Source organism: Galendromus occidentalis, unplaced genomic scaffold (genome assembly GCF_000255335.2).
Source record: "Galendromus occidentalis unplaced genomic scaffold, Mocc_1.1 scf7180000077436, whole genome shotgun sequence".
NCBI lineage: Eukaryota > Metazoa > Arthropoda > Arachnida > Mesostigmata > Phytoseiidae > Galendromus > Galendromus occidentalis.
Genome location: NW_003805424.1, coordinates 432505 through 573327, shown reverse-complemented (window position 1 = coordinate 573327; position 140823 = coordinate 432505). Strand labels below are relative to the sequence as shown.

At 52.7% G+C, this 140823-nt stretch overlaps 7 protein-coding genes across 7 annotated transcripts; 3 read left to right on the top strand and 4 right to left on the bottom strand.

The window, feature by feature from the left end:
* Positions 1-130: 130 nt before the first annotated feature.
* On the bottom strand, positions 131-27339 carry LOC100904710 (Down syndrome cell adhesion molecule-like protein Dscam2). The gene is made up of 25 exons (XM_029111374.1): positions 27036-27339; positions 18340-18501; positions 18038-18193; positions 16464-16604; positions 15004-15438; positions 13705-13860; positions 12682-12933; positions 10478-10639; positions 10079-10363; positions 8853-8972; positions 8589-8753; positions 7797-7972; positions 7568-7675; positions 7325-7469; positions 7030-7194; positions 6537-6607; positions 6105-6354; positions 5797-5889; positions 4492-4683; positions 4131-4290; positions 2206-2357; positions 1329-1502; positions 754-1131; positions 295-511; positions 131-170 (listed from the first exon to the last, which is right to left on the bottom strand). Exons 1-25 carry the CDS (start codon positions 27295-27297, stop codon positions 131-133), a joined length of 4617 nt encoding a protein of 1538 aa, XP_028967207.1. The 5' UTR covers positions 27298-27339.
* A 54415-nt stretch (positions 27340-81754) lies between these two features.
* Positions 81755-83197, bottom strand: LOC100899971 (COMM domain-containing protein 2). Its single transcript, XM_003742950.2, has 5 exons — positions 83074-83197; positions 82720-82940; positions 82450-82602; positions 82107-82280; positions 81755-82013 (listed from the first exon to the last, which is right to left on the bottom strand). Exons 2-5 carry the CDS (start codon positions 82879-82881, stop codon positions 81900-81902), a joined length of 603 nt encoding a protein of 200 aa, XP_003742998.1. The 5' UTR covers positions 82882-82940; positions 83074-83197; the 3' UTR covers positions 81755-81899.
* Positions 83198-83457: 260 nt separating this feature from the next.
* Set (NAP domain-containing protein SET) lies at positions 83458-85677 on the top strand. The gene is made up of 3 exons (XM_003742949.2): positions 83458-83856; positions 84670-84859; positions 84964-85677. The coding sequence occupies exons 1-3, from the start codon at positions 83623-83625 to the stop codon at positions 85320-85322; spliced, it is 783 nt and encodes a 260-aa protein (XP_003742997.1). The 5' UTR covers positions 83458-83622; the 3' UTR covers positions 85323-85677.
* A 2322-nt stretch (positions 85678-87999) lies between these two features.
* LOC100899696 (UDP-glucose 4-epimerase) lies at positions 88000-91703 on the bottom strand. The gene is made up of 5 exons (XM_003742948.2): positions 91502-91703; positions 89892-90095; positions 89355-89502; positions 89093-89250; positions 88000-88958 (listed from the first exon to the last, which is right to left on the bottom strand). Exons 2-5 carry the CDS (start codon positions 90070-90072, stop codon positions 88357-88359), a joined length of 1089 nt encoding a protein of 362 aa, XP_003742996.1. The 5' UTR covers positions 90073-90095; positions 91502-91703; the 3' UTR covers positions 88000-88356.
* A 17634-nt stretch (positions 91704-109337) lies between these two features.
* On the top strand, positions 109338-128580 carry NetA (Netrin-A). Its single transcript, XM_029111359.1, has 8 exons — positions 109338-109394; positions 109546-110896; positions 116089-116277; positions 125391-125540; positions 127702-127749; positions 127870-127998; positions 128122-128313; positions 128450-128580. Exons 2-8 carry the CDS (start codon positions 109807-109809, stop codon positions 128578-128580), a joined length of 1929 nt encoding a protein of 642 aa, XP_028967192.1. The 5' UTR covers positions 109338-109394; positions 109546-109806.
* A 1167-nt stretch (positions 128581-129747) lies between these two features.
* On the bottom strand, positions 129748-131411 carry LOC100899553 (uncharacterized). Its single transcript, XM_003742947.1, has 6 exons — positions 131335-131411; positions 131102-131243; positions 130836-130987; positions 130612-130744; positions 130177-130288; positions 129748-130039 (listed from the first exon to the last, which is right to left on the bottom strand). Exons 1-6 carry the CDS (start codon positions 131366-131368, stop codon positions 129917-129919), a joined length of 696 nt encoding a protein of 231 aa, XP_003742995.1. The 5' UTR covers positions 131369-131411; the 3' UTR covers positions 129748-129916.
* A 5336-nt stretch (positions 131412-136747) lies between these two features.
* LOC108864213 (polyadenylate-binding protein 1-B-like) lies at positions 136748-137483 on the top strand. Its single transcript, XM_018639397.1, has 2 exons — positions 136748-136915; positions 137166-137483. The coding sequence occupies exons 1-2, from the start codon at positions 136748-136750 to the stop codon at positions 137481-137483; spliced, it is 486 nt and encodes a 161-aa protein (XP_018494913.1).
* Positions 137484-140823: the final 3340 nt, after the last annotated feature.

Genomic DNA, 140823 nt, shown 5'->3' with positions numbered 1-140823 from the left:
GAACTTTCGTTCAAAGTGATGGCAAATAATAATCCTCGTTCTCTATTAGCAATTCCCGGTCGTACCTTAAAAGCCTCATGTATATGTACAGTAGTGAAACACACTATAATTAAGGTACTTCTCCCGAAGATCACGATGTTTCATCCAAATCCAACATTTCCGATGAGAACCTGTCGAAAGCCAAGGAAGCTTGCAGCGTTAATGCTGAGATTCAGTGAAAAATCTCAAGTATTGCGCAATCGTCGCGATAGAAGCTCGCCTAGTGACCTTGGCAAGCTCGGATCAAAAGTTCACCTTCTGGAGAGAGTTTCCCGACGGGTCTCGTGGTAAGGCGAAGAGCTGGGGCTAGTCTGGGACGGTGAACCCCCTTCCGAGGCTCCCATTAGAAGTGAACCTCCCATCGAAGGAGATCCCCAGGTGCCTCCGCCGGGGCCTTTCCTTTTCGGTTTCGAGTAGAGGTAAGCTGGATGTCGGAGCTCCTCACCGCTGGCTCCAATCAAGACAACTTCACCTGAGGGATCAGGAAACCCTGGACTCTCAGCATCGAACACGTAATCATGAGTACGCCTCCGACCAGTTCTGAGCTCCCAGCATAGAGCGAGACCCGGCCGGAGCTTCGAATGATTAGGCAAATGGGAGCATCGTCTGGGATTCGGCGGAGCGAGCGGAATCGGGTTAATACGGTCAATGTTTTGCGTGATAAACGTCAGGGCTCGGGCGAATTGTTGATCGCATTGAATTCTCCCTGCATACCTGCGTCACAGACATGGTTGAGCTGACTAGTTTGATTAGCCGCCATCTGGTATTGTCCACCGCCGCCGACGCCTCCCCCCACGACAACGCCGCTATTCGCCAGATGGTGAGTCGCGTGTTGTCTGTGAAAAGGAACGTCGTACGTGTGTTCGTCTCCGGGACCACGCCATTCTCGAGGAATTCCCGCTATGCTTCCCTGAATGGTGTCCCCGCCGTAGAATCCGCGTTCGCCGACCCCGCCAGGGGGTCTGCGGATCGTTCCGTGGCACGGAGACGACATGTATTGCAAGGATGCGTGTTTGTTCGCCTCCATCTTCTCCCAGACCGCCATAGGGAGCGTGTCCTGGTTGCAGTGTTGCAAACACTTTGAGTTGTCGCCTGAAACGTTTGAACGGCAAATAAACCACCGCTCTTATTGGTATTCTCATTCTTCTTCGTTGTCGCCGTCGTGAGCATAACATTCACGTGATCGACCGTTTCGCATGGGTCGCTCGGTTCCGCCTCGGAGCGCTCCGACGCGCATGTACGGACATTCATACGTATGTATGTACTTTTAGATGTGTGGTTGCACCTACCTTGATCCCTCGAATGGGGCTCGCGGCTGTTTCTCATCCTCCCGAACCAGAAACAGGCTCCGATAGCCGCCGAAACAACCACCAGTAAACTGACAATAAATGGAACAACTAAAGGTGTAACAGATCCGTACGGTGGAGAACGATCTCTTGTTGAATGAGGCGGCGGAATCGTGCCTGCAACATAGCCTTGCTAATCAGTCACTCTGTTCGTACGACTCCCCACGTCAGACGACTGCCTACCTACTTAGAAAAGATGGAGCAGGGGAAGCCCAGCTCAGAATGATTGGGTGTCACGCAAAGACATCAGAGAACCGCATCCATTCTTGCGCTCTTCTCTGACGTTTTCGCCTGATCTTCTCGTTTCTGTCATCATCATATAGTAATTATGAGAGTAGCTTGTCCGCACACAGAGATTGTTCTACTAGGCGGAAAAGTGAAAATGTAGACACCACAATGTCCATCCGCCTTATATGCGGGCCACTTCCCGGCAAATTACTTGGCACGGCGGACTCCAGCCCAAGTCGTAGGCGATCGTTTTACGTTGCACTGTCTCAGTCGGGCCGAGCCGGATGGGATATGTATGTACATTACATGATCCGTGCTGGTCATACGACCTCTATTATTTGAAATGTGAGGTCGGCACGCAATGCGACCATTATACGCAATGGAGCAAGTCACCACGGCGACACTGAGACACACATTCGGCAGAGCAGTTCTCAAGACTTACTTCTCTGGAGGAGGTCTAAGACGGCAGGGCTTTTGGATTTTCTCCTCGAGTGAAAATCAGGCCTCACAGTCACAGCAACGACTTGCTTCATCACGATCTGCCTCTCCACTATTGAGTGGTCGCCGGACGTGCTTGCGAGCTTGAACTTACCTCCTGCGAGGGTGAGCGTCGAGAACGGGTATTCGGTTTCGGTCTCCCCCGCTTCGCTGTGCGCAGCCACCGACAACGTGTACCAGGTCGCCGGGACCAGGTCGCAAATCGCGACAGTTTGCTGAATCGAATTGACCGACGCATCGAACGCCCTATGGGGGATAGAGTTCACGATTATCGAGACTATCAGATTACGTATCCTGTACCTAGTTTAAAGGATACCAAAGAAGGAAAAGGAGAACTGATGCAGCGGCAACGTGACCCCGAGCGGAGCGAACCATGATCGACTCGCCTAATTCCGACCGCGGTTGGGGACGCTTGCGGGAAGTCAGATATGTAGATGAATTGGAGAGGCGGACGGAAGAATGAAGAAGAGTGAATGGAAGGGCCGAGAGGAAAGAGAAACAAGCGTGGTGGTCGATCGCTGGCTGGGGTTCACAGTGTATGAATGAGGGGATCGCGCGTTTTCCTGCTCTCGAACGAGAGGCTTCTGAAAAGCCTGCCCCCCCCCCACCGGGAGAACAGGGGACGAAATTCCGGAATCGGAAAAGGGAGATCAGCGGCCAGCCGAGGGAAAACTCAAGGAGAAATAACGCAGAGGAAACGCTGCCGCCCCAGCTAGCTGGCTAGCTAGCAAAGGAAGGAGAGCGTGGCCTGGAGAAGCAGCCGCAGCGAAAGCAGAGAAAAGTGAAGGAGTGGACGACGAGTGAGAGAAGAAAAGAGAAGCTGTAAGTAAAAGGATTTGGCTCCGTCGATTTCCTCAACGACGTCGTTGGTCATTTTGCGCTTCATAAAGTTGAGTTCGTTCGATTCTCTTCGGAGGGAAAGAGTGTGTGCCTGCGTCGATCTGTGTTTTCCTCCTCGAGGCCTATCCCGACCTACAGTCTCTCTCTCTCTCTCTCTCTCTCTGTTTTACTTGGTCCTCGGTTCCTTTTTTTTACTCCGCCCGCTCTTGCTCCTCTGACTGGCTGGTCGGCTTGTCGTCGGCTGGCTAGTTGTCGGCTGACTGGCTTGCTTGCTTGGTTCGGCTAACAATCGATTCGTCTCAGTCACTCGGTCGCTCGATTTCAGCGTCGATGTCTCGTATTTCCTTGACCTTTACGAAGCTTTTGTTTTTAGGAGCGTTCGCAGTAAGAAAGCGAAATCGGAATTTACGTCTGAGTTTGTGAGCGAGCGCGAAGGGAACCGAGCATAGGAGGATCGAGCTATGTGTACATCGGTTCAGGGTGCGCGAATTCCCGCCGAGGTCACAAAGTTGAGCCTGTCGGCTTTCCTCGGGGTTATATTTCCAGCCGCAGTCAATTCACTCGATTGCGTAAACTCCCGGTCGGTCGGCTCGAACTGAGATCAACTTTACAGCTTACTCGAATTCCATAGCATACCGTTTGGGAAAATCGAAGCTCGGTAGGTTCCCATCTCTGTACGGCAACGAGAAGGAGACACTCTGACGGAAGCTCCGGTACCCAGTCTAAGTCGGACGACGCTCTGACGCGAGCGAGTTTACTACGTGCTGGCTAGCCGCAACGTAATTCCAGGCTCCGAGAGGGACCTTCGCTGACTAACTTTCCTTCCCTCCCTAGCTCTAACAACGTTTCCAGTTCGTAACACATGCCGGCGTCAACCAGTCAGTCAGTCAGCCAAAAGGCAGACAACAAACAAACGTCGACGTCGTGTATTAGGGTCGGATTTATTGATTCGTGTTCCGTCAGGCGGACAAATGAATTAACGACGAAGGCACGAGTTACTCAGCGAGCGAGGCCCGCAGAACAAGCCCCAGCTGACTAGCCTACGATCCCACCAGTCGAGCGATCGGTGGGACAGGTCGCAAACAGAGCGATAGACGCTCGAAACTCGGGTTTCAATCTCCCGAATGCCCGCCGAAGCCTGAGCGTCTGTGATGAGCGAGAGATTCGGCGGACACTTACCTGGAGCCGGGACTGCTCCAATCGGAGTCTCCGTCCAAACGATAATGCAGAACGAACGTTGAAATGGTGCATCCACCGGATTTCCACGACGCAAGATCAACCGAGACGCAGGTCGTGTTCGATGAGAGGAACTCTCGAGTCGTGGCGGGCGCCTCGGGTGCTAAAAGTCGAGAAGAAAACGAATGGTAACGACAGCCTTCATGATATTCTTCCTTGAGCCCGCCGCCGTAGCATCTTCGCGGCGCTGCCACCTCCGGTACGCCACCAGACGGGCTGGGCTTGCGGCGGCAGGTCTGACTCTTCAGCGCAGCCAGAGGCTGAGCCAATGGCGTTTCCCGTCTTCCTCATACAGCTCACTCACTTGATCCTTCTGTTTTCGCCTGAACGTGATTACTGTGAGGTCCTTTGCCGGCCCCGTTGTGGGCCAAAATGTAGAACGTGTAGGCTCTACCACAGGATAAATTCCTTACGACATGGGAAGACTTTTCGGCTGGGAGAGCATTTTCTTGCCAGAGCCCTGTAGCGCTTGTATCACGATAGAAAACGATGTAGCCTGGAGAACAAGCGATAGAGTGATTAGGTGGAAGCCAGACGTCAGACCGACTCCCTTCGCTCTCGAAGCGAGCTGTTTCTTATCAGATGGAATGGATTGCAGGTGAGCCATACAGACGTGGAAACGTCTATAAGCTCGATCACGGGGCAGAACCACGGATCCCCGTCCTTCTGGCACCGAAATTCGGAGCCCTCAGCCGGCTGACGACTCGCTCTGACGAGAATCGATTAGAGTACGACATCCGCCAGCAGGTCTAGACTTTACAGGGCGGTGAACCTTCGCGTGGGTGAAATGGAGAAGCGTCCGATGTCACTCTGGATTGGGCATACATATATAGATGATTCTCACGGGAATCATAGAGCAGACGGACACTGCCAACGGAACCTGGTAAAGGATGTGCCCGTCTGGAAGGCAAGATTCACCATAGCACAAACCTACGATTGGAGGAATCATGGATATAAAGGAAGCACACTGAGCCCAGCCTGCGCTTCATTGGGTACGTTGAGGGATGAAAGGAATCGAATATCGGTCACGAACTCCTGTCCTCGAAGGTGGGTCGCAAATGAGACGTGGAACTTGAACCAAAAATGAATCCCGCCACCAGAAGGTTGATTTCCGATCCGCTAGATACTTGCAAGGAGGCGCCGCGGCAATTCCTCCCGAAGGCGGGCTACGGTACCATCATCCATTTATCTTCAGTCTGAAGAAAACTCAGGCCGCGATATTTCCAGTCCATAAATTCATGCACCCAGCATTTTCGGGTTGGTGAGTTTGAGGGACATCGGAGGAATTCTCTGCCCTTTGGTCGCTCTGTATTCCAACGCGGGAACGACATCGATTCCAGCGACTGGTCTCGTGAAGTTCGTCTCCATGCATTGAAATGGGTCGCTCCGGACGGGACGGCTCGTATACGGCATCCTCAGCCGAACACTCAACATGCTTCGGGACGCGCACACATAAATGGACTATTGACTCCAGCCCTCTACCGATCAATGGATTGAGTACAATTGCGGTGAGCAATAAAGCGGCCCTAGACGTTAACACGGGGTCACCGGTGTAGTTGCGTGCTCCTACCCCACGTTTCTTCTCAGAGCAAGGATCGAATTTACGTACCGTTAATAGGTTGCTCCCTTGCAATATTCCACGCAAGGTGCACCGACGACGAGGTCGAAGAGACTAGTTTGAGGTTCGCCGCCGGAGGGGGATCTGTATTAATGGAGGAAGCGAACCATTTACATCGGATGAAACGATCTCGAGATCTTCGGCTACCGAGAACACTGTCGGATCGAAGCGGCCGAAGTCCAGCTCGCCGACAGGCGTACAGACGGACGGATTGCCGATCGGTCTGTCGGTCCGTCCGGCCGTCCGTCAGACGAGGGCGATCGAACGACCGGCGCGTTCACTTCTCTTCGTTTCATTACCTATTTCGAGAGTTTGAGAAATGACTTCATCAGAGACGGGTCCGGCTCCTTTGCTGTTGAACGCTTGAACGACTACAACGTATTTTGTGCTTTTCTTGAGTTCTCTGATGTTGGTTTCCAATTGTTGACCTTGAGGAATTTCGGAAACGTCTAGAGTTTTGTAAGAGAACGACTCGCTCTTGTCGGCAATTTTGTACCCGACGTAGTAGCCTTGGACACTCGCTGCCCCTTCATCGGTGCCCTCAGGTGCCTAGATAAGGAGAGAAGGCGGGAGAGGGAAAACGAGTGAGTGAGTGATCGGAAGAATGAGATTGATTCAATGATTCTCAAGTGGGAATCCGTTTCGCTCGGATCGTTAGACTTTTTTCTTCTTCTGCCGGTCGTTAGCTTTACCGCTGAGCTCTGAGATGGACGGGATTTTCGAAAACTCACCTCCCAAGCAACATGTAGACTTGAAGATCCCGTCGAACTTATCTTGATGTTTCGGGGCACTGAGCTCGGCGCTGTGAGAAGGTTAAGCCATTAAATTTGGCGTAGCTCGTTTGGAAAAAGACACTACCATTCGAGCGAGGCTCAGTCAGTGAGTTTCTAGGTCTGTCTGAAAGCATCGATTTCGCCCGACCTAGGCGCCTGGGCCACCGAGGCCGCCTTCCGAGACGTACTCGGAGCGACTCGACTCGCTGCGTCGCGCACATCGCCCAAACGGCACCGAGGTCATTTCATCGCAAACGAGGCTAATTATTATTGTTGCGAATAGTTGTTCACTCGCCAGGCAATGAAAGAGCTTCCCAGGACCTCCCCGAACTAATTCGTAACGAATGAAAGAGCTCCAATGTGTTTACTAGCACGTGCCCCTCCTCCTCGCCCCCCCGCTCCAGGCTGGGATCGGGAATCCAAATATAGGTATTCCCCGACGGATGCTCACCCTCCTCATCAGTCGTAACTGTGACCGCCAGGCTGGCTTCGCTCATTCCTAGCGCGTTTTCCGCCTTTAGCCTGATCTCGTATTCCGTCTTCGGCTTCAAAGAGGTTACAGTCACCCGAAGTTCAGCTGACTCGACTGTACTCACATGGGCTTGATCCCAGCCCTCTGCAAAGTTTCGACTGCCGTTAAACGGGAACTCCTGGCGGGTCGAACGCACGCTTGCTGTTCCGCTGATATCGGGGCGAGATCCCTGATGTCGACCGATTTGGGCGGATGCAAACATCCCGGAACATACCTTTGATCTTTTTGTATTCCAGGATATAGCGTAGGATTGGACTGTTACCGCTGTATGGATGTTGCCAAGTTAAAGTAGCGGATCTGCTGGTTACCGACGCAATGTCGAGCTCCCGGGGCTTCTCTGGAGCTTCTTGAACGACAACCTGTTCGGGAAGAATGCTCACTTGTGATTACAGCGCTCTGATTGAGTGTTTCCTGAGAATCCCCTCGGCTTCCCGGAGTAATTATCGAGATCACACACCTGGAAGTTCGTGTCGTCTCTGCCGAAAGCATTCTCTGCGTAACAGCTGAACAGTGAGGAATCTTTCCGATCGGCTGAGCCGACGTGTATCTTATATTCGAACGCCTCCTGTAATCGAGTGAAGCGGAGTTGAAGCGCATCTTCCCCTTGTCCTCTGTGACATCTTGTTGACATATTGAAAGCGGATCGGGTGGGTAGATCCAACAAGATTGAATGTTGACCGTCTCACCTTCGTGTTGAGTTCTTGAACTACGTATCTTGGTTCCAGGTTCGGGTTGAAAGGCTGCCGATCCCTAGTCCAAGTGACGACTAATGGCGGCTCCCCAATGGCTCGGCAGCTCAGTTGAAAGCTGTCGCCTCGACGTACTGTGAGCGCTTGGAACTTTCTCTCGAAGTGGGCGGCCACTGTAAACACGGAAGATGTATCGCTTGTCACTTTGTGCTTGCCGAGTTGTTTTTCCAGTCTCTCCCCAACACGCTAGCCCTCCGGCCTCGCTTGCTTTCTCCTCGGCTATCGTTTCGTTCCTCCTTTCGATCTTCCGTCTCTCATCCATTGCACGCGAGACACCTGCAGCCGAACTTCCGAAGGCACGAATGAACATGCCGATGGTCAGGTCGAGCAGAGACTCGAGCTCTTCCGCCCATCTGAATGAGCCTGGGATCGTCACGGAAGAGAGCAGATCAGACTCCTCGGACTTGCACGCCAGAACATTTGTTGAAATCGCATGGCTCATCCTTCCTTGCCCCTCCTCATCCTGACCGATGGAGGGAAGTCGCGTCGCTACCTCGGAGAGCCCTCGCGTCCTGACACTCATGCGCTGCCGGTCGGGTTGTATTCTTGAGCTGTGCTCAGTCAGTCGGCCTGAGCGTCAGTCGATCGATCGGTCGCTCGGCCGACTTTGCCAGCGTTAGATCCCGGGGAGGAGCGATCCCAGACGCGAACTCACTAGCTAGCTCACCGAGCGAACAACGTGCTTGTCGGCCGGTCAGTTCGGCTAGTAAGTGGCTTTCACTCACTTACCATGCACGTCGAGATTGATGACCTTGGAGATTCCGGGACCGACTCCATTGACCGCCTGGCACATATAGGGTCCCGCATCTTCTCGGGAAACTTCGCGTATTGACAGTGAGCCGTTCTCAAGTATCTGGATGTTGGCGTTGCTAATTATCACGGCGAAGTCGCTCTCTGCAACAAGTATCGACGTAAGCGGCTTCCCCCTCCACACCGTGGGTTACGGTGACAGATCACACCGGAGACGAATGTCAGGAAGGAGTGAATGCTTACTTTGTTGTTTCTTCCATCTGATATTTGGCAGAGGGTGTCCGGACGCTTGACAGTCGAAAACAATAGGTTCTCCCACGATGGCGTGTCTGTCGAGTGGCTCCGTCAGCCACTTGGGCGGCACTGAAGAGATCGAATTGATAGATCAATGAATTCATTTTATGGACGATTACCGACGCGGGATCCGTGAATAAATCCGGGGCATCGTCTCGCATCAATCCCGAACCCTCAAACAGGGGGCGGAGCCCTTCACGGGATCTCCGCTCGGACAAGGAGAACAGAATCGATTGGCCACCTCTGGAAATTTTTGGCTCCAAGCTGCTCCTACCTAGCGGCCTCGTCGTTTTCGACGATGGTGGCTGCCTCGACGCGGAGGAAGCGCACGACGACGGCGGCAACATCGTCGACGAAGACGACGACCAAGGCTGAATTCATAACTGGGACGGTCGGGTAGACGATGGACGCAATGTTGCCGGGAACGGGGCGGACGACGACTTTAGTCGACGCACGAGCGCATTGCAGTGTAAATGTGTGTTCCTTTCGTTGTCCTCACTTTATTTCCCGATCCCCTCCTCCTTTTCAGAGAACATTCGGGAGTTTGTTCCGCATCGTTGGCCATTGCCATCGCAGCCAGCTTGGCAACGCGACCGGGGAACGAGGGAGCAGGCAGTCAAGCTGAGTGAACGGCGAGGGACGGGAGGGCGAGGCTGATATGGCGAGCTCAAAATCTTAAGCTCGTCGCTTGCGACTTCCCTCCTCGTCCTTCTTCCTATGAACACAGCGGCTCCTTTCTCGCTCACTTACGTACTCATTCACTTCCTTGCGAGCTTTTCGGAGCGAAACAGCCCTTCATTTATCTGCTCGTCTTCCCTCTCTCTGTATCTATTTTCAGGTCCTCTCCTCGACTCCCTTGTCCGCTCGCCGCCCCCGCCCGCCCCCCTCCTCGAAAGTTGTTTAATTGTTCCCTAGTTGTGCCCTGTTCATCGGCACCGACACAATCGTCGCGTTGTGGGTTCCACCCGGGAGGGTCGAAAGGTTACACGAGTTCGATCTCGTTGATTCTTGAGGGAAGCCATTCTATCTCGACGTTTTCAGATCGAACTCATCATGTTGAGCAGCGAGAGACGTTTCTGACGGGACCAGTCGATAGGGGATCGCCTCCGGATCGCATTGAGATCCTTTTATTCAGCGTGGGAAAAGGGAAACCAAGCTCCTGCTGGCCTACTTACCCTGGACGACCATCGGCGCGGTGTAGTTCGACGAAGCTGCGGGGTTCGTTGCAACACACGTGTAATTACCGGAGTGCAGTTGGTCTACCGATGTGAACGACAAGAAGGAAGTGTAGTCGTTGGCCGCAGTCACCGACGCTTTCAAACTCGGGGCCAGAGGCTGGCCATCCTTGAACCAGCTAATGCGAATCGGGAGGTCTCCGTCCGAGACGATGCAAGCCGCTCCTGCTCGCTTCCCCTGGGTCAGGTCCTCAGGAAACGTGAACGGGTTCACGATCGGTGGAACTGGAATATCAAGACGAATTATCACTCATGGAGAGATCTACGGAGCTACGGAATGAACTGGACCGCCAACTGACATTTGCGGGGACCGTTCTCTTTGTTCCTTTCTGAACTTACTCATCACTGTGAGTTTGAGTTGTTTTGATACCACGACATTGTGCTCTCCGGTCACAACGCAAGTATATTGACCGTCGTCGGTTCGCCGTTCCACGTCCGCGATGACTAAAGTTCCGTTCTCGAAAACTTTCTGACGATGGTTTTGGGGGAGAGTGCGATTCTCTGAAAACAAGGGAATCACGATTAATTGAAACGGACACCATAGCCCGGAGTTCTCCTTAGGAAATGGAATTGGTCTGCACGGGATGCAGTCCTGAGCCCTCCTCCCTTCTTTACACCGGAACTGAGTGACGGCCCGCTCATGGTCAGCTTCGTTCCTTGTTTAGGACCATTTAATCGAAAACTTGGTCGTCGTCTCTCCTTGTAGAAGGCCGTCATCAAGGTTTCGGAGAAGATCGTCCTTACGGGGTGAAGGCTTGTGGGAGCGACGTACGAGGCGGAGGACGAGCGCGAGAATAGGGAAAACCGCGGGGGAGCAGAAGCACGGCGACCAAGTGACTAGAGAAATTTGATGAGTACTTCAACGGACGCACGCCGCTGAGAGGTTCGTGCGGTCGCATGGATTTTCGCTTCCGACGACGGTCCGCCGGTCGTGCCCGCCACCGCGGGTGCCGAAAAGGAGGAAAACAGTGGAAGCTGCTACTGCTCCATCTCCTACGTACTCCACTCCTCCCGATGGCGGCGGCGGCGGCCGCCTCAAAGACGCTGGATGTGCGGGAGAAGCTTGGGAAGCAACTCACGTTCCCGCCAATGCGGTGGTAGACTTAGCCACTCGTCGCTCTAGTCCCTAGTCGCCTCGCGCCCTATAGCCGTCGCGAGGTCGCCCGGCAGCCCGTCCGTTTCGCTCGCTAGTTTTCTTCGAGTCCGGAGCCGAGAGAAAAAGCTCCAGCGGTCACTCGTTTCACCGCTAACTGCTTCCGTTGCTGGTTATTCTTTCCGCGGCTCGGAGGAGGGCTCGTCTCTAGAGCGTCGATGCCAGATACCAGGAGCGATTAAAACGAGCATATTATCTGAAAGCAGCTCGAGGAGCACAAACTCGTTCGGCGAATCCGCCGGCCAGCGCGCAGAGTCCAATCGAGCAGCCGACTTCGACCGGGCGAAATATCGCTCCGCGAAGCGACGCATGAGTGGACAGTCGAGCCTGCGCTCAATGAATTATTGCGTCTGTCGATCGTTTCCGACTCCGTCAGCGAAACCGACAGCGAAAATCACGAGGATAGGAAAGAGACTGCTCAAGAACTTCGCTGATTCGAAGAGGCCCCGAACCCTTCCTTTTCCGCCCCCTCCTCCGTTCAAATTGCCGTTTGTGAAGCTCCACCGACGGGGCAAGCTGGCAGACGAACGCGGAAGCAGGAAACCAGCGAGCGGGCGTACGCTCTAGGTAGGTAGCTATTACGATGCAGCTCTGTCGGTTCCTCGGTTCGGACAGAGAGTGAAGGTACGGTTTCACAGATAGACACACACCGGTGCGACGGCGGTGCTGGCGCTCACCAGCAAGAGAGGTGGGTAGGCAGGGTATAGGGGCGAAGAAGCGCTCACAGATCCCGAGCAAAAATGGCTCAGCGCAAAAGTTCCTCGCTTGTCTACTTTGTACATTCTCTCGGTTCCCCTAATAACTGGGCCCACTGGCTGTAGGATGAGGAGATGAGCAGCCGACCTAGCTGACTGGCTGGTGAACCCGCGAGGAGGAGTCCGCAGGAGTTTCACTGGCCCACAGAACACCAAGATTCCGGCGCATTTCGAACGGTAGTAGCAGCGGATACATTGCATCACCGATTTTAAGCGTAGCAGCTGTCGTTGCGAGGAAAGGTTCGTAGAAACCGATAAAAATCGTCGTCGGGAGACAGTCGACCGAGTTTTTGCGCGACTCGGGAAAACTACCCGACAACTTCTCAGGTTAGATCAGTCCTGCGCGTCGTCGGCGTTCCCATTCTCACGGTCACACGTCTCTCCGAAGCCCAGGAAGGTCTTCCAAAAGGTATGCTTCTTCGAAAATGTCACGAGCGCGTTCGCCGGAGAGAGAGATTGGTGGGCGGGAAGCGCTCCCATGGGTTTATGCGTTTCGCAGATGATCGATCTCGATGGGCAATAGAAACGTCGCACAATTCAAAAGAAAATTCACTCGGCGACACGAGCTCCCAGAAGCTTCGGGCGAGCACTTTATGATGCTCGCTACTATTATATTGTAGTAACATTACTCTCACCTCTGATCCAGTGGATGCTCTTGAGCGGATAGCCCGCAGCGGGGCAATGAATCCTGACGGCTTCTCCTGCTAACGCAGTCTTGGGACTCATAGTGCGGATGTGTGGCTTGCCGTAAACCTGCAAACGCGCAGAATGCTCAGCACGGCCGACGCCGTTCTTCGCAATGCAGGAGTAGACTCCACCATCTTCGACTCGGACAGCCGTGATGTTCACGTAGCTGTGCACAGACCGCTCGCCACTGACGTAGTCACCTGTTGGACGGAAGTTTGTCACGTAAAAAGGAAGCGGGCATTTTCTCCTTCTTCGGGGAACAGCGGCTTGCGGAGAAGGAAACATCGTGAATTTCCAGGGGGAGTCCCGAGGGAATTCAGACGAAGGCGGTAATCAAGTCAAATTGACGTGAAAGCGAATGTTTAGCGCAAGCTCTCCAAGTCTCGAACGGGTCAGCTGGGCGGGAATTATTCTTGAGAGCTTTTCCCCAGACTAATGTAAGTTTGATTAAAGCGAAGAACAGGCGTAGCTCGGCGGGCACATCGCTGAACCGCTGGACTCGTTTCGCGGTGGAACGGGACGCACGCGCCCACCCCAGACGGGGATACAAGAGCTACACGTCAGAGAACCTCCCAACAGAGAAACACTCGATTACTCCTCAGGATACGAGTCCCACATATGAGAAGATCCAAAGTTCCACGAGGTCTCGATGGGCAATCCTGCGAATGGTTCCGCAGACTTTGTTGCGATGAGGGAAACGACGCGCGGCTCGAAGTGATCGCGATAAACACTCCCAACCATTGAGAGAACCCCCCTGCGGCGTCATCTACGTCTGCCGTATAGGCCTGTTCAAATTTCGGCCGATCGTGTTTCGAATCGAGATGCGTCCAGGTCGACCGGCCCGCGGCTGAAATCTCTGCCGAGAGTAGCTCATGCAGACAGAGCACCAAGTTCACGGAAGCCAGGTTATACCTCAGGAGCGAACCCTGGTCGGAGAGGAGGCCTCGCTCCTCTGACCGCTCTGAACTCACCGATCCGGATGTGATAAACCTCTGGAACAGCTTGACTGTCCAAGGTCCAGGTAATTTGTGGTAGAGGGTTTCCGGACGCGGAGCACTTCAACGACGCCATGCTTCCGGGTTTGAGAGTGAGTTCACGGAATGCATGTTCGAGCACAGGCGCATCCTCTGCAAGAGATTTTGGATTCAGTAAAAACATAGCGACGACTGAAACAAGCTCCCTCTAGACCAAGAAATGCCTTTGTCCAGCATCGCTTTGTCGCTCTGTCTGTAGTTCGGGCGGGGAACAAGCGCAGAACACGGGATAGGAAGTAAAAGCGAATTACTCCGTGTACGAAGTGATTATGTTTTTAAGTGCGTTGTCGTGAAGGCTACGGAGAACAGCGTCGTGGCTGAGGCAAGGAAATCATGGGGCGACGGTGTGCGCGAGAGAGGTTAGAAAAGGGCATGAGATCTCCGGGAAGGGGGAACACGCTGAGGGGCCAGAGGTGCCGTTGGAGGACGGAGGGAGGAGGAAGAACAGGCATCTCTCTTTCAGATCTAACGAGCTCTTCCGAAAGCCCACTGGTTCGTACGCTTGGCTGCCGAGGATGAAGACACTGAACCTTTTTGTTCGACAGTCTCCGTCGTCGTACTAGCAAATCAGTCGAGCGGCGAACCGGGATGGTGGTCAGGAAAAAGGAGGGGGGCGTGAGAGGGAGGGGGGGGGGTCGAAGCGGCCGTCTACCAGAACACAATACGCTTGCTGACTCCTTGAAGGTAGCAGCTCCAGGAGTAGCACTCCTCGTCCTTAATTAGATCTGGCCTCCTTTTCCTCTTCGTTCCTTTCCTCCTCCCACCTCCTCATCGTCCTCCTCCGCCCGTCTTGTAGTAGTCTCAGCCCTCCCCTTTCCGCGCTGTTTGTTCATCCAGGCTCTTCACTCACTCACTCGCTCGCTCACTCACTAGCGAGTGTTCCTTTCTCCCAAGGGTGATCCACTTATTGCCAACCTTTGTTGCCTGCTGCTTCCTTAGACTCACGTAGGTGGCCGCCGGTAGCGGCGCTACTGATATGAGAGCTCTAACAACTTTTTAACAGGTTCTCCTCACATCGCACGGAGGAGAAGCTGGGCTCCAATGGCGCCGCTCCAGCCCTCTCGGCTACTCGAAAGCCGCCAGATAATATGAGAGGGACACATTTGACAGGTCTCATTATTTGGACTCGTGGCGACCCCGTCGTCGGAGTACCCCATCGTCCTATGCTCGTCTACACTTGGCCGCTCTTCTCTTCGTATGGAGCTGATGAGAGGGAAATGTCATCCGTGAACTCACCTCCGATAATGAGTTGAGTCGTACCCTGCGCAGAATCTTTCGAGTTTCCCACCAGACACTGGTACATTCCACGGTCCTGTCTGTGCACCGGAGATATTTCTAATACCTGCAGCACTTCACTCGAGAGGAAATTGAATCGGGGACCTTTGTTGAGAGGTTGACCATCCTTTGTCCACACGACGCTGTGAATCGGTTGCCCGCTGATTCGGCAACTCATGTTGGCAGTGCGCCCAACGTCCACGACCTGAATGTTGGGCTCAACTCGGGCAATGAGGGGCACGCTGACGTACAAATCTGTTTGAGCTCTTTCTTCTCCAGCTGAGTTGTTCACAACGCAGACATAGCGACCGGAGTCCCCAGGCGTCGCGGCCGAGATCACCATCAGGCCATCGAGAATGTGATGCCGATCGGACGCGAGCAGAGGATTCGGGGAACCTGTTATAGAAAGAATAAATGAGTCATCATCAATTCTCTTCTCCTCTGCCTGGATTTCTCTACGAGTGCAAACAACAGATGATCGAACAGATGGCCCTGGGACGAAGACGCCGATCCGTTCGGGGACGGTCACCCAGGTCACGTCAAAGAGATATACGGTCACGACGTCCTCCCGGATCTTTTGCAGTTCACTCATTCTGAGCGCCTGTGTGTTCCTCTGTGGGCCCTTGTGTCAACGACAGTCATCTCCCAAAGACCTATTGCGGATGGGAACAGCTGTTACCGCAACGCAAGCGGCGTGACCACACTCGAACTGTATTAGCGCTCGACCGGCGGACCGTTCCAATCGTTGTTCTCGCCTGGTGGCGCGAATGCGAAGGACCTAGGTAAGTAAGGTGGGGTTGCCATTGCCCCGTCAGCACAAGCGAGCGACTTGCATTAAGACAGCCACGAGAGAGAGAAAGAGGGGGCCGCCATCAAATGTGGAAATCCGAGCTCACGATGGAGCCAGGTGAGCTTAACGGTCACTCATATTAGGGCCGCTGCCGTTTAACCTCCCTCCTCTCGAGCCCCTCCGTCTCATTGTTAGCAGTCACGCGACGGGTACTTGCGCTTTTATTATTGCTAATGTGGGTGAACATATGGAACGTCTCGGACCGAGGCTGCTTCAGCTTCCGCTCCTACATGCATGGAGCTCTGACCCCTCCGCGGAGATAACATTTCCTTATCTCGATCCTTCCTGCAGCCGACAACATCCAACTCGGCGTCAATCAGTGAAGAAAGAACGGCGCTGACCGATAACAGAGAGAACGAGGGCAGGACTCGCCAGGTATACACAAACATATCTCCATCGATCTACACAGGTATTCGAGAATACGTAGCATGAGCTCCAGCAGCTGGTGAGCACCTGTTTTGCGGATCATGGATGCGCGGATCCGCCATCTCAACGAAAATTGCGAGTCTTCGGAAAGCCCTCCGAAATTCAGAGCTCGAGAGCCGTGTACATCTAAGCATAATGATCTTACCCGAGCTATCGCTCCGGTACCATGTCGTCTTGGGCGACGGATGCCCTTGACTGATGCAGGGAAGATACGCGCGGTCTCCTTCCTCGACATGCACATTGCTCCTGTATTCCGTAATCTTAACTGGGAGAACTCCGTTCGCCTCTGGAAACGTGAAAGTTACATTTTAGGTGCGTTGTTGTTGTTACACAAGGATAAATTCCCCTTGGGCGTCCCGAATCCTCCACCCTGAATGGTCTCCTGGAACGATTTCAGGGGAGGGCGGGGGGCGTGGTCCCCTGGTCTGGTACTCGCTCTCTCCGAAGCTTCGGAACCTCAATCGTCGCGTTAGCCGAGAACATGTAATGCCATCTCTGAATCTGGTTGCGGAAGACTGGTAAAGAGCACTGCCGTCAGCAACAGTTCCGCAGTGTGTTGATTGTTTCTTGCTTGCTCGATCTATCTCTGAACGATGTAGAAACCATGGGGGACCGTGTGAGCCACAAGGAGCGGGTAACGACCGGAGCTCACCGGGACGTCGAGTCAGCGGAGGAGTGAGCGACGGCGCGCCGTAGGAGCGGGGCACACCGAAGGAACGAGCAAGCCTAGTCAACCCGAGCGAACCGTGGTTCGCGAGAAAGCAAATTTATGCGCATATACCCGTTTCTCAACTTGCAGACTCGTTCCTCCAAGCACCCGCTTGCTTGTTCGCTTTTCTGTTTTTCTAGTTTTTTCTCGCTCCCTCCGTTCACGCCAATCCGGCAAGATGGGGGAAAATGAACAAACGACTACTTTTCGTTACTCTTCAACGTCTCCCCGTTTTCCAGCTCCCTCTCGCCCATCATATCGCGGATAACGCTGCTCGTGTGGGTGAGCGACCGCGACGTATCACGATGATGCATCATCGACCGCAACGGTATCCCGCCACGGAAGAAATCCTCCCTGTTCTCGTAGCCCGGCCTCCCCTCCCTCTGCTCCTGTACAATAACACTGTATCCTGAGATCAAGCAGCAACAGACCCCGAAGAGCCCGACGAACTCAGCGCCGGACGAACTGCTCTGAATAATTGAGTCGGATGCGCTGCCCTTCTCATTCACGCAGGCCGAATGTCATCCGCAGGAACCCCTTCGATTCTGTTTTGATGCTTGTCCGGTCCCTTCAATCATTATTATACGAGACAGCATGAGGCTCTTCGAGTGGGCGCCACGGGGACATGGTTACGTGCAACGCGTCTCGACGACAACGGGAACCGGAAGCTTCGAGTGAGGAACACGGTAATAAATGCCTTAACCTACGCAGCTTGACCTGTAGCTCAATAGCGGATCAGACATGAGTGGCCGGCCCGTCGGCCGGGCTCCGATGTCGGTCCGTAGCCGCGGCTGCTCGAGGACCCTCGAGGTCGAGGTTGGCATTCTCAAGCCGACTGTCCTGCCAACCGAGCGCCCGAACGACGAGAGATGACTCGAAGGAGCTGCGCTGGGCTTCGTCCGCGTGCGGACTTCTGACTGACGAAGTCTTCTCTCCCTTGTCTCTAGGTGTTTTATGCAGCGTTTGTGTCGACGGTGGACTCACCGCCGTCATTGACGTCGCGTACTCACCTGTTACGATGACCTTCCCAGCACTTTGACTGACGGTGCTCTGACCTGTGAGCACGTTGTGGAGCGTACATCTAAAGCTGTGCGTCGAGTCTGCAGGCTTCGCAGATCGGATCAAAAGCTCTCCTGACGAGAGCATGATGTATCTTTTGTCCAGCGCTGGAACAAAAGTCAATTCATCACGGCTCCGTAACTTCTTGAACGAGAGATAATCCAATGATTCCCAACTAGGTGCTCGGTACAAGGGGGCTCTGCACGAAGACCTCTGACGGGAACGTCGCTCCTGATCGTATGATAATAATTACCTGATTCCCCAAGAGTTCCAACAGTTACACCGTCTTGTCGCGTCCACGACGAAACTCGCACGAAATCTCGCACGTTGGCAGGTATATGGCATCGTAGTAGAGCGGAATTCCCTCTGACGGCATATGCGTCGAAAACGGACGCGCTAAACTTGTGAGCAACCACTGAAAGAAAATTAGATCTTACTCGCTGAACGCTCGACGAGTTGACAATATTCAATTCGGTAGTTTCGATACGATGGGATTAAGTGGCTCTCTTTCTCCGGCCTCCGCTTCATCCCGGTACGAGCTCGCGTCGGCTCCGAAATGCAACAACTCATACCCTCGGAACGCAGCTGTCTGAGAGTGCCGAGACGATGAAAAATTCAGGGGATTTATTTTTGCTCAACAATTGAATGAGATCAAGCCGGGAAACCTGATCCTATTCGGGTCTGTGTCCCTCGATTCCTTCTCTTCCCATTTATCCTCCCTTCGGGATCTTCCGTTTCCTTCTCGTCTGACAGCCGGAGACGCCAGGCCATTTACTCCAAGGTTCGCCTACAGTCCGATTTCTCTGAAGGGCGCTGCGTAGAAGAAGAGTCACTGCAATCTGTTCAACGTCCTCCACACACCTCTTTTTCTTTCTTCCACGCTCCCCAACAACACACATTGGATGCTTGCCTCCTACGCCCGTCTCTGAATCTGTTCACTCTTCCCGCTAGAGAGAAAAGATCTCCAGCAACGTATAAATAAACTTCGCAGCGAGGAGCATTCCCTCGCAGGACCCTTCGGAAAAACCCGTCTCATCCTCCAAAAACCTCAGGGCTGACGCAACCGAGATTCCTGATCGCGCGAGTCGAGCAATCGATCACCCCGGAATCGGCTCTGGACTCCAACCGAGAGCGAAGATCGACCCTAGGCCCGCAACAAAATTGAAAATTACGTCTTCCCCTCGGCGACCACTGCAGGATACTCAACCGCCAGTACTCCGTCGAATGAGCTCTGTTTCCTCCGAACTGTTTGCCTTTTGAAGATTCATCTTGCCTAGGTGTTTGCTCAGTCGTCGACGGCGGCGGCTTGTCGTTCGGCCTGCCCGACCCATCAATTGACCGACCCACGGGCGGAGCGGCCTGCCGGCGGGCAGCCGGCGGCGTTATGCGAGCAACCAAATCAAGGACTAGTTGTAGAAGTAGATTGCTTTTGCCCTTGTGTCGTCGTCGTGCTCGCCGCCCGTATTGAGGGGGTACCGGCGAAAGAACGATGCGGTTGCCATTTAAGCCGCCTCGAAGATAACAAACCCTCGCCGGATACGCTGACTGACATCTCCGTGCGGTTGTCCGTCCGATTCTTCTTTGTTTGTTCGAGACTCGCTGTCTGTCCGCCGACTCGGGCGGCCGACCGACAACCGGGGAGTCGGATAGATGAATTTGTTGAGAAATTCAATCACATGGACCGTCTCGCTCGCCCACAGAACCAACGTCGACTTCGCCATAGCTACCGATCTCGTCGCGGAGGGCGAAGGGAGAAACGCCGAAGAAAAACAGGGGCCCTCCGAAACAAAGTTCGCAAAGTTCGTCTCTCTTGAGCTTTCGGCTCGCTCGATACTACACATATGAACCGCGACGATGGTGACGGCGGCGGCGAGCGTTCGAGAAGGAGCGCGGACCGCCATATTGCACTTACCCCGCTGCCGCCGCTCAAGTTCCACTTCAATGTCTCTCTAAGTACCGATTTTCAGACCTCAAGCGGGCCATCTGACTGAGTGAGCGGTAAGCAGACAGACAGTCCGAACGAGAATTCCGAGCGGGAACTTGTTCCTTTTCCACCGTCAACTTCGACCGGTAGCGCCGGGGTAGGAAAAAGCCTCGCAAGAGTTCTCCTGCTCCGCCAGCCGTCGAAAAACCTTTACTCGGATTCCCCGTTTGCTCCGTCGGCGCACTGTCGTCACCGGGACCAATCGACCGAAATAAAGATGGACAGACCGACGAACGGACACTACGAGCAGTCGAACGCTTCGCGCAGGAGGGGGGGGGCGTAATTTGAAATTCAAAAATCTCTTTTTCCTTAGGCGTCAATCGAGGCGGAAATAGGTAGGTAGCACGAACGGAGGGGTGAGCGAGCGAATGAACGAACAACCGACTCAAGATAGAAGAGAGCATTAAACATTTTGACGTGATTATCGTCGCTGCGAGACCTGTCCAGCGCGTATTTCGCCGGATCCGCTGGGGGCGAAGTTGCAGCCCATGCCGACTGAGAACTTCGTTTGATTAGCCGATTTCACCTTCGATCCTGATTGTACATATGTTTGTAATCATCACCTGGGTATCGAGCAGATCTAAGTCATCGCGGATCTGCGACGCAAGCGGGAAAGAAAAGAACTCCCGGATATCATCTCCAGCTGGCTTGACATGGCCTCCATTTTCCCGCACTTTGTTTGCTCTTCGCCGGCTGTTCGTTGCCCGCAATGCGGTGGGAGACGGAGCTCAATTTATCACTCTCTGAGTCACGATCTCGTACTCGTCACCGCGTTCGTCTACTCAGCGATCTGCCGAGTTGCTTGCTTACTTGGCTCAAATTTGCCTCGCCACTTTCTACCTTGCCTCGCTCAGCCCGCCCGTCTGTCTCACTCGGCCGTCTATCTATCGGTATACACCAGCGACGTCCGAATGCAGACATCGCCGCAGCTCCCAGCCCCTCCCCGCCAACGCAGTGATTGTCGCTGACGACGATTGAGCCTGTCTTATGCTACAAATGATTCCATATCCCGAACGGGACGTCGCTGTTCTCCGTTATCACAATCTCAGTTAGACTGAGCATGAATTCATGGAGTCCGCGCCAGTCGACCGCATCAACTTTTATCCATTTCCCGGACGAGAGCTCGACAGACGTCACTTTCTCCCTCTTCTCAGCCGCTTCTCGTCCTCCCGAAGGGCGCGCCCGTCGAGTCGTCCCGCCGGCCAGCCGGCCGGCCAGGCGACCGAGGCGCGCCTTTGCACGCTCGTGTGTTTTTCCCTAGGATTGTTTACCATTGGGTAACAAATGGAAATGAAAGAAAGATAAGAGAGACAACGAATACTAGACGAGAGCTCTCGTTGGTACGCATTCGTCCCCAGCCTTCTCCCCGTGTATTTCGGGGTTTGCAGTTCCCTCATGCAAAAATGTCCCAGCTCAAAACACGTCGCCTGCCAAGCCGCGCGCTGCGCTTGGTATCCCGACGAATGAGGCACATCGCGAATGTTTGGCGCGTGGCAAGAGAATTCATTCGCAGTTGCGACTCGAGCGTTATCGGAGTCACTCCAGAACTTCCTGCTCTTATCACACTTTCAAGTTACAGCCGGAGCCAGTCAGAGCGGAACTTGCCAGATAATAAGAGGCCATCAAGCAGAGGCTCCCGTGTCGAGCTCTCGCGGTTTCCGATCGGTGCTCTGGTGGCGGACCGGCTCGAAGCTGCTGCATTCACATCGTGGCGGTCGGAGGGCAACCCGAAAACGAGGAAGATGGAGTGACAGAAGCGTAAACAGAGAAGCGACCTATCAGCCGGGAGACCTATTTGTGCATGAAGTGTTTATTGCTCGTTGGTCGGACGGTCGCTGCGTCGGCGTTCCCAAGTCGTCTTGCCCGCCGGACGCTTGTCGGTAGGTCTTAACAGTAACGGTTAGTAGAGTCGTCTCTTTCAGCTATCGTCCTATTATCTTAAGGTCACGTTCAAGGGTTACTATTAAACCCCCTCTCTATAAATCTCCCGAGGATCAACCAGTGGCTCGGTCTTCTCCGCTCAAGACTCTCACAGATTTAGGTACCTAGTCATGGATTGCAGCTCCCATGGATCGGAACACCAAACATGCGACGTTGGCGTGAATTCGCCAAAAACATTGACATAGAGCGTTCCGTCGCGAATCGGTATAGCGAAAGATCCGACCTCTCCCCTAATGTTCCCTCCTCAGCGTAATTCCCGGCTATCCGCGATTTTTCTGAGCAAGAAACGTTCGTACGATGAACAGCTGTGGTACCGCGCTGTGTCGGACCTCCCATAGGTCCCTGGTAAGTCGGGAATGCAGAAGCTTCACGGTTTGCTTGCCTGGTCGCTCGATCGGGTGCTTAGCTGCTGTCTCGCACAGCGCGAGAAAAATGGAAAATTATCGCCGACGACGTCTCCCACAGCCGCTACTGTGGCGGAAAAGACTGCTGGGAAGGAACACAAGCAGTCGGGAGAAATTATGCTTATTTTAGTCTAAAACAATTCTCCGCACAGGTTGTCGGAACGACTCATCCCCATAACGGATTTCCTGAACCCCTCAGAGATTCCCCGGCTTCCGATTCTGGGACATTCACGATAACAAGTACTGCTCATGGATCCCGGGAGCTTCCCTCTGACGCGATGGAGGGAGCTCGCCGCGTCGCCGCTGGCTGCAAGTTCATCTTGAGCTGCTGGATAGGTAATACGTGAGTGCGATATTTGTCGGGGACACGCGCTGGGCCATGCGGCAGAATTCTCCAGTCGAATAGCAATCCATTGTCATTGACAATAATTTGTCAAAGATGGGTCGAGGTCGGATGGAGTATCCAAGACTGCTCCTCAGCAGCCGAATTCCTCAACTTCCGGCATGGAGTTGATCCGACAACACCGATGGGGTCTCGAGATGAAACGCGCACTAGTCGTCGGTGAGCGATGTGTAATACACTGCGTGAGGCATTGTATGTTGATGAGCGAGAGACTAAACGCACTCAGTGTTCCAGATGAGCTAGTCCCGTCGGAGCTGGGGAAGGGGTCTGACCGACCGCCACTCTGCCTAAGCCGTGGATTGCCCAGTCAGCTCTTACATTTGCGTAGATCGCTCTGTAGACGGCCGTCCACGTTTATGTTCTCGGTAGTTTCGGTCATTCTAGACATGATGTCGGCAGTATATCTTGTCCGTTTTCCTTGAGAGCTCGATACGGCGGCGTCGGATGAGGCCGCACCGGGAGCGACCAGCATACCAAGCGAATCGACGTGCGGAGCAAATATCGTTGTGCCTCATCTTTCGAATTACAGATCACACAGACTCATTCGAACAGGAAGTTGCTTGGCTGGGAACCATCGGTCGAGACGAATTCCCAAGAGCATGAGCATTGAATATGAGTCGATAAACAACTTGGGAGCGAGTCGGTGCGGCGGCATCGACGTGTCGGAAGAAAAAGATCGGTGAGAATCATCAACGCGCTCCGACCTCCCCTCGTCGAGACATGGAATTCCTCCGTATTGAACAAAAAGGCGAAGCGAGCCGTGGCGGGTTTTCCGCGGGAGAGCCTGTCGACGACATCCTAAGATGGCATGGTAGTGATTTTGAGGTGTAATTATCTCTCCTCCGAGACCTCTCCTCCGAGAGACAAATGACACATTGCGGGCGCGAAGAACACTGGTGTTGAACGCGTGAGTGACCGGTCGGACGGGGGGGGCTGTCTCTCCTTTCGTCGGCCGGCTCCAGCTGGTTGCGGCGTTGAAAAATTGATTCATATGGGTCAGCGAAAATCTACGTCAAGAAAACAGGATAATATGATCGATCTTTGTTTCATTGAAAGACGATCGTCAATAGCCGATATCGGAGTAAGATCTGCACGGGAGACCGGCTGAGCATCGTTGGTGCTCCACTCGCCGCTCGCTCGAAATTCAGCACCGCGATCGGACTTCCGGGGAATAATGGGGCGAATCTCATCGAAGCAGCGATAGAAAAACGAATGTTTCCCGTTCGAAGAAGATCCCATCGACTGTTTTGAGCGAAAACTGCTCACTCGCATGCAGCCCGCTCCCGCTTTCGCTTCGTTTAATGCGACATCATCTGGTTGTCGACTTTACGCCGAGGTTATTTCCTTGGGGAAGGCCATTATCGCTCAAAAAACGCTACCGCCTGAAATCAAATTAGTTCCCTTCTCTCCGTGGCCCGCTCGCTCGTTGCCACGATCTTTCCGCCGCGTGCCTGAGCCTAACGCGTGCTCTTTTCTTCTCTCGCTGTTGTCGACTACTGCTGATGATAGTCGTCGCCCTGTCGGCCGCGTGACTGTTGCTCGCGGTGTTGACGTTGACAACGGGAACGTGTCGTCGTCGTCGTCCGCGGCATCCACGGCACCCGCGACGAGCCACGGAAGCGGCGAGCGGTGCGAACAGCCTCGTTGCACGCTCCGTACACTTTGCAAAAGTCTCGCAATTTGCAAGAAGGGTGCTGACTCAGATGCGACCATAACTCGCCGTCAACGTCATCGACGTTGTCCTTCCCTGGTCGAAGAGTTGCGACCGTCGTGCGCGGCAAAAGAATATTGAGAGAATAAGCTGAGATACCGGGAGCTCAATTATTGCTGGCACGGGTCGGCCACCACCGGGAAATAAATACATCGATTTCAGTTCGCTCAGAGGGATCATCAAGATTAACGCCCCTCCATCGACTGCGTCGAGCCAAGCCAGAGTCCGTCTGAACCGACTCAGTTTCAAATTGATCTGCGGAAAGTTCCGACGTGTTTGAAGTTCCGCTCTTGATCCTCCCTCTCTCCGACACGCCCGATTCCTCTCGTGGTCTCTCTCGACGGGAAAACGCCTCGCCGGGAGCGACAACAACGAGAACGGCGACGTCGGCAACACCGAAAACAACATAGACGGCTAGAGGCTAAGGATTAACTAAAACCACTGCAGGCTCCTCTGGTCCACGGGGAAAACTTCGCTGTACTTCTGTCGTCCGCATGCCGCTGTCGTTGGGTCGCTCGGACGGCTGGCTGGCTAAGTCTGGACTTGTTTTCATTTCGTAACACACTCCGCACCGCGAGCTCGTGGGCAAGCTCACGAACAAACGGTCGACGGCAGCGGACGGGTGCTGCAGGGAGAAAAGCGCTTCTGAACGCGTGCGGAGCGTCCTCATCCGATGGCAGCAGACGGAAAAGCGCTAAGCTCTTGTACACACATTCCTTGCTCGTTCTTTTCGTCCCTCCCCTGTGTTGTTACGGACGAGCACGGAGGAGCAACGACTTCGTCGACTTCGGAAGCTGAAGCGAAAGAGAGCCCCACGCAAGCAGCGTGTTTGACTGCGGCCGGAAGAATCAAGAGCGAATCCGGTAAGGCAAGCGGGGGCGTCTCTCCGAACGAATAATTCTTCGGATGGGAAAGCATCCGTCTGACGATGAGCCAGAAGTTGATCAGGATGATCACGCGAGTCTCCCGAAATGCCTCCTGAAGATTTCGAGGGCCGAAGCTTCGTACTGGCGGAAACGGTCTCGAGATTCGACGGACCGTTGGCATTGTCAACGCTGTGACCGAGATCGTCGGTCTCGTTCTCGCGGAAGATCGGCGAGAGGAGAGCTAAACACAGGGCGTCTCCGGAAGATTCCCACTGCCGTAGTCATAAGCTGTGTCGCGAAGAAATGCCGAGAGTCACCGAACAGTCACCGAATTCGCAACGCTGTAGAGTCACGCCTTAACGATGCTGCTGCTGCCGCCGCCGCCGTCGCTCGTTCTTCATAAACTGACAGCGAGGGTAAACAGATAACAAGGCAGACTTTGTACCTAGAAGCGACGACGCACTGGCGCACAGGCAGCGAGCTTAACGCATTTATTTATTAGCGCGACGTTATCTTGGATGTCCAACGCATCGCGAGCATCGATTGCGAGGAACACTCGACGAAAAAGCTGCAAGGGTCCCTCCGTCCGAGGCGACGCAGGATATGGCGACGGGAGGACGTTTCCATTCTGCTAATAATCTCTTCGATGCAGCAGGGATCTTCGCTAGACCCTCATCTCGAAGACGCTCGTAATCGGGATACTGCTCGCGAGTACGAACTCGTCGTAGCAGCCAATGTTCAGAACAACAACGATGACGTACATAAATTTGCGTGAGGGAACTTTCGCTGCAGTGTGAACTCGCGAACTTTGTCTACATCTATCATCCTCTCCCGCTCCCGTTCCTCCAAGAGACTTGTTGTTAGAAGTTGTCAATGCGATGCTCGGATGGCGAGGCTCGCTCTTCTACAACCGTTGGGGAGGCCTCCGACGTGCAGCAGCTACGGGCTGTCAGCGAGGCATTTCAGTATCGTCATATCGATCCTCCAGCTCGCGTCGACATACGAGAGCCGGAGCTTCGCTCGCTGCTCTGATACGTAGCTTCGTCCGTCCGTCCATCCGTTCGCTCACCCGCTCGTTCTAGGTGCGGAGGTGCTTCTAAACAAAGATGTCAAGAAACGCGTCTCCCTTACGTCAATCCTGCTCTGGGCGTTATCGCTGACTGAGCCAATAAAAATGATGGGGCTCGCAGCATCCGGCCGTTCCCGTTCGTCCTGTTCGATTGGAAACAGAGCTTTCGTCGAATTCTCGTTCAGAATCGTTCTGCGCAATAGTAGACGCGCCGCGAGGATCGCCACGGTATGGTTCCTGCTACCAATAACAGGGCAATCGTTGTGAATTCGCGGCTACGTGCCGCTCGTAAGCGTGTGCAATCGCTTTCGTAGTTTCAGAGCATGTGTTCGGGGAACCGGACGCGAGATCCGTCGACGTCACGATGGCGAAGTCAGCTCCTACGGCACAGCGACGTCAATAATAATAATACAGTGTTCAGATGACGAGAGCTCGTGCATTTCAGTGTGGGGTATAGCGGGGAAGGTTCGGAAGGATCTTCACAAACTACAAGTGGGATTCCTCGTTCCATTGTAGGCATTTGTTCGCTTATGAGGAGCTTGATGTCTAGAAGTTCGAGGGGAACACTCACCTCCTTTTATCTGCACCAATCGACTCTTAATGAGGCCTACGTGGTTGTAGGCGATGCATCGGTAGCCGGTCGAGTGGACGTCGGGTCGAAACTGGGACACACTGAACTGATGGAATAACAGAGACCCGTCCGGCCGTATGTCTCGAACTCCCGGTATGGGAACAGCGGGCGAGCCATCCTTTTTCTCCCAGCGGATCTGAGGCGTTGGTTGTCCTTGAGCGCTGCATGGGACCACGGCGCCCGTGTCAGATGAGAATTCCATCGAAGAAGACGGCTCCAAAACGAATGTCGGTCCTCTATCGACGGGGTATGACGATGTCAGGGTCCCTGGAATCGCAAAAGCCCCATCTTAGATTCCTGTCTCACTTTCGACCTCGGAAGAACATCGGCTACTGCCAGCGTCAGGACATTCACGGACGTTTTCGACGGCTCGGTATCGCATAAAAGGAGTCACAGCAGCCAAGTGCAGGAGTTACGAGTGGCACTTCCTGAAGCCTTCCGCCGCATCGTTTGCGGCAAGTGCTCCACGCGAGGGTCCGAAAATCAGAAATGTTTAATAACGAAGACGTCTCTCCTTGCTGCATAAATTTACGCTTGTTTTCACTTGGCCCTCGCAGCAGCAGCGACGGGGCCGGGAGCGAAATCTGAGGAGGGAATATGAAGAGGGACATCTCTCCCGGGAGAGCTTAAGCCGAGGAAGCGAAAACTCCGCGGTTTGGTGGAGCGCACGAGAAAGAAAGAGTAGGCGGAACGGACTGACGGACCGACAGGCAGCCTTTCCGTCCCGGCAGGAAGAATCCGCGGGTGTTGAGTCAATTTGTCCTACTCGTCCCGAACGAGAAGGAAGAAAAGAATGAAGGCACGGAGAAGAAGAACCGACGGCGGGAGCAGACGGCCCGGTCGAACGGCCAACCCAGCGACCTACCGCCCGCCTGCTTCCGCGGGTGAATACCATGAAGCCCACGCAAGAAGGAAGCGGAAAAGTGGCTCCGAAGAGGACGCTACCACACAATCAGGCTCGAATTTCGTCTAAATCGTTCGAGATTCACCCCCACGCTCCGTCACCAACTCCCGTCTCCTGGAGGCTATTCTCAGAACATTTCCCTCCTTGGCGACGACATTCTGAGCCGGGAGAATAATTACCGGGGACGCGCCTACGCATCGAGGATCGAAGCCTCCAATCGCTGATCGGAACATTCGCCTGATTTTCCCCGCGGACTCGGAGAGGATGCGTCCTCTTGAGCCGCCGACGACGAGCGTTGCGACGAGAATAATTCTACGAAGTCGAATTCTCTGAGACGAGGCTTTGCTCCGCTCACTCGGTCAGATAGCTTGAAGCAAGATTGAATGGCGGAGCGAGTTGCTGCTGGCAGCAGCCAGACGATTAATTCGCGGCCGGACGCTAAGACACGGCTTCTTCGAATGGAGCCGAGGTGAGTCAAGAGAGACCCTCCCTAGTGCCTGCGCCGCGCTGCAGCGTCCGTCACCGACGACGTCACAAGGGTCAAGTGAAGACGCACGACTGGTTGCTTGGTTGGTTGGTTGGTTGGTTGGAGGCTCGCTGCGACTTGACGAGCAGGCGAGTGAAGGAACGAGCCGAAGAACAGACAGACGGCCTCGGAAGCACAGAGAACGTCTCACAAGGAGAAGATGTTGCTGCTTTATTGCTGAGACCGAGCGTCAGTCGGCTTGCTGGCTGGTTGGTTGGTTGGCTCGTCTCCTTCACTCGAGCCGTCTAACGCATGATAGAAGAAAGCGCGAGAGAACCTTCGGCCAAGTGGATGAGAGCACAGGAAAGCGACACCCGTTCTTCAAGGGAAATCTCTGTCGACGAATGGAAGCGACCATTGAGGAGCATGCGGCGTGAACAGCAACACACCACTGTCACAGCATCAGCGGTGGCGTCGCGAAACAGCTACGAGAGCAAGCCGGAGAGAAAAGATGAACGAACAAGAAATTCATGAGGAGTTCTTCTTCCGCGAACGAGTGAACTCGTTGATGCGGCCAGCGTGGTTTCTTTCAGAACGGGCAACCAACAACCCGTCCGCCCGCCCGTCCGCCCTAAAATCCCCGGAGAGACTCCGAGCAGCGGTAAGTAATGGACGAGAGCATGTTCTGTGCAGGTAGGTATTTGTCCTTCGGACGGATGCTTTCGGCATTGCACTTGAGCTCAGCTACGCGGACATTGCTGCTCGAGCGGCGGGAACGTCAGCGGCTGCGGGAACAAATTATCAAGCGACGTCACTCCGTCCGTCCGTCCTCTCCAGAGACTCCGGAGACTCGGACAATGCATACGGTGCGGCGAATCACCGCGAGCGCATCTTCCACCGTTATCAAGATGAATTATTGCGCATCATTGTGAATCGTTACGAGTATGACCGAGTCTATCGAGTTACACTCGAGGACGTTCAGGTGCAGAAAGTTCAGAGCGACCGTCAATCTTATCGTGCTCGTCCTCCCCGGGCACGTTTTCAATCTCCCGCTTGCTCTCGCGGCGGCGGCGGCGGCGGCGGCGGTTACCTTCACACCTTCTATTTTTCTTCGTTGCTCATGCCGCAATAGCCTCGTTCCGCCGTTCGGAGCGTCATTAGCGTGTTGCGATCAGGAGTGATTCATCGTCACCATCGCCCTCAATCGGCATTGTCTGCGAGAGTACTCGGCACGAGTCGTTCCGAACAAATCATTATCGCTCGCCGCCGACACAAGATTTCAGGGCCGCACGGAAAACCCCTGAGTGAGAGAGATCGGGATCGTTCCATGGATTGGCAACTGACGAATCCTTAGCGTTTCGTGGACGGATTTATCGGTCGGTTTCGGCGACTCCGTATTTCGTGGATGCCGGTGAATGTTATGCCCGCCGATATCTGAGCCATCGAACGATATTCGGGAAACGAGCATCCGAATCAGCTGTTCCTTCAGCTCGGAGGCATACATGTGTGCAATTCTTCTGTCGTGCCGATTGTCCTAGTGAAGATCACGACGATCACAGCTTGTATCGTACGATTTGAGCTTAGAGTCTGCGCTGAGGCACGTCATCCGTGACGTCGAGAGGAATCCATGGACTCGCTCGCAGTATTGTTTGGCCACCGTTGTCCCGAAACGTTGACGTTCGAGTTGGTGAGGCGATGAAGACGGTTGCTTTCGAAACCGAAAGCGACTAGTTTGAACGGTCGTCGGAGTGAGGAACACAGACGAACGACAAAGTGACAGAGTAAACGAACGAGAGCCTCTACCTCTGCTGCTCCCTTCGCTTCAGTTAGCATTTCCGGAACAACTTTACTTTGTTGTTGTTCCTTAACCACTCCCGCCCTCACAATTTACTCGTCGGCTTCCGCTTACCGTCCCGGTCTGATTTCCCCTCTCTCTCTATCTAGTTCATTCCACCGTGAGGGGCTATCCGATTATTCGGAGAAGTAGATGCGACTTCAAGGCTAATATTCGCTTTTCTTTCCAGAGCGGCTGCCGACCCATGGCGCCCATGTTCGGCAAGCGATATAGCGACCGATCGTCGCTCGAGAACGTCACCGACTTGAAAGGAGGAGACTTCTGAAGAAAAATGAGGACTCGACATCAATTGTTGACGTCGCCGTCGCTTCGTTGAAGCTGCTCCAGTGACGGCGGCGGCGGCGGCTACTGTTTTTCCTGTTGGAGCAGTCTGTCAAAAGCGAAAGGATCATTGCACACAACAGTCTGAATGCTGAATTGTTTGGAATAGAGCATCCCAGAGGGCATGCGGCCGCGCAGACGGATCCCAGCAACAGGCTGCTCGGTCGGCGGCAGCTGCAGCAGGACTGATCGGGTCGGGCGACGAGACAACGACCGACGCATTTATCATAAGGCCGGGAAAACGACGGTTAGTCTGGTGGCAGAGTGAAACGAATCAGACCTCAAGTAGAGATGTGCAGAGAAACTGTGTAATCTTCCGAGGCGGCTACCCCCTAAAGCGAAAACATTCTTGAACTGTTGAAATTCATTGGGGCCTGGATCGCTCGTGCCGAGGTCCTCCCCTCGCTCACTCTCCCGTATGAGGGGGCAGCATCCTCCGGGCTAGAGTCTTCCTCTGAGTGAGTAGCTGGTGCCCACTCTTGCGTCCGGCTCAGCTGCTTACTTTCTCGATCCTCTTGCCTCTGTGCTCCTGATCACATCGTCTAGTCCTGCAACAGGGAAAGTACAGCACTCGGGGAGCGGAGGCTCTCTCCGTCTTGTCATTCTCCCCCAAAAGGTAGAAAACTCGGCTCGCCGTTGAATCCGCTCCGATGAGCAACATTTCGCATCCGAGGCTCCCAGAGCCCTGGGCTCAAGACTCCCGTCGACGGTGGACTTCTGATATAACACAGTTCGCCGACATCTTCTCCTAGTGTCGCGGGGACAGCCCTAGCGGGCGCAGCGAATATCCTGACAGAATTTCAATCGATTCCCCCTCAAATCAGAGGTGCCGGATACGACCTAATCCCGGAAGTCCTGCGGAAAGCCCGCTGAAGTCCTTAGGCAGGAGTGCAAGACCTTCAAGACACTCGAGGGGGCCCCAGCGGACTTCCAAGGGAGTTTTGCAAAGTTCTCACGGAATCCCGACTCAAATCCATGGATGTTGCTGATTCTGAGTCGCCCGTGAATGATTCCATCCTCACGAACCCCGGAAGGTCTGAAATAATTGTCAGGGATCGTCGCCGATGATCGTCTGTTCTTTACAATGAACCACCTTCGATCGCTCTCCTCGGCGCGGCGGCGGTCAGATTGAGCACCGCTTCCTGCTCATTGCCCAGAAATTCCACAAGAACTTGTGTATTGTGATGAGGCTCGCTCTGTAATTCAATGAGGGCGCCCACAAACGCACAACTCGGCAAGTTGTTGAATCAGAGAGGCAAACAGCGGACACGCCTCTTGCCTTTTGGGTCAGACTCATTACGAATACCGTTTTCCGCTCCATCAGGATTCGCTTCCACGCAGGCGTGAGTGCCACCTGGTCAGTGGAAGACGCCGGAAATTTCGTCTTTGCGTTGGACGAAGGAATGCACCCACACTTCGGGAGCAGTGACTTGGGACCGAATACTCGGCTTCTTTGGATGGAACCCCCATGAAGGGACCTCCTCACACCTGACATACAGAACTCGAACTTTTCCCCGAGACGGTCGTTAGTGGTACTTGGAGCTGATGCTTTTTCCGGAGAACAGGTCGATGTTCCCTCCTCAGGCCAAGAGTCCAATGCTCTGATACCCTCGCTGTTTTCCGCCCTCGCCATGGGATCGCCGTATTGGCCGGTGGGTCGGCGAACAAGTTGATTTGTTTCGCTCCCTTCAACGTCAATAACGAGCGTCCAATGGAACGGAGCTTCATAACTGTCACATCTTACATCAACAAAGGAACAACCTCAGGAGGACTATGTGCATCGAATGTGGGGATGAAAAGTTCCTTGTCCACAAAGAGTGGCCACGCCGATGATGATGTTAACAAGGGAACCAAGTTCAGCAACAGGCGGACGGGGAACGTCGAACGAACGAAGGGGCCAGCGAGCGAGCGAAGACAGCGAGACAGCGAGATAGCCTACGCGGGACGGACGTGAATAATAATTTCTCGAGCTCCACCGTGGACGATCACGTTCGTTGAATAAATTAGGGATCTTAGACTTTAGCATCCTTATCGGCTCGGAGCTCGTTCCAATTGACAGCGTCACGTTTCGGAAACTCCCGATATATGTATCCATTCCTCGCGTGCGATATTCTTTGGTCTTTTGCTGGGAGTGCTCTATTCTGATAGTTATCCGCCCGGCTCGTCCTTCTCGTCTCGCCGGGAATTCTCGGCAGAATTATGTATTCTTTCGACTGATAATGACTACAATGAACTTGATCCATTTATTCATTCACACAGTTATGCTAATGACCGAGCTCTCAGATAAGTTGGAAGCACCCTCGCAGTCCGGAATCGACGTCAAATAGCGACGAGCCCCGTTAGAAATTCCCCTCATTCCTCACATCGCTGCGCATACTGTCGTGACAGTGATTTGGGCGATACTCAAGAGACGCGGCTTGTGTCCACAGCGTGTCCTCTGGAAACCAGGACCCTTGAAACTTCGTGAGTTGAATGGATGAGCTCCGCTCGCGGCTAATTTTACGGAGATCTAGAGAAATGAACGAATTTCCCCAATGCAGCTTGTGTGGACTGTGGACCCTCTGGCTTGCGCTGCGAACAATGCGGCGGTAGGTGGTCGGCTTCTTCGGCCGACGACGGGTGGCTCCATTTCAAGCGGAAACGGCGTTGCTCCCCTAACCTCTTCCGGTGCTTGTTTCCGCCTTTCGGCGTTGACCAGACTGACACGACGACGACGACGACGACGCAGCCCTTGGCAAGCGAGCTGCCTAGCTCACTGCACTGCGAGGCTACGACGCGCATGCCGAGAAGCCGTCGTAGGTCGGAAGCGCCAGTGGTCCTCTGACCGATCCACTCTATTCTTCTCCGCGGTGGCGCCGGCGACAAGTTAATTCACTGTGGCCAGAGGAGGAAGGAAACAAAAACGTTCTCTGCGCGCCTCATCAACTCGCCCCAGGTCGACTCGTCGCTCATACGACGCGTAACCTATAATACATACAAAGCATGTTTCACCGCGGCGAAATCCAATTTTTCACCTTCTTTTCCGCGAGCGGTCCTCTATTCTTCAAAAGCCTGTCACGAGCCAATGCCATGACGTGAGCAAGCCCAGACACGCGTAACCCCGATGGGAGTCCTAGGTCGAGCTGTAGCCCATCCTTCTCCCACAGAACGTACCCATGCGTGCACCAGTCGATGATGCGATAGGTCTTGGACATCATTGTCCTGAGAAAGGTGACCATTGAACTCATACGTGTGGGAGGCTCCTCTCTCCGATGGCCGTCGCGACGGTAAATCCCCACAGAGCGTCTAGCTTCAGGCCAACACTCTCCAGCCTTCTCATTGAAATGTTCCTAGAGGTGCGCGTGAGAACAATTGAAAGAGGAGGGCAAACTCTCTCCTTGTCAAACAACGATCAAGGTGCGACCGGACAAGCGAAATACCGAATTCGATCGGTCAACAGAACGGGACTACCACGTTCCGTTTCGAGAGCCGTCGACCAACCATCGTGAGCTTTCGGTCGTCACAGATGGAGATACAGGAGTTGGAGCCCCGCACCGAAGACGGCAGGGATGCACTCAACTCGTGTCGACGCTCGAAAACCGCGATAATTCTTCCGCAATCATGGGAGTCAGAAATCCGTGGAACTATTACGTCCAGTGAGAGAGCTCTATCGCGCCTCTGGGACGAGCTCGGATCCGATACGGTGTCTCTTTCATCTCCGTTTGTCTTGCCTGGGAGACTTCCTACGCTCGTTCGAGTTCGCGCTGCCGATGCTCCGTCAATCCCGCGCGCTGAGATCTGATTGACACCGGTAGTATTTGAGTAGAGATAAACCAGGAGAACCCCGTCTGAAACGCGATCGATAGCCTCGCATGGTGAGGTATCGAGAATGGAGGATATCAATGCTCAACAAGATGACACCTTCGCCTTCTACTGCGTGAGTTTTCGGGTCTCGCTCGTATCCGCGGAACTCGCAATCGTTCGCTTAGATCCCTCAGGTTGACGCACTGGTTGCCGTATCCCTCGGGGTGCAATCAAATACGGAAGTACGAACAGCTGCTAGGGTAGAAGGCCACCACGGATATTATGGCTTTCGAGACCGCTCGCTTTTGAGACTGGACCGGAGCTCGCAATTCGCCTCTTCTCACGTGGTGGTGGGCTCCCTGATCTGATTTTGTGCGGACCAACGAGAGCTCTCCACAGCGGCCAGCGGACGGGAGCAAGGCCTTCGTTCGGCTGATTTCCTCTGGGCTTGGCTGTCGTGGCCGCGGCGGCAAGCATCTCCTTGCCACCCAATGATCCCTGCTTACATACAGATTCACTCACACAAAAATGCAGATGCCTCCGGAGCTTCTCCGGTGGGAGGGGGGGGGGCAGGAGCGGAGATGGCTGTTGCTGATCGTGCAACACCTGCATACTTGCTCCTCGAACATGCGCAGGATGGAGAACATGCGGCGGCTGCTCTCTCTCTCCGAGAGCTTACTCGCTTGAGCGGAACAGTGCCGTACAATTTTGGCGGGGCGTAGCACCCTGCTTTCTCTCAGTTCCGACTCGGTTTGTAGCTCAGAGTGGGCGTACAATCGATTCCTTGTGTATCTAGCGGCTTAGCGATTACTCCGCCATCGAGGCGCGTTATGGTCCGCGGAATGCTTCTTGCCGACTCCCGGCTACGGATGTCCTGAGGAGGAGAGCGGCGCGCCGTGAACGTCCATGGGAAGCAACAACCCACGCCTTTCGAAGCGATTAGAACGAGCGGCTCGAACATTGAAACGCCTGCCGTTTGCGGGTCGGAAGAACCGGCTTGACACCGATCGTTGCCTACTAGCTCAACGAGGCTCGCGCGAGGGAAGTCGGAGAAGCACGTATGCGATTACGGCGCTTCGAATGAAAAGCGAAATGGACAGATAGGTCTCCGAAACCGTGTTGGCGAGATGTGGAGAGGACACGATGAACATTTTATACAGGCTCATATTCCACCGGCCTGGGTACATTTTCTGCGATTGATTAGTCCCGCGGTTCCCCCGCGATCCGATGCTCTCTAGGACGGTGTTCATCTTGCCATGACCAATCGAAGACAGCTCCCTCCCTTTCGGTGGAGTCGGAGCTTTCCTTTGCACCACCATCCACGACCGCGGCATCGTTATAAAGGTCACGTGGCCTCTCAGTTAGTTTCAATCAGCGGAGATGATCAACTCCCTCAGGATAGTGGCTAAGGAAAACTTCCTTCCCCGCGCGTCTGCATGCTCGCCAGCCAGCCTGCTATTTTCCCTGTGGAGGATAGAACGGGTTTGTCTGGACAGTCGTGATTTATAGCCTCGCTCCTCCCGCGCGCTCGGTCTCCCTCTTTTGCCCCCTATCATCCTTCTATCAAGCACCATTCTCAGGCTCTCGTCGTCCCTCGATCCTCCCCGCACCTCTCTCTCGATCCTCCCCGCTCTTCTCCATTCGTCCATCCGCCCGCGAGTCAACGTTCGGCTATGCGTACAGCCACAGGGGCGGCACATACAACGAAGGTGGGTTACACGTTTACAAGGTCCCGCTGGATGGCAGCGTTGTTCGCTGTTGTGCAGCTCACTCTATGATTCCGTTTGAGCTCAATTCTATCCCGCAAGGAGAACGTCGGCGTCCCGACGACCGACTGCAGTTTCGCCGGCCCGATCGACCGACGGACGGACCGACCGATGTGAGCTGGGAATCTGAGAGAGTCAAATATTAGCCATCGCTCGCCGAATGACGCTCGCCGACTAACAAAGCGCTTTATCGATTCTAGAGTCGACTTTGTTGCGCCCGCCGCGACTCTCCGGGTCCTCTTTGTCTCTTAGTTCGAATGTCGCGCAGCCAATCCGTTCGTCGGTGCGCGCCCGCACACGCAAACCCATCGGCGAGTGAGACCGTCGTCGGGATCTCGCGCGGAAAAAAACCAAACGAACGTCGGAATTGTGGTTCGGAAGGCATTCAGTTATTCTGCCTGACTGCGTAACGGGCAGGCGGGTGACGAACGAAGCAAAGGACGGCCAGCGACGGCATGGGTCGCAGACAGGCTGACCGGCCGGCAGTCAGCTTGGCAGCGGACAAGACGGTCTGCCCGCTGGATTATTGATTAGCTGACCAGCGGCAACGGCGGCCGTTGCAGTAGCGCCATTACAATGGACGATGCTCGTCCTTGCATTGTTCAAAGCTTCTTGCTTCCCCCCTTTTCACGCTCCGAGCATCTGCAGAGTTTCTTGGCGGCCTTCTCGGCTTGAGGGGTTATTATCTCTTGTTCCTCGGTCGGTGTGCTCCACCGGACGCCCGAGTGATTGAACGACTCCGTGCAGAAACGGGATCGCGAGGGGCAGTCGATCTTCAGGCCAGCTCGTCGGTCGCTATAATCAGTTTTAGATTGACAATGAACCTTACGCGATGTGATCGCCCCGAGTCGCGCGCTGCCAACCCGCCAAAAGTCCCCTTCCTCGTTCCCTGGGGATTTTTCTCGAAAACTCTCTGCTTTGGTCGCAAACGGTTTTGGTTGATTTCCTGCCTCATCACACCGAACGGCGTCGGCACGCGAACAAACCTAATCAGAGAGAATGTCCCATGGAAATTATTATTCATTATCTGTTTCAAGCATGGTCCATGAAGAAGCGGGAACCCTCGGAGGGAGTACGAGGAATCGCGTCCCCCGCGTGCGGAGTCGAAGGTCCGCCTGCCCGAAAAAGCTTTCCGTCTGGAGGCAGCGCGTAACGCTATATAAACGCCGGCCACGGATCTACGTCCCGTCCGAACGCTTGCCCGCTCCATTGCCTGCTCCTTGTGTCCGCTGGAATATCAAGCCGGTCGATCACTCGCTCGGGCATTCAGACGGGCTTACAGATAGCTGAGCGAGTCGGTGGGATTCGTTGTCTCGCTCCCCCTCCCTCGATGTGCATAGGGCATCGGGGATGCAGGAAGCTCGAAAACCCTGAGATTGACAGTCTTCTCGTCCTCCAAACGGACTTCTTCCGAGAAAGGACTGACGTCAGCATGGGAAGTTCCAATGCTGTCCTGCGAACCGCGTTCTCGGCGGAACGAGGTAGAGTCGTCCGGTCGAATCAATGTCCTGAGCTCTGCGACAGGACGGAGGGATCCCGCAAAATACTTGGCGATCCTTCGCGGAGGATGCAATTGAGTAGTCAGAGCCCAGCTTATACATTGTACTACATACTACGCAATATTTCCTCCTCCTCTATTTCCTCCTCGCACAAGCTCATCCTCAAGGCGGTGGAGCCTTGGTCGAGAGGTCGACTCCTTGTCGAGTGAATTCCTCAGACGGGAGAATGGATCAAAGGCTACCTGGACGCTCATCGGGAAGGATATGCGAACGTGTCTCTGTGTCATACCGGAGGACAGATAGACAGGCAGGCAGGCAGGCTAGCAGACGAATGAACGACCGACACCGTACGAGCGCTCGGCGGACGAGCGAACGAGTGAGTGAGTGAGGTCGTCAGCCGTCTCGTTCCTCATCTCCGCGAACGTCGTTCGGTTGCGACGCCGCGGCGGCGTCTCTCCGTCTTCCGGATTCGTCTTGTTCGAGTGAAGAGTTTAGCCAAGCGTGAAACGTGCTTGACTTGGGAATCGATGCGTCGTCCTTCTCGTGTTCGCATGAAAAATGTCTTGTCTTGCGTTTGTGCGTGCGTGCGCGCGCGCGTGCCTCCCAATGACGGACGAAATCCGCTTCTCACCAACGCCCTCAACTCCGGTGGTAGCGAGAAGAGGATCGAGCGCGATATGAAAAAACAGAGCAGCATAACATCAACTCGGATCCAACAATTGTCCACCCGACTGACCACGGGGCGACCGGCGAACTGGATTGGTGCCGACGTGCCGACTTTAGCCACTGCGTGAACTTGTCGTGGCCGTCGAAGGAACCGGAGGCGCTGATACGATTTGTAAAGCAAATCGGAGACGTTTCTTTCTGGGTTCTCAAGATGTGGGATAGACAATCGGCTTGCCTCTTCCCTGGAGCCTCCTTCGGCCGGAGCCGTGTGCGGGTCCACGGAGTATGCGAGGCGTGATTCCGCATCGCGCCCCGTGAGGCAGGCGCCTGAAAAATTGTATATGGAACGTCTCTCCGAGCAGCGACCGGGCCGTAACTCGAGGCTTGCGCAACTGTCTAAGACTCCTCTTCGCCTCTTCAAAAACTCCTGATGCGAGCCAAGATGCTGCTAGAGCTGTCGTCGGGCATCGACGTATCCGATACAGCCGTCGAAAACGAGGGGAGACCCGGTGTCGATAGTCACCCCAGATGGCCGCTATCTCCTGTTTTTGAAGAATACAAGTCGCTCCTATCGCCTGTTGGATGCGAGTGCGGCATGAGCACGGAGCGGAAACCCTGGCCGAGTCGAGACGACATTTTGTTGTGAGCGGCTGCCTACCTTAACAGTCGGACGAGGCTTTAGTCGCAGCGAGCCAATTGGGCTTGATACTATTCCGAGCGACTTTTATCTTCCCGCTCACTGTTCACCCGAGAGGTCGGCGAGCCGGATGGCTTCTGCTTATAGATGATGTTTGCTCGTTAGTTCTTCAGCGGTGCGCGGTCGTTTGAGCATCGCGTTTCTCCTAATCAGAACGAATGATGAGTTCGGACGGGGAATGAAATTCTCTCCGCTGGCGATGATGCGCGCGAACGCGTGCCAGACCTTGGTGTCGGGCATAAACCTATTGGAAAAAAAACCATAACGAAGCTCGGCGACCCGACCTGAGGATTCGCATTCAGGAAGCGAAGAATCGAGACTGAATGCCACGGTGGAAGCGAGGCGGAACACCTGCTCGAAGCCATGACGTTCGGTGGGCGATAGCGGAAGGATACACTTGAGTTTTTCGCAGTGGCGCAAAACTCCCCAAATAGCCGGAAGTCGCTCCGACTTCCTTTCTCGTGGGCGACGATCATTTGTACTGGAACGAGAGGGAGCTCCACGAGCGGACGTTCACCGACAACGTACCGAAAAAATGCATGGTCGTCGTCGAAGAGGAAGGCATGAGAGGAGAACTAATTGAATTCAAGTATTTTGGCGGTAAATCATGTGATCGAGTTGATATTGTTCCGCTTGGGAGCTGATGCGTATGACGGGATCCATCCTCCGTCGAGCCACTGAGCGGATGTCGGCGTTCACCCATTCATTCGACTCCGGCGAGCGTGGCGCGATCTAAAGAAGATGAGATCCCCGCTCACAATGCGCGGAGAAAAAGTTTATATTCGGGCTCATTCCTGTCTACAGTGGTCGACTTGAGCGGGCACAGAAGTGAAAGCACCGAGAGCGAAGGGACTCGCCCCGTACTAAGACCTCTCCTTGAGACAAGGTGTAAATTTTCCACTGCAAACAGAGTATTTCGTGGTCAGCACACGTACGTGTACGGGTCAGCTGCTGTCTCCTTATGTCTATTTCCTCTTTCTGCCATCTTCCCCCGCCCGCGCGTCCCATTCTCCCGAGAGCTAATCCCCTTTATCTACGCGTGAATTTTCTATCAACTCTATTCTCTAGCGGCAAGCTTCTCCTCAGGTGTAAAAAGGTTCAGCACTGGGATTTTTGTACGCTCCTCCGAATATCGTGCGCCCGGCAGTCTAGTCTGGAGCCGGCAACCAGCGTACAAATCGGAGCTCCTCCGGTTGCTCCAATTCAGACGAGGCCTAAAATTTCAATTTCTCCTTAACCGCGCTCCCACGTGCGAGCTACATATGTGCTATGCGGCCTCATCCGAGTGGAACTAGACTTGCTCGCTTGTAATTAGGAAGTCACTATTCTCCATCATTCGACCCAGAGGACAACGCCGCCGTGGGAATATAACAGAACGATCCTACTTCAAAAGCGAGCTCTCAGAGAGTGAAGTCAGCAGAGATCTCTCCGGAGCGGGAATCTTTTTCCGGGGAAATTTTGATGTCACACGACCCACACGCCGACTGTGCCGTCCGATGTTCCCGATCGTGAGGGGCTGGGCTCGGAATGAAATTGTCTCTCGGGTTCCCCCGGCAGATTTCGAACTCCGCTCAGGTTTTTCTTGGAGCCCACTCTCAGAGAAATAGCGATCGCCGAGCTGTCTGAAGATAGTAGCAGAACGAAGCTGAGCCGTCAGGCGTGTGCAAAACACGTACGCACGCTTACGTATCGGAGTATTGTCTTGCTGGAGCCGTACACGGCCGATTCGGGAGATTCCAGATAGGAGCTTCAGATTGATATCTATTATCAATCAGGTCTCTAGAGCGTACTCTTGGAACGTTCATCGTGAGAACGTCACCGAACGATCCGACGTCCAAGAGAACCGTAGAACACTCCAAGAGAGATTCCAGTGGATCGGTGTCTCGCTGGAACTGTGCGAAAGAGAACAATCACATGAACGCACAAGTAGGTACAATAAATGTTCGTACGGGGTGCAGCGAGCAGAATCGTGCGCATCCTGGAGTGTTGGCCTCGATTACCGCCGAATGGACCGCGGTCTGCCAGACATGTGAGTGGACGCTGCTAATGCATTGACAAACTCTCCCTTAGCTCAGATTCGTTTCTACCTCAGTCAGTCAGTCTCGTCTCCCCATCGTTCTCCGAGGGCGCTAATACTCGGGTTCCAGGCGCACAACTCCTGCCATAGCGACCTGGCAGAGCGCGGCTACGCAACACGTAGATAATTACGCGAGCGGTATTCAATTAATTTTGTTCGCGCATAAACGACTCTCGATTCAACAAGACATGGATTCGCCAGAGATGATTATCTCGCTCTTACTCCGGAGCGTCGCCGAGCGGGAGCGGGAGCCAGCTACCGCTACTTCTCTATCACCGTGGTGACGTCCGGCTCAAGTTTCCGACTGTTAAATTATTTATTCTGTCCAATGAGCTGCGAAACAGAGTCGTTTACGACCGAGGCACCTACTGCCGCGACAGTTGGATCACGTGAAGAGCCCTTCGCTGCTGATTGAGGGCTCATATACTACGTTTAGACTTCTCCCTAAACAAGAAAATTAATCGCAAAAGTTTTTCCATGATACGAGCCGGGCGACGCGCAGAATAATTCATCCGAGGAGGAGTCAAATGAGGCGTTTTGAGCTCATTCGCGCGCACCTACCGTCGACGAATAATTCGTCGTTGGTTGACGACGCGACTTTTAATTGTATTAATCGCAACAAGCTCGTAAAAAATAACTGTCGCGGTCATATGAAATCGGGCTTGTGCGTTCTACGAGCTAAACTACTTACACGGTCCATGAGCCTGCAGGTAACTGAGCGGATGCATTAAGGTCCTATCCATCATCGTAGAGCGAAAAAGAACAGAGCTATACGAACATCGTCGTATCCACGGATGGACCAGGCGAGCCGGCCGGCCGGCCGACAGCTCACTCTCATACCGAAGGCGAAACGCTCCTCCCAGACTCTGGATTCAATAGGAGCCGTGCGTCATCGGATGAAGCCGTTCTCTCGTAACTTTGCCGTTTCGTTTGACCGTGAGTGATTTCGGGAATTCGAGAAGCGGAAAGGAACGAGGAAATACGGAGGAGAAGTCGATGGTCCGAGCTTCACCCGCCACCGGATCGTCTCAAACGCTCTGCACTAATGGACAATAGTCCGGGATTCGTCCCATATCCGCAATCGATTCGGACGCTTTCCGAGTCCGAACTTGGAGCAGCGATCACAGCGATTTCGTCTGACAAGATCCCCATTCTCGATGCGGGTCGCTTCCAATATTCCGACGGCTCTTCCTCGCACGCGACCGAAAGGCATATTCGACCCAGGACGGCAGGAACAACCTTTCGCCGAGGCTTTGTCGCCAGCGGATGTGACAACAGCAGCGGCGGCCGGCGGCGCCGCCAGTCCGAACTGAGAGATTACCGACCGTTATTATGACAGAGCTAGCCTGGTATTAATGCTAGCTTAAGAGATTTAACAGCTCACTCAGTCAGTCGCCAAAAAATCGCCCCGCTCCCATCGACGGCGTTGGAGGGAAACGACGCGAAGAAGGACAAGGATCTCGGCGGTGCGGCACGTCGCGATGCCTCGGAACGTTTGCTGTTTGCATAGGAAATTGGTTCGTCTCCAGGAAGCTCCTGCCCTCGATGCCTCTGCATTCTCGCTTTTTGCAGAATCGGGAATCGTCCGCTCGCTTTCCTTGCTCTCGGCCGACTCGTTTGAATTAAGCGAATTCCGAACGAAAGGGGAGGAACCTGCCAAGCGTCGACTAGCAGAAGACCATCCGGGATGAGTTGTTAATGACTCATTCCTGCCAGGAGCAATTGATTCACAATAGAGGGCAATGGCGAGGAACAGCCGGGCCTACTTATACAATGTACCTAGTACGAACCCGAGAAGGCTAATCGAAATCCTGTCCAGGGACTCGGCTTCTGCAGGTAGAGTAGAAAACGCGAATACCCATATTGTTAATTCCAATTAACTAGATGGTAAGCAATGACTCTCGTCCACCAGGACCTCAGCTGCAAGGTCTATCGGAGCTGGCCGACGGCACCATTGCGGAGCTCGATTTCGCCACGCACAATCAATCCAGGTTTCAGCCACAAACTCAACGGAAATCGAGCTCAACTTCCGGGCTGAAACATCGGAACAGCGACCATCGATCGGGCAACTCCATTCCCTAACGTATTGTTGCATTTTTGATCATTCTCGGCGCTCCGATCGAAATCGAAAGTCTCCGCCAGCTCCCTGTGGACTCCCCCGTTAGAGCAGCTGAGCGCGGAATCTGCGCCGTGATCGCTCGAATAAGTGCCCCGCTCAGCAGCCTCGGGGAAGATCTGCTCGTCCATCCCGTATCTTACGTACATTGCTCCCCTACGATCATCCGCAAAACTATTAGAGGTGGGAGAAATCACCAGCTGACCATCGAACGCCGGAGACCACCATCTCCAATACCACTGGAGCCCATATCCGCCTATCGGAGCGCCAGCCGACCTGTGGCTTGTGCTCGGCGAACGTTTTCCTCGTCTTCCTCATCCGAGAGTCATGCTCCTTCTGATAATATCAAGTGTCTTAGAAGGAAGGGCGGCCGGTACGCTCTTTTCCTCGCTTCTCCCCTGTCGCGGCCGCCCGCGCTCCCCCACCTGCAAGAGCCGATACCTTCATCGAGAGGGGGGTGGAGAGAACGGGATGGAAAGGCGGCAGCTAGGAGCGACGGATGGAGACGGCGAGGTCTGGACGGGTCCCGATGACCGGTAATCCCGATAGGGCCTCGCTTTGAATTTCTGCCCCCCATGTCGCTGGCTCGCTCGCTCGCTCGCTTTTTATGCTCACCTGTTGGTTGAGGTGCGTGTCTTTTAATTGGATCTGGCCGCAGCGCTCTCCGCGAAGTCGTTTGAGCTTAACAAGTGTCGATGATCGAATCGCAGTGCGAGCTCCCACCGGAGCCGCTCAGAATATCGGGATCAGACTCGCCTTCTCGCGCATTTAGGTAGTACGTAGGCGAAGGATGACGAGCAAGCGTCCAGCGAGAGGGTAGCTCTTGCCCGCCACACATTCGTGACCGTTCAGTGGGAGAACCAAGTGGTTCCAGGGCGCTGTCCGGAGCTGGCGATCCACTGAAATGGGCACTGCTTGCTCCCCTTGGGTAGCGGGCCATCTCCGCCTGAAGGTCGGCATCGACAGAAGCAAGCCCTAGGGAAATTCAGGGCGTGCGGTTCGAGCCTGGGTGAAGTCGAAACCATAGTTGCTCTTCCGCATTGCTCCGTCGAATGATGACGCTACCGCTGGAGAGGCTGCTTCATTGTTGTGGACGTCAGCGCCGTCGTCGTCGTCATTGCCGCCGCCGCCACCGCCGTCGTTGTCGTCGTCGTCGTCCCCTAAGCTGATTTTGCTCCCGGCCAGTTTTTGCCTCGTTAGCACGAGAGGAGTGGGGCGGAGAAAGAAGTGCAACGCGCGTCGAAAGGAACGAGCACCACTGCAGCCGGCACGCACACGCCAACGAGGTATCCAACGCAGGCACGCACGCACGCACGGACAACCCAACACCCGCAGACGACGATCCCCCCCACCGTCCCCATTCCCGTATGGACATTTTGCAGACAGTACTGAGTACCTAACTAGGTGAGAGCGGACGCTCTGCTCCAAGCGGAGCAAGTGACTCATCGTCCGCGGTATCTTGTTCGTTTGTATGCGGCTCGTTCTACCGGACGCCACGCACGATAGCGGGCGGGGGGAAGGGGAGAGGTTTTAAAGGAACGAATATGAGCATGGAACGGCGCCGCGCTCATTTCGACGAGGGCAGCCCGACGGGTCGGTCGCACTTCTTTTCCCGAGCGAGTCGCAAGCCCGGCCGCCCGCCTGCTCAACTGAGTAGCCAGCCAGCCAGCAAGCGGCCAATCTCCCGGACCGCTATCGCGAGCGTTCTGTTTGCGGCCCTGAGTGTGTCGTGCCGTCCCATCGGAACCAACGAAGCAAGGCACTCTGTGGCCTGCCGACAACTTCGCATGGTGGTGGCGAGAGAAAAAACCACACTTTTCCCATTTAGCGGAACCGTTCAGAGAACAAATTAGCGACGAGTTCCTATCGCTCCTCCGACAGAACATGCTACGAGCTAGTCCGCTCGGTCAGCAGTCGACATACTAGCCGGCCCGACGTTCGTTCGTTTCTCCGCTCGGTCCTTCGGCAAGCGACCGGTGGCCCCGCGGAGGAGCAGCAGCTCAGCTCCCATTTCGAGGAAGGAACGCTTGCGACGTCGCCGTTGACGATGTGCAGACCCGCCGCCTCGCGGCAGACTCGCGGATATTACGCAACGGCGTTTCAAGGTACACAACTTGTGACATCGGCTTCTGTTGAGTCTTACGTAACTAGTGTTCTGTTGCGTGCGTCGCTGGCGGGTCTGGTGCAACACATGCATCCAACCGTCTCGCACTAACGTTGCACACGGGCCACGTTCGCGAGGCGCCACTCGTGTGCTTTATAATTCTCACGAATGCATGGGAATAGCTCTGATGAGAGCATGGAGACACCGAGCGGGAGCGATTCGGCTGGAAAGTACATGAAACGATCGGTGGAGATTCTCGGACCGAGATCGGATGCTCGCTCCAAGACGTTCCAGTGAGCCGTCCTCCCACGAATGCTCCGACATTGTAAATGAACATGACGTAGTACGTTATCTTCGATTGGGTTTCTGCTCATCTGCAGAAAATTTCGGGAGCAAAGCTGGTTGACTTTCCCATCGCTGCGGCAAAACTTCCGATCGAGCGCTGCGAATGGAGAGAGAGCAATTTTCTGCGGCCTGACTTCTGCTTCAAGATCTGAAGCGACTGGCCGTGAGCAACGCCCAGCATCGGTGGCACGATTCGACTCCCTCGTCTGAAAGGAGAGGCTCGATGCTCGAGTTTAGTCGAGACGAAATTAAATTCGTCGGATAATTCGACAAGACTCATCGATTGGACGATCTCGACGAATGAATCGATGGCGCTTCTTCCAAGCAGTCCAAAAACGAGAGAGTTCTCAAAGTGAACGATGCGATCTGACCCCTGAGCGTTTCGTCGATTTTCAACCACGTCGAATGGCAATCGTTCTCTCCCCTGCTGCGGGTCTTCGCCTTCCGGACCGAAGTGCCATCTTAACCTCCAGCATTGTTTTACTATCATATAGCCTAACAATGTGAATCGCGCCTCTCGGGGCTTCTCGATATTACAATGTTTCGGGCCGGATTCTTGACGGGCCGATCCGCAGGACCGGCGTAGAGACCAGGAGGCCAGCCGTGCACTTTTCAACGTCGACAACTTGCCGCCATCGCGTCGATGAAAGCTCCAGCCAGTGCGCTTCCGCGCAATTTGTTCCTTTGGATTTTTAGGCAACGACGACCGACGGTAGCAGGAGCGATCCCGACCGCGACACGATCAGAACACGACAATCGATGAAGGTCCCGTCGGTCGCTGCGGTCGACCGCCTTGGACAGGCTGTGAGTGAGCTCGCGAACGGCGACGGAAAACAAATCAATTAATGAATAGAAACACGGCGACAATGCTGTATCCGATCAGTTCGCTCGAACAGCCACAGGCTCCGCGAAAAGACCGCGCTCGTCTCCCGCGAAAGATCGTGTGATCATTGAAATTCAATTGATCCCATCACGCACTCAGCATCAACGGCATTGTCTTCGACAGCTGACGACATCGATTGGAAAAAGTCGTTGTCGGAGATCTTGTCGCTGTGTTGAATTTTCGACAGCATATCGTCCGTTTACTCCTTCCCAATGGCGTGCGTCCCCGCATCCGAATATGTTCCGGTGGTAGTCTGTCCTCTGTGCTGGTGGTCGACATCATCGTAATATAATCGTTTCCAAGCGGCATCGCTCTCGGAAAATTCTCCGAGCCTCGGATGGCGGATAGGAGGGGGATCAATTAGTGTGAACGACTCAACGGGCTCGGCCAGGAATGCCGGTCGAGTCGTTCCACTGAGGTCGCTCGAAAGCGACAGACAAAGCTCAGACAAAGCGGTTGGCTGAAGAGGTCGGATGGCCGCTTGCTTAGTTGGCTGCTTAGACGGCTGAGTACCCGATTCGAACAAGTGAAAAGGATGAGGATCTCATTCAGCCAACGTGGGAGCGGCTGGATGGGCACCGAGACGCCGCTTCGATAATCACCGTTCGCGAGCATTTGATGGAATTTGCCCTGATTAACTCTCGTGGCTCGTGGGTCTCGAATTCGGCATCGCATGCGTATTCTCCCGATCCCGCATCGACAAGCGCCGCGAGAACTCAGGTTATTCAAAACAGGCGCAACGACAACGGTGCGCCACGGTGGAGAGGGCCACAATGAGTGCAAACATAGCGGACTAACGATGAAGAAATAAGAGTCCGATTATTATCGATTATCATCGTATCGGATTGGAGGCAAACTCGCTCAACGGCAGTGCTGTGAGCGACATCCCTTTGTGGAGGTGACGCCGATCGCGTGTGGATAACCTCTCGAACGAGGAATACAAACGAGCGCCAGGATCAACGAGCGAAAACTGAAGGGTCTATCTGCGCCTCCAATGCACGACGGCGGCGTCGCAACTCGCAACGTTGACGACGCAACGTTCGTTTACTCGCTGCTTTCCCCACCATCGCGCGAATTGTCTGTTGACATTGCGGCGACGCGTCATGCTTAACAATTCGCCTCCGCTCTACGCTCAGGCCGATTCGAATCATGCTCGGTCACCTCGCCTTCGGTTGCCGTCTATTGGTTTTCGCGAGTCGGTTCTTCTGCCTGCCGGCCTGTTTGTTCGTCAGTCATTCGTCCTGCTGCGCTATCGGTTGGTGCGTCCATCCATCCGTCCGCTCGTCTCTTAGTTCGTTGACGATGCCGTCTGAGGGTTGCTTGGTTTGTGGGCCGACAACATTTCCTTTGCACGTGATGCTCTCGCAGTGGTACGAGAGGGATCAGACAAGGGATATTTGGCAGGTTGCCAGGATTTCTCTCTGTTGAGACTTTCGTTCGTTCGTTGCCCATCCCTGAGCCGCTTGCTGCCTGCCTGCCTGTCTGTTTTGATGTCTCTTCGTTGGTGTTTCTGACGGCCGGTCTCGCGGCGAAATGTCTGGCCAGTCGCTTGAATGGCATAGCACCCGGTTTGGCCCGGGACGTTAGCGTTCAACAAGGGAGGTGAAGAATATGATTCGAAAGCAAGGCGGACGATAGTGTGACAACTCACCTGCAAGACAAGGAGGAACCCGATTATTATCATTATTATAGGTAATCATTATTTTTGCCGAGAACATATTCTTTCCTTCCGCGCTTCGGCATAGATCTTGTTGTGAGAATCGTCGTCGGCGCTCGTCCGATCGATCGATATCAAGCTGATCATCCGCACTTTTGCTGGAACTTGAAGTTCCTCCATCGACCCAGGATCCCGACCCAGTTATAGCTCGGCCAAGGCGCCGATCGAACACGTTACGACCGAACGTTCGGCGGGAGAGCCGGCCGGCTGCTCGCGCCTGATTGCGACTGAGAGTCGAGTACAGCGACTGCAGACTCAGGGTATGAATACTTATGAATACGAGAATGCCATTGGCATACGATCCCCTTCTCTAAACTGCGCTAGATCTCCTCCTTCTTGTCCCTCGTCCCGCTGCTGCTCCGATGTTGGTAATGCCGCCCCTAAAGGTGTACGACGTCTCCGAACACGACAGGGGCGGGCAGATGACACGTCGCACTGGCTATTCGAGACGAGAGCAGAAGGAAGAAGGAAAACAGAACGGGAGCAAACCGAGACGAGCCACCAACTCAGAAGTTGTTCAGCTTTTCAAACAGACTCGTGTTGTCGGAGTTCCGCGAAAGCGAGACGAGCCGCGCTCAGTCCACTTTCCGCCTCGGTCCTACTTTCTGACAGGAAAGCAGAAAGCGAGAGGTACAAGTCGACAACTACAATATGTGCATACGTATGTACATCTGAAGCACTGTCGGCGTCATATCCGAGTCCGGCAGAGTTCGTTCTCATTTCACAGCGGATGCTCGAAGTTGTCCCCGAGAAAGGACCGCGGTCGCCCCCATCTTTGGAACAGGGAAGTGAACGCTTGATCGGCGAACGAGACTCGATCGAGTGTGTACGATTCTCGGACTTGAACGGAGACCGGTCTCAGGAAGTGAATAAGTCTCGAACCCTGATCAACTCACTATCGACGACCCTCTCTCCCTTGAAGCGTTCACGCGGCCTGAATACTATGCGGGAATCGCGATACTATTCGAAAAAGGAGGCTGGGGCTCAAATCTCAGCAGGCTGGCTCGCTCGTCTACTGGGCTTCTCTCGTTTCAAGTGGTGGGGCCATCAAGCTTCTTCTCGTCCACTTAGAGCAGTTTTGTTTTTATAAAAGCCGTTATCTACAAAAAGGGGAAGAGAGCGGGGGTTCAGGATGGGAAGATCCGATCTGCTCTGCATGAAGCCTTTGAGGCAGCCATGCCGAACGAAAAAGCGTCCAATCCGCCTTTGAGCTATCGCCCTCACCCGTAAGCCACCTACTCCCCCCTTCCCCCGGAGAGCTCTCCCCGGGGCCTGGAATCAAATAGTATCGACGCGGCCCTAGCGCTCAGGTAATGAGAAACGGTCGATGTGCTCTGGCTCGATTCCGATTTCGCACTGTCTTCCATACGGCAAGTCCTCCACGGGCAGCATTGGCTCGACAAACCGTCGGTGCGGAGTCTGTTCTATTGCTTGTGGGAGCGCGGTCAAACCCGATTTGTTTGAGAAAAGGTTATCTGAACGTTTCTTGACCCCTTCGCTCACTCTTACTCAGTCAGTCAGTTCACCCGGCAGGCCAACGAGCGGGTGAGCCGGTCAGTCTTCCGAGGCCGAGTGCACCGCGTTGCCGCCGTCACTTGCTCGCCCGGTAGGTCCGGTTTGCCTAATCTGGTTAGTCATTCCGGCAAATTCAATCTACGTTCCCTCTCATCCGTGTCAGGGTCTAGCATGGATTCCCTGTGGTGGTTTGCGGAAGCTCACTCTTAGCTGTCTCTGTGTCACTCCAACTGCTTCCGCCGCGGCTTTAATGTACAAGCCGACCCGCACGACGACAATATGAACTTCATTTGGTCAGCAAACAGCCAGATTTATTCACCGGGGACGCGAGAATTCCGACGTTGGAGCGGTCGTTTCGGTGAGCGTCGCAGTGATCGCCGTCGAGCGCGATGGAAGGGATGACGAACGTGGCGGCGGCGGCGGCGGCATAGCCCAGATCCTCTCGCGACGAGCCCTCACCGGTTTCACAAACGTCGCTTTTCCAAATAGGATGATGGGCTCTCGTGCTCCCGAGCGTCTCCAAGCCCGCCGTCTGGAGAATGACTGAAGCGATTCTCGGCAGCCCGATTTGAATTATTCAAACGGCTAAATTTCCAAATGAAAAGCTGTGTCCCGAAGTACGCGGCTTCCATGTTCCAAGTGTTATAGCGGTCCCCCGATCGGAACCCTGTTCGGCCTCGTCGAAATTCCTTCTGTGGGAGCATAACGCCATATCAACGGACCTCCCGCCGCCTCTCCCGCTCGCTCGCATCGCGATCGAGCCGTCCCGTTCTCGAGGGATTCGGGAGAAGCGCTCTCGCGATGCATGATATGATCGGAGATAACTAGCTCAGCCATCGCAGGAGTCGTTTGCATTTTTGCTCTGACAACCACCCGCGAGTAGAACAGTTTCACGCGAACGGGTTCCCACAATGACTCACTCACAGAGCGACATCTCGAGGCAACACAGCATGTTTCCGTGCGAGGGAGGGCCCGCAGAGGTCTCCCTGACCCACTCCGACCGTCACGGACTGACGGAGGCCGCTGGGCGGAAGCTCGGAAAAAATTCAGACCCCGGAGGACGACGAAGTCATTCATTGAGCGAAATCCGGGAAATTATTCCTACGCTGTACATGTACATGATCCGCATCGAGGATAATTGAAAGCAAATGAGAGAGGAAGCCGACGAGGAAAGCCCGACGAGACCCCGCAATCCCTAAAGAAGGACGAGGCGTGTGTGCGAGCGAGCGAGTCAACTCGTGCATCAAACTGACAGCAGCTTCGGTCCATTAGTGTTTATGGCAAGTGAGATCCAAGTTGGAAAGTTGGCAATGTCGACTCCTCTCTCTCTCTGGCATGCCACACAGCTAAGTGACTGCCCGCTACTTGGCTCCATGCGTAACTGGCGGTTTGTTTGCTTGGGAGTCGGTCTGTGGCTCGGTCGGTGCGTTTTCTCCTGCCGAAAAACTCCCAAGCGCCCGTGCCTGTGCTGGTGAGTCTATTTCTGTACGATAAGTAATTTTAGCGCGCTGAAAGGCAGACCTCGATCTCTCTCTCGGTCGTGGAGTGGCTGCCCGCTAATCACTGCTGGTCAATGCTTTCATACATACGTCAACAGTAATTAGATGGCCTCATACTCCATTCGATGAGCTCGCTGGCTCCACCCGTCTTTCATGGCTTCCTGAGAGCTCCGACGACGACGAAGCGACCCGTCGCTGCCATGACCCCCGGAACTATTCAGCTGCTCAGTCAGCCGTTTGTCGAACTGCTCTAACTCCTTAGTTCGCTAGGACTCTCCTAGGATGTGGGAACGACTATAAACCATCGAATATCGACCGGGCGCATCGCAACTTCGGCGGCTGAACGAGGTCTAGGGCTCGGGGTCCCATGACGTGGTCTCTGCTGATACTCTCAGAACCGTCTCCCCTGAGCAATCGTCCTCGAAAATACCGGTGACCGAAGATCAAATCATGATCCGAACGTTCGACGAGAAATACGGAGATCATTTCTGCATTGTTTCGGTATCTCTCCAAAAGACGTTCTTCGTCATTAGAATTCACACGGAGCGATCCATCACTACGCGAAATTCTCGGACAGCGAGATACATTGTAGGCATGAAGCTCCCATTGTCTCGAAACATCATATATCTGCGAGCTGAGATGGATGCCGCGCGTATTTCCGACTCACTGATCCAGTTCCGGATTTTCTACGGTCTGCGCCGAGACTTCGATCTATTACATTTGAGATTCGTTCGTACCATCAGCGGGAAAGGATGGAAGCTTTCTTTACATCATCGGAACAATTGATATCGCGGTTTGACCAACGCTCTAAAAGCGCTGGCGGGTGGGCTCCAAGCTCGGGAGCATCGGTCGCAGTCGGCTCAGTGATTGGCTGGAGTTCAAAGCTTTTATGAAAGCAAAAATTGTTCGTCCTGTTGTTCTTTTTCACTGAGGCTGCTCCCCAGCAGGATTAAACTTCGTGATCGTTCCTTGCGATTTTTTCCTATTGCTCGTCCGTTCGGCGGCGTTGCGCGCTCGTCGAAATAGAAGGAAAATATTTCAATCAATCAAATACAGCACTCGAGGCCTCCGTGAACGAACGCGATTGAGGACAAGGAGACAAGGGAAAAATCGAGGACAACAACGGACGAAGCGTGAAACGGCATCGGGGAGAGAGGAACGGCACCTCAGCGAGAGGCTCGCGTGTTGACGATAATCAATTCATCTTCATGTCTAGCCATTCATCCATCCACGCGCGCCGTCTGGTGACATACATCGGTGCTCTCCCCGTTGGCTGGTGGGGGTAGCTTGGTTGGACGGTCGGTCGAACCGACCGTCCGTCAATTCGTCTCATGGCAAGCTTGTCCATGGAGCTTTCCGCCGTTTTATCCATTTACCACCTCCCGCGGTCGTATGCTGTGCGTCGGGTTGATAAACGCGAGCAGGCGTACGTCCCCCATCTACCGACGTCGTCGTCGTCGTTCCGTGACGGCTGATCCTCCGAAGATTCGTGGGGCTATGGAACCAAATGAAGAGTTTTCCTCTTTGTTTTTGAGGGGGACAAGGAACAGCCGCTCGAACACGGATATGAATGCATCTTTGACGGAATGGATGGATGAGTGAATAAATGAATACATAAATGGACAAATGAAGAACCGCATGCCGAGGAATGATGACAGCCACCATGAGTTATACATATATAGGATTCGGGTATGCCGATATGTACGCATTGTATGTATATCTGCCGCGCTTTGAATGGTCATGCCTTGGCACCGCCACTTTCTACCGCTTGCGACCGCAGGGGTCGGTCGGTCGATTGCACTGACGGGCAGTCTACCCGTTTCCGAGTCGCTGTTCTTCTACTCGCTCTGCTCGTCGCAGGGCTGGTCGGTCGAATGCTTGTTCATACCATCGACAAACGGTCGTCGCCGATGACGGAAATGTCGTTTGTCCCTCATGTGTTCCCCCTCCTCTATTTGTTTATAGGCATGCGGCTCCTCTGCTGGCGCTCTCTTCATTCGTATTCGGCTCGCTGAAGATGGGCCGCTCGTCGACCTACGCAGAGATTGATTGAGCGGCGGCGACGGCGGCGGCGGTACCTCCTCCGAAAACAGCTACAAACAACGACACCATCCGTATTGTTTCCGGAGTCGGACGAGTGAAACGGCGTTGGGCGAGCCAGCGGCCGATCGATGCTCGCAAGGGAGGCAACCTCGCGCGGGCTTCGGAACTGGGATAGCCTCGAATCTTCCATCTATGTGAGGACCATGGTAAGGAGCAGGGACGATGGAGATAGGCAGAGCTGCTGGAAGAGCTCCATACCCACGACGACTCCGTCCTAGCGCAGCCCAAGGGCACTAGAACATATCCGGGGATGCCGGAATACCCTGCGACGCGCTCGCCTCGGACCGCTCCGGTCCCTATCCCGAGCATAAAGCCTCCCGCCGCGCCGTGCTCTCTTTCAGCTGCCCGGAACAACGTGAGTGTTCTTCGTGAGCATCGGTACCCGAGGCTTCATCACGGGAAACTATTGCGGGAGCCATTGACTCCTCCGCTCGAGCAGATGTATTTCATGAGCGAAAGGGATCGACTGGACTCTTCCTCCGCTAGTACGCACGGAGTCCGCGTCCCTGAACGCGTACCGGGCGGAGCTCCAGACGGATGTGGAACCCAAGCCGGGGATCGTTTGGCTCATGCGCTGCAGACGGATTGCGAAAGGCCACTCATTCGTTCATTCATCATGGAGTAAGTCCGAGCTGGTCGCTCACTCATCGGCTCGTCATGAGCTGCAGCTCCCGAGCGGAGCAGTCAAGACGTCCGCCGCCGGTCGGTGAGCTTTGCAGGCGAGCGAGCTGCTGAAATCCCCTTCAGTCTCTTCTGCGCGCGTTCTGCATAAGAGCACTCTTTCCATTAGGTAGCTCTCTGGCACAGCAGACGAATCGCGTTGGAATCGATGAAATGAGAAGTTAGCTGGAACGCAGCAGAACGCTCTCTCAATTGTTGAGCGTCGCTTGCGCTCACCGACTCTCATTCCCTGCGACGACGCCTGAGTGAGGAAATGCGTTTTTCCGTTCGATCGTCGCTCTGCCATTCGTTCGTTCTGCAATTCCGAAGGACTCAATTAAGAGCGGGGATTAAAATTAATGATATTCAAAAATAATGGAACTATTCTCGCGTTGACGCTCGTTCCATTCGCGCCTGTTGCTCGTCGTCTCGAGAACGTCGCGCGGAGCTCAAACACCAAGACCGAATCGCGATTCCAATGGAATCGACCCTCGCACCATCGTCGTGACGGCCGCTACGAGTGCTATTAGCGCGAATATTCCCTCGGTTTCTTCTCTTCATTTCTTCGGACTCATCTCGCTGCTCTTTGAGTGTCGTCGGCAAGGTCCCGAACTCGGGAGGTCTCATGAAGCGAGGACTTCGGGTTGATTACTGATCGCAACGCACAAGGTTCTTCCTCCTCTCCCGACAGAGACGAGGAGATCCTTCTTCTACTCCGAGTCTGTCGTCGACTCAATGGAGGTGCGATGATCTAATGTATATGGTCAAGGCAACAACAGGCCAGAGAGGAGCGAGCGTGGCGAAAAGCGCTGATTCCCACCCCAAGACGGGCGGGCTCGCTCGTGAATTGTACCCTTGGAGAGGATTCTCCGACGTCGGGCAGCACGTCGCCGGCATTGTACCGTCGCGTTGTTTAGGCTATCGCGTAATGATAGAGTTTGCGAATGTATGTATGTGTGCCTGTCTGCGAGTCCGCTATGCGGCAGGCAGGCAGGCTGGCTAGCTTGCCGCTCACTCTCTTCCCTGCGATTCCCCGCGCCACAGGACTTGAGTCCTCGTGCGTCTTTTGTCTAATAAGCGCCGTTTCCGATAATAATTGCTAGTCCGCCGTGTCACTCCAGCACGGCAGTAACATCGGGGGATGGGCAAAACATTCTGTCGAAATTAGCAGGTGGCGGCCCCCGCTCTAGGTAAGCAGCGGTATGGCCGGAAAGCAGGGTTCCGTCTCTCGACGGGTAAGGTCAGTAATTTCGCCGAGCAACGAGGAACAAATTAGCTCCTGAGAGGTCTCTCTTTACCGTCGGCGTTTTCTTCTTCTCTTTTTCACTCTGTCAGAGCAGTGCCGAAGCGCGAGCATTGGCTCTCGGGAGAAAATCCACACAGACAGCCGCCAAGTGAAGCGCATCCGCCATGCAGAACTTTCGCACGCTGCATTCGTACCAGTTGATTTCTCAGTAGACTATAAGAGCGTGAAGCTGAATTTCAAGCGCAATCTTTCTCCATCGCCTGTTCGCAGCTGAATAAGCGCCGACTCGGGCTGGCGCTCCTTAGTGGCCTTGCCGTCTTGTCGTCGGTTGCTTATTCTTTTTGGAAATGCCATTTTTCACCGTGCGTTCGCCCCGGCCGAATTTCATTCTCCTAGGCGTATGCAGATAAGAGGGAGATATTTTTGAAGCCGGTAAGCGAATGTTGGTGCGTTCGCGGATCGAGGCCAAGCGGGGAAGATATTCTTCACAGAAAGAGGAGACGGATTCAAACCCGATGTGATTCCCTTCCTCCCCTCCTCTACGAAGAATGGCATTGACATCGCCTGCCAACTCCCGTCGGTTGGACCTCTAGATTCAGCTCCCGGTTCCGGGCTCGGTGCAATGTTTCGTGGAGCTCTACCTCAATTCTCCGAGCAGAACTAATTTTCGTCTGACAGAATCGGAATATTTGACAATATGTGAGGGGTCGCATGAAAATTAAGGTTTTCCGATCCTCAATTCCCGGAAGGGTCGGACTCCGAGTATTCGTTCGGTCTGATGAGAAGGATGAAATCTGAGGAGATTTGCTGCTCATTAGCGCTTCGAGGCGCGCGTTATGATATTATGCATATTCATCATTCCTGGAACGATCCGAGACAGGTCGATGGTCGTTTCCGGCATAATCTGTTCGGCACGCGGAGGGGATCTTCTGTGTTTATGTAGGTCGTGAGGTCGGCATCGTAAATCGAAATGACTCCTAAGGTCTCCTACCCTAAGCATCGAAGCCCCGACCTACAGACGAGTGCCCATCGATCCCAGTCGCGCACGATCGATGCCCCGATTCGATGCCGATCCATGGCCGCATTTCGTTATACGGACTCTCCGGCAATCGTCGGGTAGCTGTACTATCCCGAACATACCGTGAAGGAGGGAGCGGAGCAGTCGCTCCAAAACACGGATTCCGCACTGATGCCCGAGGCGAAAGAAATGGAGCCTCAAGAGCGGATTTCATTAGCGCCGAGTTCACGCCTGACATGAGATTTCCGTACTGCCATGCTTCTTCCGTACGAGTGGTACGTCCGCTCGAGCCCGCACTCCGCGCTCAGGGTGCCGATGTGTGAGCGTACCATGTTCTCTGACCGACCGACCGATCGAGGATCCATCAAGCGCCAAAGCTCTGTCAGCTCCCATCTCCCGATAGCAGCAGCTGCATGGAGGCGATTAGTCCGAGATAAGCCTTCGTTGAAATCTTCGGCTGTTCGACGGCAAACTCCCAACCCGACTTGTTCGATATATGAACTTTTCGATGCAAAGGTCGTTCGCCGCGCTCGGCCGATAAGGGGGCTCCACAAGAATCTGTCGACTTCCACTGCCGTTTTGGATCGAGGAATCGACGCCGAGGAACGAGATATTGATCGGCCGTTTGTGTTCCTCTTCTCTCGCGCAACATCTGCTCCGTGCTATCGAATATGCAACTCCGAGCTTTTACACAAAGCAACCCACAGCATAAAGAGAAATATATAAGTGCTGCCATGGCGATCCTGAGGGTGCTGAATGGGACACCGAATACGTGTCGACCGCTTTGTTGCTCGGCTGAAGCAGGACAGCTCTGGGATCAGGTCGGCTCGCTCGCTCACTGCCTCTCCAACGGACTGGCTGTCTAGCAACAGGAGTCGAATCGCCCTGTTATGCTGGACAAGCGGAGGATGAGAGCTCCTTCCCGTTCGCTTGCTTGATTCGTCGATCGGATCGGCGGCGCGGCGGTCGGAGGCTTGCTCCATCTTTCAGCCCTCGAAGATCTCCACGTGCAACTGCTGCTGCTGCTCATTGTGAGCAACATCTGTGTGACTGCGCTGCCCGCCATGGAGCCAGAGCGGAGGAGACTACAACGGAGAAGAAGAACTTCAATAAGATGCAAATCAGAGAGAATTTACACTGCGCGACAAAAGGGGCCACAAGCGTCGAGTTGGTCGATTTTTAGCCCCGTCCCAACCGATCCCGTCTTTGTACTTTTGCTTTGTCGTCGTTCCGCTCTCCTCTCATTTCTGCGTCGCGCTCTCCCAGGCTATTCTATCGATCCTCTCAGCACGAGTTTCCCATCGGAGAGGGGGTGGGTGGGTGGCTGTATAATTCCGCGCAGAATTATCAGCGTTCATTTTCCAGTCGTTCTGTCTGTGAAGAACTCGCAGCCGCTCCGACGTACTCGAGATAGGTACATAAGGTTTCATTCGAAAATCTCGCTACGACATTTTCTACCCTTTTCAAGGCCTGCAATGGGGAAAAATATGTGCCGAGACGGAGGGAGAGACTGAGAGCAAGCAGTCTCATCAGACGAGCATTCATGGTAATTCCTGGCCCAACTGGGACTGGTTCAATCTCCGCCACGTAGTCGATCACGTCTCATGTCGCACGGACCTTCGACTGGCACATCGTAGCTCGGTAGCGTCGCCGCTATCAAGTGTCAATCAGCTCCTGATTCCGACATTCCCATTTGGTGCCGTGAAGACTGTCATCGAGACACCCGTTGAAATGTGAGAACTTGTTTCTGCTCTCTGGTATCGACAACAGCAAGTCCCACGCCTTCCCCCGATGTTTTTCCAAAGTCACCTCGTCTGTCGCGGTTCTTTTCCCAGAGCTTGATGGGAAATGCAAAACCTGACCAAATGGGATAAATGCTGCACTTAATCCGTTTCCCGCCGCGAGGTTTCTCAAGCAGCATTTATCCACTTCCGTAGGGCTTCGAACGAGCTGTACATCTTCTCCGAATCTACCTGTAGGTCTCTTCTTTTACCACGGACAAGGATCTTGGCCAGAGGGGGACAGTCCTCGTGAAAGCGATCCCTTTCGGTAAAGTCGTCAAACTCACCCTTGGCAATGAAGACGAGGACCGCCAAACAATGGACCTCCATCCTCAACGAGTAGATTCCCATCCTGGTCGGGAATAACGCTACGCTCTCCTTCGTCTCTTAAAACACATAACACTGCTGTTCATATCCGAAGGAGGTCAGCTTCGCCCTCATTTGTCTTTCGGCACAAACGAGAACGACGAGCAGTTTTCTAGCTGATGGGGTTCCGGTGCGAGATGGTCAACCGAAAACTTTTGCTGGGGGAGCCAGTCGGCTTCACGCCAGAGTGCGCGTTTTCCCCATCGGTTCACGACGATTCACGGAAATGCTTCGAAAACAACTCTCTCTCCCTTCACAGTATCATCACTAGCGGTGTCACCAACTATAACAGCACAGGCATACGATTCTCAGATATATCAGCCACTCGTCCATCCACGAGCATGCACATACAGTGTTTGGGAAGATGTCGTGCACCTTCCCGTCGCGCGCACTACAACTTCTGAATTGGAGGGCCCGCTAGGCCGCCGTTGTTGTGCCGCCACCATGTGCTGTCGAAGATCCTCGCCTAACCTCGCTCGACAAGGACCGCCCTAGCGACTTCGGTGCCCCCTGGCTGAGACCTCTGGAACTCGCGTCCGTCGAATCTGCCGCCGCCACCCCTGCCGTTGTCATCCTTCTCGGCCTCGTCGCCGCCGCCGCCGCTTCAAGGGGTAAGGGTAAGGTTTGGTCGTCGGCTAGCTGCTGACGGCGAGAGGAACGAATCTCAGACATCGGACGGAAAGAGGAGAAACCGAGACGGAAGGCTGTTGAGGTCTCTCTTCTCAGGAATGGAGGAAGGCAATGTACAGAGGCGCACAGAGAACGGATGCCCCGAGAATCCCCACTCGGCCAACGGAGAGGCAAGCTCACACCCCCCACCCACTCATCCAGCAAGTAAAGAAGAAGGAAGGGAGGATGAGCTTCTCTCTTTCCACATCCACCCGACGAAGGCATCGACGACCGCGGAGCGCCGCTTCCTCTGGCAAGCAAGTCACTTGGGAGCTGTAGGTGGCGGCTAGACCGTCCGACCATCAAGTCAGCGACCGGCCATTGAGCCGGACACCTGGTCGTCGAGACCCTCCGGCCTTCGACGCGGTCCACCGGGGCTCACTGGAAGCATAAAGAGCAACTTTCGCGGCCGTCGCGGGGTTTCCGCCGCGGCGCATGTCTGTACCATGGGTTGTTGGCTCTGTTCCTCTTTCGCCACTGCGGTTGAACTTCCATCTAAAAATATAATCTCACTGCCAGTGTGCCTCCCTACGCCGCTGAAGTTCGCCAGATTGCAGGCTCTCGATCGAGTAGAGGAGCGTTGCAGTATCAAATCTGGTACGGGAAGGGTTCAGGGGGGTAGACGGCATTCTTGACGATAGTGGAGGAGAAACGCACCAATTACGAGGGAAAAGCATCGGGATCGCCCTCGAACGCCCCCGCACGAAATCATCTGCTCTCCAGCCGCCTGAATGAATTCTTCTCGTGGTCGGCGGAAGGCTCGCAGCATGATGGCGGTCGGCAGAGGCAGTTTCGGTCCACGATCGAGAAAAGCGTCAACGGTGTCTCACTCGTCCTCGAGACGGCATGTTTCGATGAGGAAGTCTCTGCACGAGTTCCCGAAATGGAGACCTTCAGCTCTTTAGATAGGGTAAGGATATCGATGCCTGGGAAGCGACAGCGATAATATCCGGAGACATGCCATGATTGGTTCCCATGAGCCCCGGGTAGCTCTCTGGACGCGTTCGGAATCGAGAGGGATTACTGGGCATGATTTCCAAGGAGCGAGCGAAATCATGTTCCACTGCGCATTTGTGCTGCGTGCTCGTTATCTTTCCGCAGCATGGCATTCGAACGGATTATGCCTGCGTGTTCTAACCGAGCTCCGAGTTTCCTCGGTGCGAAGCCCAGCGAACAATAGCGTACCCAGTCTTTTCACCGAGAGGAAGCGAGACGAGTAAAGGCCAAGATCCGCGGCCTGAAGCTTCAAGAACGCGTCGCTTCTCTGCAAATGTCTGTGGTGCATGCTCTAGCGCTTGGATAGGTCAAGTCCGGGATAGGGAATGCATCACTCTCTGCCGCCAAACATGTATGTAGGTAGATACCCACTCTCGCTCATGGATGCCGTTTTCTTGATTTCCACGTGCGGTAAAATACCTCACAGAGAACCCCGCGGCACCCGCAAAATCTGTTCGTTGTAATGAAAATTTGCCATGAGGAAATATTTTCAACATTTTTCCGATGGCAAGTCAGCCAAGGTATGGAAGAAGAAATGTTCGTCGTACTGGCAATTCGCTGTGACGGTATTGGTATTTATTTATCCTCATCTAAGTTTCCTTAATGACACTTTCACTTCAGTGGCGAGTAGTCTCAGCGGTTTTCATCGTAATGATGTTTCACCGTACTTTCTCGAGAAAACGCAAGTATGAGCTCACCATCTTCCGCGTCGACGGGAGCTTTCCAATCGAAACGAGCACCCCCTGCGCCCTCTGGACGCCCGCCAGTATTTCCCACAGATCCCAGCGAAGATGCTTCCTTCGCTTTCCCTCAAAGTATCCATACGGAAAAATGACCGCGATGGTTCCTAGCGCTCAATAATGCCACTATTACTTCCTCAAAAGCATGATGGAGTTGGAATCGCCTGAAGCGACTGGAAGGCCTAGACCCCCTTGCGCAGATGAAAAAGAGTTTTCCGAGAGTGCCAATGGTACATATGTACAATTCATACAGTATCCTCTCCTGGCCGTGAGGGCATCGGCCCCCGTCATAGATTCCCCTCCGATCACGGCACACTGTGCCATAGGTGCCAGCCCTTTCGCTTTCACGATGACTCGACTCTAATTGACTCTCGGATCGATCGCCTTGAGCTGGTCGTCTTAATAGGATCCCCGAAGCGAGGTTCTAGAGAAGGATTTCATAATTCGTGTAGCAGGTCATTATGTTGAAAGTCCATTAGGCTTTTTAGACGGTTCTGAGCGAAAGCCCACCCTGGGCGTGGTGGTAAGGTGAGCCGAGCACGCAGAGTGACGGCTTGAGTTCCCCCGAGCTCGTAAAGGCAACTTGGATGAGTCTGAGATGCTCTCCTTTAGGATTATACTCGCGACTTTTCCACGTGGACTTCTTCGGATCTCATTCATTCGTTCGTCCAGAGAGGAGCATCCCGAGCGAAGGGACAGTGCCGTGCCATAGTCACGTAATTCCCCGCCGCCAGCAGTCTCAGGTCTCTGAGGCATTAACATTCTCATTCTACAAGAAATTACCGAATGAATCAAGCCGAGGCAGAATTTCCCAACAGAGAGCCATGCTGCTGCTAGGAACCGTCGGATCGGATTCAGATCATTGCAGAAAGCTCGAACTCGTGAATTAGTGAAGGAGAGCTCCGATTTAAGTAGACCCCAGAGTATTTTCCAGTGCATTGAGCAGTGCTTGTTTAAGACAATTGCCTCGATTGTCCGTTCTTCTGAATTCCCTCTCTCAGGACTTAGTTCCGAGGCCTTCCCTGATTCCTCCTCTGCCAGGTATCGTGTACGGTGCCGCTGCCCGGGTTCGTTCTCGCGGCTCTCCTGTTCCATAATTCAGTCTTAGTTACTTAGCGAAAGGACTTACAGGAAACCTCCATAATGTGCCGCCTATTGAAAATTTCATCAAGGGCGGGACAGCCCGTGTGTTTCTCCTGGACCCGGTACGCAATATGACCGCGCGACGCCGGATGAGCCGTTGAAATACCCGCGTTCAAGCTGCATGACAGACGGCAGATATCGAGCGTAATTCTAGTTCTATTCTCCTCCGAATCGAGGAGTGGAATCGATTGAGCTGGCCCAACATCCGAAAAGTTCAGCGTCAACCTCAAGTGAGATCGAGGGAGTAGAGAGAGGAAAGCAGTCGTTCAAAGTATTAGGTGATGGTGGGTCGTTCAAAGTCTCTCTCTCTCTCTGGAAGCGGATCCGGGCCGGGACACAGGTGGGACATACATACATCGCAGGCGAGGAGCCGGCATATAGCCAGGCAGAATAGAAGAAGGGTTCAGAGCGGCTACAGGGAGGAAAAGCGGATGCAGGACCAAAAGGGGGGATTACAAGAATGAGCGGATGAGGACGACGGAGACTGTCGTCAGTGCGGCCGTTTTGGCGGGGGGCACAAAGATAATACACGAGCGATCTGAATAGTCTTTCACTTCGCTTTCTCCCCCTGCAGTCGTCCGGCGACGCGACGGCTCAGGACTCGCTTAGTCCGTCGAGGGAGGAGCTAGAATCTTGAGAAACTCCGACCAGAACGGAATTCGTCGATTGGTTAATCGTGAAGCATCCCGGACGGAGTGTTTTTCCTTTCGAGACATCGATCTTCCCATCCACCCATCCTCTTCTGCCCGTCATCCTCCTCTATCCACCCCGATGTACCCTACCGGTGTCTAGCCTCCATCCTGCCGCAGCTGCTCCTCTGGCGGGGCTCGCTCAGCGAAAAGTCTGCGTGCGTGAACTTTTGGTGGCATTTTTCGCTTGAGAAGCTTCCACTCGTTTTCTCGCCCCTCTCGCTGCCTTGACTTGCAGCTGAAGCAGCGGTGGCTGGCGGCGGCAACAATGGCACCACCAGTGCCGCTCTGGCTGACAGGATCGCGGGGTCCACCAGCGAGGGGAAGAAGATCGCTGCCTCCCTTATTTTGGTTTCTCCCATTCTCTTTTCCATCGCTAGTTAGTCTTCCTTCCCTTATTTCTTACGCTCGCCGTCGACGTTCTTGAGAGATAAGGAGAGACACTGGAAGAGCTCGGGACGAGGCTGCGGGAGAACGTCGTCGCCGTCGTCGCCGCCGCCGCCAGTTTGTTCTTTCGCGCTTCCTTCTCGAAGAGAGCCACAGCTGACGGTCGCCACTTGCTGCCAGCGGAGCTTCTTGCCTCCTCGAGTCCGCTTCGTAGCGAAAGCTCACCAGCCGCCGTACTACTCGTTCGCTTACTCACCCGTTCACGGAGTGCAGAGACTAATTCTTCTTTCGTTCTACCCTCGCGCTTCCGCTGTTTTAATCTCGTCGTTTTCCCGCTCCTCACAACAGAGGGCTCAGACTCGAGTTCGCTCTTTCACTTTGTTCTCGCGCTGTTCTTCTTTCATGTGTAATGTGCGAACATCCCAGCTCTATTGAGCCCGACAGCCTGTCCAGCTGGCTGGATGGCTGCTCCACCGTGCAGACAAGTTTCCGAAAGTCTTCATATTTAATAAGGATCCGATGACCTTGACTGCTTCTATGACAGAGAGTGCTGTGGCAATCGTTTGAGTCTCTGACGAACTTCAGTCTTCTGATCGGAGCTCTTTTCTTTCTCGACTATACACACTTAGGGATCGCCGTCGCTTCTTGCGTCCGAGTCAACGCTGAATCTCACTCTCGTTTTTTTTCACAAACCCATTAGGCTTTTCAAAAACTCAGAACCGAAATGGAATTTCCCACCAAGAAAATTTTCGTGTTTTCGATTCAATTGTGGAAGTCGTTCCGGAGAGCAGATCGGAACTCCCGATGTGCGGAACGCTCCTCGGGCTAAATACAGCGGACAACGTTGATCGCACCCAATGCGTTCCCTTGCTCGTTTCAGCAGAACTCTAATGCTGTTCCTCCTTCTAAAGCAAGCAGAGGATCGTTTATGTGTGAGACTATTTCTAATCATTCGAACGGTGCGGCGGCGTACTGACCAGAGGGAATTCGTCGCTGGATCGACCAGGCGGACCAAAGCGCTGGACGCACGACGGTCCTGCTGAGTTGTTTAATCTGCGGAGTGCTTGTCGGACGATATCGGTAGAATGAGTGACTCAAACGGGTTTCGGAGGGGAGTTTTCAGCAGGGAACAAGGAAGGCGTTCAGACGCAGGAACTGGGGAACGAAGAAAGCGACTGACTGAGTCAAACGGCGAACAAACGACCAACGTCCACAAAGCAAGCAAGCAAGCGACGAACCAACAGAGAAAAGGACTTCCTCGAACATTAATGCCAGCAAGCACTACCACTGCCACCACCGCCGCTACCGCCGAAATCCTACGAAGATAGTGTTTTTACAAAAACGCTCTCAACCCCACGAAGAGGACAACCTCAATCCGAGATTCCGACATCGCCTTACTCGGCGGAGACCTCGCAAAACTTTCTTACTAGCGAGACATCGTTCATGTCGATCGACGTACGTACTTCGAACGACAGGAATTCGCCCTTCGATATCGATTCCAGTACGTCTGAGTACGTCTGAAGCCATGCGAGAGGAATCATCTCCCGGAGACCGGAAGCATGATGTTCGGAGTCCACCAGGTCCTCGACTCTCGATCTATGTGTCTCGAACCGTCGGATGGGTGACCGGTAGCCCGAAAGCGGTCGCATCGGCTGCAGACTGAAGCCTAATTGAATAGTTAATATTAGAGTAAACCTTCTAACGATAATGAGCCGGCTGGAATGCGGAGCTACGCTGGCGCAGCGATCTGTTGTACAAAGTGCACCGACAACGGTGAGGTCCCCAATTTCCGTGCGACCAGTGACAGCAGCACTTTTGATCGTAGGGTACCTCCGATTATCGCCGAACATGCGTTGATCGAGCGAATGCGGAACGAGCTGCGGAAAAACTGGTTTAGTCCCCGCATCGGCAAGAAATCCGATAGCTCAACCGAGGGAAGTTCCGGTGGATCGTCGGGATCGGGACCACAACTCTGAAGGGCAGAAGGTCTCCATGCACCAGATGGGGGCATCCTGCGACAGTTTGGATTCCTGGCCCCGAACTCTAATGAGCTCTGCTCTCGCGCTTTCCGCGGTGTAGGAAGGGTTTCCAGTAGGGAACTGTGCTGTGAGGAGATTATCAAAGGCATTCATTGCTGCGAGGAAGAGCGGTGTCTCATCAGTGTTTCGTTCCCCCGTCAAGTGCTCTGCGGGAAAGCGTCAGCTAGGAATTCTCTCGACCAAATCGAGTGCGACTCGGAAGCGTGTCTGTTCATTCCTAACAGTGAGGCTATGAGAGAAGGCGACCGCGCTGCGCCCTCGACAAGATCCCCGATGGGCTTCATCCTACTCATTGATTCCCGCATGAGTCCGCTAATCTGTCTATCCGGGGGTCGTCGTTTCCCTGGATCGGGCGTCCGGCCCACCTCCGTCGATAAAACTTTCACAGCTGATCGGAGAGCGATCCCGGATGCTCTAGCCTATCTTCCATGGACGTCGTCGTGACCTGTTGAGCAACACACCTCCGTGGAGATCTGCAGCTCTAGTAACTTGATGCGATGTGATCATGGTCTTGATGATTTCCCATACTTCCGAAAGAAACGAGACGCTCTCCAGATGGGCCCGAAATGCGGCCGAGGCGTTGCAGCGGGGCTCTGCATCTTGTCATTCCATGTCGTGCATTGGAGTGACCTCTGCTTGACAGGGCATATTGCGAGGTCACTGGCATGGCTTTGCTATCGTATGATGGGCGATATCCTTGCGAAAGAAACTCACAGTGAGCCTGTTATTTTTCGACGATAGCCGGCAGGAGAGCGTTCCTCGGAGAATCGACGGATTCCAAGACTCTTCATCATCGAGGTTTTCGACGGGCATCCCCGAGCCTCACCTGGGAGAGTTTGCCCCGTTACCGCAGATGATGAGAGCATCGAGCGGTGCGAAAGCCGCGATGCGACAGCTTTTCCGGCGTTCGAGATAATTACCTACCTATTCCTTATGGTCGGTCTGAGACAGTGTGTACTGAATGGAGAAACTTTTATTGTACCTCGTGTCCCCAGACAATTATTGATGCGGGCAAGCAACCTCAGTGACGATTGGCTGATTTGGGGCCCAATGGTGTGATTAAAACCTACAATTTTTGAATCTGCCAGCAGCGGGATCCTGGGCATTGCGGAAATTCTATCTCGCTCAAATGAATACACACTGGGCTTCCGTGGACGCGTACCCCGGCTGTCGTGAGCTCTCACCATCACGGTGGTCATTCTCGTCGGAGTGAGAGTTTTTTCGAGGTGGTTGTGGTAATGGCTGGCCCCATCCTTCCATACGAGAGACTACTCAAGTTTCCTGTCCCCCAGACTCGTATATAGAAGGATCCTTAGGGATCAGGGGTTTTGCCGAGGCTGCAAGCTCGGGCAGAGGTTCCCAACACCCGCTCGCGAAGCTTATCGCAGTATGGGCTTGAGCTACTAAAGTAGCAAACATGAGAGCTTCGCGAAATACTCCACGCTTCGTCAGTCGATCGGCTTTCTGGAAGTGACCTCCGCCCCGCAGTGAGCCTGTGCGTTCATCTCGCTGCCGAATAGCCGCTATTTTTCTCCCTCAATACGCTTCTCCCGGAGCGGGAAACAGGATTATTCTCGTTTTCTTCTGTGCCATCGCACCCCTCCGAATCCAAACCATTTATTCGCTTAATTTGTAGGACGTCGGATCAAGACCTCCGGATGCTCAAATACACCGGCCAGTGGTCGGAGACTCTCGAGTTTCAGCTCCTTATTTCGCTGCCGTTCATTTCGAATGGAGTGGTGAGGCTTCCCCACAAGCTTCTCGGGTGGTCCTGCGGAAAACAGACGTCGTCTCCATCGGAATAGATTCCCGCAGCAGTTCATAGATCGAAGAAATCCTTCGATCGTTCCGATACGGATGGATAGCGAGCGGATGGAGCTGAATAGCTAATTTTGATGCAGCCGCACCGCGCAGCCGAGTTGTTCTGGAATGGCACAATGGACGAGTCGGGTTAGTTGGGTTCGGTGAGGCTCAAAGTTTTCATTAAACTCTTTCTCGGTTCGCATTAGCATTCCTGTCTCTGTGAAGCGAACTCGATTGGGAGAATGACGTGCCCTGGCGGACACTACTGACACGACAGACCAGGTTTGGGCTCGCGAGGGGCGACTACTATTCTACGGACTTTCGTTCCCACTGACGTTCGACGCATGATGGTCGCGCTTTCTTTGCGCGATGTTTTTCAGTTTCCGAATGCCTCGATGTCGGAACGCTAAGACCCAGAAAGCGACTCATTCTGCTTGCTGAGGCATCCTATCGGGAATCCCCCACAACCGAGAGCCACGGGGGGGGAGGGGGCGGAAACGCTCAACGAACCCTCCAAGATTCTCCCTCTAGATCTCTCTGGAGATCTAGCATATTCGAGGAACAGATGGGCTTCCGAGCATTTACAAGGAAAATCTTTCCGGAGCCATTCTCCCTCATAAGACGGCCGTTACCTCGGCGCGGCTCAGAGACCTGCCTTCTCTCGGGGAATATTTTACCTGACGGTATCGAAACCCCGCCCGTCCGCCTTAGTTTGAACTCCGAACTATACCTAAGCCGGCTATTGTCTCCTTCCTGAGCACCGCCTACACTACAAGCGCCAATCGAGCCCGATCGTCCAATCAATCGAGTCTGCGAGTGGGTCCGATCCCATAAGGAAAATGGAATGGCTCATGACTTCATCTCTACCGGCCCCAATCAATAGCTAAATCTGCGATCTGTCTACGTTCGATTCCTAACTCTGACTCCGAGAGGATCTGCCCCTCTACTCGCTCCCACGCAGTTCAGCCCGAAGGAATAATTCTCATTACCATTTCCACAAGGGAGATAGAAACACAATGGCACTCGAATTCGGGGCTTCCGGGAGGTTTCACATACATGGGAGGATCAATCAAGATCTCGAGCGATTGGAGTTGACTTATAGTCGGATATCATAAAATCCCAGCCCTCCCGGCGTGTGAGTCATGAGTCGTGATGGAGCCCAATATCCGTTCCTTGCATCGCTCACGAGCTAACCCGCTGCCGAGAAAATGAGAGAACAGGAAACAAAAATGACCGGCTCAGGTTCTCCGCGCGGCTAATGGAGCTGCCGGTTTGATACATGTGGAGAATATACACTGGGAGCTCTTACTTGTTTTCCAGCTGAGCTCTAGGGCGACGATTGATCCTTCTGGTTCTCCTACAGTCCGAGACCTCTCGACGAATCTCAAGAAGAATTGGCGAATCTCATGGCGACGATAGAAACGGAACTCTTTCCCTAAGATCGCCGTGAATGGATTCGATAGAACAATTAAGCGCGGCCACTTCATTGCGCGGCGCAGACTCGCTACTCATCGGGCTCACCTAGTCGCAAGCATTCACTTAAAACCTCAGAGCTGTCACGGGAGGCCGGCGACCTCTTTCCATCTTCTACCTATTCCACCGGGAGCGGGCTCTCAAGAACAATGATCCAAAGCGGAGGCAAATCGACGCGTTCCCTGTTAATTGTCGAATCGATGTCTGAGCTCTTCGGAAGGGCTCCGGCGAACAAACGAATCCGATAGTCGACCCCCAACCGGAGGGATAGCTATTCACGCCACCTTGAACCGGACTCAGCGAGTTGCTGATGGGAGAACAGCACGCGAATTCGCAGAAGGCGCTCTCCGGAGGCTGCTCATCGATCGAGAAGGATCGGATTCTGTACTCGACATTCTCCAGCGTTCCTACGCAAGAAGACATCCCTCTGCTCACTCTCCGACACTGATAAGGTTGATCGGAGACCTCGAGCAGAAGTTTGACGACAGGTCGGGAATCTCGGCCGTGTGCCTCGTCATAAAAACGAATGTCCATGAGTTTTTAAAGCCGGTATGAATGGAGGGGGGCGAGCCGGCCCGAGAAAACACCTGGGGCCATGAACTAATTTTCGAAATTAGTATCCTCCACTGAGTTTCAAGGAATTCTTCTTGCGAACTGCTCGATTAGCTGTGAGCCTCGACCAACTTTCGGAAGGAAATTCACACGAATAATGCTTGACAAGCACCGGTGATATTGCGCTATGAGGTGTTCAGCGGAGTTTACTGCCGACTCTGTCCCAGACTCATCGTGGTTTCTCAACCAAATTCGACGTCGACTGAATTTTTACGTTCTCCGGAAGCCCACTCGACATCGCTCATCTCAGGGAAATCTGCGTCTCCTGGCGCTCGCAAGATTCGAACTTTCCCCCACAAGCTTCTGGGAATGAATTTTCCTTTTTATAGTTCTTTCCATCATTGGTACGGATCCGCTCGCCAAGGTTGGGGAGGCTAACTTTCAGCCGAAGTTAACTTGCAGCGTGCTTCTGACAAGCGCTCTCCATAAGTGCTTTGTGCAACGTCGCCGCGAAGACCCCATACGGCAGGTACGAGGACAGTCTCGTAATAGAAGGTATCAGAAAGCAAATTCTCTCTGCCTATTCTGAAAAATGGAGCTCCGTCGTGGAAATGCTACATGAAGCTCCCGCGCGATGGTCTTCCAGAAGGAATCTCCTGCGGTTAACTTTCAGAGGTCGGAATCCAGCAGAAGGCATCCAAGATACGACTGATGCTTGTCGCACACGAGAAGGCCGTCCGGATGGGAAAGATCAATGCCAGCGCGAACGTGACAAAAGGCGACGGCACGAAAATATTATGATAAAGTATCACAATATACTAATTCCTTCGGTTCTATCATTCTCCTATTCTATCATTGGATTGAGGGGATTACTGGAAATGGAACTATCTGTCGGAGCATACGATACTTGCTTGATTATTATCTATTCCGAAGAAAAAATTTGCTTTGAGGTCATTTCCTAGAATCTCCTGATCTGTGCATGACTAAGGAGAACATCTTCACGTATGGAAGCAGGACGAAATTGGTGCAAGTACATGAGACGTGGATGAGTGCCAACCCCGCGTTGTGCCGTCAGCACAAGGCGTAAGTGTATCTAGCGCTCACATCGATTCGGGACAAAATCGACATCACATATCCTGATGACAACTCATTCGGATGCTCGCCTACTGAACGTCGTTGCCACTGATGAGACAAGACAGCCCCCCCGGGTCTAATGACCCCGAACATTATTCGACCTGCTTCTTCGCAACACTCATGAGCACAAACCAGTCTCGTCATTGACTCGCTCGAATTGATGGAGGCAATTTTATTGTTTGCTCCGCTGCTCACAGCTTCGGACCTGCGATCGACGCCGACGTCGGCCAAAAGGTAGACGAGTAGCGGTCGAAAAACTGTGGCGTAAAGCGTGCGACAAGGAATGAGGTGGAGACCTGCCGCCAGTGAAGTCTGTCGCAACACAGAGTTGTCCTGCGGAACGAACTTTCGTCGTGAGGCAGTGTTGACACTTTTTCCCGCTTTGAGCTGAGCTGCGATAGGACCGTTTCTCGGTTTGGCGGCGCATCTCAACGACTCGAATTATAGAGAGAACTTTTCCTTTCCTCCGAGATGTGGGAATGGCATTTAGGACGGGGCAGCAGAGCCTGTGCGAGCTAGCTTGTAGGCGGGGAAGCTGGTCAGCTGACTGGCAAACTAGCCGGCTGACTGGCTCCCCTCGTTATTTCTCTTCCTTTCTTAATTACGTAGCCAATTAGATGCTTGAGTTAATTTGAGCGAACTCAAATGTGACTCTCGTTCTCTCAACTAACATAGGGAGGGACTCGATTCTCGGCTTCTCTCGTGTCGTCGTCTTCTTCCGCTCTCAACGACGTTAGCCGAAACGGTGGCCAGGACGGCCGTCCGGGTAACTGAGAGGCAGAGTTCGGAAGAGGGGACGTCGACGAAAACGACAACAACGATTCAAACGACAGAATCAATTCAATGCGATGCCGAACTCATTTCCCGTACGCTGACCTATTTAGCATACGCGAAACGGAACAACCAACACGTCGATGGGACTGTCTGAAGTAGCGAACGTTTTCGATCTACCTTTACAAAGCTTCCGGGCGATCGAGACCGGGAACACCGCATTCTTCCCTGTGGACTAATGAGGCTTATCCGAACTGCTTACCGAATATATTACCCGTCGGAGCACTGATTTTCACCGTCGAGAGCACGAGAGAATCGATCCCGCATCGAGAAATGCAGCGTGCTTCGGTAAAACCACGATTCCTAGCTTCCTCCGAAGATATACATACATACTTTCGGCACTCCCGCCGGCAAGGGCTGTGGCGTTGTTCTTTTCTACTCGTTCAATGCTTGGGCTCTGCGGTGCCTCTGCGCTTTTTTCCCGTGATGAAGCGACTCCACATACACACACAACACAGTGATGCAAATACTCTCGAGGACCGAGCCAGCTGTCGCCACGACGTCAGCCAAGCGACTTCTCGACCGAAGGAATCAAGCTCACCATGCTCACACACATCAGATACAGTAAAAAGCCAAGCTGTCGATGGTCGTCGCTGCTACGTTTGCGGCCACAACTGCTGGTTGCATGGAATGTATGTTCTTGGGCGCCTCGCCGACATCCGTAGGTTCTGATCAGAACTCGTTCGAACCATGGAATTCCGGATATCGAAAATCGTCTGCATGGACTCGAGAATCAGTGTCATCATTTCATCAGACTCGAATATATAGGTGTGTACATATCCCGACCAATAGCTGCTCAATCTATGCTCCTTTCATCCATATCCTCTTCCCTCCTTCCCTCCCTCATGTAGTCCTTCGGTGAAGCTTTACTGAAGAGGAAAAGCACATGCTCCACGACAGGGAGGAGCTCCGCCATTTTCGAGTGGAATGAACTCTGCACGAACAACCTGTCTCTGGGTTGCGCTCCGAACTCCCAAGGATCCCAAGGCATCCCAACTCCATTTGAAAGGACTCCGTCGTCCGGAGTACTCACTTCGACTCGCAACAAGTGCGTGGAGAGCGACACTTGGCTTCGGTCGACTCGAAAAAGGCATGCTTCGAAAGAACGACAACAGGGTCAGACAGAAAGAGGGGGGGGGAGATAAGCCGAGTCCGAAAAGATGCAACAAAGCGTGCCGCCAAGACAGAAGCATCTTAGACTGTACCCAACAGCAGAGAGGTCGCGGCAGGGCGAGAAGGGCCGTGAGAGCTGGGGGAGCGAGCATGGAAAAGTGCTTGAAAGGCTGAATGATTCGAGAAGCTGCCATTTCTATCAGAAAGAGACTTCGACGGGTCTGTCCTTTTTCCCGATACTTTCTCCTCTAGCATCTTTCTCCGCTCTCGGTTTCTGCTTCCTCCCGTCGTCGCTCCGTTGCGATGGATGTCTTTAATGAGAAGTCAACATCCTTTCTTCGTAGGAACCCCTCCCCTTGTTCGTTCGCCTCGTCGACAATCTGAAGGAAGCACGGAACCAACGACGGAGCATCGATCGAACTTCCTGCAGATTCTCAGTCGGTCCATCCGTCCCGTCGGCCGGTCGGTCGCCCCCCCCCTCCCCCATCTATCCCACCGCTCATTCTTCGGTCCGCCGGATCGGCCACCCGCCTCTCCTTGACAGTTCTTCCGCTCCGACGACGGTGGCCCTAGTGATCAAAAATAGGAGCTGCCGAACAGACACGAGAGACAGGAAGGAGAAGTCGTCGTCGTTGTTGTTGTCGCTGTTGTCTACTCTCACCGATGTCTCGAACGTCCTCCCTGCTCGGTGTCTCACTTCAATTTCCACCGTCAAGGATAGCTTAGAACAATGAGGTATCATCTTCTCCGCTCATCCGGCAGCGGGGTGGCCCTCAGCTGGCCGAGATTGCCGGTTGGGGACCGGCAGGATGAGCGACAGCTCCTCCGATTGGGCTCGGGTCGTAGTTCACGTGTTGCCTCAACCCAATCGCGATGGACTCGCTCCGAAGGAAAGTCGAACGGAGGCTGCCGGTACGGCGGCGCAACATAGATGCGCCGACCACTGCAGTCTTCCTCTGAACGAGAGTGCTACTCCGGAGTCGGCGTGTAGCGTAACGCCTCACTTTGGTAGTTGACCGTCGCAGCAGAGATGAGCGTTGGGTTGGCCAAGCCATCGATTTCGATGTGGACAGCGTCCGGGCTCTCTCTTCGAGGCTTCTTCGCCGATTTCGGCCAGACCTCGCTTAATTTTGATTTAGACCTCCGCTTCCTCGCTTCCGTGATCTGTGTAGACTCGGTCTTGCTCAATCGCCCTGCCGCTCGCTCCCCTATCCACTTGCCCTTGGTGACGACACCATTCAAGCAGGCGTATTGGCTTTCGATTTCGATACGCGGCCGCTTCTTCCTTCGCGCCGTCACTTGAGCCGGTCTCACTTCTTCATTGCGGAGGTCACCAGATGTTTCCTACGGTGATGACGTCGGAGACGATGATACCTAGGGGAAAAGCCGATTGTGCTCATCCAGACTACGAGTCCGCCAGCTACTCACGGTTTTCCACGGTCGGTGGAAAATTGTGCAACATAGCGGAGAATAAAATCAATGGGCAATACAGAGTCTATCGATGGTCTCGATGCCCGGTCTCGGAACTAATAGCTTAGCTCGGGGGGCCAACGCTCCGATGAAAGGAGAGCAAACATCGGGTAACACAAGCATTCTCACCGCGACGAGAATGTTGCTGAGCTCACCGAATTTCCCCCTCGTCAAGTTCGTGCCCACGCGTCAGTTCGGTCGACCAATGCAACGATTAAGCGAGCGACGGTAGACAAGGGACTTCGCAAGGGGGCTGCGCTCATATCGCGATTCGAGCTCATCCAGTCAACTCTACGGTTCACTGGGAAGCTTGGAATGAATCAGATCCGGCTCGTATAGATGGCGATACTTCTATTTATTTTTATTTATCCGAACCGAAGGAATTCAGTTTCCCTGACGTTCCTCGTAGTCCCCCTACGGCGGAGAGAAATCGTCGGGAGAGATCTGATTCTCTCTGACGACAGGCTACGCTGAAGCCCACTTCTCTCCGTGGAAGTCGACATCGAACACTACAGTCTCGGGATCCCATCGGAGAGAGCGTCCGCAAGCAATGAATTCTTCCGTCGAATTTTTCTCTGCTCGCGGGTTGGTCGGTCGGTCGCCCGTTCGTAGGTTGCTTGGGGGAGGGTTCGAAGACTTCTTACCCGAGCGTCGTTTCCCTCTTTCAATAAAACATTCTGTCGATTCAAGCAGCACCCGCAGCTGCTCGTCCTTAGGTTTTCCCTCTTTTCGACTCGCTCGCTCACCCATTCGTCGCTCGTCCCATACTGGCAAGCTCGGCAGCGTCTGGGGAAGTCAGGGAGCTGAACGAAAATCAGATAGGGACTCTGCGAAACAGGCTGCGAGACGACATCCATTCCTCCGGAAGAATCATTCGCTTCAATTCTTGATTTTATTGTCAAGCGCTGCTCGAGCCCCTTTCGCTTTCACCACTTTTCTCAGAGGAGGCTTATTGAGCGGAAGAGCTCGAATTCCTACCCTAGGAATTCTCGGGAACACTCCAGAATTTCTGTCCGGATATATTTTCACCTGATCGGAGCCAAAGTTCAGGGAGGACAAGCGACTTCGCTCGCCATCCATCTCGACTTCTCGGACGAAACGATCGAGTGCATGGTGAGTCTGACCTCTCGTGTGCGGAATGTACATTTGATTCACAATTATTAGCTGAACGACGCCGCTCAAGGGCCCTCGTTTCCCAGTGCGGACATCCGGGCGTGTAGCCCGCGATCTCGAGGAATCATGACCGAGTTCCTTCCGAACTCACGTCGTCCAATTCACTACTTCAAACTTAATCCGTTGGAGTCATTCTTCTGGACTCACTCCATGAAGGTCATCTCGAGGGGCTGAGGAGCTCGACAACTCCTTGGTAGCAATGATTTGCGATCAGCGAAGAGTCCTTCACGCCACATATCTGAATGAGGGAACGCAGGAGACAGGGGAAAGTTCGGGAGTGGGGGCTTGTTGTCAATTTTCGCGATCGAGATGCGTCGGTACGAGCTCTGTGAGCATGCCGATGATGCGACGAATGGGTGGGAATCGATCCGTTCAGTCCACGTCGAAATATTGTTTCATTTCCTGGAATTCGGCAGCGGATTGTTCTCCGCAAGAAGGGTGACCGGTGACCACGTCTCGAAACCGGCGAAACGTTTCTCCCTCTTCCACCCGAGATAAATCGCCGTAAGATAAGTGACGGTTCTCCGACAGCTTTGAGTTCGAGAAGCTCCGGTTGCATCGCAGCGCTTTGCTTCCAGGTGAAAGTTTTTCAGTATGCCACCAAGATTGAGTGAGAAATAGACACCACAGCCGCGCCTCTTTCGGCCGCTATAGAGAAGACGGAGGAGATATTTTTTGCAGCGAGGAAATTTCTTCAGACACGCGATTTATTTCGTGGAAATCCCACACGAGCTCCTCGGACGCAAGAATGGGAAGAAAGGATAGCGAGACAGTAGATGGAGACACTGAAGGAACGACGATGCAGAGAATGTCTTGGAGCGGGGAAAATTCAATGGTCGCTGAGCTTGTCCAACGCACCCCCATGCTCATCCTTCGGCCGGAGCTTTCGGCAGCGAGGAAGCAACGGCCCAAGACCGACTTGAGAGAAAGCAGGAGCTGTCTTCCAAGGATGACACGATTTATGTTCGCCACTTCCTCTCTCCCATCGATATTTCCACCAAACAGTGAGTTCGCAGGTTTCTTTCTGTGAGCGAAGCTCCCGTTGCGTCGTCTTGGTCTCGAGGATTGGCCGATTCATGCCTGGGCTATGCTGAATCTCGGACGACCGAAAACTTTCCGCAACTCTCAGCGATGCGATATTCACTCTGGTTCGTCAGATGAGACTCTGAAAGTATCGGTATCGAGACTTGCCCTGTCTATAAGAACGTGTGTTCGATTCTGCTCGCGAGAACGGACTCTTCCTCTCCCCGTTCCGGGCTTCGAGCCTGTATGAGAAAGACAACGTAATACTTCGATTTTCTAAAATTTTCAGCCAAGAGGAAGCGTAATTTATTAACATACCGACATAAACTACCCTGTCAGCGACAGACCTCATTCGTCTTGCGGATCCTGGCATTCCTTGCGACAAGAAATATTGTTCGAAGATGCCAACCTTATCATGCAGCCGGTCGCGTCTTGGCCTGTCGTACGAAGGGCTCACAACCACGATCGAACGGAAGAATATTATCATAACTTGACTCGATGTCGCAGAACTCGGGCAGCGAGTGACTCGGACAACGACGAAAAGCGCGGCGCTGAAGCAAACGATCATCTGATTAAGCGGAAGCCGAGGTGACTATGACTCGGCCCTTCGAGACGCGACTTCGGATGATTGACTCGTGATCCAGAATTGGGATCATGGGTTCTGGGGATTCCCGTGGAAGGGTTTCGTCTATACGAATCGCAGTGATTGGATCGGCTGTGGAACTTTCCCCGTACTTCGGCAATGATTTCCTAATCCCTGGTCATGATAAATCACTGATACCATCGACCACAATCGACCACGCGCCACAATCGATAAGCGAGACTTCTTTCCTCTAATGAGCGGGTCCACGACACAACTATTCCTCAGATCGCTAGGAAATCCCGAATTCGGCGCCTTATTCTCCAGATGAAGGTTTCGAAGGGATGGATCTGAAGCCGGACTTAATCTCCGAGATCTGTGTCGAAAACGGGACTGATCTTGAAATCTCACCATCTCGAATTCTATCGCGTGAATATGTGACCGAGAGCTCAGAAGAGACTCTGCGAGCTCTAGGGAATCAGTTGCCGTCAAGCAATAGAATTGCTCGCGGACAAGAAAAAAGTGAGCTGTTCGGGGCGGTCAACCAACGATGTAAAAGCCTTCTTCGGTCTTCCAACCCCTCTCGCTCTCTTATGGCCGCAGCAGAGGCCGAGAGATGTATGCGGTGAGGGGCATTATAGAGCTCGCTGACTGACTGACTGCTCGCTGGCTCGCTTGCACGCTCATCGACTTGCTTGCCATAGAAAACGGCTACATGACTGGGCGGAAGCCGATTTTGATGCAAATTACGACACCATCGGGCTGACACGGGAACGGAAGTGGCACCGGAAGTGAGCTCCATTTAAGTGAATTACGCGGAGAATTTCCGTTATATTATGCATATAGCAGAGTCACTTGAGGGATCACCAACTTCAGCTACCGTCTACTCGTCGTGCAACCGCCTCGACATCAGCAGCTTAGAGCAAAATTATGGATTGGAACGGAAACTATTCACGTTTTTATACGGGGAGAGCACCCCTCCTTTCCCCATGTGATCAAAGTCGACGAGGAGATCTCAATTCAAGTCAAAATGGTTCGAAGCAGTCAGATAATCCGACGCTCCTCCGTGAGAGCCATAAAGCTCTGAGAACGATGCGGATGTTTTCCCCACATACCGATGACAAGATTTGAGAAGTGGGACTTGCTTGTGAAGTACCAATCCCATTTCCTTACGGATGAGAAGGTCGGGAAATTCGTTCGCGAATCTACGCGTAATCTACATCTGGACCATCGAATCGCCAGTCCTGATTTTTCTGCTCAAAAAGTTGAGATACAGACGAATGGGGCATTTTCCGTCGCTCAGAAAGCAGGATCAAGAGATCACGCCGATAGCTGCCGATCCTACACAGGAGGGCCATAGATATAAGCCCGAGGACCAATCGCTGTCATGTCAGTAAATGGACAGCACCGGAGGAGATCGAAAGGATCTCCTCCGACGACGCGACAGGACCGGAGAGAATCCATAGAAGCGAGGGGGGGGAAAGGACAACTCATCTCCGAGGAACTAACTAAGATGCAGATATATAAGGGGCCACTTCGGATGGTATACCCAGGAAACTCTTCTTGTCTCTCAAGATAGCACAGGAAATTCATTCACGAGCGAACTGTAGCGTCGGTCGTTTTCAAGAAGTTGAGATCCGCATTATCTTGCGACTCTCCTACGTCAATCATATGATAATCCTTTTCCCTTCCTAGGCCCCGTCTCTCGGCAATTCCTCTACTAAGTTGGCGAACATTAGGTGCGATCCCCTGCCTACACTCTCGACCCTCCGACAGCTATAGAGTTGGGATTTTGGTTGCTCCTTAAAATTCAGCCTGTTCGGTACGACCGTTTTACATGGCCCCAGATCAGGCCATGGCCTCTGATATAAGGACCATTCCGACCTGCTTCACGAACGGGATCGTATATCTGGTCAGCAAATAATTACTTCCTGAGCGATCCCGACCCGTCTAAGGCTGAAAAGCCAGCGCAAAGATGTTATGCTGCCTGATTTCCGGGAACTAAGGCACCTCGGCTTGTTCATCCCAGCCTGGGTTGTGAGAGGAGTGCTTCACTGAGCATGGGGAACTAGAATATAATTTTTCCGAGCAAAAGAGTTCTGGTCGACCATGATTCTTGTACGCTCGGCGGCGGATGCCGGCCAGTCCTTTGACCCGGACTGGCGACACTTTCAGGGAAACCAGAATCGGCCGGATTCTGCCTCTTGTGATCTGATGAGAGAGCTCGAGTATGGTAAAGCTCCGTTATCGCATACCAAGCTGGCGAAGCTGAGGGGACCGGCGGCAGTGATTCGGAGCTCCCAAAGAGTCGATGAGCATCCACGAACCTGACAGGGTGCTAGCTTCACTTGAAGAGGTGTTAGATGATGGCCAAGGTCGTAGCCGAGAGAAGCTCCTCCGCGCCGAGAAGCCTGCAAGATTCTCCATGGATTCGATGACCGTGCTCCTCTGCTCGCACGAGATGAGAAGAGTTCCCTAAAGCGCAATGATTCAATATTGCTAATTGTGAAAGTCAGCTTATCAGCCCAAGGCTTGAGGGAGACCCTCCTTTCGGGAAGAGTGGCCACTCCCATTGTATAACTAAAGCTCTGTTGTTGAAGCGATCCTGGAGTCCTATTCTCGTTCTCTATCCTCCCGCACTCATTAGGGCCGGGTACATCTGCATTCGGGAATTCGGAATTAATAATAGGAAGGAGGCTCTATGGTGCCAGCACGGAGAAGCCTTCGCGCCGCGGAACTGTGGAGACTCCCACACAGCTCTCATCAAGGTGATCTCAGCACACAAGAGCAGAAACTCATCGGAAGACGACGAGTGGACGGAAAGAGCTACAAGGAGCTCGAAAACTGGAACTAGCGGGATACCGATTGAGGGGAAGCGTTCCGCGGAATCTCGGTCGGAACCGATGGAGGCATCGACCATGTCTTGATTTTACAGGCTAGCATACAGTCGGAATGATTGAGGGGTCCACGGAGGCGATACCGGAACGGCAGACAGAATGTAGAAGCCGGAGGCAGGGAGAGCACACGGTTCGGCGAGAGCTCTCAGGAAAATTGCGGAGCTTGACCGTCCTATTTGAGGAAGCCACTGAGGATATTCACCGCCCGTCGTCGATCGGAAAAAAAAAGATTCACGAGCGCGATACGGATTCGCAGGCGCTGGGTCGAAAGTGACGGCAGAGAGCTGCCGCATGCCTCCGGAAGTTTCCGCTGAGCGGCAAGGATCCCCACCAAGCCCAGGGACCACAGGACCAGCGAGTAGAGAGAACGCTCCCGATGTACCCTAGAAGTTCCTTTAGGCGACTCCGATTTCACTGTCCCGTTTCCAATTAGCACACGCGATTCAATCACGCCGGCTCCATAGAGAAGCAGCCGGAAAGATTTCGAAATTCCGCGGGCTCTCGTGCGTCCGTCATCAAAACAAAGGGGCATCCGCGCGTGTTGCTCCTCAAGCTGCGAAAGTAATCAGGTTCGAAATCGCGCGAACCCTCGGGCTCCTCAGACCCCTGGGTAAAGCATCATCTGGAACCGTGAAATACCATGATATAGGTAGGCTTTCACCTTTGTCGACCAACTCAATCGAGGCTCATCACATCAAACGATCGGAATATCTCACATTTGCCCTTCGGATTCAATAGTCGACTACGCATTTCGCAGACATCTCACCCAGCGGAACTTGTGATTGTAACTATGTCGCCGCTCTGGTTCATGCTCAAGAGATATGCTCCCTACGCAACCTTCCCCGTCGCCCTGGTCGTGGGTTTCATAGGTGAGTCGAAGTTTCCGCATGCCGGCTGATGACAGTTGAGAGCTCTGTTCCGCGATCACTTTCACGCCTCGCGTCGGATTCAGTGCTCGATTGCAGGAATCGCGGAAGGTCAGAAGAGGACTTAAAGTCGCCCCATGGTGGATTCTCGCTGGAATAGAATGATTCCATGTGAGACTCCCACGGAGAAAAACTATTCGGGTCCCTCGGCGCCCAAACACAGCAATCGTCCCTGTACAGTTAGAACGGATCTTTCGTCCCTGGAGGGGTTCTCGATTTCTGATCTCTTCGAGACTTTCCTTCGCATCAAACTGTGGCCTTCACAGAGTTTCCCGTTATTGGGTAGAATGCTCTCTTTCGACTCCCCAGCATACGCTCTGAAGAATATTAATGAAGCTGTCTTCCGGCAGGTTATAATTTCGAAGAACTGTTGGGTCGCAATGGAGCGAAAGACCGGCCATCAGTTCAGGAGAAACGAGTGGAGCGATTTCTAGCCAGAGGAACTGAGGAGTCGGGTGCAGAAGCCGCAACTTATAAAACGATCTTCGATAAGCCGACGAATATCTCGCCTTCACTGAGGCCGAAAGCGTAATTCATCCGAAGTTCCTGTACATGGAGGAATAAATATGAGGTCAGCCGAGGCCTTCCTAGACATGTTCGAGAGTCTCTTGTAAGTCCCTGAACCTCTAGGGTCTAGAGGTTGCAACCGGGAGCCTGGCTTCTCTATTTCCGTGACAAAATACTCCAGTATTGGAACGGGTCATTCGATACCCCCCTCAGTCCAAGAGCACTATCTGATGAGCCCTGGCTATGCAAGCGCAAGCAAGATTGATACTCCCTATCGCAGTGGTTCTTGACTGAGTTCTCTCAGACCGTCAGCGGTCCATCTGGATTCGGGGGAGTTCCACGAGGATATTTTATCGAGTCGGTTGTCAGGTGCGAAGCTAGCCATTGAAGGTATTAGGATTGTGAAAGATTTTCGAACTTATATGAGCTCTTTCCGACGAATCGAAGCCGTCGGCTCTAGCTCCGGGGCGCTCCACGATTTTCAATTTCCGGCGGCACGATCACAGGAAGATTCGATCTGTCCGGAGGATTAGAGATAATACCTCGGAAGATTATCATCAGCTCACTTCACGATGGATTGTCATCTCGAGAAGACATAGGTAGCCCTGAATCTCGGAATCTCCGATAGCTCTCCACTCTCCAGATGGCGGGGAGCGCGGTGCATGGGCCAGGTTCGATCTCGGGAAGAGAACTCGGGGCTGGAGTTGAGCCGGGGAATGACCAGAAGTATCGCCCCGGTATTGGCTTGTGATTTTCTTGTTGTGTGACATTGTAAGTACATCGCGTTGTAACTTCCACATATCCAGAGTCCCAGATGCCGTTTTTATCTTATTCCTATGATTTCGTCATTCTTCGTTTGCCCGTCCTTCCTTTCGACCGCTTCCTCTCGGAGCGCTTTCTATTCCGCTATCCGAGGCAGAACGATCTGCAGCGCTCTCACCCCGCGTATCCACACCGGACTCGATCCAGGACTCGAGGCCGCCAAGGCAAGGTCCCTCCAAGAGATTCTGGAGAGGATAAATTTGGGTTTTGCGATCCGATCGAAAGTAGGGGATTCTTTCCGAGGTGATCCTGCGTCAAGGTCCTGCGTGATATTCTCTTGGCCCGAGGAAGACGTTCGCGATGCCAAATAACAACAAATATAGTTTATATCTAGAAATCATCATCAACAATGCAAGAATTGGAAAATTCCATCTACACGTATAGTCTCAACCATCCGAATCTTGAAGGAACAGTGCGACATTATCCATATCATTAGGTGTAGTTTCCCCATCACGTCAGCATTCTTGTGACTTTCCGGACCCGTCTCGACTTCGCCATCAGAAGCGCTTCTTCGACGACATCCCGCAATTTACGCAGGTTGTCTATGCTGCATTCCAACATGACCTATGGAGTTTTAGAATACGTAACTTATTCGCTCCTCGCAAAGAACCAATCCAAAATGAATCCTCATAGCTTCGAATCGTACGATACAATCACCTTTCTCGGATAGCCATTGCAATCTATCAATTGGAATTGTAGCGTGAGTACCGGATCCATCAGACCTCGGAGCGACCTCGTGGCTATCACAGCAGCCAGTCGCCATTCCAAGCTACGATACGATAGTGGGGTTGGCAAGATCTCTTTCACATGTCGTTCTATTACATGGTGCACCTGCAGCGAGAATAAATCGTCGTAGCTCTCGCCTAATCACCGACAGATGAACACAGGGTATAAATGGGAATGTCGAACTTGAGAGACATCTGAGGAGCCGATCGAAGACGAGAGCGCCTCGATCGTCGAAGCACCGTCCGACTCCGGGCGACTCTGAGAAGTCACGAACCTCAACGTAGCTCTCTGCGATTATATCTACGTGCGTCTGACTCAGTTGAGTCAGAACGAGAGAATCTTGAAGCTTGGACAGATTCCTTCGAGCCGCTAGCTTGAACAGAGCCACGAGGGCTTCGATGCTCTGGTTCACGATCTCTGTATCACTCTGAAAGAGATTGCGCGAGACTTCATCACGGGAGCGTTTTTGGACAGAGTTGGATTCCCGGTCTCTCCCGAGCATTCTTCCGAGGTCCCCGCCCGCCAAACAATCAATTCCACGAACCTGCAACCGCGAGGCGGCTTTGGCGTACAATTTCTCATTTTGGGAGAGGTCCCCGGCGAGGAGACTCTGCACGGCGAGTTTGCAGAATTCCGCTATGACTTCTGCATTGAATTGGTTGAGGTGCTCCAAGTGGTACTTGTGGGCGCGATCCAAGCTCAGCATGTTTGCGGGCACGAATTCAAGCTTTAGCTCTCGCTAGTTATCATTCCCAGCGGAGATCCCTGAAGAGAGGAGTGTCCCGAGGAATATAAGTTATACGTGGACATTCACGATTTGGGAAATCCTGAGAGAGCGCTTTGTCGAAGAAATTCAGCAAAATGTCGATCCTCGCTCCAAAAAAGCACAAGTCCTCACAGCAAGTCCGCTCCCCCAATGTTCGTTGATGCCTGCTCTAAATGAATGGGATCGGAAGTGCGAAACGAGAGATTGTACTGATTGAACATCCCCTCGTCGCTGCGCATCGGAATCTTACGAGACCGGAGATGTCAGCTGAACCAGGCGAACACGGACCGTCCGAGGCGCGAAATTCGAAATTCCGAATCCCGTGCTCCTTATGCAAGCGTAGCTTGGAAGAGAGCTTTGCCCCGTCTGAAATTTTTCCGACATCAATCTTGACGAAGAGAAGGTAGCCGTCCGATCCGTTCCGACTAATTTCAAGTTTCCTCTGCGTTCGCCTCGATTCGAGAGGGTGAGAGGCTCGAACCCGCTGTTTCGGCTGGCCGGCTCGCATCCAAACAAAGCCAGACCGCTGCTTCAGTTGCCGGTCTGTTACACCGCTTGGCCACCGCTCTTCTCAGTGGTGTGGTGCGTGCTGGAGACCGAGTGCACGGCGTCCCGCGTTGAAACAAGACAGTGACTTGAACAGCGAGCGGTGATACACGCCTAACAGAAAGCGTTACCACCATGTCTGCCACCAGTCCGAAGAAGGCAAAGCTCGACGACGACCGCGACTACGATGCCGAGACGCAGAAAGCCCTCGAGGAGATAGACGCTTGCCAGAGCGAGATCGACTCTCTGAACGAAAAGGCGTCCGAGGAAATTCTCAAAGTCGAACAGAAGTACAACCAAGAGCGGAAGCCGTTCTTTGACAAGCGAAATGAGCTCATCGCGAAAATTCCTAATTTTTGGGAAACAGCGGTAAGTCCATAGTAGGCCTAGCGGGCTCAGCGCTCACTGCCTGCTAAGTGTGCGTGCATGCGGTGTGGGGATGATGCTGGTGCCGCCGCCGCCGCTGCTGGTGCTGCCGCTGGCCCGAAAATCGGTGTCTTGCCCCGACGTCTCACGTGTGACGCCGACGAACCGCATATTCCCCCTTTCGGATGCCACTATCCTAAAATGTCAGGCCGTAGCAGATTCGGCGGCATGGCGACCGAAACCCTTCCCGCTTGTTGGGGTAGTACTGTAGCGGAGCCATCACTGTTTCCGCGGCATTCTCCCGAGAATGCAGATCCGGGGCTATTGACAGTTCAGGATTTCGCCCGAGAATCGACGATGGGAGATGGCGTGCGTAGCAGGGTTCGCACTCAGCCACTCGGTCCGTGTCGATGCAAATAAAATATCCTTTCCTCGCTTGAACTCACCCGCTTGCGTATGCTCCTTTGGCGCCTCTGGAGTTCGCCAGATACTTGACCGCATTTTAGAAGCAAATTCTGAGTCGAATCGATGAGATCGTTTGACGCATTTTTCCGTTAGACGTATTCGGAGTTATCTCGTGTCGACGAATCATCCGTGATTTTGTTGATGTTATCGACCTCATAGACATGTAGGATTGGGTGGTATCGAGGGCCGACTCCGTACGGACGGTTATACTTCGATCAATCCGTCGGAGGGGGTTTGCGTTGTGATGATCGTAATCGACAGAAGCTTCCTCACGGAAAATACCTGCCTCACGGTGATAGTGAGCTCCGCCGACGTACATCGCCGAGTCTAAGATCGACGCTTTTCTTCCAGTTTGTCAATCATCCGCAGCTATCGGCGATCCTGGATGAGGAGGAAGAGGAGTGCCTGAAGCATCTCAAGAAACTCGAAGTTGAAGAGTTCGATGACATCAAATCAGGATACAGGATCAAGTTCCACTTTGAAGAGAACCCTTTCTTCGAAAACAACGTCCTCGTTAAGGAGTTCCATCTCGCCACTCCCGGTAAATCGATCATGCTCCATGCTGACAGCACCGTGGATGATATTTGCGATCCTTGATCCGGGGTACACCGATCCTGAATCTAAGTTCGGGCGAATGTTTTTCAGGGGACCCGTCGTCGAAGTCGACTCCCATCAAGTGGAAACCAGACATGGATCTGACCGCTAAGCATAAGGAGGCCGCCAAGAACAATGGATCTGGTGGTCGCAGACGCCGTTTCGATCAATCACGATCCTTCTTCTCTTGGTTTACTGACCACGGAGATGCGTCAGCAGACGACATTGCCGAAGTGATCAAAGACGACATGTGGCCCAATCCCCTCCAGTACTTCCTCGTCCCAGACATTGAAGTCGAGAACGGGATGGAGGAAGAGTCCGAGGGCGAGGAAGAAGAATCGGAAGGTGACGATGAGGCCGTCGTTGTCGTTGAGGAAGAAGAAGGCAGTGAAGTCGAGAACGAGGATTGAGCATAAGTAAGGCATTGAGGAAACCAAACCGAACGACTCCCGGATCCCTCGACCGGACCGTCGTCGTTGTGGCTTGATCCTTCAATCGAGGCGTGTGGCAACGTCTGGCACCAGTCTGTGGAACTGCGGATGGGGATCTCCCCCATTGAGTTGCAGGAAGCTTCTTTCTTTTCTTTTAACAACAATTTATTTATGCGGGATCATATTGTGAATAAATCAGTTTGTATAACTTCTCGCCCGTGTGGATGAAGTAGCCTGAATTCAGAGGAACAAAGACGAAGGGGGAAACTGCACTGTACAATACGCCTGCGGGTTATGATTAAAAGCCACTTGATTGTCCACAATAAAATCTTTTCATTCAATCCTTTGCTGGAATTCCTTGAGGTTCTCTCGGCGATTTCCGCATCGGTCGCGCTCGGAGATCCCGACTGGTCAATTGATTGATTGATGTTTTTCGTCCATCTCCTTCCGGAATTGCCTTCATCTTCAGTACGAAGCCCTTCATGCTTCATGGAGGGGCGATGATTCCACGGAGGAGCGATAATCCCACTGCTAGCAAGTGAAAGCGGTCGCTGGCGACGGGCTTTTGAAATTCATCTCGACCCATATCTCCAACTGAAATTCTGTGCAGGCTAACGTCTCACCTGAATATCCTTCGTGATGTCGAGGCCCTCTCGGTTCCTCTCTGTCCCGCTCCCGGTTCATCGTCTCCGAGGATCCCATGTTTCGGCGTCTCTCCTCCCGAGCCACATCTTAGACGGACGAATCGGATCGATGTCCATGGAGCGAAGCCCGTGGATCCTGGTCGGTAGACATCCTGGTCGGGCAGTCACCAATCAATTGGTCAATTCCACTAGTATTATCCATCATCATTCAAATATGTGCAGCTCGATCTTATCTCGAGCATTTCTGAAAACTCAGTACCAGTTCAGCGTTTTCTTCGCGATCATGGTTTCCCGCCAGCTCTCCTGCGGCTTCTTGGTACAGTTTCATTTTTGTTCTTTTGGAAACCGACCCCTTACCCAGGGCAAATCGCGCAAATCTTCGCATTCGATTCTCCACATCAACTCCAGGGTCCTCTGCCGAAGTCCGGTGGGTACAATGACGCAGGGGATCGCTTGCCTCCACCTTGTCTCGGTCATCCCATTTATAAGGGCCAGGTAACGCTTTCACGTCTTCGAATTTCGAGGAGCCCAATTCATCGTTTGTGGATTCCGGAGCAGTATCGTGATTCCCACCGACCCATCAGGGCACCTGAGTCGGGGTAAGCTTCCGAGAGATCGACGTGACAGACACTGCAGACGGTATACAGACACCATTACTCAGGTACGTCGAGCATGAGCTCCACCGCAGTCCCCACAAGAGGAGGGAAATCGGACTTTACTACACCTTGCGACGAGGATGCCGACTCGATTTTCGGAAGGCCTTGTTTTACCTGAGTCCGCTGAGAAATGGATTGAGCGATCAGGAGCTCCGAGTGTTCCTCATAAATAAGCCTTGGCTTTTAGCAGGAGGCTTCGAAAGTTTTTGGAGTCCGGCTTCTCGGTGGCAAAATTGGGAGCCGAGAAGATCTTCACTTCATCGAACGTCATGTTGTTCAGCTCAATGTGGATGCCCTTGATTCCGCCGCCCCTCCAGAGATTCGCCCAGTCCAGAATTTATTCCAGGTGGGTCAGAATTGAGACCGATGCAGACCGGGTCGATCGATGTCTCGTGGCGCCTCTGAAGAGTAATTCTCATGAGCATTCAATATACCTTTAACTGGATTAGAGATCAATTATTGATCTTGTAGTGCCGGGGGTGAAGTTGTTCCTTTCCCCGAGCACCTCATCGTATACCAGCGACTCGGAGGCTTCTTCCGGTAGAGGGCCCAGAAGTATCGAATACTCATTCCGTTCCGCAGCCTCGTCAGGAAGTTGGGACCTGATCCGCGCGGATTTCTTTTGACCAGCCACGCTTCGCTTCGACATACAGTCCGGCCTGGTAATAAGGGAGTCGTGTATGAGGAGATACGACATGAAAGGGTCACATTTGGATATCACTCTTCAATCCGAGTCCCCCTCGAGAAAATCGCCTATCTGAGGGAACCGCATCCTGGAGCGATTTTGAGATGTGCCGAGCGGTGTCCTTTAGGTGGGTGCGACTTCAAATATAATACAGTGAACCACCGCAACTCGTTCTGAGGCCTCCCGCGGAACTCGGATTCCTTTGAACCAGGACTCATGATTTCCCTTAAGTGTGAGCGAAAGAACGCGAAGCGGAGCTTCTTCTGGTTCGCGTCTTCTAGAAACGCGCCTATGGCGGCTCATCTCGGTGTCACAACATTGTTTGCGGATCTGTGGAGACTTCCATCAGGTTTTTACGATATAATATGTATCCGCGAAGGTTCCTCGATCCCAAGGAGAGGACGAATGATATTGATATCCATATACTATCAGAAGAAAGAGCCGCGGGCTGATGACCCGAGGGTATCATACCGCGAATAATCGAGGTTTCATGATCTCCAGAAGTCCACGTACTATAGGGACCGCGGAGATCAAGTAGTCGAGGGCTCACTGTACATACCTACAATTCTCAATATTTCTGTACGATCACCTCGGGAGTAATCGAGCTAGTTCCCAGAGGAACTAGTCATGCTACTCGTCGAGACGGAGAGGAGGCGAGCTGGGAATAAATATATAGGCAGTTTATTTGAAAATACTGTGCTCATCAGAACATTACCTAAAGACAAACCAACTGTCATTCCCTGATAGAGGGCTTATCATGAGATAAGCGTGTGACTAGTTTACTCCATAACAAGGCTGACGCCGGTAACAACTCGCTGGTATCGGAGGAGGATTCCTCGTAACGGGAAGAGGGAGGGCTCCTCGTTTTTGGAGCTCGAGACCAGAAGGCAATCTTCTGAGAAAAAAAAAATTGCTAACAAGCGGACAAACGGAGAATCCAGCGGGAGTCTCGTTCGTTTGTGACAGCTCTGATAGACAGAGAATAATCAGTATCCCGCACCGGGGACAAGCGACTCCTATGGGATATCTCATTGAGGCACGCTGGAGACGGACCGCTTGGAAACGTAACCCTCCGGGTTCGCTTGTTGCCAACGCCAGCTATCTTCGCACATCTTGAGCAGACTGCGCTCTGCATGCCATCCTAGCTCCCGATCGATCAGGGAAGCGTCCGCATAGAGCGACGGAACGTCTCCCTGGCGTCTTCCCACGATCTCGTAGGGGATTTTCACCCCGGCAGCGTCTTCGAACGCCTTGATGACTTCCAGTACAGAGAAACCTCGCGATGTACCGAGATTGTAAACCTTGAGTCCATTAAGTTCTGCACGCATGATCTTTTGTAAGGCGACGACGTGACCTTTGACGAGATCGACGACATGAATGTAGTCCCGAACCCCGGTTCCGTCAATTGTTGGAAAGTCTCCACCGAATACTTTGAGACATTCTCGCCTCCCCACGGCAACTTGCGCTATGTAGGGCATCAGATTGTTGGGTTCACCCTGTGGGTCTTCGCCGATATAACCGGATTCGTGAGCCCCGATCGGGTTGAAGTAGCGTAACAGACAGATATTCCAGCCAGGCTCCGACTTGTGAACGTCTCTCAGCATTTCTTCGATGAAGTACTTCGTTCGGCCTGGGAAAGCATCATAATCGAGTCAGATACTGATTCATGGAAATCGTCTCTGAATCGATCTCCGAATAAGCTCATCGAAATGCACACTCCTGTGAGTTGCAGACATCATTCAAAGGAGATTTCACTTAGCTTACCGTAGGGGTTCGTACAGGTCATGCCCGTAGGATGATTTTCATCGACGGGAAGGTATTGCGGGACGCCATAGACTGTCGCCGAGGAAGAGAAAACTATGTTCCGCAGGTTGTGCTTCTTCATAACATTGAGAAGATTTACCGTGCTACCCATGTTGTTCCTGAAAGGCATTCGGAACAATTAATTTCCGGTGCCGTTGGAGGCGTTCCTCCGAGTGAGTGCTCTCAATTTCGATGGAAAGGACGAGATGCGGGGGAAACTCACTTGTAGTACTGCAGAGGTTCCGCGCAACTCTGGGCAACAGCTTTCAGAGCGGCGAAGTGTATGACACAGTCGAATTTGTGCTGTTTGAATATTTCTTCCACTTTATCTTCGTCGCACAGATCGCAAGCCACAAATTGGAGAGGTTTGCCTTGAATTTGACAAGTAGAGGCTTAAATGGTGAAACCCGACCGACAGGCGGACGTTTTGTGTCTGTATATTAGGGCTCTTCGCTCGAGGCCCCTCGGTGAGGGGTGATAAATGACCCATCCAGATGACGATTGGGAGATCAGTCTCAACCCTTGACAAAGCAGGATCCTGCCGAATAATGATTTATGCGAAACGTGGGTCACGTTCTAAGAAGCGTTTGGCTGATCAGACAAATAATCGAGACGTGGGACTCGTAGTTTTGATTGTATGCAATTCGCTATTTGGCAGCGGTGAAGCCTTCTCCCTATGAGTGCTTTGAACAGGGAGGGATTCATGAGGATTTTTTCCTGGAACTCCCCAATGTATCAGTTCCAATGTACCGGAGCTCACCTGTTATTTTCGAAACTCTTTTGAGGCTTTCGGGCATGAGATAGCCATCTTGTCCCGGCTGAGCATTCGCAAAGTTATCTACGGCCACCACGTCGTAATCAGCTTGCAGCAGTTCCACAATACAATGACTGCCTATGTAGCCCGCACCTCCGGTGACGAGGATGCATTGCTTCGGAGCCATTTCCGCGTTCAAAAACCAGAAGCCTGTGGGAGATGGAATCGTTTAGCACTGTGCAGAGTAAATGTTATATATATAGAGTGAAGCTGCACCGCATCCCGTCGTAGCCCTCACAGAGCGTAGGCGCGGATGGCGACGAAACTTCGGCGTGCGAGACCATGTGATGCTTTGGTGCCTTGCTAGGATACCTAGGCCTCGAGTGGAATCGAGAATCATCATATTCATTCACAGCATCTAATCTTCCAAATCCTCGCGGTCAGCTCTCCAGCGTCGGACTGCAATGATGGAAGCGAAAGACGCATGCAGATTCCAGAGTCACGCCAACTACAATTTCGACGACTGCTCTTGAGCATGGATCATTTGAGCCTTTTCCGTTCCGATGGAGGTAAAAAGTGAACTTGAGTAACTCCCATGTTGCATAGCATGAGAGTGCTCCTTCTGCCAGAGGACCTGTTTCGCAGAGGCGGGGAGTGTAAATTTAAATGACCGCAATGACTTTCAGCAAATTCAGAATTTACCATCTTCCAAGATATTGTGGACAGCCATTGTTCCTTGATCTAATCTCACAGTCATTGAGCCAAATGACGTGGGATCCCGTAAAGTCGAAGTCCGAGAACGATTCGATATCCATTGTCAGGAGGAATTCAAGAATTGTTCCAGAAACAAAGATACCGCGCTGAGGCCGTCGTGAAATCAGAACTACCCAGCCAGAATAGGATTGCAATTTGGCTCCAAGGCGGCTGGGTCTGAAAGGAGGTTCTCGCGCTTCTGACGCATTCGTCATAGGCAGAGCAACAGCTGAGTACTCGCTCGTCAGGTCGTTCGTAGGCACACCGTTCCGTCGCCGTCGTTGACCTTCGCTTTAAACACTACGTGGAGGCCGATTGCTCCGTATGTGGTTTTTGACACACCCCCGCTCAGTTCTAGGAATTCAGAGGATGATGGCGAGCTCGAATTAAAATCGATTTGTTCATTGAGTCGCTCAACGATGGACTGTTCGCCATGGCCACACATTTGAACATCTGAGCGACTTCCCGCGATGAATGCATCGCGCATGGCGCATATGGAAGCTATTTACCGAATGGCTTGAGCGGCTCGAAGCCACTTAAATACTATAGCGGGCAGCCTTGTCATTCACCAGCTGGGCAGAGATCGCGGTCAGCTCGGTGAGTCCAGCCCGGACCTGAGCCGCCGGTCCTGTTAGAGACGAAACCCCGCCGGAGAAAGGATCGCTCGGTGGGGAGCTCCTTCATGGTCTGACAACTCCGAAAGAGTGTCGAAACGGAGCCGCCACTCCTGAGAGCATTCGGTGGGATTGTCCCCCCATACATATACCACAGAGCTCTCTACGAAAGCCCGCGAGAAGCAACGGCGTTCTGTGTATTGTAAACCATCGAATCGAAGCCTCGACCCGTTCGGCGAAAGTACTCACGGACAGCTGAACTGGCAGGTGAATTCCAATCTCCGAGAATGTCAGCTGCTTGACTCAAAGATCCCACGGTGGGATACCAAAATCAACCCCGAGCAGCTGCAGCGAGAGCAGTTGTGAAGTACTAGTTGAGAAGTATCCCTCTTTCTCCACGGTCCTCCTCTTTGGCGGCGACCGAGCGACCGATGATCCACGCATAGTTCATATTTCCTTCCGGCGCGGCAATGTTTACCAGACGAGAGAGCTCGTCGCTCTCTCGCTCGCGCGTATAGCAGACGGGACACAGAGGAGAGCCCTATTGGGAAATGGCGGCTCAGCGCGGTTTTTCTCCCTTTTTCACTCGTCCCCTCCGTCGGGCCCTCCGCGAGAGAGGCCTAGCGGCTGTGTTGCGGTGGGTTAGGTACAGGGGTTCGGTGGGGCATGACCTGAGTACTACTTCGGCATTCACCCGCGCAGAATGGGAACCATGGAAAACACCTTCGAAGTAGACGGCTGCAGGGATGATCGGACCCACACCGCCTGCTGCACGATAGAGCATCAAAGTAGCGAGCGCAAATCTGCATGTGACGTGCAGACCGCTCGGCTATCCGTCGGTCTTCGAGCTCCAATGTGAAGCTTTTTCACACTTGGATAGCTCACTTCCTTGTCCCGAAGATTCTCGGAGATGGATTCAGCCTTGGCCCGTTTGACAAAGCTCGGATAGTCCTAGGCTTCCTTATTCTGGAGATTCTCGGACTCTATTCCTTCGAAGGCTCTTTGGCCAGAACTTCGATGATTCTCGGGTTCCTCATGCCGGAGATTTTCAGAGGGTAATTTTGCCGTGGCACGCGAGGAGATCGTAGAGTCCGCGAGGGCGCTACTCCTACATTTTTTGGAGCTCCGTAAACTACGACGCATAGTGGTCGCCGGCCCTTCGCGCGACGCAACTCGTGGCTCGCGCGCGGAATGGCAAGCTTCTGACTCCTAGCAGCGAACGGGTGAGAAATGAGCCATTGAAATTTACATTGTGGGAGTCGATTCCATTATACGAGGGCTTGAGGTCTGAGCCGGGAGAAACTCAAGCCGGAAGCGATACTCTCCCTTCATTCGAAATCGTGGAGACACAGAATCAACCGTCCAGGGTTTTTCGACTTCAGAAAGGAGCTCTATAGAATCCTAAACATGTGTTCCGCGCTAAATTCTGATTCCTGGGTATCCAAGTCAGTGTAAGGATACAGAATCAATTTCCCAGGTTTTTATTCTCAAGAAAGAGCTACATATGTGAGATCCCAGACATTCGGTCATGGCGAAATCATCGAGTCCCGAATAATAAATCCATCAGAAGCTTCGGGCGAGCAACCTCCATCGGGACTGCACTCGCTCATAACACTCAGGTCATGGATATAAATAGTCGTCTCTTCAACCGGATCCTAGCGCGATGCTCCTCTCCTTTCATCCTCGATCGCCCGAGCTGAATCTTGACATTATCCTCCCAGTGCCGTCAGGGTTGAGGAGGGTATACGAGACCCCCCAGAACCCCTCCGCTGGATGGAAACCGTTCGCGCTCGTTGCTCAGAGAGCTCCCAAGAAGTTCCGTGATGACAGCTTGATTGAGCAAAATGACCGGGATTTCAGCCGATGCACCCGAATCAATCAAGATCCCAGAGACTTCAGTGAATATCTCCGAATATCGGTCAAGCCGATGTACTGAGGGAAAAAGACTCTCATCCGGAGATGGCCCTCAGAAGCGAACTCCGCCCAGTCCGTTCGCTCATTGTCTCCCCATGCGCAGTCTCTCCAGATTAGAGTCCGCAATCATTGTCCTCATTCGGAGAGAGCTCCTATCAATTGACCATTCGGAGAGTTTCTCATCTTTTCCTCTCCCACTCGTTTACCGCAGACTGGTAGTACAAACACAGGCTGAACAGTATTGAAAACTCCAACTCTGTGCCTCCTCCATGATACCGACACGAGCAGAACGAACCCCAATACCGAGACGTCTGAGTGAGATCGATATCTCGGTTCCAGAACTGCAAACGATTTCCGCTCCGAAAGAGATTCCAGCCTAAAGGCGAATTCGATGGTCACACACAAAAATGCCATCGAAGACTTGCTATCACGGAGAAACATCCTGCCACGCATCCTCACCGTAGCTTCGAGCTCTACGACAATCGGCTCCCGGAGACAACCGGGGTGAATGGCAATCGGCATCACGGCGCGGCGTCGCGCTCACCGACAGCACCTCGATAGCGTCTCGGAAGGGACTATATTGCACAGGACATTCTCGGAACCGAAACACGAGTAACGAGAGTTGCTGGTTTCAGTATGATGAACTTTCATCGCCTCGATACTGGATAGCTTCCAGCTTCAGGAGCGCATGGCGTGAGTTCTTGGGGAAATGGGAATTTCGATACCAGGCGACTAGGCGAAGCAAAGACTTCGGAAAGCGGAGCTGATTCAGTCGATTCACATGATCCAAACACAATCGGTCGTTCTGCAGACGATGCTAAAGATTTACGATCTACGGCATTGTAGGCGTGACGATCCGCAAACACTGATGGCGCTAGCCTCCCGGAACCGCTGTTTTGCAATCCTTAGAAGATCAAGGGTTCGCCCAGAGCAGCGCCGGCGTCGGAATAGAGGAGGAGTGTGAAAGAAGTTCAAACAAAATCCATCGTCGGCATTCCGGATCACATCTCCATAGCCCGTACGCGGATCTGTCGCTGTGTCAGCTGTGAGGCTCGAGCTCATGGAATCATGAGCGGCTGCGAATCTCCTACGAAAGGCGAGGTTCTGCCCCATGAAAGTTTCGTTCGCCTGGATCGTATTCAATGTGATCTGGCCTAAGGATATAACAGTGCGCTACGACATTCGACGTTGCAACGGATCTCGAAGGAGTGAACAATTTGCGCGCTACCTGCCTCATGGGAGAGCTCATAGCGTGCGCAGTCCGACGCGAGAACACTCTCATGGCTAGAGTCGCGATGGTAACCAGGTCCCGCCCATCGATGCAGTAAACATTCGTCTCTTCCATATTCCGGGTGAATCGAGATATTCTCCAAACGGATCGTCCGCACGGAAGCCCACGCAGTTGTCAGTGCTGTTGCTGATTCGCGTACACCGAGCCGGGAGGGAGCTGTCGTCGCGGGACCCCAGAAGAAGGTGAGGGCTTATCTGTCTCGCTTTGATCTCTCGGAATCTTGGAAAAAAAAGGGAGATGTCGGTTCGTGAAGAGAACAGACTCTCTCGTCGGCGCATAAACATGGGGCTCGAACAGATTAGTCATTATTTCGGCATGGCTTGCCATGAGACGAAAACTCGTTCGTACGAATGGCTGATGGAATGGTCGGGCGAAACCGAAGACGCTCTCGACAGTGGTGATGGTGTTCTCGGGCTCCTATCTGGCAAGAAGCACGACTGGCTTCCCCAATGCTGTGGATCTGAAGACCTGCCTCCATTGGAAGAATGCATCCGTGCGGTGGAGTCGGAACTTTCTCAAATCGACAAAGCGCTGCAACTCGTCTGTGAGCGCGCGGATGAAGATGCAAGAACCAAGAGAGAAGTGTTCGGTGAGGTTCACGCCAGTTTAGAGAACATTCTTGGAGAACTGTCAGTGATTCGAGAAGCACTTGATTTGGAACCTCCAGCTCCAGAAGTCATAGACTCAATTAGGGGACCTTTCAATGAATCGAGACCGCGGACCCCGAATGATTTGAATGCATGGTGAGTATTATGCGATCCTGATGTTTGTGAGTCTCTGTCACATGACCATATCGGCACCGAATCAATTCATCAAGTCACAATCCGACTCTTCCTCGCCAGGGAATTCATCATCATCAATCAAACGATGCGGTACCTCCAATTCTGGGCTCCACGATTCGCGAGGCTTGCGGAAGCTTCCGAGGACGCCTAGATGCGCTTTTCAACCTTGTTTCTAAGAGGATACTCATCGATATCCATCGTGTAAAACATCGTGGGGCGTTGAGGCTAGATTCTGACCCGCCCTTTTCATCGGATTGCGCCGTATCGAGAATCCCAAGGAGCTTGCTGGACGTTAGGGCGGAATTTAGAATCTGTAGATTCCATCTCGGGGGCCATAACGACAAGGGGAAAGTACGCCCACCCACAATGAAGATTCGGCATCATTTTCCCGCATGAGGCCGAGAGACGATTCCGTGACGAGGAAATATCAGATACGTGCGAGAGAACTGAACTCAAATCAGTTGAGCGAGGTCGCATTCTCCTCGGAGCACGCGCGTCAGACTGGAAATGGAATCTGTTACTCATTCCCCGGCCGAGCCTTCCGAGGCGGTCTTTCTCGATTATTCGCGAAGTGATCGAGCTGCCTCAGAGGAAGAGGCGCCTCTATGGATGTATTTTGGCGAATGATCCTCGAAAAGATCGTAGAGTCGGTACATCAGCTTACAAACTATCGAACACAAGCGGGCGGATGATAATGGAAATTGAGCATCAACCTATGTATAAGCAAGCACCCCTCAAGATGCTCGAAAGAAGAAAACTTTATTGCCCATAATACAGCTGAATTTTCACGTCAATTTTTGTCAAAATTCAGAAACTGGTCCTCGCAGCTCGCTCAAATAGCTTTACTGTTGGAAGAATCGCTACCCTTCCTAACTGTTCTCAGTGTAAGTGTATGAGCGTCCCGGAGCGGCTCACAGTCGGTGACTTTCAAACTCGGAGGCAACCAGGACCGAACCCGCACTCGTAGGGTACGTCTTCAAACATCTCCCAGGGAAGAGGAAACGCAGCTCCCTTCTATACTCATCCTCGTAAGCGGAGGCGTGAGTACTTGAAGTTCTCCTCGAGTGCTACTTGTTTAAGCATACGTAGAGAGTCCGTCCAGCGGGACGGCCCAGAGTGGTCGAGGTAGGTCGGCTCATAATCTAGTGCTCTTTCCCAACGCGTATTCAACTTCAGCGTCGCTGAATGATGAATCTCTTCTCCTCGTTACTCCTTTTACTTGAGTGTCGAGAGCTTAAAGGGGAACCCCCCTGCTCGCCTCCCGGCATCGCTTGCTCGTAGTTCATAAGAAGGCCCTACTAGATGAAATCCCATCCCCAGGTTTATTCCATGAGACAGGGAGCGGCATTGCAATCGATGGAGTCTGATAGACAATCGTACGCAGAATCGCCCGCGATGCTGAGAGATCGCTCCTTAGAGCTCAGAAGCGATCGGCGTGGACACGGTGAACTCGGGACAATCCGATTTCGTGCTGAAGCGATCTCGCTTGTGAATACGCCTCAGTTTTCAGCCGTCGTCATCATTAGTACCCCCGGGTGCGGACATCTGACTCAGAACTCGAGGTCCAGAGTCCTCGCCAGGAAACTAGGAAATCGCTCCTGCGCACGCTGAAGAAATCATCGTCTGGGCCGTCCGATTGAAGTTGCAGTGATTATTTATTCATTGGGATGTCGGGAACCAAGATCTCTCAATACGGAATGATGAAATTCGAAGATCTTGCTACTACACAGAGCCTCGATTCGCTCCGCGGGCTCGCCGATCACGGTCTCTGAATCTGAATGAATCCGGATCGTTTCTGCGATCATGATATTATCCCTCCGATTATTGTCAGGGACATCACAAGCTTCGGTCGAGTTCGAAAGGTCCGAACACGTCAGCGTCGCGCGCTCCCGGCTCTGTATTGACTGATGGAGCTGGATCGCCCCATGGAACCTTCTCAGACGGACAGTGTCGGACGTGCGCTAGCGTACCAACGCTCGGAGCATCGCCCATAATGATCATTCAGTCTCCCTATTTATCACAAGCGAACCCTGGATATTCAATAAGGGCTCCGCTGGGATCATGGAAAATCGTAGGCTCAGGCCGATCTGGAACGCACGATATCCAGCAGGAAATCTGAGCTCGACGTGCCGCCGACGGAGTCTCTGAGGGAATCGAATTCGCTATCAGGAACCTGGAGCCAGATGAAAATACGGTGCACATGAGCTGACGTCCTGCGGACAAGAGGGTACGGGGGCGCTACCTCTTCCGACGAAGTATCAAGGGCCCCTGAGCCCTTGTGCCGTTTACCGTGACTTATGATGCCTCGGCTCGGTTCACGGGACGTCATCTTCAGCGAATTCGCAAGATCGGCTCGTTGCACCGTGAACCACGAACTATGGATTCTCATTCCAGGACGACCCGGAGAACCTCAAGAGCAGTCATAATGTAGAGAGCTTACGACAAATCCCCAATGAAACGATCTTGAATGTTCATGCGATATGTAGCGAACCCCGAGCTGTTCTATTTTTTTCCGCTTTGGGGGGACGATCGCTTTATTCTTGGAGCAACACTTTCCCCCTTTTATCATCGATTGTTGGCTCTCTCTGGTTTCGCGTTCACAAGGTATCGCAGAGTCATTCAGCTTCGGATCGGTATTCCACTCCTGGGGACACTATGACGGATAGAGTCATGAGTCAGTCATGATGTCGGGATATGAATCACCCTTTCTTGCGACCGAGGAATGTTTTTAGTCGAGACCCACGATGCCGGCTCCTTCTGCGTGCGCGAATGAGGTGCTTTCAGAGAGCGCTTCTTCTTTCCCGGATCTTTCTTCGAGTTTCGGAGTCACTTGGCATGGTTTTGCGTTAGCAAGAGTACCTACGAGTCCTAGGGGTCTGTCAATGAGGTGCCGTGACACTCGATAAATTCGATTGACCGGTCGGCGAGGAGGCACATGAGTGGGGAGTCGCGAACAAACGCCTCTGATGTCCATTTAAGATACATTCGAATAATCCTGAGTTATTCCTCCCTCGACACTTCGCGTGATGTGACCGGACAGCGTTTTGCACTCGGAACTCTGAAATTACCCCCGGCCAAGGAAAGCTGGACGAACATAGCGAGGGGTCGCCATCCCGTTGCTCGCCGAGTGGTCTTGAGAGACTTCGCGCGTTCTCGACTCTGAGGCCCCGTCGCCCACGCCGTGATGACCTGTGGAATCTCTCAGTGAGGACTCGCGCGGCTCGCGGAGGGGGAGCATATCCATTCTAAGTATTTCCAAAACACGGACCCTGAGTTCTGTCGATTTTGGATCAGCTATTCCCGGGAATAAGCATCACCGTGAGCTTTCTTTTTCAGTGTCGCACTCCCCTTGGCAAAGAATCACACGAGATCCATGCGTGTCGCATGAAAAGCGAACATTGATATCCCCGATGGAAGATCATCACGACGATACCTGGCGCAGAGTTTCCCTGTCGGAATATTCGGAGCTTGGATGTTGTCGAGGTTGCTCTCCCAGAAACTGGAACATTTCGGGACGGCTTTTCTATCGAAATGGTTCCCTGAGGCCTCATTGCATCATCGAGTAGCGATGTTTCTCTCCTCGCTATCGGGCCATATACATACTCGAATGTGGCTGGAGAGTCAGAAGAGAGTTGGATTAGGTACATGTGCTCACCTAGCAGAGCGAAAGAGGACGAGGGGCGTCCCTAGAAAAATGTCTTCAGGGATACGAAGTTCTCTAGAAAAATGTTCGGGAGGAGGAAAATCCCCCTCTCTTCCCGGAGGGAGCGCAGCCGCGCTCGATCTTCATAGGAATTCCCTCGTGATCCACTGCTAGCGAGGACGGCAGTCTTTCCGCAGGGCTGCAACTCGGCCTCTAATCAAGCACGTCGCGGGAGTTCCCGAGACGAGATCCCTGAAATCACGAGCGAATTGTAGGCGTGGAAAACATCATCCCGAGGAGAAACTTATGTGAGAGAAATACTCAAGTCATCAAGAAATATTATCAGCTGAGCTTGCTGCTCGCGACCACAATAGAGATGAAACGGACTCGAGCGCGCTGGTCGGGGTTCGACTGTTTCTCATGCAGGGAATAATTTCATCGGTTTCTCCCTCGCCTTCAGACAACCAGAGGAATGAACTGCGTAAACGACGCGACGCTGACGTGACGCCTTGATGTGCGATGCTCTCAGTGAAACCGCTCAAGAGAACGATTTTCCCTAATCATCGCCGCCACAGGGGGAAGGGAACTTCCATTCCGACACAGCGGAGATTTCAGATCGAGCATTCCCCGAACTGTCCGAGATAATCCGAGGCTGCGACCTCGTCGAGAAGCTTGCGCGCGATCAGGTGTTTGAAGTTTTTGTTTGTACGTACATAGTGTGAAAAAGTGACTCCGCCCCCATCGGTTCAATTGAGAATCGACTCGCGTTCTGAATTTTTCTCTCTTCGACCTGCTCCCTCGCCTGATGTCAGAGACAAGCTCTCAAAGCAGTCGATTCCATGAGATACGTGAGACACATTAATTTGGCTCTTTCGTTCGATCTGTATGTCGGCAGCTCTTCTATCTCACGCTCGCTGTCTTGTCAGCTAGTCACACCCCGGACTACTTGGTTGATTTGCACTTGAAAAGAACATGGGGTCGAGCGGGGTGCGTAGTGAGTTCTCCTCTTGAGTTCTTCCCGCCCAGTCATCCTTGCGGGAGCGCGCAATCATCGGCGATTGATGTAACTATGCTTCCTTTGGAGAGCCCTTCTTGAGATGTCCGTACATAGTCAATTGAAATGGAGGAATAGGCGGCCAGCCCGCGAATATTAATCGTTGTCAGGTTCGTATTCAGCTGGAGAACCTTTTCCTACGAGAACGCGGTCGTGAATCCCATGATGAAAACAGGAGCGGAACAGTGAGGATATCTCGTTCCGACCGAGTCTTCTCACCCACCATGTCTCCGAGTCCCGAGAGGACGACGGTATGTTTCTGAGTGGTGTTGTGGAGAATTGGAATCGGCGGTTCGTGAAATGAGTTGTTTTATCAACCATACGAGTCGTTCCCATTCCTTCCACATCCCACCGCCCTTTTGCTTCTTGGATTCGCGACGGCAGATCGACGACAGACTCAGAGACACGATGATGACGACAGACCTACCGCCATGTGCGATGACGGTGAAGCCAGCTCGATGTTTCATCGAGAGTAATGAAACAGCTAGCAACTTTCGTATGGCTGTCTCCTCTCTCCCCACAGGCGGGCGTCACCATACCCGATGGACATCTTGTTCTGAATAATTGCAAACCAAGCGGAGAAGAAACAGGATAGCGATAGTTCAGGAAGGGTCCTTCTGAAACATCCTCAGTTAATTTCCGACTGATCAAAAGCTCTAGTTCGATCGCTCAGTCTAAGCAATGCCATACTCAGCTCCCAGACAGCGACCGGCTTGTTCTAGAAGGAGTTTAATATGTACTCCTGTACGTCGCCTGCCGGAAGAATGCGTTCGTGTCATGCAACCCCTCCATCGTTACCGATATCAGACTCTCGACGGTCGGGGGGAAACAGCAGGAATACCCTGAAACTCTGTCGGAGGACGCGCTTCAACGAATGGACGGGAGCGAAACTAGAGATCCATCGGGATGCGCGGACAATGTTTCCTCCATCGGGATTTTTGCGCGGTGTGTCTCCTGGTGAATGAAACTCTCAAGCTCTCGATATGGACGTCTCAGGACCTGCTCGATATGGATAAGAATGCTCGGTTCGAGGATCCAGGGAGACGCGAACATCTGCTTGACAAATGTGTCGATAAAACGAGAGGGATCGCCCGCGATCGGCACGCACATGTCTCCATGCACCGTCGTTTTCGGAATTTCTTCATCAATCAGGGGGGGATTCTGTTGCTCGTGCATACTTCGCCGCTCAGATAGAAATTCGAAATTGGAATCTACTCGACTCCAAATGAATTCGGACTTCGAATCAAAATCCGGTAGTCCGAATTCCCTCGCGGGAAGAGTCCGAGGTACTACGATCTCGCAGCTGCTTTCGAGTCCATATTTTGAGGAGCATCCCTCGGGGCAAGTGGAGCGATCGAAATTCGTCGGGCCTGTTTGTCGTCAGATCGAGTGGAGCGTCCCCGTATACAACTGAAGATCGAGAATTTTAAGTTACACCGCCAGGAGCAACATTCGCGGGGAGGGCAGAAAACGCCGATCTACGCGCCCTGCTACAATTCGGGATGTTCATGCCCGGTCATACAGCGGCGTGTTATCTTGCTCCACTCCTCGGACGCTAAAAAAGGGCTCTCATGTGGAGAGCGGGAATTTCGCATCCGCGAACAAGCATAATACTGCGCCGGGTTACCACAGCGCAGCGTCACTATAATCGTGACTGTACTCGAAGACGTACCGAGTTTTTGCGCTCTCTCTCGCTTTTACCTTTATGGGACAATTTTCCTCCAACACTGTTGCTTTCTCCGTCACAGGCGTAAAGGAATGTTTTGACATGATTATGGGTCACCACTACTCCGGATCAGGGAATCGAAACCGGAGCACACAAAACCCGGCGTCGATATTCCTACCGGGCATTCTATGCCACCCTTTCAGGATATCGCCTCTGAACTTTTAATAGCAACGCTTAATTGAAACATGAAGGTATTTAAAAACTGGGCGTAGACTTCAGATCTTGCTAGGGCCAGTCAATCGCCACGGGAACATGTTCATCACTTTGGTGCTCCTGGCTAAGAATTTCGGTCGAGTGAGAGAACCCGATCTGGTTTTGGTCACCATCGTGTCAAAGAATGTCTCTCTGAGATGCAAATCTCTCATAACAGTTTGGAACATCTTTCTATCGTTGGTGTCGAGACATTCAGCAAGGTCCCTCTTCTCAGTACGGTCTCTCTCTATGCCGCAACTCGCCTATCGAACCTATCGACTGTAGCAGTTTCTGCCCCTTCTTGAGCGAAGGGTTCCAGACCGGGGAGGAGTAGGCTATGAGCGGGAGAACGTAAGTCGTGAAAAGTCTCTTATATGCATCAACATCAGTCACAGCGAAGTATCTTAGGATGAAGTTCGACAGTCAGGCGGCCTTTCCCGCAACCTCGCGTACGTGTTCACTGAATTTGAAATCGGGTGTCATTATGACTCCCAAGTCTTTTGCCCTCGAAGTCTCGGCCAAGGGTTTATCCTTGATCCTGTATGTCAGCTTTAGATTTCTTCCGCCACAGTGCATGACAAAAGATTTATCCACGGAAAGCTTGAGATTGAGCGCTCCGGTCCATCGATCGAAGTCGTCGATGGCTCGTCGGAGCTGTCGACACTCGGTCTCGTCATTCGTGTCGTCTACGTTCACTCTGTATGCTTGATTCCTTGGGAAAACATTTTTCATCGAGTTCGTGTGTATCAGATAAGCCAGGCATCCCAGCATCGCGCTCTGAGGACAGCTAGAGGTAATCTTTGCCTCGTTGGACAGCATGTCACCTTTTCCGAGGGATGTTCTCAAAAAAATTCGACCCGCTATCTAGCGGGTATACGATGGCGGAAGTTGGGCGAGATGCGTTTCCTATAGGATCCTCTCCGATGCTCAGACTTCCACGTCTGAATCGCAGCGAAGGAGTCGAAAAACAGAAGGCGGCTGTATTGTGAGCCCTTCCGAAAGCCAGGAGAAAAAACTCCGGGGAACCATCGCGGCTAATGAGATCAAGGACTCCTGAATTGAATACCAGCTCGAATTCTCTTTTGCCCTGGACATTCGGAGTGGAATCGCGCCCCGTTCTGGTGAGCTCGGTGGACAGCCGGTTTCCCTTCTTCTTCCGACCTGCGGCTTGCGGGTCAGAGCTCCTTTCATCAAATATTTGACCAGTCCTCGTACCCAACAGACATGCATATTTCATGAGTCAGTCAGTCAGTTAGCCAGTCCATCCATCCATCCTTCCGCCGAGTCGTCCAGTTTGTTCACCAGGAAGCTTGCCGGCCCTACTTCTTCGTCGGATTCCCAATCTGCGACTTTTCACCATCATCATAGTGTACGTACATCCCCATTCGTATAAGTGCTCGCGAATCTCGACTCATCCTCCGCAGCTGCGACGTCATCGGTCGGCTTCTCTGATCGAGCTCTTCCATTCGTTCTGCTCTCGGTCGTAGAGAAATCGAAAAAAAATCTAAGTCGCCGAGCCGGATTCGGAAGAGAAAGCTATCTGATCAGGAGATGGCTTCGCTCATCGCTCGGAATCACCTTCATTCTCGGCAAGACGTTTGGACAAACATTGAACTCCATCGTCATTCCGCATTCAAGCAGCGAAATCCTCGTTGAGGGAAGTTCGAGAGGAGTCGATCCGCGAGAGCTGTCAAGCTTGGCAATTATGGGAGGTCTCTAGATTTTTGTGGCATACGCAGCAGAGCGCTCACCACGGGGGAAGAGAAGATGAACACTTGTCCTCTTCACGGTCCCTTCGGCTGTTTCTCTCCGGTGTTCTTTTGCTACCCGTGTGGCTGCCCCTGCGGCTGCCCCTGCGGCCGCCCCCGGTGCTACGCTTGCGGCTCCCCCTGTGACAAGTCTCTTCTTTCCTTTCCCAATGGACTCACTTGAATAGCTGTTGTTGCTGCTGCTGATATTATTATTATTCGTTGTTCCTCTCCGCTATTTCCCGCTGTATGTATATTTGGTATGCTCGACTGGCTTCCTCTGTACGCTAGCTCGCCCGCGGATGAGCTTGTGCGTCGCACGCAGCCTTGCTTGCTCCTCATGGACTTTCGTCATACGGAGCGCCTTCTCGCTATAAAGGAAAAAGGACTAGCGGCAGATAGACGACGATGAAAGCCAGAAGAAGAGGGTGGGAAACGAGCGGAGAAGAGCGGCCGTACCCCAAGGAGATCCTTCAATGCCCCAATCAGGTTATCTGCACTTTGCAGTTCGCTCTCTCCCTTTCCAAGAATGCTCTGCACAGCTTGCTCGCTCGCTAGGTTGCAGGCTCCTCTGTGAGCTTGCCGAGAGACTGCTCGTCTCCCTGTCAGTCTGACCGACTGCCCGCCTACCTGTGTATTTGCCCATCCGCCCCGCTCCGTGTGCCGTGCCAGCGGGCTGATTGTTCGAATGTTCCCCCCTCTTCACTCCCTCGAAGAACTGTCTCTCCCCTCATCTATCTATCTATCTCCATTCGGTCATGGTCGAAGTCGGAAACGATGATCGCTGTTACGCTTCCGCTCTGACCAGCGCCGAAATCCGTTTGCACGGATGTGCCGGCCACGAAAATAATTTAGCACCGATTCCGCGCATCGGAATCCGCTCGGAAGTAGGCGAACATCTCCGATGCGTGGGATTCAAGGCGCCGCTGTTTTTTTGCCGCATGAATCTATCTCTAAGGAGCGTCTCGATCTGGCAATATCATCGTTTTCGATACAGCTCAGACGATGCTTCTGGATGGCTCACTGGGAGGCAGTGGAATCCGCGGTTCCATGCGTACAGGAACGCAGTCGACTAATAACTTACGAGGGAAACTTTTTGACCGAACATGTTCTCGCGCTCCACGGTTGGCTATTCATTGGAACTCCTTTCGGAAGCACCGAAGCAAGTCAATATTTTGCATCTTCTAATCCACTGTGTATGCACGCAGAATGTGTTGAAATGCTCTGCCAGCGCAGATGGTGGCCACGGAGGCGCAGGTGGGAAGGGCGAAACGCATGCCTATGCAAGAAATGCCTCCTCGGCTTGTTGCGGATCGTCGCTCGGAAGCTGGCTGGCTTGCTAGCCAGCTAGGCATGTATATGTGAAGCCAATCGGAATATGTTCACGCTCACTGGAGATGAAAGCCGTCGGCGCTAAAAGCGCTTTCTTACCACTGTCGAACCAGCGAATTCGACTTCGAAAGTTGCCTACCTGTTGCGATAACAGACAGCCTGCTTGCGCCGACATTTCAGTACTGAGGTTCGTTTCCGATCGGCTGCTCTCGACCGCCTCTGTCATGGCAGCACGAGAGCGTCGCCTGCAAACGCATCCTCCCACCTATGAAGTCTTGAAAATTTGTTCCTTTCGCATATGACAAGTACATAGTAGATCCGTATCAATCGACGGAGTGTGTCATTCGGTCCCTGACTCGAATCGATGTCGATACGGGAGCGATGGAAATATGACTTCCTAAATAATGATATCCATATTCCGATGGCTTTCGAATTCCGACGATCATTCTCGTAGACCTGCCCTGATATGTCCTCGTTCAATCCGAACACCCACATCTTGACGCCACGTAGAGCGAACAGCGAAACTAAGCAAGAAGCCAAAGCAGACAAACCAGCGACTCGGCTGTTGCGGCGTCGTTTTCTTCGTTCGTCGTTGATACTGCCTCGCTGCAAGATTAATAATTTTTTCGAACAATAAAAACGCCCAAATCGAGTCGCGACCCGGAACCGGGTAAGTAGACGATAGCGGTGGAAACGAATCGTTCTGGCGGCTGAATTTCATTCTCAACCGAATCCCGCCAGCGCCAGCGTGATCTCCAGAGTATCGGTTCCATTTCGGAGAGAATATATTCCCCAAAGATCTCCGTCCGAGCATCCGGGGATAGCCGTTCGAGAGATGTTCCGGCTTTTTCGGCTGATCGGTATGCCATGGGTTAGCACGGTGGGTACGTTGTACACATAGACAGTCTGCGCGTCCGACAGAGTCCATGGGACTGTTATTGGTGTTAGTTTGTTCAATGTCAGTCAATCCAACGTAAGGAAGCCTAATCGTGAAGCTCAGCGTTACGGCTAGCGTAAGCCGAGTTGGCAGACAAATCAGTCTATTGCACGAGGCTACAATGAATCGTTATCCTTAATCTTACTAATTGCGAGCTTAGCGTCTTCGTCGTTGCTGTAGGTTCTGCTATTTCTTGATCGTTATGCCGTCTACCGACCTGATTCTTTGAGCACGTTTCTTGCTCTTGCCACCGCTTGGTTTCCCAGAGGTCCGAGTCTTCGACTTTCGTCCACAGCGGTCTTGACATGGAGACGAGCCGGGGGCAAGGCCTGAATCTCTCTTAGAACGAACGGGAATATTCGTCGTCGTCCAAAGGGGTAAAGCTGCGACGCACTGGAATGCATCCCGAATGCGCTTTCTGAAAATCCCCAGTGTGAGCCAGTTTTCGATGCTGCCATGTATGCATGCATGTGGAGCCGAGGCCGCAGCAAACATCCAAGAAAGTTTCAGATCTAAATAGGAACGTAGGCAGGGTTTCCTGTATGGCTTCTAGATGCGGCCAGTTAGCTCTCTGATGGGGCTGGCATCGGCTGGATTGTGACGCCACTCCGGAAGCGGTGGGGACCGGGTTGGACGGACGGACGGGGCTCTCTGCGCTCTTTCTGTGCGTCCTGTGAGCTTCGTTCGTGCTCAAAGAGCGCTCGCCCGCCCCAACTCGCTCTCTCCTTGCCATGATCTCTGAAGCGAAACTCCGGTATTCGCTATGGTCTCAGGGGCATCGAGCGCCGTGTTGCGGAGGAGATAACGCGTTCCGCGTTGTTGAACCATGTGTGTGATAATACGATAAGCAGCCTCACTGTGCAAGACAACTAACCAAAATGATTGATTTTAAAACACTTGCTGCAAGACTGCGAGGTACCTGCGATACAGGGCTCCTGCAAGATGCTCCTGAGACTCCGGAAGCCGATCGAGACAATCGGACCGGATTCGGAATATTCGGCTACCCTTTCCGCCACATCCATTCTGGAGCAGGTGGGACGACACAACTTGAAAACGAGTATCCGACCAGCGCAAAGCATGTCTTGCATGCGAAAAAACACGTCTAGCGAAAACGGAGCCAGAAATTGTGACTTCTGCGGCAGCTGTGGCTAATAGTAATTTGACTGCGTCGGTTTTTTTTCGCAGACAGAGGGTCACTTCTGTTGGTCTTGTACCACTCCACGTATACGTCCATCCACCATCGACTGTCTTCCTCTGTGTATCGCACGGGGCTTGCGTCAGATCCCCACTGTAAACAGCAGCGGCTGTATCCCAACATCTTCCTACTTGTTGGTCGACCCTATATCTTTGCGAGAGACCACTTGTTTGCTGCCCCGTCCTTCGATCTGTATGAGGTTTGGAGATCGTCTGTCTCCTCGGCACCGAGGTTCATTCGTGGGAGGCTTAGCACGCCTGTTCCTGCCGACCAAAAAATGAAGAGTTTCGAAACTACACAACTTAATGGGAATGTCTTTTTCGGAGCTGGGGCCCATAATCCGCTGAGATGTGCCATCTACAGGCAGCAGGCAAGAACCGGCGACGACGATCCTTGCACATCCCCAAGGGAGCTGAATGGGCGATATACTCTGTTGCTCCGTGTACGCCCGTGTTGCGGCTCGTGCCGCTGCCCCTGACCTATGCGATTCCAAGCCCGCGGCTGTGAATCAGTAACGCGCTCGATGTGCATTGAGACTCATTTTTGGAAGGTCGCTCCATCATTATCGGCGTTCTAGTCATCGAGGAGACGTTCCACGGTGAGTGGTCTGATTCGCCGGAAAGATGTCTTCCATCCCAGATGGGAGAGCACGATCTCTTTCTACGTATGTGAACCTCTTCTACTTCACGACTCTCTCAGGGTGTTCTGGTCGGGCCCACCCTATCTACCCGGGTATCTGCATACATCTGTGTTCAGTGTCAGATGAGTGTTTACGCTTAGCCTACGTACCTCGTCGGGAGAGTTCGGCGGCTTGTTTATCCTCAAATGCGACCCACAGTGTCCAGACAGTACGAGTCTCTCCCGATCAGTCTGGCTAATTTCACCCCGAGTGAGCTCCAGCAATTGAAGACTCTCAATACAGAGCAATCTAAACAAATTAAGAGATCCGACTGAGAATTGTTCATATTTATCATTGATCGTTTATTCTTATTCCGGTCTCGGAACCGATTGTTTGATTATGCTCAGCGAACAGATATATTTCCGTACTGATCTGTGTATATACCGGGCATGAGAAGTTTGCGCTGTATGTATTGCCGTCGTCCACATTGGAAACGACTGAATGATCGTGGTCGCTGACTGCCGCCTCTATTGTTGGAAATCACAGCCTGACAGAGTCGGGCCCGAGTTTCGATGAAAACACTTGAGACTTGTAGCTAGGACTTACCTCGCTATCCTGATTAAAGCTCATTGAATCTCTACTCATTAGTTCATCAATTACGCCATGAGTCCGAGTCAGTACGAATTGTTCCCCGCATCGTGGCTCAAGCAGTGGGAGTCGTGGGCGGGGAGCGGCAGATTTAGTCGTGAAGCATCGAAAGCTAGCAGACGGAGCGGCCGATTTCGGCGAGTCGCGTTTTTCAACTTGCTCAGCGTCGGTGTTCGGTTGGCAAGTGAACTCTTTCTGTCTTTTCTTTATCTACGCGTGTAAATATATCAGGCTTAAAAGGCCGCTGCCACCAGCACCGTCACCGCTATCATCATCGCTTTCAAGTCTGTGATGTCTTCTCTTACACGACAATTTCTTTTATGATGCAAATACGCAGGACCGACGGCCGCTTCCGACTCGACGGACAGCACGTCCGCATGAGGAGCCATCGCGACGTATCCGAGACCAGATTTCAAGAGAATACAAACAACCGAGTCTTTGAGGAGCATCGCGAAAGTCTTCACAAATGCGTTCCCTGGGCCGTCGACCGACCAACCTTCTCACCTTCATTTCTGTATGCATTCGTCAGGTACTATCGGGAAAAGCGAACCTGAGCTCGGGTTCCAGCGGCAACGATCCTAGTATCAGAAATGTTGTGTGTATTTCTGCAGATGTATCTCTGCCAGAATTTTCATCAATGAGAAAGTCGATGAAGGTGGTCCCATGTATGGAGCCAGCTATCTGTCGCATTCAATTCATCTCGTATCCCGGACTCCTTGGGATGAGTTGAAAAACGCTCAGACGACGGCACCGTTCCCGGTCGACACTTGTGCTGAAGTTGCTCGCCGGAAAGACGACCCTCCTCCAATTTTCCCGCGCGTGCTGTTCGTGCGTCGAGCCCCCAGCAGAACAAGTCGCTTGCCAGGCGAGCAGGCGGGCAGGCGGGCGGGTAGGCAGGCAGGCAGGCAGACAGACACATAGCCAACCGAGCACCGGCCCTCTCTTAGTGGAAAGGACGGAAGCTCCGTACGGTAGAGTAGAAGAGAAATGCTTTGAAGGTTTCCAATCTGGATGTGCTTTCTCTCGTGCGGTCACGCTCGCTCTTCCCGCATCACGTTCAGGTACGTCCGTTATAATGATAGACAGCTGTTACTTCTCCTTCGTGGATTTTCAATGTTTCAAAATGAAAATAAAAGTCAGAAAAATTGAGGGGTGTGCATAGTTTTTCTGGGAGCTGGAATGGCTTTCTTCCCGGAGACTTCCCCATTCCAGGAGTTCGCGCCAATGATGTGATATGTGCGAATGCCTCTCATTCTTGAGATGTCAACCGGAAGCGTGAAAACCGTTTCTCGAGAAGCGTAGAAAAAACTTCGATTCGCCGCTTTTCACTTACCGGAGTCGAGCTCGCTCACTTCCTGTGCTCCGTGTGTGTAGCGTGCGTGCCGCGTGCTTGCGGATCGACTTTGAGTGCGCGTAGAAGCGGACTTCGCATCCCGAACGACAGACTTTCGGAACGAGCTGCAGCAAGTGACGATGAGAGCGCTTCTTATAGTATCGGTGGTCGTCGCTTCGGCGACCTCAAGAACGTTCCATCGCAAGCACCAACCTTTGGAATCTGAAGAGGACGAGTCGAGCTTCTTGTCGATGTTCCAAGCGGAGCAAGCTCCGATCGATCCGTGCTACGATGATCGCGGCACCCCGAAACGCTGCATACCGGATTTCGTGAACGCGGCCTTCAGCCGACCCGTGGTGTCCACCTCCACCTGTGGCAGCCCCCCCACACGACACTGCTCCACGAACGCGGATAAGCGTGGCGAGCTGGTGAGGACCTGCGACATATGTGATGAGAGCAACGCGAAGTTCCGTCATCCGGCCTCGTTCCTCACCGATCTCAATAATCCCAGCAATCTGACTTGCTGGATGTCGGAGCCCGTCAACAGCCCGTCGCAGAACGTCTCTCTCACGCTTTCCCTCGACAAAAAGTATGAACTCACCTACGTGTCGCTGAGCTTCTGCGGACCGAAACCCGACTCGATGGCTTTATTCAAGAGCTCCGATTTCGGAAAAACCTGGCAACCGTTTCAATACTACTCGTCATCGTGCAGAAAAACCTACGGCCGTCCGACCAAAGCCGAAATCACGAACGACAACGAACACGAAGCGTTGTGCACCGACACGGGGAGCATACCCACTGAGAACAGGATTGCGTTCAGCACCCTCGAAGGTCGGCCGTCCGCTTATGAATTCGATACGAGTCCCGTCCTCCAAGATTGGGTCACCGCGACGGATATCAGAGTGGTTTTCAATAAACTCGTCAATTGGAATCAGGAGAACTCCGTCGAAGACGAGGACGAGTTCGATTCCGAAAACGAAACGGTGGCGAATGTGCCTCTCACTCAGAACCCCGACGACGGACAGTATTTTTACGCAGTATCGGATCTGGCTGTCGGAGGTCGTTGCAAGTGTAACGGTCACGCTTCGAAATGTGTCCACGATGAAGACGGACAGGCAGTTTGCGAATGCCGCCACAACACCGCCGGAAGGGACTGCGAAAAATGCAAACCCTTCCACTTCGATCGGCCCTGGGCGCGTGCCACAGCATCGGATGCGAACCCATGTGTCGGTGAGTCGGCGTCCGCTTCTGGACCGTAATCATTACTAGATGGAATCTTATACTTGAATATTCCAAAAATATTTGTATGCTCAGCTGTACGTTGGAGGGTCGTGACTTGAAGCCCTTCAACTCGTGGATATGTTCTGTGGCAAGCTCGGTGCTCGTCTCTCGTGGTATACGATCGAGCCGTACTCAGCGGCTTTCGTTCTCACGGTCCCAATAATGGGGCGAACGAGCTGCTCTTGAGAGAATGATACCTATCGTGAGCGAATGGAGCGCTCTCGTCCCTGCTTCTGAAAGTCGAATCCATCAGGGCGGATATACTTGGCGCTGCCCGGATCATACGGAGGAAACACGTGGAAGTTCTGATATGAAGCTCTCGCGAAAGCCCCCCTCCCCTACCATTAGCCGTCTCGTACTGTCGACCTCGATTCATTGATCGCTCAATATTCGCGCCACGCGAGCCTGCGTAACGAATTGGGGAATCACGGACATAATATACATGCGGCGGTCTCCGCGCTAACGCCCCGCGAATACCCGATACGGTGGCGCCCCGCAGTAATGCACTAGAAGCGACCAGCTGAAACGATCCGTTACGTCCGGAGTCCGTTCTATCCGAAGATGGGTTCCGATTCGGGATGGAACTCGAAAATTATCGGTAATACCGCTGCAGCCGTTCTCAGGAAGCACATGAGTGCAAATCCTTTGATAGGCTTTCGAATTTTCGACTCGCGAGACTCGCACAGGCCCGCTATGACTGATTCGATTAGCATGGAAGGAGATAGGACGGATGGGACCTGGGAATTACGGAGAACATCATTGACGTATTTCCAGTCGTTAGCCATGCATCTTAATGTGTATGTAATGTGCTACTTTATCCTCGACATCGCCTCCGGAGAGTCTTTTATGATCTTCCTGCGAATCCATCCATGAGTTTCTGAGCAATTATTATCTTTCCATCAGTGGTGCCTGTCGCGCGCATTGCGTTCAGGTCGAGTTTCTCAGGACAGACTAGCTGAGAGAATTTCTAGGGACCCGCTTCAGTACTAGTGGAAAGTGTATCAGGGGTCCATGTCACTGGAAAGCGCTTCGACGCAGGGGTCTCCGGAACCCTTAAAGGAAAAACCGCCGGAGACTACAGGCGAGAGACATTTTTGTCGTCGAGTGCCCGAGCGAAACTCTTCGAACGACTCGACACTAGACATTGGCGTCGCCATTCCGCAATTATCATGATTGCTGCCGTCGGAAACGCGCTTCTCTTCGATCGTCTCCCTTTGTTTCCGACGGAGTGGTTCACCTGCCGTCCTCATAGGGCTCTACTCCCAGCATTCGAAGTATTCACGTCATTTCCATACCTGCCCACCTCATGGAAAACGCAAAAACACGAAGGATGCACCCTCGATCATTTCTTATCATTCATGGGAAAGCTCTCGTGGAATCGAGATTTTCCGTCAAAGAGCCTTTATTCTGCAAAGTCGACTCCGTCCAATGAGGACCGGATATTGTGAGAAGATCGGAGTGGATCTCTCTCCATTCGATGCATTTCACAAGACTCTCAATAGAGCGGGGTCGACAGTACTTGTGACTTCCTTGATTGAATACGTCTGGATTGTGTGTTCTTCGTCCGACTATGAAATAACAGCTCGAGATGCCAAGCCGGAAGCCATCGGTCTACGGTACCGAATTAAGAATCTATAACGAAATGACGCAGAAAAGGATGTACGTGGATCGAATCAGATCAATGAACTTTCGGCGAAAAATCTTCTCTTGCCTCCGTGCAGCGAGGGGAATGAGAAACGTGATGCATCGCTCGCAGACCGTGAGTATCCCTCCTACGAACTTGTATCGTGGAGTTGGGAAGGAGATGAATACGCATCGGCGCATCACCGCAGCCTCCATGAGGGCTCCCATGTTTCGAGCGTGATGTTTGAGCCAAGTTCCTCAAATCTGCACTAGGAATCGGCGACCCGCGCGGAAAACCGTAGCGACATCATTTTCAGATGTTTCGAGCAGAGAAGCAGATACCGATAAGACAACGATTGGTGATGTGGTAGTGGGCAGAAACGTTTCCGTCCGTACTTGAGACTTCTCATTAGCGTGAATCTGTTGTCCGAGTTCCAATTCGATGACCTTTATCGGAGCTCTATCGGGCTCATCGAGAGCTGAGGCTCCAGGAAACGAAAGACATTTCTTCCGGTATATATCACAAACAATCGATTGCGTTGTAGTGGACTCCCTTCGATAATAATCTGCGAACGCACGGGAAATCCGACGGGATCTTTGGGGAGCTCCGATGATCCCACTGGCAGATCGAGTACACGAATTCTTCAGTCGTTACTCAACTCTGATGCCCCTTGATCCGAGCCCCCGCTCATGCCGATCTTTTATAAAATCGAAATTCTGTGTGCTCCACGAAGATGACTCCAGCGTATCCGCTCGAGTTTAGCGTTCTAAGCTTGACAAATTTTCCGCACTTGCGCTTCTACTGGCAGATGGATTCGCTCAGTCTTCTTAAATCACTCCCACTGAAACAACGATGAGAATGCTCGGTCGTCCTTACTTGTACGTACACAAACCTTCGCCACGGCCACCACAAGCGATGCCCGCTCCGGCAAATCGGTAATTGGTCCTCTTGCCATCGGAGTGGCGTCCGACTAACTCAAGTATCGTGTCATGAGCATCATCTTCATCATTAGTGTTCCATGTTGCCTCCTGTGCATCCAAATAGAGATGCGAAGCTTTAGTCGTTGACGACGGAACTCGGGCATAATATCCATACGATCCGGATACGCTTCGTCAGGATTCGTTTCGTGGAACAAATGATCGAGTCATTCCGAGTTATTCTATGAATTCCATTGGTGCCATAATATCCTGTCGGAGATCGTCTGGCCGAGCTCGCATCCTCCCGAAGCTGAGCCCGAAATTGATTTCGCTCCGACACAAACCACCAGCTTAGGTGACTATTTATGTTTGCTTCACTGTCTGTTATCAAATCTGTGTGAGCGCATGGCTGACGTCTCCCCGCTGGCATTCCTGTGTCAACACACTGATGGTTCTGACTCGCGAACGACTTGGGTGGGAGTAGTACATAGTAACGAGCCGCTTCCATTGACAGCTCGCTCGACACAACCCGAACTATTTTTACGTCGTCGATTGGCGATCGATATCTACGGTCCGAATTTCGAATCATGATCCCACTTCCTCTTTCCTCACGTGCGATTACCGAGGGTGCCGCAGATTTATGCAGCGAAGCGAAGACCGGAGTCTGACGAGTGATGCTTCCTTCCCGCGAAAATCGAGCCATCGCTCGATCGACGGGTATGTGTACCCAAGATGCAGCAATTCAGCACCGGAGTGTGTTCCAGGTCTTTGTTTCGGTGGTCGGGAGCTCATCTAGTGGGCGGAGCGGCCTCCCGGAGAGCGAGCGTCTGAACGATTGAGTGAGTGAATGACCAAGCAACCGATCCGCCGGCCGACCCATAGAATCACACGCAACATCAACAATGCCGACACTGCCGATGATAACGTTGGGGACCCCCGATCTTCAACGCCGATTCGAAGATATTAATCTGCGTTCTGTTCGTGTTTGTCTATCTATTCACCTTAGTTGCTTTGCTTCTACGTTCAACCCCACCCGTTTCACGGTGGGGCCGATACGTGGTGCAGAAGCGCCCAAGAGGATTAACTCTGATGCCGCCCGCCATCGCTCAGTCAGTCAGAGGGTAGACCAATCGAAGAATCCAGGTAGCGGTCGTTTGGAGGCAACTTCACGACAGCAGATGATTCTTCTAAATCGGGTTGTGGTCGACGGAAATGAATCTTTCTCCCCGATTTGAAATCACCGATAATAATGAATATCGGAATGGCAATCAAGAGCAATATAATTTCCTGGCACACAAGCCGAATTTGCCAGGCAATGATTGAGAATCGGACTCTGCAAGAGGTTGAGGAGCGTGAGATGAGTATCGTCAGTAGACACTTTCGTCGGCAGGCGTTTTTAAAGTGATGCAGATCGCGACTGTCCCGACTTTCTTCGGAGTTCATCGGGAGAAACGACAGTTCTCCTGCGCCGTCGAATTGACGCTGAAACATTAAAACACGATCGTGACTGAGGACATACTCCTACGAATATAAGCCAGGTTCGAGTCACTCCTCGTAAGTTGGACGAGCAGGCGATCGAACGGACGGATGAACGTTTGGGTGCCCTTTGGTGGACAGCCGGGTTTGTGACACCTCCGTCCGATAAATCACAGGGCCCCCAACGAGGGCTCGGTCGGATCACAAGCTGAATCACCGTTACGTGTAGCAGTAGTTTGTCGTTGGTTGTCTGTGTGTCCGTCTGCTCGTCTGTCTATGGTAACTAACTGACTGACTGAGTGACTGTTGGCTTGTTTTGCTGCTAGGTAGTAGTTGGATATAGCTCGTTCATCCATTCTTCGCTTTGTTTCATTTGTTCCTCTCTTCGGTTTGTTCCTCACAGCTCGTTCGCCCGTCTCGCTAGCGGTATGACCGTTCGTTTGCCTGAGTGGCATACTGAGAAAGTGACAAACCGAAAAACCATGGGGGGCGCCGGCGATCTTCCTACCTAGTCATTCACTATGATCAAGAGCCGCGATCAATTTGCCCGGTCGGAGCCGCGCGAATCATAATCCGATATTTGGAGGACATTCCTCCACACGATTTTCGCGACACCTCAGTTTACTTTACCCTCTTGGAGTAAAGACATTCCGGTATCCGCGTGTCGGCGAAGTGAGACTTGCATAGGTTGCTGTCGAACGCCGTTTATTGGCCGATCGAGTTATGGAAAAACATACGCTCTACGCGAGCGCAAGTGGGAAAGTCGAGTCCGGATGCCCGCGCAAGGGTATTTGGACGTGTGTTAGTGTACGTAGGAAATGCGCGGAGCGCTTCTGTTATAAATTTATTCAATAAACCACCAGCGCTGCGTCTCAAAACGCTGCCGCGAGGTGAATATCTGATCGGTTCAGCTTCGGCTTCCACTGAGCGGGATCTCGAACAAATTTGATTACCTGCGAACGGGAACGCTTCTGAACCTCAATAGACATATGAAACATGCGCTCGCCCTCGAGTAGAACCAGAGAGAAGAACGTCCAGCTCCTCCGATCTCGAAGAATCCACGGAAGGTATTTTCGTTGCTCCTTTTTGTCCCGCCAACTAAGATATCATGATTTTCTCAACAGAGTGCAAATGCAACGGCCATGCAAGGGGTTGCCGTTTCAACATGGAACTCTACAAATTGTCCGGATACAGAAGTGGCGGAGTTTGCCTCAAATGCCGCCACAACACTGCCGGACGCTATTGCCATCATTGCAAAGAAGGCTTCTACAGAGACCATACCAAACCTCTAAATCATAAGAGAGTCTGCAAACGTGAGTACACATTTACGCGTATGTTTGCAGGGGAGGAATCGGTACGAGCCGGGTACAGACGTTCCCAGACTCTCGACTCTTGTTTCAGCGAAATGCCGCCCACAGAGATGCTTCTATCCAATCGTAGACCGAAAATCGAGCCGGAAAGAAGGAGCTGCGCGATTTCCCACTCTTTGGTCCTTCCCTGTCTGGATTCCCCTGTCGGATATTGTCCCGCACGGGAAATCCTCCTTGAATGCGGTCTATATCAGCAGACATTTTGTGGGATTCCCGGTTCCTTGGCTCATCGAAAACAATTCGGATGAGCGGTAGCCGCAGTAGCACCGGCGCGGCGCTGGACCGCTCGAAGAAGTCAAACAGCCATTGACACCTCCGAAAGCGATCTTTAGCCCAATCGCCAGCGAAAACAGCGGGAGCTCATATCTCGGCGACCGCTGCCGTTCTATTGACGAGCAGCACCAGAAGATGTTCACGCACAGACGGGAATCAACGCCGCGCCGTCTCCCAAGCCGATGCCGCACCCAGGGCCAGCTGAGGTTTGTTGGACGCCTGGGTCTCTTCCTCACGCAGTCGCTGTGATACGCACGATGTGCTCATGGTTTCGACTATCCGACAGACATCTCGTGCCGACCGTGAGAGGGACCCAGCCGCTGTCCCTCGTCCTCGCGCGACATTCGATGCGGTGATAGGGCGATCATGACTCGGCATCATATTCATGACCGCCGGCGAGATTCCGCCAGGTAGCTGTATGTACATTTATGTATGTATACCTTGCGCTCGGATGAGCTCCTCCTGGAATTTTCGAACTCGTAGCGAGAATTTTTATGCGAAGCTAAAAAACTGTCGCCGTCATTCGCTTCCGACGTAAACTCAGACGCTACCCAATTTCCCGAGCCGATATTACGAGGTCTCTCTCGTTCTCCTAGTTTGGGGTTCCGCCATCCACCTCTCAGAGTAGAATGTGGCCATCTCGGGAAGACTCCGCGCAGATCGGAAAGTCTTTTCGAATCTTCGCGTTCCGGGTCAGCCTGCTAACAAAAAGCTGGCCCACTGAGAACGCCAATATTGTATCTGGAGTGCAGAGCACGAATCCTCGGCAAATTTGATTCAGCTGGTGAAAGGGAAACGCAGATGAAAATTTTAACTCTCTTCTTTATTGACCGCGTACATGTTCAGCTTCGAAAACTTGGTCACAAGAGTCATCTTGTGGCCAAGAAGAGGAAACAACTTATCTTCACCGATCCAAACTCGGTGAGGCGTTGAGGAACATGAACACGGCTCATGCGATATCATCAGAAACAACTTCTTCCCGAAGGGAACCTCGGAGTCTCGATCTCTATCCTGAGCGCTGACAAAGTGGTTTGCCGCCGGACGCTGTTTGGATCTTTCAGTCGAAAGTCCGACTGGTCGAACATTAAAAGAAAACGTTACCTTTGATCTATCGCGCACAGCCCAAAGGGGATGGAAAGGATGAGATTCCGAGAGGATAGTGGCTACAGAAGTAGAAAGAAGGTCTGAAGCGAACCGACCGCGTCATTGAGACGAGAGTATTGGCAAGAATGGCGTCTGTCTAATGAGAACCAGGCTCCTCTCAATACTGATACGAAAGTAATCGGGCTCTGGGCTCTCGCTGTGGAGGAGAGCTCGGAATATCCGTAGTATTCCGGGACATGGCTTGGATGAGGAATCAAGTTAAGGCGAGACGTGGCGCGGGAGTCAGTTTTGTCTTCTTCCTACCTTCCGATGGGGATATGAGAGCCGATCCAAAGGGTAGGAAATTCTATCGCGAGCGAAGTGTGACTCGATCACATCTCGCTCTGCGGACACTGATTCTGATGCCCGTGGTTTTCTCGGAAGCGTTCTGAGGCCGTCAACACCCGGAGGCGTTTTCAAACGGATAATGAATCGAGCCAACATTCCGACCGCCGATCGACCAGCGCACGTGACGACTATCGAAATGAGAAAGATCCTATCTTAGATCACTCTTCTCTCACACTACATAGAACTCTGGATAGGTGGTCATGAGAATCAAGAATATTAGATCCAAGGTGAAAATGCATCATCTGGATATCAGCAACCTCCGAATCCTGCAGCACCTCCGAATCGTGCATTCTGACCGGCGAACCTTGAAGTTTTCAAGATCAGTGGAGGCGTCACGTCGAGGCCTCAGCCGGAGTGAACATTAACGTGAGCGTAACATGGGGGTGTTAACGGGTGCGCTGTACCTTGAGCAATATGGAGAGGCGAACTCTCATATGATTTTTCCGGTATAAAAAGAGCTCTCTTGCTCGATGCTGGGCTGGCTCATAAAGAGACCTCCATATACTCAGCAGCGGAACTTTTCGCGAAACATTCTTCCGATGGTCATCTAGTAAATGCACTCGCTGCTGACAAGTTGCTAGTAGCTAGCATCTTAAAATCCCCCTCGCCTCCCCTGCAGCCGTATGATGTCCATGGTTCGATGCATCGAACGAATTTTCCACGAAACCCCGTGTGAGTCCTGCCTATCCCTTCCCGAGCTTCTTCATTCGAAAGAAGCGCCGAGATCCTGGTGGAGCATAGAATGTAATGCGAGAACCATGAAAAAAACGTTCGCTGCCAGTATCTCAGGGGGAACTTTTTCAAGGAAGGCTTGTCAGTCCGATAATAGGCGAGTTTAGGTGGTCCCTTCACCAAAGCTGTCGCAATCGGCTTTGCGCATATTGAAAGCACGCGCGCTCACACCGTCCCTAGGTACCGATATTTTCCGCTCCAACGAAATCCTCGTCATTCCTTGAGACGACGCGGAGAGCGAACAGGAAGATTAACAACTTTCCAACTCACCTCATTTTCGACTCGGCTTCCTTGTACGAGCTCGTTCGTGGAGCGAGAACGGTCGGTGCGCGGAAGCCCGCTTCATTCTCCGCCAGACTTTGATAGAAATCTCAACAGAGTAAGGGGAAAGCTCCGGGATATCGCGAATTTTTTCCCGGTTAAACTGCAGAATCAAACGAGCTATTAGCTCGAAGGCGCCTCGAACGAGGAAGTCGATTTTGAAGCATCCGATTTTTATCTGCAGCAATCGCACAGCGATGCCGCGATCGAGAAAATGCTGGAATTTCATATATATACTGTTACCGTTGTGAATCCAGCTCCATGTATGCAGGCACACAAGCAACCTCCGGAGCGAGCAAGATGCATGCAGGTCGCGCTGATTTCATACGCCTCTCGTAATACTATGCTCAACACCTCAATCGCTTCCTGTCTGAAGTCCCCGGCGGACTACGACAATGTCATTCAGCGGACCCACTCTCGGGCGAGTCGGCAGTCGAGCACAGGCGCACCCGGGAGAGCAGGCGAGGGAACAGTTCGGTAGTTTGTAATCGCTCGTCTGCCGAGGCAGAACTTCTGAAGCCGAATGGGACCACGATTCGCTTCTGCTCTCCGAGGGAATGATTCAAGCAACTACCGGGAACGGAATCTTTGCCCCGAGATTCACTTGTACCTCGTCGTCATAATTCGATTTCGAGCTTGGCTAGCGTTTCAAGCAATCGGAGAGGGGGGAGAGATTCTAGATCTCTAGGGAAGGTGGGAAAAAGCCGTTCTGAAGGTGACTGCGCTCGTTACGCGTGGCAAATTCGTTCAGTCAGCATTGGAGCCACCTCAAGAAACGTAGCAATCGTTGCAGGAGAATCATAAGGAATTTCATTGATATACTCGGCGTCGCTCCTTCCATTACCGTCGCCTGCAATTATCGGTCTCCGGAATGGCGCAAAAGATCTAATGGAGCTTGAGCTGCAAGAGAATGATGTCGGAGATGGACTTGCTCCGGCTGACATAGTCGATAGATGTCCTCGATTCCGTTGGGTGAGTGATGCGAGGTCACTCTTCGGATTGCTACAGATTCCTCGATTCTGAGGAGGGCTGCTTTTCGGATTCTTCCCCGCGATCCTCTCTAGTCGAGGAATGCTGACGGAGGGCTCATTCTCCGACCGAAGAGTAATATCGATACCCGGAAAAGATTGTTTTCGGCGCGACGCGAATGTTTTCCGCTCAAGAGAATAACGCTGACGGAGCGAGGGAAAACATTTTCGAATTCACTCATTCGAGGACGGCCGCGTCGGCGAAGCTGCCAGATAGACGAGAGGGGGAGCAGAGCCCCTAGATGAGGTCCTAATACTTCGTTGATGCGGTGGCGGCGGCGGCGCCCGCTCACTCCTTCCGCCCGCGTACAGCAGTAGCTCGAGGCTACACAATCTACCTCCGGATGTACTGGTCGGCCATCGTTGAAATAACACCGTATGAGATAAAATGGATGAGCAAAAGAGAACAAAAACGGTTAAACAATACAGTCGAATCATCGATCGAAAGAGGGAAAACGCGATGATATCTCCCGACCGGTATGCTCCAGGGCAATTTTCAATATTCGAACCAAGCTCACGTGACTCGAAAGAAATTCGCACATTTCGACACGAGGAATGGGGTCTCGAGATCGAGCTTCGAGAAATGGAGGTTCTCTCTCAGCATCTTTTCGTATATGATTCACGGAGTTCATTATCTGCGCAACCGCGATCAGGGAGCTTGAACCAGGCAGCAACACCCTGACGAAAGCATCCAGATCTCGTGTCACTCGTTTGGGTTTTAGGAGCAGCGAGCCTATTCAAGACCAGTCTTGATGACGAGCGACGTGGATATGGACCCATCCACGACGACGGGGAGCAAGCTTAAGTGCCGAAGAATGAGGCTGAATCTACTTCCCGAACATATTTATTCAGAAGAATGTAGCTCGAAAGCGACGTTGACGCTCGTAGGATACATTTCCGAGACATTCGCGCAGAAGGTGCTGCAAGAAGAGACTACCCGAGTAGAAAGAAAGGGCTGGGCTTGAGACTGGATTCGGGAATTATCGGATGCGAGAATCTTCTCAATTGTTCCCCGTGCATCGGTATCCGTCGCGCGGGCATCATGGAATGGCTTTCGAGATACGGAAGCGAAATCCGTCTGAGTTAGTCCTCTCCGGACGATTTTTTCTCTATTGGTTCCGGCTCCGTAGTTCACGTCAGAGCTCACTCCGAGAAGAAAACGTCTGTGCTCCTTCCCAATGTACACGCGGAATGACTCGATGTCCCCCCTGAGCCATCCCTCCGTACGCCCTGCGGTGGTCATCCTGTCTCCGCTGGCATCACGATCGCCGCAACCGCATACGCTACCGACGATGCTGTCCATAGGCGGCTGCGATTGAGATTGGGTTTATCCATCTTGCTGGGAGTAGCACACTGAAGCAATCTTTGCAATCCATCGTAGAAATTATTATCCGGAGCGAAGCCGAAATAAATATTGAGAGAGGACTGATTGACGGAGTGAAGGGGAGACCGGCCTGCCAGTCGGCTAACCGAGCGACCGAGCTATGCACCGAAGCCTCCCGCCCACAGCGACCGGCTCGTGATGCGGACTTCTCCTATTCTCTTTTTCCCCGGAAGTCCCCAGAGATGTTTCTCATCTTTTGGAGTATATCTCCGCGGTGACGCGTTTTGATCGATGGCTCATCGATGGCACGACATATATTATTCCATACGGTGGGGAGCTAATCTCTTTCTTGTCGTCTAGATGGGACAGTCGTCTCTATCTCCACTCGGGAGTGCCTTCCACGCATCTCGATCTTCGCAGGGATGGAACGATTGTGCTAGCGAGAGTCGCGGAGTCTGAATGAGCAATCCGCACCTGCGGGAGCTAGCTTTCGTAAGGATCGAGGCCAGCGTTCAGAGGAGCATGATCGCGCTGATGAAGCGATGCTACTTTCAACATGACTGACATGAGTTCATTCCTTGAATGTACTCCTCCGTCAACTTCTTTTCGGGGCAGCGGAGCTCCATCGAAGTCGATCGAAATACTTGTTTTTGAACTATCGCTCGCTGCGTTCACCAAAGTCTGAGCGGATCCGCGGAGCTAGACGTTTGGAAAGAATTCAGGAACGTGTGCGTGAAGTGACTTGCGCTTGCGTTTGATTATCTCCGGGACTTTGAAATTCAAATCAATCCATCGCCGAATGGGAGAAGTCTCTGCGGTACATACATATGCTATGGGCTTCCGTTTTTAGCCGACTGGGAGCCTGCGCGGCGATTGGCTCATTGGGTGGTGGGTGTCTTGTCTAGCCGTTTCATCGGTAGTTCGCTCGCTTCTTCCCTTGGACGCTTCGTTATTCCTGGTCACTCAGTCACTCATCCGCTATCATCCTCCGACAAGCTCCTGCAAGTGATGGCTTCATAGCGGAATCCCGGGGCGACTGATCGAGATTTCTCTGAGCGGCCTTAATGACCGCCGAGAATTCAGAGGCGGGCTCGAGACTTCGTTTTGCTTTGCTGCCAACTCACCCCGGAGTCGTAGCCCATGGAATCTTCCACGAGGTGCGAGGCTCTCTAATGGTGGGGAGCTCGTTCCGGTTCGTCCGTTCCTGGATTCTGAACTGTTGATCATTTCTCGTCACAGGTTTCCGGACGGAAACTTCTGCCAACGAGGGAAATGGAGAACTGGGATAGCATATTATGTTCTCGATAATTTGAGGACGAAATCGAGTCCAGGGATCCCCAACGACATCCGTAGTCGCCGGACACTGTGCTGGTAGATGGGTCGGTGATTTCGAGAGCGCTAAAAACCGAGACATCCCAGTACAGCCAGAATCTCCGAATGGAACCTTCAGAGTCGAAGATTTGGATTCATGCGAGCGAGCAGCGGATAAGTTGCTGCGGCGAATGTCAGGCGACCGGACGGCTAGCAGGCGGTGGGGCTGTTGAGTCGCCGCGCCGCCGGGGACGCCGATTTCTCCCGTCTTTACAGCCCATCGAGACGGGTCGAGAATTTCGAAGTCATCTTTTATCGTTTGCTCCTTGAAGCTCTGCTCCCGTCGGAGTCCTTAAAGGACATACAACCCCGAGGTGGAATGCATCTAATACAGAAATCCTGATACCGGTGATGTTCGATGGAACACTGATCAATTGCAAGAATTGGTTCTCTACTCGACGGACACCGTCTGGGTTTACGAGGAAGATCTCCCGAATTACTTGCGTTACGTGCACCCTTATACCCCGAGTATATTCCATAACAGGATAAGCGAATGGAAATCGTGCGGCACCGGGGAAGAAATTTCGTTCTCGTTGGCCCACCCTCTGCAATATTCGTCTCATAGAATGCTTGTTCCCCCCCTAGCCATAGTCGTTTAGATATCAGACGATGAGGGCTCCCGTCGCCAGCAGCGGAAGGAGCCTTTTTTAATTCGAGTTTTTCTCTTGGTGTGGGATTTCATTCGGGCAACTTTTGTTCGCGATTCCCTGTGCTAATTACGGTCTTCCGCCCTCCGCAGAATGATGAGGAGGAGAGATCGGAAAACGACACAGGAAGACAAAGCGAGTGAGCTGGGCGAAGCTCGAACATGTATGAGCGCTCGCCGGGGCGAAGATAAAAGTTTTACCTAAATTTTATTACCCGATGCCCCGCGTTTCCTCCTTCTTGCCGTCCGCCCGCTCGATGCGATGAATGATGGATAGCCTAATGAGAAGCAATCTGTTTCCGATTTGTCGCTCGCCTCTGGCCGGGCAATCCGTTCGACCAGGGGACCGCGCTAGCTCATCCGCTCGAATACGTCGCTCGTTACCACTCCTGTTCCTACCCATTCTCGTGCCACGTGATTCCTTTCGAAAGTTCGCCCAGCTCCGTGTCGTGTTTCGCGCTTGCTGTGCTTCCGGGACTCGTCTATGGGGCTCTCGACAGAGGGGATCACGCAGGAGAGACGGGCGTCTCTGATAGGAATATCGAGCGAGTGCTCATTGATTCGAGCAAACGCAATCATTGATTCCATCATTGCCCGCTTGATCATCTCGCTTGGAGCTCCTGTCATTCTTTCGGGAGAGGCGCATAGGCTTTCTTCCAGCAGAGGAGTCAACCTCTGCGTGGCTGGGTCCCACGCGACCGGTAGGAAGTAGCAAACGGAAGAAAAAGATGGGACAATAAAACCACCTCGAGTCGACCGCAGAAGGAGCTGGAACCAATTTTTACAGAAGTCTACCGGTAGGCAGCCTCTGTTGCTGGACCGCAGACTGAGCGGGACTCGGACAACTCGAGGCGGAAGTTTAGTCACGTAGCCGGCGCCCGCCCTGAGCGCGAGGTGCGAGCCGACCCAGGCCTTTGCAAGTTGCGAGTCGATCACTTTGCTTCTAATTGCTTTTGACCGACTCGAAGCTGCTGGGCTTTCTTCCCCTGCTCGTTCAGTGTCTTCGAGGACAGGTCAACTTGTCAGACCGACCCAAACTCCCAAAGCGGAGTGTGATTCACTGCGAGCGTCCGGTGGGCACAGCCGTTCATACATAGGCTATCGTGAAGAAATGCGAATGAGGGGGCATAGAGGAATCGTTCGACCGAGAGACGCTCCGAGTTTCCGGAGTCCGGCACCGACAACGTAAACCAAACTAGCCAGAGCCGGGGGTGTTGAGAAAAAGGATGGGTGACGCATTTTGCCACAGGATCTCGTTGGAACCGGAGGCGTCGGTCGTTATTCACGACGATCTACGGTAGAATCGTAGTATGGTAGCACCGCTCTAACGAACCCAATAGGTCCTTTGTCAGCACGCGTTCCCCGGTAATTTGCATGCTTATGAAGCAATGTGGATGAGCGATTGAGTCCGCTTGAGAGACGAAATGACCGGCGCTTTTCATTCCCTCTCGTTTGTCTGAGCATCCACTTCCACCTCTGTTTGCGATGAAATGATGGCGGCTCAGAGGTGATGTATTGTCGCAGCCTGAAGCGACTGTCTGAAAGCGTTGCTCAAAATGACATATTCATGAGCCATGCGGACGGACTCGTGTCGGTACAGCCGCCAATCTTGGGCGAGCCACGAGAGGGCGATGGCACTTGCTCACTAGATCAGTCTCGATATGAACAAGACGGTCAGAGGCGGTCAGAGGCGGCCAGAGGCTAGGTCAAAATCATGTATTAGCCTTGGCCCAATGTCTTCGACGAACGAGCTCCGACCGACCTCTTGCCGCGTCCCATCGCGCGAGCGATCGGACGTCGACCAGTGTCCTCCGTGAAGCATGATTCCATTGTGGAGATTTCCTTCATTCATTCCCGATTAAATTTCCAGCTTGCGAATGCCATCCAGTTGGAGCCTTGGGCAGGACATGCAACATGACCACGGGACAATGCCCCTGTAAGGACGGCGTGACGGGACTGACCTGCAACCGTTGCGCTAAAGGATATCAACAGAGTAGATCTCCGATCGCTCCCTGCGTCAGTGAGTATCCCTTCGTTCGCCTTACCCCGATGAGAACCATGGGTGATGAACGTCCGAGTAGCTGGAGGGACGAGGTAGGAGAACTTCATCGTTACGATGTCCACCCACCCCCTTCCCCCCTTCCACCATTCACCTCGAGCGATATGTATTCTCGCGATTAGATCCGAAGTTTTGTCATGTCTCGCCACTCGCCTGGAGTAGCACTTCCTTCCTCGGAGGGCGCTTCGGTATCTCAGGGAACATTGCGCCTCCTGTTTTTTGGGAAGAAATCTCTCAATGCGTCGCCTGACTCCCTGAAGGAGGGGAAGCCGCGCGGCGGTATTCTCACCTCATTAGAAGATGCCTGCTCGTACGTGAGGGGCTCGGAAAATCCGGGGAGCGGGAAGACAACGTTCGACCAATAGCTTTGGTTGCTGCCGATTCTCGTAGCCGTATCGTGATTGTTAGCTCCGCAAGTTCGCCTGCATAATGGCGTGGAGAGCTACATGCAGGGAAGCTGGGTCAAACGACTGACTGAGCCTTCCTGCTTGCCTGTCGACGAGGGAGCGGCCGGTGAGCGAGCGGAAACGGAGAAGCCATTCTGCTTCGATGGAGCAATTTTTCATGCCGACAATCTCCCACCTCAGGTAGGGCAACCTCAAGCGCTCGCCCTGTCGTTCGCTCGCATATTCGATTACAATCCATCCTCATGGTCTCCCCACCTCCATGTCGGCTTTTGCTGGCTCACCGAGCGCGGAGGCGAGCAAACAGCCGACTGTCCAATATGTGGCTATCCGCTCCATCGAGCGATTACCCTCCTATACGAGGAGTTCTGAGACTCTCTGGGAGATCGGATCCGTGAAACTGATTCTTGAGGATATTCTGCATATGTTCATAATGACCGAATGACGTGTCGACAGAAATTGACGAATGTTGACGGCGACAGTCGTCGCAAACATATTATGTGTATGTAGGCACCATGTATGCAGAATAGCTACGGACGGAAGCTCCGTGAGCTGTTCCCGGTGGCCCATTCCATAGTCAGAAGGCCTGAGAATCGCCCGACGACTCATCGAGATCACGTCGGGAAGTTCCGTTTTGAAATCGTACGTTTCTCGAGGGATGCCGTTCCCCGACGGTCTCAGTATAACATATGTATCTCACACAGGAGAGGTCTCTCAATCGTTGTCCGACTGAGATCGCTCCAAGAGCCTTGTATTACTCGCGAAAATCCTCCTTATCGAGTTCAGTGTCTCTTGGGGCGGAGAAACATCTGCACCGGAGGTTGCGCGCGACTCAGCGACGCACCCGAAGGAAATGTCGCGCGGAGATATCCTGGGCTCTTTCGATAATGTTAGCGGAGCGTTTCAGCCATGACTTGGCGGTGTTCCGCGCCACCGTTCCACAATCGGAGGGTCTCAAGTTATATATATTTTATCAGCCTATCTTCGCCGCCGTAAGCAACTCGTGACGACGATCCTTTGTCAGAAGCGGGAGCCCCAGGCTGTGAGCACTGATCACAGAGATTAAACTCGAATCCTCCTCAAAAGCCCGCCTCTCGTTCCGCCAGCCCACGTTGAAGCTCCCTGATGAGAGCGCAGGTTCCATCTCTGCAACGAGCTCTGTAGGATTATGTATTCTCGAGTCGATACGGGTCAGCTGGTCGTGTTCAGTCCAGAGTACGCCATTCTATTTCGCAAGAGAGGAAACGCCGAATAGTTGCGAATGCGTCCGCCCGACCGCCCGAACGAACGCTCGACAACAGCTTGTGTTGGCATTCTGACTTAACGTCTCATAGAGAAGGAACCTGCCTAGAGACTTCATACGGGCGAGGGCCGTTCAGAGAAACTCGTGAGGTCGAGTAATTTTAATTCTTTGCTGCTGTTACCGTCTTCCTCTTTCATTCTGCCGGCTTTGTCTTTCGCGAGGCCCAGCTGGCTTTGTGGTGCTTGACGGAATGAAAATTCCGGGGACTCGTCTAAGATTCGCGGGGCCTGGAACAGTGGCTACAACTTTTGATGTCGCACTCAGTGTTCGCTCCCGCTGATTTGAGGTCGCACTTTCGCCCGGGTGCGGGTTCATCGGTATAATGGGTTTTTATGGAAAACGACAGAGAATCCCCGGAATTCGGAGACGGAGCCATGACCCATGACTCACTAAGCAAGACATTCGACAATTACAGAGATACCTCAACTGATTGAAGCGCCATTGATGACCGCGGACAGTCCGGGTAAGTTTTCGGCTGTAAAGTAGGTGATTCCACGTCGATATTTCCAAGGAGAAGATTACTTAGCGCTCTTTTTCTATCATTGGATTGAATCTATTTTCCTTGATCCCATTCGAATTTCAGCGAACACGGACACCGATGTGGAATACGAAGACGATGAAGAGGCGAGCGAAGAGGAGGGCGACGAGTGCATGGATTGCCAAAGGGAGAGCGCTCACCTCACTTTCCGCAAATTTTGCAAGAGGGATTTTGGTGAGAGAATTACTGTACTATACTGAGGGATTTCCCTTGGGAGTCTCGCCGAATCCTTTAGCAGCTTCTGATTGCCAGTGTTACCGAATGCTGATCTCTCAATGATTCCAACTGCATTCACAGCCACCCAAGTCACGGTCCAATCCAAGGAGGCCTTCGGAGATTGGATTCGTTTCACGGTTCTCGTACAGGATGTTTTCAAGTGGGGTGCGTCTAAGGTCCGGAAAGGCTCTACGGATTTCATCTGGGTGCCGCAAGCGGATCTTAGATGCAAATGTCCCTTGATACGCATGAAAGGATCGTATGTTGTTGTTGGTAAGTGCATCCATCGATCAGATATCGAACCTTGGAGGATCATCTCAATCTACTCGCCAGCGACTGAGATCGGTGGTGGCAGATGCCTCCCGCGAGTCCAGTATCCAGAGACTGAATTAGACGCTCCCTTTCGCAGGCTCGAATCAAATGCACGGAGGTCAAATGAGCATGACGGCGGACAGAAACAGTGTGGTCGTCGATCACAAGGAGAGCATTCTCCGAAGACTGAAAAAGTTCGCCTCACGCCACAGGCGATGCAAGAACTGAAACCGACGAGTGTCTATCGCTACTGCATACAGTTTTGGATCGACCCTGTCGGCGGGTTGATCGCAAGGAAGCATGACTTTCGGCAAATATTCACTCATGAGCATTTCTACCTCTTCATGATATCCAGCTTCGTGGTATCACCTTGGGTATACTTCTAGAGTGTGTCAACTCCTAATGGAGTGTGCAATCCGCGGTGTGTCGATGTTGTGATTTTTACCAAATGCAAACGGATAGTGCCAAACAGGGAGAGATAATCAAAAACAGGGTTGTATGCCGTTCGATTCGGACTAGAGCTGACATCTCTGCTTACTTAGTAGTACCGGACGCTCGTATTGGAACATGAGCACCTGGAGTAGGGGGAAGGTAAGGAAGGGAAACCCAGCATTTCTGGCCGGTCACTGAATTCCCATCTGATCGAACTCATCAAACTCCTGGTGGCCGCCCTCCGATCCTCCCCTCGGCCATAAAGAGACCAGAACTCATTGTCCGGGTCTTCCATCAAATCATCTGAAGGGCTGATCGGTCTCAGACAACGTAGAGTAGGAATCACATTGCTGAGGCTTAGAAGAGTTTCTCACAACCGTGAAGTACTAGACGAGCTTCGCTGCGTAGTTTCTTCGGGAACATCTACTGAATATTATGAATGGAACGAAAGAAGCGAACCACTATCGGGAACCTGAATCCGTTGAATGATGCTTTTTGATTTTGCCGTGTTCCAGTCTTAATTTGTCACCATCCCGGGAATGATGATAATGATATACTCCCAACTGCTTTCTCTGCCCCTGCGCTATACGACGTTTCGGTTCTACTCAACTGGGATCCGCTTCGGGCACGACTCGGTTCCGCTAGCTTCCGAACCATTAATTTTGCATTGCCCGCGAATTCAAGCGCCGAAAGAATCTGATTTGTGAATTTTGTAAATAGGATTCCCCGCCTAAAGCTTCTTGTGTGCTCCTCCATCGTAATCATTTCGGTCATTGAATCATCTCAACGAGCATTATCCGATTTGTACTGAAGTGCGAGCGCGGTGGAATCTCATCCGATATTTGCACAGTCCCTCGATAGCTAGAGAGCACTTGAAATACAACGGATACAACTCTGCGTTCAGGAAAGCCTAACCTACCTAGCACAACAGCGAATACCTCAATAAAGACTAGCTCATTCGTATTCGAAACTATTGCGAAGCGTCGTGACTCTGCCCAGGCCCCTGTAGTTCCAGAGAATTCCATGAGCACCATGAAAATTTTACAGATCATCGAGTAAAGATATTTGACCGCTGTGAGGACCTTTTGAGGTTGACGAAAATCGCGGTTTCCAGATTCTCTACCGGCCGGCTCTAACCGATTGGGCGGAGATTCTCGAGTAGAGATGGGACTAGAGTCGGGTATTTGGCTTTCTTCAGGGACAGTTTGGGCAAGCTATCACATTGCTTCTTCTTGTAAGGAGCGCAGATTGTGTCCTGTAAAACGACGAGGGTCAGCGAAATGAGCTCCTTCCCGTAATATACGAAACCGAACCTTTTCGGGAAAGGACTCTGGCTGTGCTAATGTCTAGGAGATTCGAGTCATTGTACGTGACAAATGCCGGGAGCCAAACCTGGAAATCGCCAGCGATGCCTCTGATCACGGAGCGCGCGTACATGACGTGATCCTTGTCGCAGACGGTCGCGATCGTATTCTCGATGCATTTTTGGTAGACGCCCAGAGCGCTGGAATAATCGAAATTCGCCCTGATTACGGTCTCCTCCAGCCTCTCATTTAGGAATGTCATGGTCCCCCTTCCACCAGAGCGAACCGTCCCAGCAGCAAATACATTGGATGATAGATTCACATAGGCCCGTGGCAGACGTGTACACACAATTGTTCTTGGAGGGGAGGGGAAACCCAGCTCGAATTCTCGAGGGGCCAACAATTCACAACGGTGACGCGCCTCTCCAGAGCCTATACTTTAGCATGGCGATAACAATTCTTCCTAAGGCGCCATGGCCCCCTGCCGGATGCACGCCACTAGTCCGATCGGAAGGATACTCACCAGCAGGTGTAGGGCACTCGATTCGCTAACGGAGCTTGTTGCGCCGATGCTTCCATGATAGAACTCATTTGTCTCATGCAATCGCCCAATCGCTTTCCGACCTTGTTTATGCACTTGACGTGATTGTGGTAGTCTGTGAAGAGCGAAATTTGGGAACTCAGGCAGGTTCGAAAATGAAAGCAGCTGATATCGACGATCTCAAGGAAGCTTGAGAAAAAGCGTACCTTTGTTCCTGGGGTGGCCGACTTCACACTTCCCTAGATGCTCGTTCGTGGCTCCCTCGAATATGAGCTTGAACATTCCGATCAAGAGTCCTCCTTTGATGCAGCCTGATTTCTCGAAGTGTTCCGCGCATTCGATGGCTTTCTGCTCGCGACTGCGAATCCATGGGCGACGTATTCGCTCGAGTTACAGGAATTCCAGAGGTGGGAATAGGGGAGAGAGAGACTCATGTTGGAAAGTCGGTTGTGTCAATACAAGAGGTTCTCACCGGCAATCCGCTTCAACGTCCTCTGGTGTCGTGGAAGCGAAAGGTTTCACAGCATAAAAGAAGACATCCTTCGAGCACCTGGAAATGACCTCCAACGAACACGGATCCTCTGCCGCGACAACGTGACCGGCTGTAGCAACCACTGACAGGGGGAATTTTGGGTTTAAATGAGCAGGGGGTCGGGTGTCGATCAGAATAATGACATCTTCGGATGGAGGAGCTCTTCTCCTTACCGGCTACGAATATCTTAAGAAGGAAGTTCGGCATTCGGGACAAACCACGGTTCCTACGATGAGAGCTCTCCACTCTTTCTGACGGATCGGAACGCTGTGCCGCCCTCTTTATGCGAGCGGAGCATCCTCTCCGAGGAATTAGGAATCAGATGTATCGCATTTTTTTGGTTTCCCTCTCCACTCGGTTTCCACTTGTCTGCGCCAGCTTGAGGAGCGCGGAGATTTTCTGTCTCGTTTTCATGAATCCTCCCTTCAACTATGTAATCGTATAACAGAGCCCTTGCAGTGATCGTAAACATGCAGAGCAGCCTGGGAAGAATCGAGAAATACAGAGAGGCGATTGACATCGGGACTATGGAATCGGCACGAGGTGTGCGCGGTAGATAGAACAGAATCGTTAATCCGCTTCTCGAAGCAACGTTTTTCTGTGACACGGTGATTCTTGGTTGATTCTCTCTGAGATTCATGTGTGTCCCCTGGGGGAAATACCGGAGAAGTCTCTCGGTTGCCAAGCGCAAAGTCAGGAAGCGGAGTCTCGAGATTGGGGCCTCCACAGTGAGTGGAGTACTCGCTCAACTTCGCCCCTGTCAGAACGGGCTCCAGCTAGAGCAGTCCGATTTTGTTTTCGATACACGGCAGAATCGTGTTTTCTGCGTTCCAGAAGCGATAATCGATGAGTTTTTGGACCCACTCCAAGAGCCTCAAGAGTCGTGTAACGTGTCCCGTATGCAGACTCCCTTGATTCAGATTCCTCATTTCGCATTTGCGTCAGTCCTATTCAACGGCTTCAGAAAGAGTGTCGCTACTCGCCTTGTTTGCTCACGCGGTCTGCTTCGGCTACCTTGGGAGCACGTTGTGGGGGCTCATCAGATGGTGTTCCTCGCTGGAGCACCGGCAGGCTCTCGATTTTTCTGGGCTTTTCTAGCCTGAGGGTCGGTTGTCACCGCTTTCTCTCAGACTCATGTTACCTTAGTTCCGCGGGGAATCACATGTATCCGAATCATATCATGCGAGAAATCGTGATGAGTACTGTGCGCAGCCCGTTTGATGCGTGACATCACTTCGTGCAATCTTCGAGCTGAACCTAACGCACTACATGCATTCGATTCGGACACGGTTGAGGTCCCATCGAAATTCTACTTCCTCCCAAACAGCATGCAAGCATAAGTCGAAGACAGCGCGCAATGGTTTGTGAAAAATCATGGTCCAGTGCCGTGATGATTCCCGGCGGCTACCCTTTTGGTCTCAGAGGTCCACGGAATGATCCCTCCTCGCAATCCTGACCGGATCTGTTCGTCGCTTCTACCAGAGAAGAGGATGAGCAGAAAACATTCGACGCGAAGCGATATTCAACCTGCGGCTCAGAGCATCACTCATCCGAGCTCATGATTGACGCTCCCGAGAACAGAGTCGGCGAAACGCTTGAATCACAAGCACGCGCTGTGAAAAATCGCAGATGATTCTGACAGATTCTCGAATGAATTCATCTCCAGATGATGGTGGAACTTCTTGGCCGCACAGAATTCATAGAGGATGAGATTTTGGTCGGGATTCTTTCCTTGCGTCTGTGTGGATCATGTCGAGGTCTCCCTCTAGCGCAGAAATCCCGACCTTAGAGCTCAGATTCGTGTGCCTCGTAAACGCCAAAGTCAGAATAATGCTGCTTCGCCGATCGGATCTTCGGCAATCCAAGATAATTTCATCCCGATGGACTCCGATGCGTAAACATTCTGCACGTACTGTCGACGGCCCTTCCATCGTTTCGACGGGTGCGCGTCTCAAATTACCCGAGTCCGGCGTATATCTCGCTTCTGTGCAAACGCGAGCCGATACGCGCTCCCCAATGCATTCGGTGACTGGAAAGTCGTAAAGTTCAACCGTCTCCTTTGTATGTGCTCATGCGGAGTGATTGAGCTTTTTATGCCCCTGGCAATTTTCCGGACATTTCTTTCAGTCGCTTCTCGGCGCAGTGGGAGAGCATGACGAATTTTTTCTTGGAGAGAGAGTTTTGGGGCCCTTGTATCTCTATTTCTTCCATCGAAAAACAGATTCTCGAAATTTCTTCGCTCATGCTGTTCGGTATCACACCCATAAGCCGCGGAATCTCCTCGAACTCGGCGCGCCTTGATTTTTTCGCGGTTTTCTAGTGAGGTGATCATTTCTCTCTCATTCTCAGCGAAGAGATACGATTCGTGACGCCACTGTCGGGCTTCCGAAAGTCTCCTCGCTCGAATGACTCCAGTGAGCGCAAACTTCTTGCTAATCTTCCGCGGGCTACCAGCCAGTTTCACACCGTCTCGTCATGGGACAAGAGCCACGGGTGCCCGTCTCCCTTGTACGTGCTGGGAGAAATCGACATTTTCTACAATAAACTTTCGGGAAACAACAGCCGATAGCGATCAAGGGCATTCCTGGCGGCTCACTCACAGCAAGATGCCAAGGAAGCGATCGGCGGAGCCTGCATACCTGCTGACAAGTATATGATGATGATCTTCTTCCGTTCCGACGGGTATTATGGAGCTTGAGCTTCGGGAGGGTCTGCCACAGAGTCGAGACGATCATTCCGTATGCTCATACATTAGGTGCTTGTGCTTTTTGCTCTCTTGGATACGAATACTCGATTGCGGAATGATTCACTCGCAAAGGAACGCTTTCATTCGGATCTATGGTTCCGACTCAATTTGTCGTCCGACCCCCCCCCCCCCCGACCTGATCAACATGAACTAAGAGACAACTCCAAAGTACATATGTTCGCCCTAGAGCCAGAAAATAATCCACTATCTCTCCCGATAGATTCCGCTCAGAATCCTAGGTCCCAACTTCAACGACGACTCACGAGTTCTCAAGAATTTTTCGAGAGGGGTCGGAATGAGGGTACCACGGTACCAGCCATAGGTCAGCATCGGGTCTCGTCTCGCAATTCTGCCGCAGTTTCGCGTATAGAAACACATACCGATATTTTCATTAGCTGCCCTCCTCCCCACGAATATCAGAACCGTGAGCCGTGAGTGATTCAGCATGCGAGCCGTTGGTGCCAGTAAACGTCTCCTAGGTGACGAAGGCGAGATTGCAGTAATTTGACGAGCAGACGAATCCTGGAATCTCGTCGTGTCTTTCTTAAGCTCTCAATTATCGGCGCGGCGCTCCGATCCCAACCAGCATCCGTCGAGCGAGGAAGCGGGGTTGATACGGGATCAGTGACGCCGGCATCGTCTGCCAACGGCACGAGCATCACGAAACCCTGCTAAGATACACTTCCGGCGACATGAGCACTGCGGCGGATGGTAAGCACGCTCTTTCGGGATCTATTGCGTTTGCGTGACTCGCGATGCCAGGGAGGTGTGAGAGGTGAGGTGAGTTCATAAACAAGAGTTCATCATGCATTCTTGGAGTCTCAGCTCTCAGCTCGAAAACTACCTCTGAGCCTTCGGGAATGTTTTGACTCCGACTGATGCGGGAGCCAAAAAGGAGCTCTGATGGAAGACGTTTGAACGTGTAGCTCGAAGACCTGTCGCGAGCCTTGGAGAGGTTCGGCTTCACGTCGGGTCTCGTCGAAGATCGTTGAGCACATTAACCATGAGACCATCCCAGAGGAGGAACGTCCGGGTCCAATGCGGGACTCCGAGAAGGCGAGCTCACGATGCAGGCAGACAGGATGGGTAGAATTCCATCTCCGAGTACGAGAAGAGTTCCATCTTCGTTTTGAGAGATCATAGATGAACTTTGCCATACTTTGCGACCCGAGCTCCGGAGATGAATTTGTCTGAATCCTCGATTCTCATGACTTCATGGCTAGAGCTGGAATCTCCGCGGAGGTCCGGTACCTATATCCGACCTCTGAGTCCGAAGGTTCACCGTGAAACAAAACTCCCGCTGGTGCTGACGACGGTCTCTTCGACGCTTGCTCCGAGCGGGGCTTAGAGCGAGAGGATCTTCGCGAAGGGAGTCTGTCTTCCATGGAGTCCATTCCGAAAGCGTAAACCTTAGCGAATACTCGGTCGACCCACGCTCGATGGTCAAATGCGGCGCACCCGATCGGCGTATTCCGATACGGAGTTCATGTATTATACAAGGCCGCGTATCAAACGGAGAATGGCAGTCGAATGCGAGGTGTTAGGTATGTGATGTGGAATGTGCGACAAGGTCTTCATGAGAAGGAGCCAATAGATCTCCCAAAGTCGAGAGGAAGTCGAGGTGCTACCGGTACTGGTAAGGCTCGGCCGAGCGGTCGTCGTTGAGCTCTGAGCTCCCCCCTGAGAAGCGTGAGAGGGGAAGGGGGTCAGCGAGAGAACGTAACAACCCGCAACTCCATGTTCATGCGAAAATCCCCCCTCGGGCAGAATGAGCAGCAGAAAAGGAGTACAGCTCCGAGGCTTAGGGACCGCCTATGCACATTACCGTCAATCTGGAAGTATCGATGCAGGCAGAAAAATCCCGTATGACTGAAGACCTATGCTCTACTGATCAACGACATTTGAGGAGATTCGACTGAAACATTCCCAAAACTCTCCGAATCATCAGCTGAGGCGAGTCGACCAGTCTCCGAATCATTTTATGAAATCAGCTTTTCGGGCACTCCGTGGAGCGGACATTCGCGAAACTTCCACAGAATCCGGGCCTGCCCTGCTTCGGCCCCCCTAAATCATACCTCCCTCCGAGCATTGGCGTAATTGTCGGCTTCCTCGATGGTGCTGGAAGAAATACATCGAGGAAAGTTCGAGTCGACGTAGGTACATTTATCACTAAAAATATTGCCCGGACGAGATCCCGCCAGAGCGGCGTCATCGCGGGTGTGACTCGCAATTACCGGCGTGGCAAGCTCGCCACTCTAACATCTCGTCGCGGGCTGCGACTCGCAGCTTCTGTGGAAATAATCTCACTCACTGCCTTGACTTCTGGAGACAGACTGGACGGAGTGATCGGAGAGGGGACTCGAGTCGTCGGCTGAAGACTAGTCGTCGAGATTGGAGTCATACGATTTTCTGTGGAATCAGAATGCCGAGTCAATGAGCCGTAGCATTTGGATAGGCTAGAGAGTACGTAGAGAAGCTTATTCACGCAATCAGCCAAGAGCTCCAAATGAGTCACCCGATATAAAGGGGAAGAGAGCTCAGGAGCGCCCTGGGGACGCCGGTTGCATAACGAGGGAAGAGGGGAAAAACGACGAACTATATCGTTGAGCTCGAGTCATTGTCTCACCGGCTCGTTACCTGTCTTTCACGCCGATGGGGTCTTCATCGTTTTTGCTGAAGAGCAGCTGACGCTTATAACCAACGTTCCATTTTCCGAACGCTCATTTGGCTGCCGACGACTCTGAAGTTCGTACCGTGTTGACAGGTGTCGGAAACGAATACTCCCGGAAATCAGTTCAAAACATCGGGGGAAGTCCTTCGTGTCTCGAGGATCGGCAAAGATGAACTTAGGTATCAAGCGGCTGGCTCAAGTATGTTTCTTACTCCTACTGGCAGCGTCACCAAGTTTTCCACACAAAGTGGTGAAGCTCGCGGCGGTGGCGGCCCTTCTGAGAGGTGGGCCAGTGATCCCAGTGCCGATTCGGTACAAAGTTCCGCAGCAGACCAAGGTGAGCCTTGACATTCTTTGAACATCACCGAAACTCTTTGTGAGCCCAGATCGAAATCGATAGTTGACCGCATGGTTCGTTGCGGCAATTTCGTGGATTCAGAATCCGATGGGATGTGGATAAACATTCCAATAGGGCAGGCGGGGAGCGGAGGCTCCCCACTCCATAGAGGGCTTAGAAACCCTGATCCGCCTCGTAGTTTCGGGAGGATTTTGATTAATACGCAATGACATGGGGTCCCTGATTCAAGATCGTGCATTATCCAGTTCGAGTTCCTGTCCACGTCCCCGTGCATCACCACACTCAGCGCGAGGTGAGGGTCATCCATGTCCCGGTGCATCACTACACTCACCGTGAGCAGCATCACTCGCATCGTCCCATCCACCATCATCACGTCGAAGTCTTACATCCGCAAAATTATTATCACCCTCAACATTATCAGCCGAGCATGGGTCAAACAGTGCATCGAGATGATGTTTACGGGGGTCATGACGGTGCACAAGATATGGGCGACGGTGTCAACGATGGCGCCTACGCTTACGGCGGAGACATCCAGTACGCTTATTGAACAAGTCCCTGCTGTTTTCGTCAGCAGGAAATGAAGGGCGCTGATCTACGACACAAGAGTCTTGAGTTATGACTGAACAAAACCAATAGTTCGCCGATTCCGTCGGTATTCGGTACTAGTCGGTATTCGGATGTTAAACTCTCTATGGGTCTGACAGGCATTCGGGGCTTGAGAATCTGCGATAGCATCGACCCGATAGTTTTCTGAGAAAAGGTTCATCCTCACAAGCCAGGAATCGTGAGAGGAGAACGGAGTTCCTCGCCCTAAAAACTGTATTGAGTCTTTCGAGAATCGTTTTCCTAGATCCCCCAAGTGGGAAGAGTCCAAGATTCGAAACCAAGACCAACTAATTCCCTCTCTCCCCACCACGCGGAAATAGAACTGCTCACCCACGCTATTTGGCAAATTGAAAGATCATTGAGGTCGCATCGCATATTTAGCGATCGATTTATTTTTTGTGAGATTCATCAGTCATGGATGCCTGTCTAAGTCAGTATCAGTCGTCGACGGAACACAAACTCGGATGCTCGTTGATCGATCCTCCCGAGGAGGTATGACACATTTCCGGCCACTTGCTGAACTCATACTCTAGCCGTCTAGCCTGTCCTCGCACACTCATGCTCCCGACATCTATAGCAGACCTTGACTCTTCACGGTAAACGTTTCCAGGCGTTTCCACAAAGATCGGGTTTACGCAGGTAAAAAATTGCCCCCGTGATATACCTACCCTCAGATAAAAGACTGGGAAATTCCCACAGGTGGAGTTGCCAGTGGTGATCTCAATATCGACACATTCGATGGTAGTGAAATCCGATTTTCGGTCTCCGTCACGCGGGATCACCGAATTCCGATGATCTTACTGATCGAGCGAAAGTTTCCCAAGTTTTGCCCAACAATGATTATCGGATTCCGGATTGATTATTTGCTGGATTCCGGACGAATCAATGTTAGTTCGAGGCCTTGCGGATCGAACGTCCGCGGGAGGGAGTAAACCAATAAATGATCGGAATCGAGGAAGATTCTCAATCGAACGAATCATCTGAATTGAGGGAATAATCCGAATTGAGAGAATAATCTAGATTGGGGAAATGATCTGACTCGTGGGAATGATATCAACTGAAGCACAGCGAATACCGAGCAGCGGATAATCCCAGCGATGGAAGGGGAAATTCGTCTCGCCGTCTCTCCCCCGAAATCGGCTCGTATATCAGAGAGCTCCCGGATGGTTCAGAGTATACGATATGCATGAGGATACGTTCCATATGCGTGTGAGGATATCTGATACGATCCAGTGGCATTCTGCTGGAGAGGCTCGCTTGGGATACATCAACTCAATACGAGAGACTATTCGACGAGTCCTCCCCGCGTCTGGGGATCGATCAGCCCCAGAGAGAATCCTCAGTTGGAAACCGGGCGGAAATCTTCCATTTCCCCGCTTTATTTGCCGGAGTGTCTCGTATAACCTTTCGAGGCGCCATGACGTCCCAGAGTATCGACTTCGAGGAATCTTCGGCGTGACGAGATCACAGGTTATCCCCGAATGGAGATCCAAGCGCCGCATGAAACCCTTCGTAAGAACGATTCAGGTATGTCTGACGCGAGTCCAGAGACCTTCTAGGTCGCTCAGACGTCGGCATCGTCCCGGAGGTGCGGCTCTGGGGCTAGTCGTCCTAACAGTCTAGCTACCTTATTCATGGGAAGCCGATGCTTCTGTAGTTTTTGCACTGGGCGAAGGCTTAGCCGAAGGATAATGTGTACTGTCAACAGAGACTCCACCTTCGTCGACCTTGATGACAGCGGCTCCACTATTGCGTGACGTAAAAGATTTGAATGTTGGTAGGCTCACCACTCACAGACAAATGTCGGAACTCGGGTAGGTAAGCCGATGCAGCGAATGGTTGGGAGTATTTGAATGGGCGAAAGCATGGCTGAATCCCCGGGGTGGAACGAAGGCTCGAAGGTGACTCATCACTGATCTAAGGAGTCGAAGGTCGAAGAGAGACATCGATGAGTCTCGGACATCACTGTCCCAGACATTCGGCGGGAGCGAGATTAAGCGAGCACTTGAATGACGATGCGAAGATATTAGGTTACATATCGATCTTGGCACCCTTCCTCCCGAGGATTGAGTCTGTTTGTTTGACGTTTTGTTTGCATAGAAACTGCTTATGAATGAACAGCTTGAGTTCTCTAGAAGTACCTAAATAATAGTAGTAACTCTATTCCAGTCTGTGCTCGACCTTCCGATATCTGGGCTCGAGATGTCTGATCGGAGTAGGTACATGAGTAGGCTGACGAGTGTATTCAGGGTCGGCACCGACCGCCGGAGAAACTCGAACGAGGATAACCGAAGCGCTTTTCTCACGCCAACTGCTAATCAGTTCTATCAGGAACGTGCTCCGGCTTAAAGCTTTTAGTGAGAATCACCACAAACATCATTCGCCTCTCTAGCAAAGGACTAACTACCTCAATCAAGGTCAGCACGCCAGACGGAACCTGCGAGCTCACCACGCTCTCCGAAAACCATACAGCTGACCATATCCGAGAGAATCACGCTAGAGACCGAAAGCGGCGATCATGACGTGAACAATAACGTAGCGTATTAGGGACGCTGTTTCGTCTGGCTCCCTTGTTTCCTTGAAGATGATCCGGAAATATCCTGGCTGTCTGGAATGAAAGCTCTGTTTGAAGCTTGGGTTCCTCAACGAACGCGTCTGGGATATTCGACCATTGCTTCTAATGAGGATCGAGGAGGCCGAAGAACTCGGTAGACATAATATATCATATATCACTGAATATAGAGCGGAGGCGTCTATAATTAAAAGCGTCATACCACGATGAAGACGTCGCGTGAGTAGAAATAGTTCCGAGAATCGATGATAATGGCGTCCCAGATGGTTACAGCCCATTGGCCCGATACCCATTGGATCACCGAAAAAACGACGGCAATGTCAATCCGATTCGGATGCTAGAGATTAAGTCGAAGGAATCATCAAACGAATAGTTTCATTGATTCGGGGAACAGAATTTCATCCATGAGGTCTCCTCCCCCTGAAGATGCGTCTATCGAGGTTCGATGGGGTGAATCCGACGTCATGCCATTCATCAGGGTCTGAGAGAGACAAACGGGGGAAGCGCAACTGAGCCGGCCGTGGAAGCGTGCTCTTGAAATGTATTCGAATCAATCAGTTCGATGTAATTAATGGAGAAAACTTGCCTTGCTTTTCCTGATGAGCTATCCCCCATGCTCTTTTTGAGCCTCTGAGTGGACACAGCTGTGGTGGGACGACTTTGCATGCTCTGTCACGAAGACATCTGACTGAGGTCATAAGAGCCCGCT

Bases quoted from the DNA above. Each gene is read 5' to 3' on its own strand.
- LOC100904710 (XM_029111374.1), bottom strand. From the start codon at position 27,297: ATGGAATTCTCATCTGACACGGGCGCCGTGGTCCCATGCAGCGCTCAA. The intron at 7,676-7,796 runs GTGAGACGGTCA...ACTCGATTACAG, and splicing joins TTCAAGAACTCAACACGAAG to GAGGCGTTCGAATATAAGAT. The intron at 2,358-4,130 runs GTAAGTGTCCGC...TATCCCCCATAG, and splicing joins TGGAGCAGTCCCGGCTCCAG to GGCGTTCGATGCGTCGGTCA.
- LOC100899971 (XM_003742950.2), bottom strand. From the start codon at position 82,881: ATGCTGAGCTTGGATCGCGCCCACAAGTACCACTTGGAGCACCTCAAC. The intron at 82,281-82,449 runs GTTCGTGACTTC...TTCTCGCTGCAG, and splicing joins TCGCAGAGAGCTACGTTGAG to GTGCACCATGTAATAGAACG. The intron at 82,014-82,106 runs GTGATTGTATCG...AAAACTCCATAG, and splicing joins GCAATGGCTATCCGAGAAAG to GTCATGTTGGAATGCAGCAT.
- Set (XM_003742949.2), top strand. From the start codon at position 83,623: ATGTCTGCCACCAGTCCGAAGAAGGCAAAGCTCGACGACGACCGCGAC. The intron at 83,857-84,669 runs GTAAGTCCATAG...CTTTTCTTCCAG, and splicing joins CTAATTTTTGGGAAACAGCG to TTTGTCAATCATCCGCAGCT. The intron at 84,860-84,963 runs GTAAATCGATCA...AATGTTTTTCAG, and splicing joins GTTCCATCTCGCCACTCCCG to GGGACCCGTCGTCGAAGTCG.
- LOC100899696 (XM_003742948.2), bottom strand. From the start codon at position 90,072: ATGGCTCCGAAGCAATGCATCCTCGTCACCGGAGGTGCGGGCTACATA. The intron at 89,503-89,891 runs GTGAGCTCCGGT...GTCAAATTCAAG, and splicing joins AAGAGTTTCGAAAATAACAG to GCAAACCTCTCCAATTTGTG. The intron at 88,959-89,092 runs GTAAGCTAAGTG...ATGCTTTCCCAG, and splicing joins GACCTGTACGAACCCCTACG to GCCGAACGAAGTACTTCATC.
- NetA (XM_029111359.1), top strand. From the start codon at position 109,807: ATGAGAGCGCTTCTTATAGTATCGGTGGTCGTCGCTTCGGCGACCTCA. The intron at 127,750-127,869 runs GTAAGTTTTCGG...TTCGAATTTCAG, and splicing joins GATGACCGCGGACAGTCCGG to CGAACACGGACACCGATGTG. The intron at 127,999-128,121 runs GTGAGAGAATTA...CTGCATTCACAG, and splicing joins ATTTTGCAAGAGGGATTTTG to CCACCCAAGTCACGGTCCAA.
- LOC100899553 (XM_003742947.1), bottom strand. From the start codon at position 131,368: ATGCCGAACTTCCTTCTTAAGATATTCGTAGCCG. The intron at 130,745-130,835 runs GTACGCTTTTTC...CGCTCTTCACAG, and splicing joins CGGCCACCCCAGGAACAAAG to ACTACCACAATCACGTCAAG. The intron at 130,289-130,611 runs GTGAGTATCCTT...CGATTATTCCAG, and splicing joins CGAGTGCCCTACACCTGCTG to CGCTCTGGGCGTCTACCAAA.
- LOC108864213 (XM_018639397.1), top strand. From the start codon at position 136,748: ATGAACTTAGGTATCAAGCGGCTGGCTCAAGTATGTTTCTTACTCCTA. The intron at 136,916-137,165 runs GTGAGCCTTGAC...CCCTGATTCAAG, and splicing joins AAGTTCCGCAGCAGACCAAG to ATCGTGCATTATCCAGTTCG.